This window comes from Nyctibius grandis, chromosome 25 (assembly GCF_013368605.1).
Source record: "Nyctibius grandis isolate bNycGra1 chromosome 25, bNycGra1.pri, whole genome shotgun sequence".
Taxonomy (NCBI): domain Eukaryota; kingdom Metazoa; phylum Chordata; class Aves; order Nyctibiiformes; family Nyctibiidae; genus Nyctibius; species Nyctibius grandis.
The window spans coordinates 5,291,722-5,413,625 of NC_090682.1; the positions used below are offsets into that span (position 1 = coordinate 5,291,722).

General features: G+C 59.0%; 8 protein-coding genes across 13 annotated transcripts; 7 read left to right on the forward strand and 1 right to left on the reverse strand.

Annotated features, from left to right (window-relative positions):
• Positions 1 to 30,971: 30,971 nt before the first annotated feature.
• LOC137673472 (leucine-rich repeat-containing protein 59-like) lies at positions 30,972 to 41,841 on the forward strand. 4 transcript variants are annotated; one of them, XM_068418289.1, is made up of 5 exons: positions 30,972 to 31,038; positions 35,790 to 35,926; positions 37,800 to 39,619; positions 39,780 to 41,600; positions 41,761 to 41,841. In XM_068418289.1, exons 1-3 carry the CDS (start codon positions 30,997 to 30,999, stop codon positions 37,999 to 38,001), a joined length of 381 nt encoding a protein of 126 aa, XP_068274390.1. In that variant the 5' UTR covers positions 30,972 to 30,996; the 3' UTR covers positions 38,002 to 39,619; positions 39,780 to 41,600; positions 41,761 to 41,841. The 4 variants fall into 4 exon arrangements, with proteins under 4 accessions (XP_068274390.1, XP_068274392.1, XP_068274391.1 ...); XM_068418291.1 differs by having other exon boundaries at positions 39,780 to 39,916; positions 41,761 to 41,831; XM_068418290.1 differs by having other exon boundaries at positions 39,780 to 39,977; positions 41,761 to 41,830.
• Positions 38,341 to 48,260, forward strand: LOC137673393 (uncharacterized). Its single transcript, XM_068418146.1, has 9 exons — positions 38,341 to 38,424; positions 39,561 to 39,619; positions 39,780 to 39,916; positions 41,459 to 41,600; positions 41,761 to 41,955; positions 43,168 to 43,572; positions 43,733 to 43,933; positions 45,717 to 45,857; positions 47,703 to 48,260. The coding sequence occupies exons 1-9, from the start codon at positions 38,341 to 38,343 to the stop codon at positions 47,905 to 47,907; spliced, it is 1,569 nt and encodes a 522-aa protein (XP_068274247.1). The 3' UTR covers positions 47,908 to 48,260.
• Positions 48,261 to 56,535: 8,275 nt separating this feature from the next.
• THY1 (Thy-1 cell surface antigen) lies at positions 56,536 to 60,319 on the forward strand. Its single transcript, XM_068418310.1, has 4 exons — positions 56,536 to 56,618; positions 58,842 to 58,921; positions 59,058 to 59,393; positions 60,077 to 60,319. Exons 2-4 carry the CDS (start codon positions 58,885 to 58,887, stop codon positions 60,187 to 60,189), a joined length of 486 nt encoding a protein of 161 aa, XP_068274411.1. The 5' UTR covers positions 56,536 to 56,618; positions 58,842 to 58,884; the 3' UTR covers positions 60,190 to 60,319.
• A 3,084-nt stretch (positions 60,320 to 63,403) lies between these two features.
• Positions 63,404 to 77,451, forward strand: USP2 (ubiquitin specific peptidase 2). Of its 2 annotated transcripts, XM_068418233.1 has the most exons (13): positions 63,404 to 63,647; positions 67,059 to 67,798; positions 74,851 to 74,901; positions 75,194 to 75,317; positions 75,633 to 75,744; positions 75,824 to 75,934; positions 76,086 to 76,150; positions 76,243 to 76,346; positions 76,420 to 76,500; positions 76,607 to 76,685; positions 76,790 to 76,897; positions 77,043 to 77,163; positions 77,281 to 77,451. In XM_068418233.1, the coding sequence occupies exons 2-13, from the start codon at positions 67,100 to 67,102 to the stop codon at positions 77,366 to 77,368; spliced, it is 1,743 nt and encodes a 580-aa protein (XP_068274334.1). In that variant the 5' UTR covers positions 63,404 to 63,647; positions 67,059 to 67,099; the 3' UTR covers positions 77,369 to 77,451. The 2 variants fall into 2 exon arrangements, with proteins under 2 accessions (XP_068274334.1, XP_068274336.1); XM_068418235.1 differs by lacking the exons at positions 63,404 to 63,647; positions 67,059 to 67,798 and adding an exon at positions 72,292 to 72,613.
• A 2,015-nt stretch (positions 77,452 to 79,466) lies between these two features.
• On the forward strand, positions 79,467 to 83,604 carry MFRP (membrane frizzled-related protein). Its single transcript, XM_068418417.1, has 13 exons — positions 79,467 to 79,520; positions 79,612 to 79,723; positions 79,974 to 80,102; positions 80,444 to 80,605; positions 80,686 to 80,929; positions 81,023 to 81,153; positions 81,283 to 81,408; positions 81,562 to 81,638; positions 81,761 to 81,909; positions 82,085 to 82,215; positions 82,752 to 82,886; positions 83,041 to 83,168; positions 83,247 to 83,604. The coding sequence occupies exons 1-13, from the start codon at positions 79,467 to 79,469 to the stop codon at positions 83,469 to 83,471; spliced, it is 1,803 nt and encodes a 600-aa protein (XP_068274518.1). The 3' UTR covers positions 83,472 to 83,604.
• Positions 83,605 to 85,488: 1,884 nt separating this feature from the next.
• Positions 85,489 to 88,015, forward strand: C1QTNF5 (C1q and TNF related 5). The gene is made up of 3 exons (XM_068418355.1): positions 85,489 to 85,558; positions 86,433 to 86,665; positions 86,985 to 88,015. The coding sequence occupies exons 2-3, from the start codon at positions 86,452 to 86,454 to the stop codon at positions 87,500 to 87,502; spliced, it is 732 nt and encodes a 243-aa protein (XP_068274456.1). The 5' UTR covers positions 85,489 to 85,558; positions 86,433 to 86,451; the 3' UTR covers positions 87,503 to 88,015.
• A 3,687-nt stretch (positions 88,016 to 91,702) lies between these two features.
• On the reverse strand, positions 91,703 to 95,302 carry RNF26 (ring finger protein 26). Its single transcript, XM_068418312.1, has one exon. It carries the CDS (start codon positions 95,252 to 95,254, stop codon positions 93,839 to 93,841), a length of 1,416 nt encoding a protein of 471 aa, XP_068274413.1. The 5' UTR covers positions 95,255 to 95,302; the 3' UTR covers positions 91,703 to 93,838.
• Positions 95,303 to 104,260: 8,958 nt separating this feature from the next.
• Positions 104,261 to 115,862, forward strand: MCAM (melanoma cell adhesion molecule). 2 transcript variants are annotated; one of them, XM_068418227.1, is made up of 15 exons: positions 104,261 to 104,355; positions 108,833 to 108,960; positions 109,071 to 109,281; positions 109,409 to 109,479; positions 109,583 to 109,670; positions 109,870 to 110,049; positions 110,130 to 110,257; positions 110,421 to 110,583; positions 110,673 to 110,794; positions 111,093 to 111,231; positions 111,347 to 111,468; positions 111,566 to 111,701; positions 112,425 to 112,566; positions 113,004 to 113,121; positions 114,446 to 115,862. In XM_068418227.1, exons 1-15 carry the CDS (start codon positions 104,289 to 104,291, stop codon positions 114,473 to 114,475), a joined length of 1,845 nt encoding a protein of 614 aa, XP_068274328.1. In that variant the 5' UTR covers positions 104,261 to 104,288; the 3' UTR covers positions 114,476 to 115,862. The 2 variants fall into 2 exon arrangements, with proteins under 2 accessions (XP_068274328.1, XP_068274329.1); XM_068418228.1 differs by lacking the exon at positions 113,004 to 113,121.
• The last annotated feature ends 6,042 nt before the right edge of the window (positions 115,863 to 121,904 follow it).

Consider the following 121,904-nt stretch of genomic DNA (forward strand, 5'->3'; position numbering starts at 1 on the left):
GAGCATTCTAGTAACATGCCTCCTCCAGGGAAAGGTGCCAGCTACTTTGCACAAAACCACAGAATTTTCCTCACTTAATAAATCACAGCCCTCTTGCCAAATAGGCAATAGCTTGTACCTTGCAGAGTGAACCTCGGGTGGAGATAGTTGATCAGGTGGATGGATACACACAAGATTTAACATACCTGTGGAAATGCTTAGTACCTCCAAAACCAGGTAGCTTTGCATGAGTCTCAGTCAGTATTTCACCTCACTTCATACCTTGAGGCAGTGAGCTCCAAGGATAGATCATGCCTACAAGCTTACCATGCTACAGGGTGGTTGTAGCTACTCCTTCATGCCTGTTTAATAGCACTTTGCCATGCCCTGAAACAGAAAGACTCCTCTTAAAGAATTTTTCTCCTGTGAATTCAGTGGGAACAAGCCTAGCAGCTGATGCATCCAGTCTCAAAGCATGAACAAACATCTTTGGGGCTGGTGTAATCTTTGGGGAGATCCATTTATCTGTGTGGAAATAGGAAAAGTTGCAGCCCAGAAGGGAAAACCCCTTTGTAGGGAAAACCCCTTTGTTCCACTCCAGAGTCAAAAGCAAGTCCCAAAAAGCTGGGCTCCTGTGTGACTGCCCGGCCCACTGCCACCTCCTCTGGCAGAAGGCAGGTAGGGCCACCCCCACCCCGCAGCCTCACACTGTCCCTCCTGCGCTGCATCAAGGCGATGCCATTGCTTAGCTCCATGCTGCCCAGTCCAGAGTTAGGTCAGTTAGGGACACCGAGCCAACCAGGTGCAACATCAAGGTGACAGGACTATTTATTTAGTGCTGGTTACCATCTCCACTCCAGCCAGTCGCCGGCCATCAGAGGGAGCAAGAAAAGGCCAGCTACAACCTATTGTACAGCCTGTCAGCAGGGCCACTGGGTGTAATGCCCTGGTTAAGGCATCCCAGCTATGGCATAAAAAAAGGCAAAGGGAAGTCAACAGCAAACAGCCAAACTGCGAGATATGCTCCCCCCGCCCCTTACACTTGTACAAAGCGGTTACTATCTTTTCTCCCGCAGCCATGCTCTGCTATACATTAGAGGTCACACCTATCCGTTTCCCTGGAAAAGGAAGGAAATCGCAAAAGGAAAATGTAAACATGGTGCCTGTATTTCACAACTGCCACAAGATTGAACTAGGGAATCTAGGCCAGTCAACATCTGTCCCTGGCAAAGTAATCAGAAAAGTTGATATATGATTCAACTGATAAAGAATTAAAGGACAGAAATATAATTAACATCAGTCAACATGGTTTTATGGAAAATAGGTCTTGTCAGACAAATCTGATTTCATTCTTTGATGAGATTACAAGTTTGGTTGATAAGGGTAACTGCAAAGATGTAATATATTTAGTGTTGCAAGATGTTTGACTTTGTATCTCAAAACTTCTAATTAAAAAAATTAGTGCTATACGATATCAGTAAAGCACATGTTAATGGATTAAGAGTCAGCTTTCTGGCAGTTCCTTGGAAAGGGGTTGTCAATGGAGGAGTATCACTGAACAAGAGAGGTGCAAGTGGTGCTCCTTACACATTTCTAGGCTTGGACTCAATTTTCCTCAATAATCTTGATATGAAAAATTAAATTAATACTGATGAAATTTGCAGAAAGCCCAAAGATCTAAGGAGAGATATGTGACATAAAGGGGGAAAGTTTCTCAGGAAGAGCTTTGGATCACTCACGAAGCTGGGCTTATTCCAGCTCCACAGGACAAGGAACAGTGTGTCTGTAGCTCCAGAGTGAGCAGGAGCAGGAGGCAGATGAGTAACTCAACAGCAGGTGCCCGCAGTTCCTGGCTGCACAAGCGGCAGCAGAGCTGAGAGGCAGTTCCTCCACTGGACACAGCTCCAATGAGAGGAATCAAACACTGCATCCCACCCTGCTCTCCAAAGGATGCTGCAAATCTGGAGCCTCACAAATGACCTGCCCGGGAAGACGTGCAGGCTAGCAAGCATCCATACAGCAGGTATTCACTGAAGCGGGGCTGCTGTCCGGACAACTGCTTTCCCTGGTGAAGCCTGAAGGCGGATGCAGAGCATGCTGAGAGCACTGATCCATTGCTCCCTGGAGGGTGACTCAAAGAGCTCAATCCAGCAATCAAGCTAAAGATTGAGAAGTGACTTGACTAGAACAGATAAAAACCTTTGTGGGGAGACAATACCAGGTACTAAAGGCCTCATTAATCTGCCAAAAAAGACATAAGAACAACCCAATGACTGCAAGATGAAGCCAAAGAAATTCAAATGAGAAATTAGGCCCAAATATCTGACTAAAATGTGATTAAATACTAACAGACTGCTAGGGAAATTGCACATTCTCAAGCTCCAGACAAATTTAGGGTTTTACAAAAGGGCTGCTTTAACCAACAAAAAGTTGGTGGGCTCACGTTCATTCCCTTTTGGTAGAAAGGGAACAGAATTAGAAAAAGCTTCAAGTGCTCCCTTCCTAGTCAATGCTGCCTAGGGAAAAATTGCTGAACATAGCTCTGTTATCAAACAAGATAAATAAATGCTGTATGCTATTGCTCCTGGCTGTCCATGCACCTATCTGTCCCCTTTCCAAGCTGCACAACCCCATCCTAGGGGAGGGAATCGACAGTCAGACCTCAGGGCTAACACCCAGCACAGATCATCCCAGAGATATGCACACACACACTGACCCTTCTCAGACTCTCCTTCAATCCCACGGACTTTAACCCAGAACCAAGATAACCCTCAACATGATAACCCTGACTATATTGCCCTTCTGCTCAGTATCAGTCTTTAAAAGTTCCTAGTCTCCGGCAATCTTACCTTTTTACCATATTCTGCACAAAACTTATACTACCAGATCTCCTGGGCAATGAATTTATTATCCCTTTAACTGCCTGAAAAGAACTTACAGCCCTTATAATAATAATTTATCTCTCTCCAGGGTTTTCCCTTTAAGGATCTCAAAGAGCTGTGCAAATAACTATTATTCCTTATGTTCCCACACATGGTATTCCCTTACGTCATACAGATATGGAAATAGAGGCTGAAATGACATGATTTGCTCTGTGTCATACATGGTGTCAGGGAAAAGAGGGCAGGAGGATTAGCTGCCAACACTCTTCACCAGATTGTGTGATCTCTGCAAGAAGCTGCAATGAACTTGCAAAAACCTGCTGTTGGCTGAGATGTTCAAGGCAGCCCACAAGAAAGATGGGGGTCTGGGGAGATAATAACATTACAGGGCTGAAGAGTAAGCTTAGTTTAACCAAGTTGTTTCTGCATTAACAGAAAAAACAGGACACAACTGCCCTTTGAAAAGTCCTCTCTCTCCACCGACTATAGCAGGAACATAGCCTCTACTGTGCCTGAAGTCAGCTAATGGAAATAATCATATCCTCATCCCCTGTTTGGGTGGATATTGCAGAAAGAGGAATAGACAGGCAAGTTAGCACACAGGTGAGTAGGTAAACAAGGTATCCACCAGCTGTTTTACATTTCCCTGCTGTGTGCATTGGGATGATTTCGCCTCTCCTCCCTCAGGATTCCAGGAAACCATTCTCACTAACATTTCTCTTTTGTGCTCCTGCTCCTTCCACCCCCACTACCACCTCCTGTTCTCCAGTCACTTCACACTACAGCCTGATTAGTGTAAATATTGCCACCAAACAGAAACTGCCTGAACAGATACCTTTCCATTTATCTCCCCTCCCTTCCCACCATGTGAATCTGTAATGAATTAGGAGAAAACGCTGCTGAGAGGTGTCAGAACAATTTCTATTAAATATAATTTTCTAATAAAAAGGTTACAAGTGATTGTGTCAGAGCGAATCAAAATTCAATCCCCCAGTCTGTGCGTGGCACGATCCTCTTCCAGCAAGTCTAACCTGGATGGTTGCAAGCCCCATACAGTATGTTAAAGGGAGGTCCTGGGCCAGAGCTTGCTTTTGCAATGTCAACCTTTGTAGGAGTTCAGCACCTCCAGCTCTGGGAAGGGAGAAACTAGTGGAACAGTTGCAGGTTCCAGTGACTTGCAGACTGATCCTCTCCTGGCTCCTCACCAGCTCTCCAGCCTAGGCATCAGGAATAGAGTTTGTCCCTTAGCTAGCCAGCAAGCCATCTCTCAGAGACAACTTTTTCCTTCCTTCCAGCACTTCTCTTAATTTACCCCTCTTATTTCTTACTGTCCATCCTTCCTTCCCCTCTTCTCTGTCTTTCAGAGGACTGGAGACAGCAATCACCATCCTAAATCCAATCAGGGATGGTGGCTAATCCCTTTAATGAGTTGCTGTAGCTCTGGCAGCTGAGCTAACCTGCATGCTAATTTACCAGCTCTTGCCTTCACCTCCTCCCAGAGAGACACAGCTGCTGATCAGAGGTTGCAGACCAAGAGATTACCCTCAGCAGTGGGGAAGAAGCCCTAAGGTATTTTGTTATTCCTTTAGCACTATGGAAACAGTCTCAGAGAGCACCAGGCATGCTATGTATGTCAGGCAATCTCTCCAGCACCCAGAGCTGGAATAGTGGCCAGTGCCCATCAGTCCCATGAAAGTTATGTGTATGACCAGACAGAGGTATAGAAATGCTTCCCACCAGCAAAACATGGGAGACATTTGTAAAACTCAAAACACTCACCACCAAAACAAAAGCATCATACCTGAGGCTTCCTTCGGTGCTGAGCTGCTCTGCAGGGCTCCCCTCCGGGTGTCTCAGGGCCCAGTCTCGGATCACACACAGCACAGGCTGTGCTCACAGCGACTCTCGGCGACTTCTTTGCCAAGCACAAGGCAGTGTCTTCCCTGCAGCAAACAGAAATAGGGGTGGAATGACCCTGGGCTATTCATGCACATTAGGCTGAACTGAACTGCTCTCTCTAAATTAGGCTTTGTGCAAGGGCTAAAACCTCTCATTGATTCAGTCTCCGTCATTCATTCCCAAGGCTCCCTGCAGTTAGTGACACTTCCTTCACTACAGCAGGCACCTGCTAGGCTGGGAAGGGCTTTTGGCTGGTGTAAGGGAGCAGAGCACCCCCAGACCCATGAACAGCACCCCCGGGGAGGCAAGGTATGCACCTCTGCTGCCTGGAGATCTCTGAAAGGGGATGCTTTCACTGAAGGGGAGCAGAGCCCATGGCCAGAGTCCTCATTAACTTGCTATTAGTCATTGTTCAGACTCATTCAGTACTGCACAAACAGAAAACCCATCTCCCCCTGCTCCGCCCTCATATTGAGACAGGACAGGAGGGGTGGGAAGATCCACTGCCCTCTCCACTGAATACGGTTTGGGAAGTGCTGTTACAGCATCCAAGGAGACAGTCTGGAAAGGTGCTGCCTGTTTCCTAGCCAGCTTGAGACAGGACAGGAGGGGTGGGAAGATCCACTGCCCTCTCCACTGAATACGGTTTGGGAAGTGCTGTTACAGCATCCAAGGAGACAGTCTGGAAAGGTGCTGCCTGTTTCCTAGCCAGCTTGCATCTCCCTGCCAGCAAGGATGACGGGGGTATATTCTTCCCTCAGTCTCAAGGCAGCATTCCTCTGCATGGATAATGCATGGCAAACAGTATTACAGTGGCCTCATCCAGCCTTTAAGGCTAGTTCTTTGCTATTTTTCACTGTTGTTACATTTTGTGCTGATGCAAAAGAACGGTGTAAATCAGACATGAATGAGGGAGGATTAATGCTTCAGGAGCCTCTGCCTGCCCCTGCATTGGCAGGTTTAATTGCTTTCACAGGGACCAGGTCAAATCAGATTCAAATTCTGAGAACAAAGGCATACAAGTAGCCACACTGGTTAAACTTTCCCCCCGCCTGCTCTGGTTATAGCACTGCTGCAGTGTCTGTGAGCAGGAAGCCTACCTACAAGGTCTGATGCTTCATTTCTCTCTACTCCAGTACAAAGGCAGTAGCCAAACTTGACTAAAAGCATCACAATGCAATCCTACCTGCTTCCCTTTTGCTCCACAAGAATGGCCCTGTGGCTGTCAGCGCATCCCTCTTGTCCTTCCACTTTACAGGTATTTATGCTCCCAGCCACAGCTTGGAGTAACACTGCTGCACTGCCTTTCCTTCTAATGAAGCCTTCCCTCTCTGCAGAACATGTGCCAGCTGGGTTTTTCCCTCCATTTCCTTATTAAGATAAAGCTGTCATCAGCTTCCCCATTCCACTGGTTTGTTGGGACTTTCAAAGCCTGGAACTGTATTAAATATTCAGTCTACTCCTTTAGGCTGCATTTCAGAGCCTGTATCCCTCCCTTTAATTGCTCCGTCAAGAACAGATGAAAGTTTGATATGGAGGCTTTGACTGGGACAAACTCAAACACTTTGGGCTCTGCTGATTTATTTAAACAGAAAACATCTGGATTATTCTGCTTAAATTAGGCCCTATGCAATTGCTAAAGACACATTTTTCATTTGTTCTTTCACTCATTCATGCATCCTTCCATTAATTCACTCTTTTCCCTGCTATTTTTTGTTATGCTGAATTATATGCATGCTCTTTCCTTTATCCTTTCCTTTCTCTCTTCTGTCACCAAGCGTACATCTCCTCAAACACCTTTTCTGAAACAGCACTGCACCCTATACTTACATAGGAAGGCAGATGGAGATTTCCATCCAAGGAGCTACCTCCCTGGGGCATTGCTTCACCAGCAAGGTAGCAGAAATCAGAATTTGGAGAGAACTTGGCTGGCAAAGAAGAGACAACCACAGCATCCTCTGCATAGCTTCGAAGGCTGGCTCTCATTTACAAGCACCCAACAGAACCTCATTAATCTGCACTCCATCAATACACTACCTGGCCCACCTCACCTAACAGGCTGAGCTCTCAGCCATGTCCCTAGGGCCCTTCCTCTCTTTTTGCCTCTCCTGAGCATCTTTGTTCTTGCTCTGAACACTGCTTACTCCCCCCACAGGCAGGCAGAGGCCAGCTTCTCCCCTCTCTCCAGCACAAGGAGGCAGTTTTCCAGGCACAAATCCAGCTCCCTCCTTCTATTGCAGGCTGCAGCTGGAAGGAGACTTTTTGTTTGGGGCGTTTTCCTTTGCTTTGTCCTTATCTTCCCATAGCGGCATCTCAGCTGCTTTTCGCTGAGGTCTGGAGTCTGTGGGTGAGCACATCTGTGCTGGGATCAGGGGGACAAGGTCAGCCCCAATCACAGGGTGGCAAACAGCAGCCCCTCCAGCTGCACTACCCTCCTGGTTCCTTTGATGTAATTAACATCCCTTTGTTATTGTCTGCAATCACGGCTGCCTCTGCTTTAATCATCATCTCCCAGCAATGAGCATTCCTTCTCATTAGGCTCTTAAAAACCTCCATTATAAACATGTAAATGGGATGCAGCGAGGAGGGAAATATTTTACTACTCCAATTTCCTGTTGTGCCACTGCCAGCAAGTCATGATATTATTACTAAGCTTCTCCAATCAGCACCAGCATCTACAGCACCAGACCTACATTGCGCTTGCAACCAGCATCTGGCAGTACACTAGTGCCCAGTGGTATCAAGGCTTTCAGTGGAGAATGGAGATTTTTCCTTTGAGGAAAGAGTGGAGAAGAGACAGTAAACTCTGAAAGCAAAGGAGAATCTGATCCACTTTCCTGAGATCCAGCTTTCAACTGGCAGCAGGCCCTCAAGGTAAAACCAGCAAACTGCCCCATCTTTATAACAGAGAAAGTAAAATCTCAATCTCTCTGGCAGCATCATTTAAGGCCTTTGACCTCTTCAGACTTCTGCATTGATACCAGCTGAGATCTGGCCTAGCAGGTCTCCTAATCTGCCACTACACCCAGACTAACCGCAGGTACTCATTGCATTCATGGACCTGTTTGATTCTGCCAATTTCCTTCCCAGCTAACTGTAGAGCTGCCTGTGAGTCCCCCTTCTCCCTTTCAGCAGCAACAGAAAGCAAGGTTCTCCTAAGCACCAGCTTTGCAAGAAGAGGTCTGTCCAAGCATTTTCTCCCCTTCTTTCAGAAAGGGCAAAATCTTCTATTTCAGAGGGATACTGACCTCTCCTTCCCTTCTCCACACACTCCTGTCCAGCAGGCATTTTGCACAAGAAAAACCCTGCTCTGTCCCCCCACATAACCTCTCTTACATCAAGACAGCAGCAGCAGCAGCATGCCAGACAGGTGCTGCCGAGGACCATTTCAAACAGGAATTGTTCAACCCAATAACATTTACAATGCAAATAGCAGTTCTGTTTGCAAGTGTACCAAGCTTAGGGGGAAGTGCATGGGAGAACTTACGGTCCGTCTCCAGAAAGATGCTGGGAAGCACGTCCAGCCAGATGCTGTTCACAGAGGTGAGAGGCTCTGTTCCCCTCTACAGCAGTTCTCACAGAAGCAGATCTCACAGTGAACTACTTCTGCTCTTTAAAAAAGGCCTTTTGCCAGGCAGCCACTGTTTGGGCAACTCATGTAGAACACAGAAGCTGTGACACCTTCTGCACCACTGTAACCTCTTGGCTGTCCTGCCCTACTCTGTTCTCAGAGGTCCGTCAAGGCCTGCCTGCCGCAGCAGTAGGTCAGCTCTCCGTCGCTCAAGGACCAGACACCACAGCCCTTTGCAAGGATGCCCTATAGGCTTTGCACATAGCTGTCTAGCTTGCTCCTCCGGCAAAACTTCTGTGCCAGGCCCTCCCAGTTCTCTCTAAGAGCATCCAGAAGCACTTTAAACTTCACGATTCGACCTTCCTATGCCTAAAGCCCATGTTACAATTTTTTGTCCTTTTCCCTCTTCTGTTTTTGTTTGTAGTAGGGTACAAGAGCCATTTGATCTGATCTCTCCAGACAGGTTTTCTGCCTTTCTAAGGCCTCTGCAAGCAGAGCCCACTGAATACATATAATATATTTCTCACCCAAGGTGCCTAACAAACCCCTAAAGGCAGAAATTGCAGCCAAGGTGCAGAGAAGAGATAGCAAATCAGGCACTGCGGTGCTTTCAACTCCAATCGCCTTGTCCTATCTCCTGATAAAACATTGCTGAGACTTCTTCCATTTCTCAGTTCCTCTCCAGCATATGGATTTGGCACCCATGAACTTTTTAATTTCATAAACCACCAGTGCTTTGCCTTCCCTTTTGCACCCCTATGCCTCCTTGGAGCTCTCTAAGCCAGGTGCAACCACCTGATAATTCGCTGTAATGTCATCACATCTGCTGGAGCAGGGCCTCTGTGCCAGAACTCAAATGTGCCGAACTACAGCCTCAACTCAAAAAGACTACTGCTAGTAAAAGAGCAGGACAGCTGGGAACTCAAAGTCCCCTCAAGACTGAGCTGCATCACACAAACTACCTTATTTCCCTGAGCCCCAACACTGTTCCTTGCATTAACATCCACAGCATCCTCCTTTATAAGAAAGCTCAGCAAGGCTGCTTGCCTTCATTTCCCAGACCCCACACATCTCATCTCCAAGAGTAATAACACAAAAATGAAAAAACGTTGCTTGGCTGATGGGTGGTTTATATCCTCTGTGCACCTGAGGAAAGGGCATACTATTGGTTCCTCAATTAAAAAAATCCCCCACACCCTTTTGCACTCAAGTCATCAAGACAAGAACAAGGCAATTGTGCTCACTCAGTTAAAGGGGTAAAGGCAGGAAAGTTAAAAGAGGTTAAGCAGACATATGAAGACTCTCAGCCTTTTGTGCAAGACCCTGTGCTTAGGGGCAACTCCATCAGATTTAATCCTCTTTAAGAAATGCAGTGGCTTTGCTCCTGAACCTTTCTGTGTGTTCCCTTGGAGACAAGCCCTGAAAGCTTCTCCAACAGCCCTGAGAACTCACGTTTACTGCCTTAGCTGACGTCTACTCTGACCTCGCCTTAGCTTTCCCTTGGCCAAGCTGTGGATGGACAGGACAGTATAAAACAAGGCAATTGCCTTCTGCAGCTGAAATACTCCTATACTAACAGTTTGCAACCGTATGCAGATGCACAAATTGTGTTTCATCCTTGTACCAAGCCACTGCCACAGCTGGTCAGAGCACCTCTGTCAAGGGCAAAAGCATGACCTGGATGGGCACTAACTGCTCAGGAGCCCAGACACTGGACCCACTTGCAGGGAATGGTTTGTAGTGAAGTGGAATTTATAGGCAAACACATCCACCTGCCCAGAGACCCACTGCGAAACTGTCTCATCCATCCCCTTCCAAACACTGTTCAGCCAGAATTTAATACTTACACTTTCCTATTCCTGTTCCTATTCCTGCCCCCTCCTGCAATCTTAAAGTCTAAGTGCCTTTTCACAATGAGTTCCCATTGAATGTAGGGGAAAACCCATGCCTGCTTTTAAACACAGGAATGCCCTTCCTACCTGTCTTCCCCAAATAACTTACTTTGCTCCTCAATCAGAAATGGAAGCTCTATGCAACATCATCAAGCACAGTTCACTCCTCTTTGATGCTCACGGATCTGCTAAAAAGGTTAGTTTAAAAGCAATAGAGGCCCAGTGTGTGGTGCTGGCAGAGTAGCAACTGCCTCTTCCTCTGGGTTCAGCTCAGGCTAGGGCAGGGGTTATGAGTTATGATCCAGCATCAGGAATTATTAATAATGGGAACAATATTTGGACCAGTTGTAGAAATAAGGCACCAAAATTACAGTGCTAATAAGGGCTTTAAGGGAGGCTTGCTCTTAAATGGTCATGAATGAACAGGGAGTGAATGAGGGCGGAGTGGATAGATGCGTAGAAGAGTGTGAATGAATAGTTGTAAAGATGAAATTTGGCTTTCTGTTGTGGTTAGGACTGGGATGTGACAAGACTACCATCGAAGTCTGGATGATTTCAGCCTTTGCTCTGTATGACTGGCCAATATTTTAAATTCCCCTTTGTTTCACTTATTTGGGAGAAGATACGTCTACGGATGCAGAGATTAAAATGGCTTTTTTCCTTGTCAGTTTGGGTGCTGATTTTAATCAGGGGTTTTTTTCTCTTTCACAGCTCCATTTCTAAAGAAAAAGAACAGCTCAGAGAGAAATTGGAGCTGCTCCCAGGACAAATGGGCCTGACTGGCAGTGCATAAAATTACCAGTGTCTCTTCACCTTGCTTTCTGCAATCCCTTTATTAACTAACTGAATCTGCAGTCATTCTCTCTTTCCTAGCTCATTCATTCTCTTTCTTTCTCCCTCTCTACTCCCAGCTAAAAGGTTCATTATTGCATGCTCGTGGACTAGTAATGTACCCATATCATGGGGGAGTGCAATTACTTGTCCTACAAATGTCACTAACCCAGGCTGGTGGCAGGAGGCCAGTCTGGCCTGCAGGAAATGCTGGGTCTGGACCTGGGAGCTGCTTTCTCCAGTGCTGCAGGCACTGGTGTGGCAGAGAGGTGCTGCAACTCCCTGTGCATGGGGTTATGCATCTGGCCAGGTCTAAGGGCAATCTATTTGTAGGACAAAGAGGAATCCTGCCCTCCTATGTCTCTGGCAATGGGAGGCAGGAAGGGGAAATACATTTAAGTATGACAAAAGACTCAGCTAGCCCAGGATTTTGCCTCTAGCTGGGCCACAAGCCAATGAGAAAGCCCACAAGCTGCTGGTAGGGTTTAGCAAGCTCCTTGCTCCTGTCCTTTGCAGCTACCAATGAACCCTCCTTCTGTGAACTGTTGTCTCACCTCTTCTCAAAGGCCTTCACAGAACCCTGCCATCACGTGTCCTCATGACTGAAAATGCCGCAATTAACAGCCAACCTCCATAACGGTAAATGGGCCAGTGTGACTTTGGCCTTGGCATGTTTTTCTCTGGAGCAGGGCTGAGGCATATCAGAAACCTTGCTGGGGCGATTACACCCAGCAAGCTGTCAGATTGTGCAATGCTGTCAAGCCAGTTCTCACTTCAGCCCCTCAAAAAAAGCTTCAGACACAACCTCCAGCTGCCAATCAAAGCACACATTCAGGTTGAAGTTCCAGAAGGGTAATTAACTTCCATCCAAAGACTGGAGGACAAATGTATTTGTTTAATGAACGCATAAACAATTTGTTCTTCTGCTCAGTATGTGTTCTGGCATTTTATTAAGAGGGTTTTTTTTTTACTGGGGGTGGGGAACAAAGACTAATAAAATGTGTTAATGACAAATACCAACTGCGTGAAGAGAAGACATATAAGGGACAAGATGATTTGTGGGCTGGATTGAAAGAGACTCTGAACACTCAGTCCACAAACTGGGATGAGGAAGAGCTGACATCATGCTCACTTGAGAAAGGTGGTGGGTTTCTGGCACTTTTAAACCTTGCTTATTAGTGTCTGTCTGTGGTGTGATTGTGTCTGAAGGAGTCCAGCCCTCTCCCAGCACGTGCTGTCTTCCCTCTACCTCTTCTGCAAGACCTCTTCTTCCTTGCTCTCATGCCATCTCCAGGTCCCTACAAACCTCATTGAAGTGATCATGACCTTGTGGGCAGCTGGGACCCCCCCAGGTTACCAGCACTGTGGCTTTGTCCTTGGCACAGGTACCAGGACGATAAAGGGAAAAAGGCGCAGGGCTCCTCGCTGCGCTGCCCTGCGGTGGGGTGCGGGGCCCAGGCTCCCCAGGGTGCGACAGAGCCCGGGGTGCGGGAGCTGTCCAGGTGCTGAAACCAGCTGTCCAGGTGCTGAAACGTGCCACCAGCCAGGCCTGCCCTTCCCGCAGCTGCTGCAGCAAAACTTCCCCGAGCTCCTCATCGCCTTCCTGCAGCTCTTCCTGGCTCCCACACCCTCTTGCTGCCAGGGAAATGTCCCAGCACTCTAACTACACCCAATCTTGTTGCTCCTTGACTATTGTGACCAGTGCTGGAGGAGAATCCCACTTCTGGAGAGCTGTTGGCAAATTGCTGTCTGCCTTGCTATGGAGACCCTCTCTTCATTTCTCCAGCTTGCTGATAAGCCATATTTCCCTGTCCTGATCATCTTGGTGTGTGGGACCTATCACCAAGAGTGCTGATGGGGATCCCATCTTGAGCATCTCATCTGATTCTTTCAAAGACATGACGAGGGACAACTTCAAGAAGAACTCTTGACCAAAGCCCAGCTAAGGTGGGAGGAAATGTTTCTGCCTCTTTCCAGCTCAACAGCCTCTTAATTGTGCTTCCAAAAAAGCCAAGTGAGTTATGCAAAACTGGCATTTCTCCCTCTGGTCATCTGCAGCACTACTCACAGCTTGTCTGTCCTCTTTGTCTGGTGAAGTGTTGCGGCTTCATGCGTGGGGTGCCCAATTGCTCACTGTGCCTAACAGTTTGCAGGGTGGGCAAGGCACACCACAGCTGCCTTTTCCACCATCATCTCTGCAAGGCATCTGATGCCACCGGTTGCATGATAACACAGAACAAAAGGCAGAAATTAGCCACAAGGACACCCTGTCTCAGAACAAGTGGGGAAAACAAGTGGGAGCAATTAGCAAAGAGCTGCAGTAAACTGAACATTTTAATTTTCATTTTCTAAGGATATCAATTTCCTCATTTGGCCCTGGCGCCTTTCTGTTCTCCCTGGACCAGCCTCAAGTGGAGAGAAGGGACCAGCCCTGCTTTTCTCATTTGGAGGCTCTTTTCATCAGAACTTGACCTGGACTTAGCTGCTTGCTTTCTGCATGGGACTGTGCAGGGAAGGATGTAGCCATGAATGGAGGCAATGGAAGGGGTATCTAGGTTTGCCCACCTCTTTCCCACACCATCCCTTGTGTCACAAATTTTTTTTTTCCACATGACTCCATCCAGCAATGGCTCCTTTCAGCCATCTGCTCTCCTCGTCCCTGCTTGCTTGTGCATTCAAGTATGATGCTCCAGGGCAGCCTTGTTCTCTCAGCCACTAGACTACATCCATGGTAAATTATAACTTTTTATTTTCTTACTATTTTGTAGCTGACATGACAATAAATAACTAAAATATCCATGCCTTTGTTGCAGCAAATATTGTTTTACAGGAGATGAAGGCAGATATGACCCTCGATATACTGCCCTTCATTGTAGTTATTTTCTTTTCTCTATTTTTTGTGAAGTTTTCTAGAACCATTTATACTTTTCCATATGTCACTTTAAAATCAGAAAGACCTTTAAAAAGGAAATTGCATTTTTCTCTCATCTCAGAGCCTTAGCTTTCTTATTACTCTTTTCTTTGATTTTTCTTTTTCCTAAAGTAAACAAACAACAAAAAAATTTTACAGCACTCTCAAGAGGTTATATTCTGGTCATTTCTCATGTTTTTTTTCCAGTGTTCAGTGACAATTATTACAAAAAAAGAACCATTTTTTTCCAGCCACGACCTAGAATGGGAGCAGTCATGTAAACCACAATTTCTAAAGGATGAAGCAATCTGGCTGGATCCACCTGTTACAGAAATCCTGGGAGCCCCAATGACCTTGGGCACACTAAGCAGATTTGCACTAGCTGAAGAGATCTTGTGTTTTTTAACTTCTGCATCCCCTGACACCCTCAGCACTTTCTTAACTTGTACCTGCTACACACAGAAGCTACTAAGAAGGAGTGTGCACACAACACCTATATTTCCAGCACTTCTCGCTGTTTGGAGGTGTTACCAACTTTCTCAGTGTAGGTTCAGCCAGATGCTTGTCCATATCACCAGCAGGATGTTGCCACATGTTGCTGAACAGAGAGCTCAGCCTCAGAAAAAAGGAGGGCTCAGGGGTCACTGCCCAGTACAAGAGGAAGGTATTCCTTTCAAAGTGGGAGAAGGTGGCCAGCAAACAGGGGCTCTTGGTTCTGTGCTAAAGGGTGACCAGAGTTCGTCAAAAGCAGCTCACCAGGAAGTGCACTCTGAAGACAAGCTCTGAAGTCTTTCTTGCCTTCTCTCTGTCTGGCCTGAGTTTCTAATGATCGCCCCATTACTGCTGGTGACAGGCTTGTGATAACATTGCCATTTCATTAGCTGGGTATTGTTCAGGAGATTGATGGCTGGCAGGCTAAGAAAAATTGCATCTCCCTCTGCAGCTGCCTGTCCCATAGACAGCATTTATCACAGAGAGAACGGGAGTGAGGAAAAACATGCAGGAGTGGGAAACTGATGCCTTGGCATCCCAGTGTAGTCAAATATCTATCTGCAAGCATGTGTGAGGATCCAGGCATTTTCCCTTCACTGCTCCAACCCCAGGAGAACATCTTTCAGAGAAAGCAGAGAAAATGTGAGTGCCAGGACCACCCTCTCCAGTCTGAGCTCACAGAGCTTGTTCCAGAGGCCTCACCTCTCCTCTGTGCTCAAGAATTGTTATTAAACAGACAGTTCCAAAGGAAAGCAAATATTGACATTAAGCAAGAAAGTAAATGCCACTTTGCTCCTGGGTGCTTGAAAAGAGTAGAGAGGAGAGACAACGTAGAGCAGAAGGAAATGAGGCTCTGGAAAGTTTTAGAGAGACTTAGGCCTGCTCCCCAGCCCCTCTCAGCATCTACACACTCTCCTTTTGCTGGGAGGAGGAGTGACTTGGGGCTTTCTGATAGAGGCCACAAGACTGCAAATGCAAAGCAAGGCAGCAAACGTAGAAAGCAGGCACAGAAAAGGATAAAAGTAATACCAAAAAAACGTTTGTGCAGCTGTGTCTAACATTCCGTCTTTCTTGCTTGGCTTTTGCAAGTTTCTTCCAATATTGCTGACTGGTTCTCAGGCTGTATGAAGCCAACTGTCCAATTTCCAGAAGAATTTTTCCCATGCTGAACATCTCTTTCCGTGCTTTCAACACCTCTACTGAGCTGAGAAGGGGTCTACTTGGTTTTCTACCTGTACATACATGGTGTGTGATCCTAGGAACCTTGCATTGTTTTGGCACTATTGTCGAGAACAAGTTTTGCTAAGTCACTCACTGCCCAGCAGTATGTTGTCCTGCACCCTGGACATTTCCTAGGTGCCAGGAGGGGCATGCTCTAGTGCCATGTGTTTGTGACAAATAACCCCAGCTCACATTAAAGCTGCAACCTATCCTGCCACTTCTGGAATATCATCCCAGTTTGGTCTGGCCCTTTCCATCCTTTTGGAGGCAGTTTCTGACGTGGGAGGCCTCAGAGAGCTCCTGATGCGATGAATAAAAACCACCTCGCAACTGTACACAAAAAATTAAAACCTCATTTGTGTCTGCTGAGCGAACAAACCACAGCTAATTAAATCCCATAACAATAGGACATTATACAAATGAGTACCGCCTCCTTAAAAGCACAGCTGGGGACAAGTACAGTTATTTGTGCTGTGCCCCTCCAGAGTCATGGGGTGACAAGTCTTTCATGGCAAGGCTGTGCAGCAAAGGCAGGAGCTCCCTCGTGCCCTGACAGATGAGCCAAGAAAGATTGGGTTTTTTTGCCAGGGAAAAAACACACATAGACACACACAGACAAACAGCATGAATGCTCTCCCGCTGCCTCCCTAGGGAGCCCTTGAGCTCTCAGCAGCCGCTCCCGCTGAGGGATGGGGGTTTCTTTTGTGCTCACGACAGGCTCTGTCTGCAGCACTTCATGCCGTGGCAGCACGGGAAGGCTGGAGCCCCGGCTGCATGGGGAGCAGAGGCACAGCCAGGTCGCAGGCACGCTACCAAGCACGGCCGTGGGCTCTGTCCTGCCATCAGTCTCGTATGAAGGGCAGAAGCCTGACATGGAGAATTTATTACTGTCTAACATCTGTGCCAGTGAAACCATGTCCACCTCCAAGGCTTAAATAACCTCTTTTGCTATTGTATAGGATCTCACTAGCTTCCCACATCCTTATCACACGCCTTGGGGAGGGCGTCATGAGGTGCTTTTCTCCCTTTTTTCCAGACAGGGAGATGAGAAGCACAGAGAAATCTAAATGACAAAACTAGGGCCAAGAAACAAATCTGCGTCAGCACCAACATCTGCATCCAAATCCGATGCTCCATGACTGCCCCCTGACAGCCGCCTTCCTTTGCACCCCAAGCCATCAGCCTGGCTCGGCTGGCATCCCGCACGGATGCTCTGCCCCTACCCAAAGGCACCCGCTCGAGCAGAGCAGTGCAGCGCACAAAGGGAAAGGTTGGGGACCAGGTTACTGGGTGTCTCACAATTAAGACCCCGCTTCCCATACTGTTTATTTTTCAATCTATTATCCAGTAGTAATGTGCAAAATATGTAACGTGCTTGCTCACAGCACTGGCTTTGCAGTGAACAGTGTTTAGAAGTCTAACCGTGAATTGGAAAAAGACCTGCTTTGTAATAAAAGGTGGAAGTTCATTCAGCTGAGCCCAGTCTGAACTCCTTCAGCAGGAGGAAGACAAGGGCTCCTTCACTATCTACACCCATACAAGCTCAGCTTGGTGATCTTTCTTGTAATATCAGTTAACTTTCATTTCTGAACAAAACGGTGTCTTCTAATGCAAAGTGGCACATTTTTTCCATTTTGGAAATGTTGAAATGGGATGATTTGCCTGTATCTTTCATTCTCTCCCACAGATAAATTTGTTATCTTGTTTCTTGTAAAAATTGACTTATTTATGAAAGCATTTTCTGCAAAGAATTTCAGTTTCATTAAAGCAGTTTTCTGACGAGGAAGCAGATAGTCAGAGAATACCTGACCTTACCTAGTTATATCTCATCTTCCCTCATTAGTACTGAGGAGCTTTTCTGACACAGTCTGCCAGACGCAAGAGTGGAAGGGCTGGATTTCTGTGTTAACCATGATCCTGGACCAGGCATGTTGGGGAGTCAAGGAGTAATCAGGGCCACACAACCCCAGCCTAGAACAGGCAGGAAGCAAATGAGAAATTTATCTGCTTTCACCCTGGCGCTCCTCTGCTGGCAGTATCACTTCTCTCATTTCGCAGTGGCTTGCATGAGACTTTGTGATCCCTGGGGGAACAAACGTCACTCCTTTCAAGCCTGTGGTCTGAAAGAGTCTAGAAGCGCAAAGAGAAAATTAAAACGGAATACAAGACTTCATCTGGTTGTGATGCAAAGTCTAACCAAGCCACTAATGCTTTGTAGTTTCTACCAGCAAATGTGACTTTGGCTGTAGCTACATGAAACACAATCCACAAGCACTGAAACACAGGTGAGTATATTACCAGTCTACTTTCTCCATAGAAGTCCTGGAACACGCCGAGGCACAAATGCTCTGCCTTCTAATACTGCCCTTAAGTACCCACAACAGTGCCTTCTCTTAATGCTTTCCCTAGGACCATTCCTAAAGCCAGAAGTCTGGCAGAAAGCGAGAGAAACAAAACTGAGGAACCACATGAATGCAGAAGACAACCAGTGCATGGCTGTGAGGGAGGTGAGGGAGGCAGAGGTTCAAATGTCTGAATTTACTCTTGGTGCCAAAGCCTGCTCTGTGTTGTCTCAGGTTGGAAGGGAACCTTCTGTGTAGTTTTACATTGAGGGCTCAGAGAGCATTGGTGTGTTTTTAAGGTTTTCATCGGATTTTACACCAGTTCTGCAGTTTCCAGACTGGCTGATTTGTGGCAGAATCCCCAGTGGCAGTGCAGACCTGACTCTCTTCCACTACCTTTTTTTGCTCCTGAGGGCAGCTTAACTAACTCACCTGAAAGATTATTTATTTGGCAGTAAAAGCCACAAATAAAACACAGCTTCCTAATGAAGACTGCTTAGTAAGTCTGGCCCATTTTTAATTTTAATGTTGCATGTAATCTCCATTCTGGTCTATGGACTTGTCAGTGGTTTTACAGCTTCTGATTATACAAGTGCTGTAGGCAGAGACTGCTCAGTGGAAGAGCTGGGAGAGCAGCATTAACAACTGCCTCTGGGGAATCCAGAGGAAGGAGCCAAGGATTTGTCTACACCGTCATTGCAATGACGGAAAGCAGAGGCTGAGCAAGCACTCTGTTGTGGTGTCCTTTTCACAACCTACCTGTCTACTTATTTATAGGTAGTCAGGTAGCTCTGGGCCTTAAACACCAGGGGAGAGGAGACTGCTGCTTCAGCATCCATGGAGAGTGGGACACTTCACTGTGTTTTCCTGGGGAAATGGCACTGCAGTGCAAAGAGTGCTTGGATAAGGTCCACAGGCATCAACCCCCAGTGAGAAAGGAGTGGTCTCATTCCCCTGGCTCCCCTCCAGGGACCAGCATGTCAGCCACACAACATGCTTCTCACATGAAGTGCAGAAACTGCCACCAGCTGGGGAGCTGGTGAAAACTAGCCCAGCCATAGACAAATCTTTCTCTAGGGACAGCTGACTCAGATGCCGCTCTGCCTCCCAGGCATCTCCTGTCGTGTAGGCCCTGTCACTTCCATGTCTCAGAGTCAGCCAGGAGGGTTTTCTGCCATCTGAGTTTGACCTTCTAAGGATGTTCAGAATCTTTCAGCATCTGGCCCATTAGGGATGTGACGTGCTTCACAGATGTGCAGAACAGCAGGCACAGGCTTTACAGAGCAATAGAGACCTCATTCCTCCTTCTTGCTCGCCATGTCTTTCCAAGGACAGAAGACACACAGTCTGCCAGACTCCTTCAGGTCTCAGCAGGGACCCTGGGGCAACACACAACAGCATACCCAGGTGACCATGATTCTTTTCCTGAAGGAAGAAACATTGTCTTACCTTCCCCCCCTAAATGATGCTCTCCAATCTTCATGAGTCTCCAGTCTGGCCCTGCCTGAGGAGTGGTGGTGAAGAGGATAGCTTTTGCTCTGCTCCTGCTGCCTTACAGGACAGAAACACCTGCAGTCAGCCCTGCTTTTAGCTACTCAGTTGACAGCACACTGTTAGGAAGTGTCTTTCTGCTGCTGCCACCCACCGCTCTGCAGCCAGACCCCTGGCAGAAGTCGCTGGGGGATTACAGGCATTCAACAACAAAGCTCGGTAAACCTCCCGCTGCCCATGAAGGGGGGATCTGCCTCTCTCAGGTGCTGTATCACTGATTCTGAGTGCTGCTTAGTTCAGTCCCTTGACACGTTTGTCTGTCTCCATCCACAACAGAAATTCCTGTACACTTCAGGGGCTCACCAACCTGTGCTACAGTTTGGCTTTGTACCAGTACCTGAAGCTACGCTGCTGGCTGGGCTTCCCAAGGGGCAAGGAAGAGGCTTGTCTGTCTTTACAGGTAATTAAATCCAGATTAAAACAAGATCTTACTGGAATCCAGCCTGGGGGAAATTGTAAAGGGCTTCCTGGAGGTGAAGCTCTACTACCAGAGCCCAGGCAGTGCAGTGCCCTTTCTCTGTCTCCTGAAAGCAAGGGGGGGGAAGTGAAAAACCCACAGAAGCTGGTTTGGGAACCTGTCCATAGCCAAAGATCAGCTTGGATGCTCCAGCACAATACTGCCCATCCCACTGCAGAGGGGTGGCTAGGCTGCACCCCTCTCTGGAGGAAGGAAGGACTGGCTTGCTGAACCTCAGATCCTTCAAGCAGGGGACTGTGCGGGATTGAGGTGGTCTTCAACTGGAGGGACTGGTTCGCAGAATTGCTGAGCACCCTAGAGTTTGCTCCTATCAGCACACCTGGCATGGACATGCTGTGCCCTGCAAATTACCCCCAGAAAGGCTTTGCTAGGTTAATCTGTCACCTCCTTTCTCAGTGTCTCAGTTTCCCCAACTATAAAATGAGGCATTAATGGGCAAACTGCCCATGCCCTCCTTGGTAAATTGCTTTGAAATGCACCAGTGAAGAGTACAGGCTACTCCCCCCTGCAAAGTGTAACCCCCAGCCCACCGCTGCCTTGCACACAATTCTGTCACCGGCTCCTCCTCCTCCAGCCTGCTGGGCATTTTCCATGGTGTGTCCTTGCCACCAAGCAGGCATCAGGGCTTGCGTTCCCTGCTGGATTCCCACAGCACCCCCATCCCTGCGCTTCCTCCTGGCTGCTGCATAATGGGCCTGAAAACACAGAACTGATATGCAAATCTGACATTTAATTTGGACATGAGAGTTTAATGAGGCTGTGGAGATTCTGCCACTCGCAGCCTCCACATCCTGCAACCTGCAGTCACATTCCCTTAATTGAACGCGTCCCCACTACACATGTATCGATGCACACTCACGTGCACATGCTTTCCAACACAATCCACCCTTTGCAGAACAATTGCTCCCAACTCCCTTCTCTGTCCATGCCCCTTCCCAGGCTTCTGGGGCCATAAAGCAAATGTGGAGACTGTGACTATCCAGTAGCCACATCTGGTCTTTCCAAAAGCATCTCAGTTCAGAGCAGACACACATTTTACCACCCTAATTTGGGGACTCTTTTAAGATGGTGGTTTGGTTTGGTGACTCCTAAAGCACTTGGCTCTGCTGCAGGGCAGGCAGGGCCTATTTACTCCAAGCCAGAGGGCTGGGTGCATACAGTTCATAAGCTACTGTGCTACCTTACTTTTGAAGAGGTGGATGATGTACCAGGAATTGGCTCTGCTGAGGGCTGGGGTGAAGAGGGAAGGGCACAGATCACACCTTGTGAGGCCTCTCCTCCCATCCCACGAGAGCTGCAAAGCATTTCCCTGCCAGAACAAGCAGTTAAATCAAGTAGAATGTATCCCATCTGCTAGCCCCAGCGCCAGAGATACCTTGCTGTTGGGAATAGAATCAATTCTTCACTTTACCAGCTCCATACCAGCCTCCTCCCTGGGTACCTGTGTGAGCAAAGGCAGTGTGGGCATCCCTAGAGTCCCCTTTTTGCCACCCTGCCCTCCTCTGCAAGGAGGGAAAGGAAGAAAACCACATCCTCCCTGATACACAAGCTCATTCTGACATGAAAGGGACCCTGGACACCAGAGCTGAACTGTAACAAATTAAACCATAGTTAATCTGCCTCCTCGAATGCAACAGCCCAAGATTAGTGTATTGCTGAGACCCCCAAATACAATGTGCATAGGATACATTGGTCCTGAAGAAGGCAACCAGGAATGAGCTATCAGGCCCTCTGAAGAATCCTCAAAACTCCCAGTGAAGAAGAAAACAAATAATCAAATAACAAAGCCCAAGCAATACCCAGAAACTCCTACATCCAGCAAGGAGATACTCCTTTGTGCCACCTGCCTGAATGCAATGGCTTCCACCAACTCCCAGCACAGAAACTTCAGTCTTTTTATTTGAAGAGGATTATGGAGCTGCCATTCAGTAAATGAAGTGCCACTCCAAACAGCTGCACTGTGGCCTGCCCTTGTTCAGATAGAGCACCTTGCTGGGGCCGCAGAAGCTGCAGGCAAAGGCTGCTCCTGGCCTTAGACCTCTGCAGAGCTAAGTAACTCCCGAGAGTGCCTGCACAGGAGCCAGGAGAGGGGTGAAGAAGCAGGAGGAGACCTTCTTTTCATCATTCCTGCTGTTCCTCTGACAGGTACAGCAAAGGTTTTCTTCTTCAGCAGCCTTCTTTCCTCCCAGGTTGCAGCCACAGCACTGAGCTGCTTCTCTGGCAACAGAAATATAGGTCCTGTTTTCTCTGTTTTCCTGGGAGGGGGCAGAAGGATGGAAGAACAAGGGTCACTCACCTTCCCTGCTGCTTTATAGCAAAACAAGTTGCTCCCAGAACCTGTTATTGCCACAGTAATCACAACACCCTCTGCACAGGGCCGATTACCCAGCACCACAGAAGACAAAGCGAGCTGCAAGCCCCAGCTCTAATGTGCCACATTTAATTGCCAGGGAACATGAGATGGGAAGAGGCCGTACAGCTGGTAAAGAGACTTGGAGACCCAGTCTGGGTCTGGAAGAGGGAAATGTGAGCTGGGCCAGGGCAGGAGATCAGCGGGAAGAGGCAGGTACATGGGACATGAGCTCTCTTCAGCATGAGCAGGCTCTAGGATGAAATATTAATGCCCGCTTCGATAGAAGGCAGCAAGCCACAGTGTCTGCACCACTTGGCCATGAATAAAAGATGGTCCTGAAAATGGGGAAGAGCAGCAAATGAATTAATCGAAGCAAAAGTCTCTCCACTCCCATTAACGAATAAGCCCAGAATCCTCCCACATGCAGCTCAGCTTGGGGAACATGCAGGGGCACAGAGGGGAAAGGGACAGCACAGGTACGGTACTCTCCCAGTGGCCTGGGGTCTCCCACTGTCCAGAAGCACCTTTAAGGTCAAGCTCAGGTCCTGGTTCAGCTCCCAATCATGCCTAGCCTGCCAGCTTTGAGAGCTGAGCCTCTGCAAGCTCGGACTCCTCACCTGTGCCCTGGCTCCCTGAGGTTTTAACTCCAAGCCCATGCACTCCAAGAGCTGCGCAGGCTGAAATAGCCCAGCTCTGAGCCAAACCCTGGGGCCCAGCAGCTGCTCCCAAGAGAGCTGGCGGGAGGATGGGGCTCTCTCACTGAGGACAGATGCCGGGGGAAGGCTCAGAACTGCTCCTGCCTGGAAGAGAAGACAATACGGTTTCCCTTCATTCAGAGCTGGGAATTTTCTGGGTGCTGCTTGGTGGCTGCCCTGCCCAAGGCTAATCCCTTATGCCGCGCTGGTTGACTGGAAGCAGAGAAGTGGGGGCTGCTGCAGATGGAGAGCCACTCTCAGCACCAAGAGATGACTGATCTCTTCTGAAGCTTTGCCCATAAATTATAGATTTTAAGCAGTGTTTGTTTAAAATATTCAGCTTGCCACTTAAAAAAGAATACTCATACACACCAGGAATGGGGAGAAGGATGGCAGGGGGGGTGAGGGCTGCGTTCCCACTTGGAAGAGGGGGATGGAAGCAGACAGGAGAGAGGTGTTTCCTCAACTAATGAGCCAGCATCCCTCCCGGTGGATGTGCAGTCCAACACATGAGCCACCTGCACTGCAGCGTTGCCTGCTTCTCCCTCCAGCACACAGCTCAGGCCCAGCAAAGGTCTGCAGGAGCAACAGCCTCTGCTTTTTCCACCCTGCATCCCAGGGTGCAGTTCATCCCAGAGGCTTACCTTTGAGCCTGCAGGACAGCATTGTGTTTGCAAAGCCAGAGCAGGTGCTCTGAGGGCAGGAAGGAGGTGAGGAGGTAGGAAAACATTCCTCTCTACGCACACCCCCCTTACCTAAAAGCACAATCATTGCTTTGATTTAAAATTCAGCGCTTCAGCTGACACGGCCAAAGAGCAAGTCTGTAAAAGGTGAGATGCAGGGAGCAGTAGCCGAGATATTTCTCATCAATGAAAAATGCTTCTCTTCATCTCTGCTCTGGGCACATCCCAACCCTGCCACTCACCAGAGCCTATATTGCCGCCTGACGGGGAAGAAGTGGCAGCGCCCTGCTGCAGAGTAAAGGGATTTCTCCTCTAGGTTGCAGCACTTCCCAGGCTAAGACAGGCTCTCACTAGCTTCTGGGGTGGATTTCACACGGAAGAGACTGCAGATAGCGTTCATGAAGAGACAGGACCTTACAGGAGATGACTAAACGCATACCTCAGCTTTTCCTGCCCCAAGAAGCTCACTCATACACATCTTGCAGCAGGGTACAGGTAGCAGCAGTCCAGTTGCAGAGAGATGCTCAGGAAGGCACAGACCTTCTCCCAACAAACCCAGACACACCAAAGGGCTGCTGCTATGCACACACGCTGCTCAGCTCCTTATGTAAAAGCTTTGGAGGAATTCTCAGACTTCTCAGGCAGACAAAAGGCTTGCACTGTTGTGTGCTCAGCTTGCTGTTTATCCAGGTCTCTGCTGGGAAAACTGAAGTGGCTGGAGGGAAACAAGGGAGTTACAGCCCAGGTACAGAGAAATGCCATCACCTGTACTGCGTTGTAGCAGCACCTGCCAGAAGCCTGCCCCACAGCCTTGGCCTTGCAGCACCAGGTGCTGTGGCAAGCTTTAGGAAAACCCAGCCTAGATGAGGTCAGGAGAAGGTGAGCAGCCATGCAGGGTCTGGACCTTGCCCAGAGGAGAAAGACAAAGTTCACCTTTAATAAAAGGAACACAGCCCAGGGTCAGACAGAGACAGTGGAAAGGGCTGCAACTTCAAATCCTGGCTACCCCACATCTCCTGTGATTTTATCAGGGTCACACCCAGCTGGGATCTGGCTCTCCTGAGCCTCAAGTCAGTAGCTCTGTGGGATCTCCCTGTGATCTGACAATGGCTGGCTGCCAGGACCACCAGCCCAGGGGCACTCTGCCTTTCCTTCCTGCCACCTGGGTGGTGCTCCAGACCCAGCCCTCCTCCTGGCACCTCATGTGCGTGCATGTGCCTGGACTGCAGAGACATCTTTAAGCAAAGATACCTCCTTCTAAAGGGGCCTCCCAGGCTCACACCAGCATGCAGGTAACCTGAGGCGTGTCCTGGGGCTCATCCTGTCCAGGGAATACTAAGTGCCTGCCTGGGAAAGCAGGCAAGATGTTGTCCAGGATGCTCCTAGGTCCAGCAAGAGGCAGCTGGGTGTTTCAGTCAGCAGGCTCAGGGAGTCTGCAGCTGAACCAGCCTCACCTGCTGCTTTAGCACACTTTGGGCTGGCTTCACCTTACTCTCTCCTTAGCTGCAGAGGGGGAACAAAACACCCTGTACCCCTGATAGGCAGAGAAAAGCTTGGTGCCTTGTCACGTTTCCTGTGTGGCAGAGACAGAGGAAGAGAACACAGCAAGCCCTGGAAAAAACAACAGGCAAAACTTCTCCACATACCTTCTGCCCTCCAAGGGTGCTCAAGTGCTGAGCCTCCCGCATTCCCTCCTCCTGTAGCACTCTGAGCATCCTGCAGGGCTGGAGAGCTTTGCTCCTGCAGCCCACATGCCCACCAGCTGAGAGTGGGGTCCCGTCAGCCTCTCAACACTGCCTGTCACCCCACAGTGCAGAAAGACCTAACCCCCTGGCCAAGCCTGAGCCCAGCTCCCCTCCGTGACCCTGGCAGGGCCGTGTTTCTTGCTATCCCTCCCAGGAGACATTGACCATTCTGGCAAGCTCTGCACTCTATTTTTAATAAATTAGCCCTGAACTCCATTTGTGTGGATAAATATAGCATCAACCACTCTGCCAAGCCATTTTTCTCTTGGTTAACACATTCATCCAAGCTGCTCTATTTGTCTTTCCTCCACAGACTCATTGTTCTGGATTCATTTTGTCAAACAAATTGCACAAGCTGGACTTCCCATTTACCCAGTGCTGTTTGATTACAGGGGTTATTTATGAAACAGCAAGACATATGGCATTAAACTACTTAATAATAATAATAATAATGAGAGAAGGGAAGGGGGAAAGCACTAGAAGAGAGGAGGGGGAAAATGTTTTTTATTACAAACAAAAGCTCCTGCCATGGGTGATAAATTCCAGACACTTTTTCCAGTTGCTCTTGTGCTGCTGGCATGATGAATGGCACAGGCACCAACAGGCAGCTCGGCTGCAGGAGCATGGCCATGGGCTGCAAGGAAAGGAGGGAAATGCTGGAGCATACATACATGGTGAGGCTGGCTGAGGTGTGCAGGGGCTACTGGCCCACAGTCACCAGACAGTTCACTTCCCAGGAGGACCCATGCTGGTTGCAGTGATGCAGACCATACCCAGCCCTGCCTACCATCAGCACCATGCCTGGAGTCCCTCACACTGCAGGCTCAGAGGAACCTTGGAGGCAGTGTGAGGGCAGATGACACGGCCATCCAGCACCTTGCCAGTCCCCTGGCAGCATTGCCTCTCCCAAAGCCCAGCTGCTACAATCAAGTGATTACTGGAGGATCCTGTGTTTGGGGAGCAAATTATCCTCTAGCTCTGTGGTTGCAAAGCAGAGGTTGAAGAAAGAACATAGCACAGAGAAGAGAAAACCTCAAACTACTTACTACTGAGCACTCAAATCTTGTAAAGACTGCATCTACAGCCCAGTGAGAATTTAGGCCAGGTCTTCCTTCTCCTACATTGTTCCCATGCTGAATAGCCTCCAAATAGAGAATCATAGAATGCTTTGGGTTGGAAGGGACTTGGAAGATCATCTGTGCAGCTGTATAATTTCCAGGCAGTACTCAGACTGCCAAGATATTTAATTTCTGCATAACTAAACTGCTTTTAAACCTTTTTGCCCCTCTTGTCTCCGATTTAGTCACTTATTCCCGAGAAGTTTGGAACCACTTCATTCACCACAAGCAGAGCCTAGGTCTCTGAACTCATCCGCCTCTGACCTGGCCATCCTGGCTCTAATGACAGCTTACTGCAATTCAATCAAAACTTCTTTCTAAGTGAGATGCTTGATTAAGGGCTTGGGAGACGTTAAAAGTAGAGACATTCCTGCAAGAGGAATGCAATTTTTTTTTTTTTAATCAGTGGGCACTTAATTTTTTTAATTGGTGGGCACTGATCTCAAGGTCTAGATAACAGAGTGAGCAGCAAACTCACTCCTACAGATACATAGCAGAGCCCTGCCACATTACTGGAGACCCCAGGAAAAGTGCTGGGAATGGGACCTGGTACACACCAGCCTGCAAAGCTGCTGCATCATCTCATCCTTCTCCCTGGTGGAAACCATCTGGGCCATTCCCCTGGGGCAGAGGCACCTTGTGTTTTTTCCCCCCTCACCCCTAATGTGAGCAAAGCTTCTGGTCTTCCCTTCTCACCCTGTCACAAAAAAAGAAAAACACACCAACCAGAGACAGCATCAGTCTCAAGATAATTCCTTAGCAGCCCAGTCTCCCCTCACTGTCTTACAGGGAACACCCTGGCAATGGGATAAACAAGCTCAAACACTGAGACTAAAGGCTTTCCCCTGGCAGGTGCAAGTGGTTCTGCAGTACTAGCCTCAGCTTCTGCTTTCTGGTTCATCAGCTGGCACAGACCTGGGGATGCCGGGCAGGCAGAGTTAATCAGGCCGTGTTTGCGATTACAATGAACTCTTGCATTTCATGGCCTGCATCCTAAACCTGCTTTCTAATTCCCCAAGGGAGAGGGATTTACACCTTCAATTTTATGTCTAGTTAGTTAATGGTCCATTACTGTCAAAAGGACCAGTAGCTAGAAGTTAAATCCAACAGGATTTATGATAAGAACGAAAGGCTGCAAAAGAAAACATGTCAGGTAGAGGGTACAGGGAACAGAGGGGTATTTGCAGGTCCTCAGCACTGTGACACTGGCCTGGTGACAGTTCTAGAACAAGGTTCACCCCATCACTCCCTGCTGGTTGCTTCTCCCTTATATAATGTACCAAGTTTCTGCCTCAAGTACCTCCTTGGAGAAAGTTTACCAGCAGGCTGTCAGGAGCAAGGTGGCTAACACTTTGTTAACACTCTGGCCTACCTTCCTTTAGTGCCACTCTCAGAAAGATACCAAGCTCTGCTGTGGGTAGAAAATTATGCAGCTAGCTCTGAAGAAGGATACTGTCACTATCCCATAGCACAGAGAAGCAGCCCTTGCTGCAGGCAACCAGAGGATCAGAGCAAACCAGTAGTTTTGGCAGGACTGGAATGGGTTTGCCTTGTTCAAGTTGAATTCCTCCCCGCTCCCCACCAAGTCATACTGAAAGGTCTCCACTTCCTTAGCAAGATAAATGTTTCTGTGAAGTATACACGAGCCTGCCAATAGCAGAAAATGTCCGTCTGCTTCTGATCCCCTCCCCTGAGGTGCATGGTGTTGCTGCTGTCAGAGCAGAGGTATTAAAGCATCTACACTGAAAGGTCTGTCAACATTACAGAGCTTGCTGTGCCGGGGTTTATAACCTGCCCATAAAAACTCACTCCAGGCTGAAGCAGAGCAAACAAGGTCCCCATGCCCCTCAAGCAAGGAAGTGTTATTTTCTTTTTATTTTACAAAAAAGGAAACCATTTTTTCTGCTATGTGAAGTCCGTAAGCTCAATTTCATCCCCCCTATCTACCCTATCAGGGAAGACAAGACTAAGCCCTGAAAATCCAGGAATCACAAAAAAAATAATAATCAAAACCCACACTACCCATAGAGTGCAGTCCATAGGCAGAACATAGGACTTCTGGGTTCTACAATGCATTTCTTTTCACATGTAAGAACAGACCACTGCAGGACCTTGGGATCCAACCTGCTCCACCCCAATAAGCCTCACCATAGTTCAGGAAAACAGCAGCACTACAGTGGTTCCCACAAGCATACTCCAGCAAAAGGCAATACTACCCTCTGGTGCTTCCTAGCAGGATAACCTGTCTGCCCAGTGTTCACCAGAGCTAACACAGGGGCTGCAAGACAGGGCTGCTAACATCACACTGCTTCCCCCACATCCCTCCATACAGGCTACCTTACCTCTATCACACAGCTTTATCACTGAGAGACCTGTAGCACCCCAGGCTCCCTAAAGTACTACACTAGGAAGAGATGACCAATGCTGTCTAGCCCACCCTCTTACCCCAATAACACAGACCACCTTTCCCATGGAAAGCCATTAAATACACGCAGCAAGGTGCAAGGGGCTGTGCTCACACTCACCTGTGCAAGCCAGGGAGTTGTTTTATTCCCTTTCCCCTGTTAAAGCTGTTACTATTCTTTTCAGCTGGTTTCAGTGTAAATTCCCTCACTTATCTCCACAAAAAAAGCAATTAATGTTGTATTAAGGGGAATGGGGGAAGAAGCTACCTCTATCGAGTCATTGCTTTGCATGAGGAGGACACATGGAGACTTCAGGGCAGCCTTTGTTGGCCCTTCACAGTTGATTAATTCAATTTACAACTCTTTGCTTCATTTGGGTGGAGCTCTTTGTGATTTATTTCTAACATATTTTCAGAAATGTAGCCCTGGCCTGCCAGAACAGACAGGAATTTAATTAAAATAGGCTATGGTTTGATTTCTAGTATGTATTTACTATTCTTGTAGTAAACAGCAGATTACATCGTTTGTGATGCTTAATAAATCCCCTTTTTGTTAAGTGTGTGTTTGTATAAGTAGAGCCTTCCCCTATGTCTGTGTGCATGCGTGATAATAGTAGCAATGTTTTCCTCTCAGGGTACATGTTTTTTGTCTAATTCTTTCCCTGTCTTTCTCATCTCTCTATCCCTGACTCTGATTTTCACCAACAGAAGTTTCCATTTTTCCTTTGGTTTCAAGTAACTTGTTCTTCAGAGGTTTTTTGAGTTCACTAATGTGTGGCCTCAGAAATACATATAATTACTTCCTTCAAGTTAAGAAATAGCAAGAAAGAAAAGAAATCTCAATGAATAAGGTTCACAGAAACATGCATATTTCCGCTAGGCAACAGCTGCATAGATTACAATGACATGTATTTTGAGGAATATGTTTTCTCTCCTATTTCCTAGCCTTAGTCTATATTGTGGTCACAATCCTAAATGTTGCTTTTTGAAGTATCTTGCCCAACACACTTTTTGACTGAAATCTGAATCTTTTCAAAACAGAGATTCACAACATTAAAAACAAATCACAACATAAAAAAAAAATCTATCCCATGGAAAGAGTAAAATGACACCTCATGTTATGACTGTCTTATCCCAAATACCCTCCACTGTTTGTATAGTAAAGAACTATGTAAATAAACACAGTAAAGTCAAAGGATTGAGTTTATCCTTGCAATAAAAAGCTAAGAAATATACTTGTTCAAAAGGTTTCTAAGCCAGCATATGAACTTAAATAACAATTTTTTTTAATAATCTCATGTTTATAACTTGGTTTATAAGCTTTATAATCTCATGTTTTATAATCTTGTTTCAGGACTTTGACTATTTCAGAGGGCTCAGATTTAGCAATCTAGAAGAATATTGTGATACTCAGAGAGGCCAGTGGCTTATGTTCAGGAATTTCAAGGCAATGAAAAGAACAAATACAGTTGCAGGCAGAGGACGAATCCAAGCTTGAGAAGCAGAGCTTGAAAGAAACAGCATAAATCCTTTTTTTTCCCACATTTTTTTCCTACCATTACACAGGAAGGGTAGAGAAGGGGAGCTTCTTAATAAGTTGTTTTTAATAAAACACCAGGGAGACCACTGAAAAATAGCAATAACCTCCTGGTCCCACACTACACAGTGACAATATTTTTGCATGTAAAGGGCCTAAAATGTTTTGTTTAGAATGCAACTCCACAATAATATAAATACAAGGATTAATGTATTTGCTCAAGAAATCAGGCTGGGCTGCACCTGTATGTTGTTAAATGCCCCTCAGGTGCTGCCAATGAGGGCTCCTGCCCCCAGTACCTCAGGAATGCGGCTGGGATCCCTATAAATAGCCTCCCAGGAGGAGGGGGAGGTTAATGTTTGTGCTGCAGTCTGGTGTGAGGGAGCTGAGAGGTGCTGGAAGGGCCCTCACTATGTTCAGGATTAAAGCTTCAGAGAAAACCAGGCAGATACAGGTATTTGGTTACTGGTTGGGTGTAAATGTTTTTAGAAACAGTAAAAATTTCTGAAGTATCTTTTGGGGTTGTGTTCTTCATAAATCCACTTATGTTTTATTTAAGTAGTTACTTAGGGTGGATAGGATATTCATTAAGTTTTTCTAGCTCTGAGTTAACAATTATACAACAGTGAGGGAGAGCTAGTGAGGCTGAGTGGTCCTGGAAGTGTTGTAATGCCTGTGGGAGCAGTGCCTGAGCAGCAAAGTGAGGTAGCTCCTAGAAGAGTACAATGGGAATGTGCTTTAGGCTTAGCTCAGCCTGGGTGGTGTGGTGCCTGCTGTTGAGAAACAGATGGCTTGGTGCCTGGGGAAATGTGGGTGCTTTAAAAAGGCAGTAGAGAATCACTGTTCAAGAATGGCTTTGGGACCTTTTTGCAGAGTCCTGTCCTCCTTTTCTAGCTTGGGAGATCTTTGGGGGCCTTGGGGAAGGCTAAGGGATTGCTGAAGGGAGGCTGGTCTGCCCTGTACCTTAACATAGCAACAGACCATGATGATAAATCTCCTCCTTGCTTGGTGAGGCTGGAGGGGCAGCTGTACTGAGTTTGTGTGGTATGCTGGTGGCCTGCTCTCTGGACCGGATTTGTCAGACAATACAAATGGTCCTGGGGGATGCAGAGTCTAATCTAGGAGTGGGGAGGAGGCATTTTGTAACAGTGAGGTTGAGCCTGTGTTAGTAGCTTGGTTTGGCTTTATTTAGGCCACTTGTCAGGGTGCTTACTCTGGGGTAAACACTTGTATAACTTTCCCAAGTGGTTTGGCCCTGGGGGCTGAGCTGCCTGCCTTCCTAGGAACTCTCTGCTGGGTGTTGGGCCTGTGTTGCCTGTGCCACCCCTTCCTGAGTGATGATTAAGATGTATGGGGCTCCCAGTGCTGAATGGCAGGTAGGAGGCTGGTCCTGGTCTGCCCTGGAACATGGGCTGGGAGCTTTCTGGGCAGCCTGCCTAGCCAAAGGCCTTTTCAACTTCTGCAGGCACAGGTGTGTCTTGTGGGGCACAGTGGGCACAAAATAATGCCATGAAAAGCCTAGAAAAACAACTGGAGACAGCTGCTCTGCTAGACCTGGCATTGCATGTTACTGCTAGTATCTGTGTATTGCTTGCTATAAAGCTGTTCCCTTTCAATAAAGTTTCTAGTACCTTTTTAGAGTACAGCTGTAGCAGGCTTCTGGTTTGCATTGATTAGTAGTGGATCCACCTGGCAATGAAGGTGTTACCCTGATCAATGAATAAACATATTTTAGTCCCATTTGCTGGCACATGCAGAGCTGTTTGTGCTGGCTGTGTCAGCTGCAAGAGCACAGATGATAGCCCATCTGGCATAAACCTGCTAGGACAAAGCTTCCTCCTTCAAATAAAATACTGGAACACAACTGAATCAGCAGAGTGAACTTGCACTGATTCAGCATTTTATGTTGTCACAGTATCTCCAACCTGGTAGTAGGCACCTAAGGCCTGGATGTGAGCCTCCAGTTCCACTAAACATCAGCTCTTTAACTCATAAGAGTGCCAAGACTCTTTAGAGAAGATACTTACTGAATCAGCTGTGGGGGTCCTGCTTTGCCTTGCTCAGAGGTGGTTCTTGAGGCTTGGGGGTATTGGAAAATGAAGTCTCAAGTCCCCTGGAGCTGACATCACTAGATAGCTCACCACCTCACATACAAGGCTGCAATAAATCCTGGCCTGCACTTTGCCTGCTGTTGTCAGTCTGGTCTTCAAAACTCTGTGCAATCCTTTTTCCCACCTGCCATGCCAAGAGATGAAGAAGTAGGGAACTCTGAAGGGAAGCCACCTGGGTATTTGAAGTACACTGACACAGTGCTCAAAGTTTTCCCTTCTGTAGCTACCTGAGCAAGCTGAAGGGTATGGCCAGCAGCTAGCCCTGTGGTGTTAGAGAGTCCTGAGTAAGTTTTACAGGCAGAAATCACTTATCCTTGGTGCCTCTGCTGACTCAAGGTTGCTGGCATTTGTCTCTGGCAGTTTTCCCTCACCTCTCAAAATGACTGCAGTAGTTGCCCAGTCAGGTAGGACAGGATCCCTGGGAGATAAACCCACAGGGCTTTGTTTAAAGGAAAATGTAGGTTTTCCTGCCAATGATGAGAACCTGTGTGCAGGTGGAAAAATAAGAAAAAGAAGTTTACAAATGCATAGGGAACCAGCCTTATTTTCTTAACTTTTCTAGCTCTTTCTGACCACACATTCCAGTGCAAAGTAGCATACTCCCTCTGGAATTATTACTCACAGAGGAATGATACTGCCAAAGCGTTTGTTCTGGGAAAACAGCAGTATGAATGTGGAAAAGATTAAAATGAATGTGTTTACGTAAAAATCATCTGAAGTGAGTGCATGTGGTTCAAAACTTGGGGAAATCACATCAGAGCACATAATGCTTGGTTTGTGTCCTTTAAAAAAAAATAAAGGAAATGAGAGGGCCTCTTGTGAAAGCTGGGCTCTGGGGTAGCCCATGGGCTGGCTGGAGCAAAACAGAGGGACTCCACCGATGTCTAGCTAGGAAGGGCAGGTGGAAAGGAGGTGAGAGGTGCTGTTGCTGTGATCCTGGTGGGGGAAGAGATCATGCAGGTGTGACAGCACTGGGGGACAAAGCAGGGACAGACGATGTGCAGGAGGAGAGATCTGGCAGGCAGTGCGGCCTTCTGGAGAGAAGTTACGGCACGGGTGCAGAGCAGTTCTGGGCAGGAGAGCCAGTGGGGTGCCCCCCATGTCGCTGAGGGGGCTGTGAGCATCCCGACGGTCACCAAGGTGTTGGCGTGTGCCCCCCATGTCGCTGAGGGGGCTGTGAGTGTCCTGAGGGTCACCGAGGGGGCGGCGGGTGCCTCCCATGTCGCTGAGGGGGCTGTGAGCGTCCCGACGATCACCAAGGTGTTGGCGTGTGCCCCCCATGTCGCTGAGGGGGCTGTGAGTGTCCTGAGGGTCACCGAGGGGGCGGTGTGTGCCCACCATGTCGCTGAGGGGGCTGTGAGTGTCCTGAGGGTCACCGAGGGGGTGGCGTGTGCCCACCATGTCGCTGAGGGGGCTGTGAGTGTCCTGAGGGTCACCGAGGGGGTGGTGGGGGCCGCCCATGTCGCTGAGGGGGCTGTGAGTATCCTGAGGGTCACCGAGGTGGCGGCGCTTTCCCGCCGCTGACGGGTGCACGGCGCTTTCCCGCCGCTGGCGGGCGCCTCCCTCCCTCACGCCTTCCCGCCCTCTCTCTGGCGCGCGGCGGGTCGCGCGCCTTTCCCGCCGCTCGGCGCCCGTCAGCCGCCGGCGGCGCCGAGTTTAAAGCGGCGATGGCCGCCCTGCTGCGCCCTTCAGTGAGAGAGGGACGGCAGCCACGCCCGGGTGCGCTTTGCGGGGCTTGATGGTGGGTCTTGGGGTGGCTCCGGGGCAGAATTTGGGCTGGGGGAGGTTGTAGTGGGCAGCTGCCTCGGAGGACAGCACGGTGTTCCGGTGGAATTTCTGAGGGACAAGCTGAAACTTTGTTCGGCGGGGACAGTGTGAGCTTTACAGGGGAGAAAGCTGAAGTCACTTAGCAGGGCCAGAGAGGGGATGTTTTGTGGGTAAAACGTGAGGTAATCTATAGGGGACAAAATGAACATTTTGGAGAGAAAAGCTGAGGTAAGTTGTGGGGGATAGAGGTGACATTTTTGATGGAAGATTTCGGAGGGAAAAGCTGAGGTAAGTTGAGGGGGATAGAGGTGACTTTTGATAGAAAACTTGAGGTAATTTAGATTTTTAAAAAGACCATTTTTGGAGGGGTCAATCTGGGGTAGTTTAGAGGGGAAAAAATGAGCTTTTCTGAGGGAAAGTCTGGTGTAACTCAGACAAGAAGGAGGAAGGATTTTTAACAGAAAACCTGGGATAACTTAGAGGGGGCAGAGGTGACATTTTTAGCTGAAAAGCTCAGGTAATTTAGAGGTGATGAAACAAGCAATTTTGTAGGAAAATCTGAGGAACCTCAAAATGGACAGGGTAAGCATTATTGAAGGAAAAGCTTAAGTTTCTTAAGGGGGACAGAAACAGTATTTTTGAGAGGCAAGTTTGAGGTAACTGAGAGGATAGGGAGAACTCCATCATTTATCAGAGTAATATTGAGGATAATTAGGATGGGGTGAACATGTTCGAGGGCAACATCTGAGGTACTTTACGGCAGACATTAGCAGCATTCTTGTGGGAGAAACTACAATGTTGCAACGTGCTGAAAGTAACAGAAAGGATTATTTTTGCAGGCCATGATGAATGAGCATACTGGATTTGTGTAGTTGTGTTGGTTCTAAGCACTAAGGTGCAGGAGGGATGAAAAGAGGGTCACGGAGAGGGATTTTAATGAAAACAAATCATTCTCATTGGGATTGACTCAAAATGATAACTTAGCAATGTTATTTTACATTATATAGAGTTCTGAATCATAAGTTCAGCAGAAATTCATGGACATAAACTTCTTGGAGGAAGGGAGAAGGATCAACCAGTACTTGATGGTGATTTCAGCAAGAGTTTTTCCTGCAGTAAATGAGCTGGAGGGGTGGAGAGAGAGAGAGAATGGGACTGGGAAAAAAAGGAGAGGAGGATGCAGGAAGCAAAAATTGCCCTTCATATGGGTTAAAGAGGGAACACACAATGAAAGGAGCGGTGCTGGAACAGGCAGTCCTTCTATAGGAACAGCAATTGGCAGCTGGTGCTTCCGAGGCCTCACTGTGTTGTTCTCCTTCCTCGGCAGCCACCAGCAGAGAAGAAAGAAGAAGAAAGGCGTCGTGTGGAACGGCGAGGCAAGAGCGAGCGAGAAGAGGAGCGGCGGCAGCAGGCTGAAGAGCGGGCACGAGAGCGGCGCTCTGGGCAAAGGCACCTCGCGGTCACGTGAGAGCGCGGCGGGCACCTTTGGGGTGCCCCGGCTGGCTTTGCGCTGGGCGACCTCCCTGTAACCAGGGCTTGGTCTTTGCTTTTGCTGTCGTCGGCCTTTTGCCGTCTTGCTCCATTGGCTGCCCGGAGACTGGGGCGACCCTGTAAGGAGGGTGAGCGCCGCCGTCTCCGCACCCGAGGGGGGAAACGGAGCTCGCTGGACCCCGAGCCCCCCCTGTAAGCAGGGGAGGGCTGTTTCCCCAGCCCCGGCGGCTTTCTGCCTGCTGGCGGCCTGGCCAGCGTGACCCCCCGGAGTCGGGGCGCGTCACGGCATTTGCCCCTTGGCCCCCCGTGAAGCCCCTTGGCGTGTTGAGAGGCCCCTGTGGTGTCCACGCAGCCCCGGGGGCGGGTCTGAGGCTCTGCTCTCCTGCTCGGCGGTAGGGATGGCTCCCCACACAGTGGCTGCGCAGAGCTTGCTCCCTCTTCTGGGAAGTTCTCCTTGTCCCTGTATGTGTGTGTGTGTGTGTCTGCATCCATGTGAGCGAGTGAATGAGCTGCTTGTTTAGGCCAGTGTTAATATTGCTGCAGCGTACTTAGCCTAAACTTCCCAGGAGGGAAAGAGGGGCTCTGCACAGCAACAGGGGGTCCCCTCGGAGGCCGCGAGCGGAGGGGGAGCCCGGGCTTTGCCCCTCCTTTCCCAGGACGGAGCGAAGCCGCTTAGTCGTAGCGTGGGCAACGCGACCCGCCTGTAGCCAGGGCCTGGGTCTCTGCCTGCGTGGCTGCCCGTCCCGCTGGCGCCCTGCCAGCGTGTGTCACGAGCCGTGGAGCCCTCTGTCCCCAGGAGCAGCCCCAGGTCCCTGTAAGCAGGGCTGGGGAGGCTGCTCTAGCCAGCCCCCAGGAACGAGCCCTCCCTGGCCCTTTAGAAGGGTGCAGGTTGAGGAAGTGCTGTTTTGGCGCCGCTTTTGGCCGGGGTGACCTCCCCGCGGTTGGGGTCGAGGTCGCTCCCTGGGCTCCTGAAGACGTGGTGGTGGTGGTGGTGGTGTGCTGCAGCCAGGAGGGCCGGCCCGTAAGTGGGGCGCAGGCCGGAGCCTCGGGCTCCGTGGGGCTGGTTGGGAGGGCCGAGGCGAGGCGGAGCGCCCCGTAAGCGGGGCTGTGCGCGTCCCCCGCGCTCGGCGGGAGGTGCTTGGAGGGGCCCCCCTGTAATCAGGCGGGTCGCTCTGGCCCCGGCCTTTCAGAGGCGTTGGGGCCAGGGTGTGGGGGGCCGGGCGGGTGCCCCCCCTGTGCTCGGGGCTGGGGCCGCGGCCCCCCCGGCCTTTGGCCGTGAAGCTCCACCGCCTGGCTGTCGAGTCTCGTTCCTGTTGCTGCGGGGGAAGGCCGAGCTCTGTGGCTTCCTGGGTGTCGACCCGCCTGTAATCAGGGTCCGGGTCTGGGAGCCTTTTGCTCCGCTGGCAGCCTGTGTGGGGCGACCGGCCCCGTTAGCGGGGTGCGGGTCAGGGTGCCCCTGAAGCGGAGAGAAGGAGCCTCCGCGGGCCTTTGGGACCAGGGCTGCCCTGTAAGTCAGGGCCCGGCCAGTCCCGGGCGCTTTGCAGTCCAGGCGGCGGCTCGAGCCCCCTGTAAGCAGGGGCGCAGCCTCTTTGGCCGCCGCTTTGCATGCCCAGCTCCGTTTGCCCAGGGCGCCCGGCTGCGGGCCCGGCTCCGGCCCCGGCGGGACGTCTGCTGCGCGTCGCTGTGGTGAGAGGAGCTGAAGTAGGAGGGTTTGGTGGAGGTGGGGGCTCGGTGGGCGGTGCCCTGGGGAGGAGCTCCCTCGGGGTGGGGTCGGGGTCCCCGTTTCCTCGAGGCGGAGGAGTTGGCGCTTCCGAGGCCTCACTGTGTTGTTCTCCTTCCTCGGCAGCCGCCAGCAGAGAAGAAAGAAGAAGAAAGGCGTCGTGTGGAACGGCGAGGCAAGAGCGAGCGAGAAGAGGAGCGGCGGCAGCAGGCTGAAGAGCGGGCACGAGAGCGGCGCTCTGGGCAAAGGCACCTCGCGGTCACGTGAGAGCGCGGCGGGCACCTTTGGGGTGCCCCGGCTGGCTTTGCGCTGGGCGACCTCCCTGTAAGCAGGGCTCGGTCTTTGCTTTTGCTGTCGTCGGCCTTTTGCCGTCTTGCTCCGTTGGCTGCCCGGAGAGTGGGGCGACCCTGTAAGGAGGGTGAGCGCCGCCGTCTCCGCACCCGAGGGGGGAAACGGAGCTCGCTGGACCCCGAGCCCCCCCTGTAAGCAGGGGAGGGCTGTTTCCCCAGCCCTGGCGGCTTTCTGCCTGCTGGCGGCCTGGCCAGCGTGACCCCCGGAGTCGGGGCGTGTCACGGCATTTGCCCCTTGGCGTGTTGAGAGGCCCCTGTGGTGTCCACGCAGCCCCGGGGGCGGGTCTGAGGCTCTGCTCTCCTGCTCGGCGGTAGGGATGGCTCCCCAGACGGTGGCTGCGCGGAGCTCGCTCCCTCTTCTGGGAAGCGGTGTGCGTGTGCCCCTGTCCGTGTCGGTGCGAGTGAGCGAGCGAGCGTGTCCTTTAGGTCCCCCTTAAAATCGCTGCAGCTTAGCTTAGCTTAGCTTAGCTTAGGCTTCCCAGGAGGGAAAGAGGGGCTCTGCGCAGCAACAGGGGGTCCCCTCGGAGGCCGCGAGCGGAGGGGGAGCCCGGGCTTTGCCCCTCCTTTCCCAGGACGGAGCGAAGCCGCTTAGTCGTAGCGTGGGCAACGCGACCCGCCTGTAGCCAGGGCCTGGGTCTCTGCCTGCGTGGCTGCCCGTCCCGCTGGCGCCCTGCCAGCGTGTGTCACGAGCCGTGGAGCCCTCTGTCCCCAGGAGCAGCCCCAGGTCCCTGTAAGCAGGGCTGGGGAGGCTGCTCTAGCCAGCCCCCAGGAACGAGCCCTCCCTGGCCCTTTAGAAGGGTGCAGGTTGAGGAAGTGCTGTTTTGGCGCCGCTTTTGGCCGGGGTGACCTCCCCGCGGTTGGGGTCGAGGTCGCTCCCTGGGCTCCTGAAGACGTGGTGGTGGTGGTGTGCTGCAGCCAGGAGGGCCGGCCCGTAAGTGGGGCGCAGGCCGGAGCCTCGGGCTCCGTGGGGCTGGTTGGGAGGGCCGAGGCGAGGCGGAGTGCCCCGTAAGCGGGGCTGTGTGCGTCCCCCGCGCTCGGCGGGAGGTGCTTGGAGGGGCCCCCCTGTAATCAGGCGGGTCGCTCTGGCCCCGGCCTTTCAGAGGCGTTGGGGCCAGGGTGTGGGGGGCCGGGCGGGTGCCCCCCCTGTGCTCGGGGCTGGGGCCGCGGCCCCCCCGGCCTTTGGCCGTGAAGCTCCACCGCCTGGCTGTCGAGTCTCGTTCCTGTTGCTGCGGGGGAAGGCCGAGCTCTGTGGCTTCCTGGGTGTCGACCCGCCTGTAATCAGGGTCCGGGTCTGGGAGCCTTTTGCTCCGCTGGCAGCCTGTGTGGGGCGACCGGCCCCGTTAGCGGGGTGCGGGTCAGGGTGCCCCTGAAGCGGAGAGAAGGAGCCTCCGCGGGCCTTTGGGACCAGGGCTGCCCTGTAAGTCAGGGCCCGGCCAGTCCCGGGCGCTTTGCAGTCCAGGCGGCGGCTCGAGCCCCCTGTAAGCAGGGGCGCAGCCTCTTTGGCCGCCGCTTTGCATGCCCAGCTCCGTTTGCCCAGGGCGCCCGGCTGCGGGCCCGGCTCCGGCCCCGGCGGGACGTCTGCTGCGCGTCGCTGTGGTGAGAGGAGCTGAAGTAGGAGGGTTTGGTGGAGGTGGGGGCTCGGCGGGCGGTGCCCTGGGGAGGAGCTCCCTCGGGGTGGGGTCGGGGTCCCCGTTTCCTCGAGGCGGAGGAGTTGGCGCTTCCGAGGCCTCACTGTGTTGTTCTCCTTCCTCGGCAGCCGCCAGCAGAGAAGAAAGAAGAAGAAAGGCGTCGTGTGGAACGGCGAGGCAAGAGCGAGCGAGAAGAGGAGCGGCGGCGGCGGGCTGAAGAGCGGGCACGAGAGCGGCGCTCTGGGCAAAGGCACCTCGCGGTCACGTGAGAGCGCGGCGGGCACCTTTGGGGTGCCCCGGCTGGCTTTGCGCTGGGCGACCTCCCTGTAAGCAGGGCTCGGTCTTTGCTTTTGCTGTCGTCGGCCTTTTGCCGTCTTGCTCCGTCGGCTGCCCGGAGAGTGGGGCGACCCTGTAAGGAGGGTGAGCGCCGCCGTCTCCGCACCCGAGGGGGGAAACGGAGCTCGCTGGACCCCGAGCCCCCCCTGTAAGCAGGGGAGGGCTGTTTCCCCAGCCCCGGCGGCTTTCTGCCTGCTGGCGGCCTGGCCAGCGTGACCCCCGGAGTCGGGGCGTGTCACGGCATTTGCCCCTTGGCGTGTTGAGAGGCCCCTGTGGTGTCCACGCAGCCCCGGGGGCGGGTCTGAGGCTCTGCTCTCCTGCTCGGCGGTAGGGATGGCTCCCCAGACGGTGGCTGCGCGGAGCTCGCTCCCTCTTCTGGGAAGCGGTGTGCGTGTGCCCCTGTCCGTGTCGGTGCGAGTGAGCGAGCGAGCGTGTCCTTTAGGTCCCCCTTAAAATCGCTGCAGCTTAGCTTAGCTTAGCTTAGGCTTCCCAGGAGGGAAAGAGGGGCTCTGCGCAGCAACAGGGGGTCCCCTCGGAGGCCGCGAGCGGAGGGGGAGCCCGGGCTTTGCCCCTCCTTTCCCAGGACGGAGCGAAGCCGCTTAGTCGTAGCGTGGGCAACGCGACCCGCCTGTAGCCAGGGCCTGGGTCTCTGCCTGCGTGGCTGCCCGTCCCGCTGGCGCCCTGCCAGCGTGTGTCACGAGCCGTGGAGCCCTCTGTCCCCAGGAGCAGCCCCAGGTCCCTGTAAGCAGGGCTGGGGAGGCTGCTCTAGCCAGCCCCCAGGAACGAGCCCTCCCTGGCCCTTTAGAAGGGTGCAGGTTGAGGAAGTGCTGTTTTGGCGCCGCTTTTGGCCGGGGTGACCTCCCCGCGGTTGGGGTCGAGGTCGCTCCCTGGGCTCCTGAAGACGTGGTGGTGGTGGTGGTGGTGTGCTGCAGCCAGGAGGGCCGGCCCGTAAGTGGGGCGCAGGCCGGAGCCTCGGGCTCCGTGGGGCTGGTTGGGAGGGCCGAGGCGAGGCGGAGCGCCCCGTAAGCGGGGCTGTGCGCGTCCCCCGCGCTCGGCGGGAGGTGCTTGGAGGGGCCCCCCTGTAATCAGGCGGGTCGCTCTGGCCCCGGCCTTTCAGAGGCGTTGGGGCCAGGGTGTGGGGGGCCGGGCGGGTGCCCCCCCTGTGCTCGGGGCTGGGGCCGCGGCCCCCCCGGCCTTTGGCCGTGAAGCTCCACCGCCTGGCTGTCGAGTCTCGTTCCTGTTGCTGCGGGGGAAGGCCGAGCTCTGTGGCTTCCTGGGTGTCGACCCGCCTGTAATCAGGGTCCGGGTCTGGGAGCCTTTTGCTCCGCTGGCAGCCTGTGTGGGGCGACCGGCCCCGTTAGCGGGGTGCGGGTCAGGGTGCCCCTGAAGCGGAGAGAAGGAGCCTCCGCGGGCCTTTGGGACCAGGGCTGCCCTGTAAGTCAGGGCCCGGCCAGTCCCGGGCGCTTTGCAGTCCAGGCGGCGGCTCGAGCCCCCTGTAAGCAGGGGCGCAGCCTCTTTGGCCGCCGCTTTGCATGCCCAGCTCCGTTTGCCCAGGGCGCCCGGCTGCGGGCCCGGCTCCGGCCCCGGCGGGACGTCTGCTGCGCGTCGCTGTGGTGAGAGGAGCTGAAGTAGGAGGGTTTGGTGGAGGTGGGGGCTCGGCGGGCGGTGCCCTGGGGAGGAGCTCCCTCAGGGTGGGGTCGGGGTCCCCGTTTCCTCGAGGCGGAGGAGTTGGCGCTTCCGAGGCCTCACTGTGTTGTTCTCCTTCCTCGGCAGCCGCCAGCAGAGAAGAAAGAAGAAGAAAGGCGTCGTGTGGAACGGCGAGGCAAGAGCGAGCGAGAAGAGGAGCGGCGGCGGGCTGAAGAGCAGGCACGAGAGCGGCGCTCTGGGCAAAGGCACCTCGCGGTCACGTGAGAGCGCGGCGGGCACCTTTGGGGTGCCCCGGCTGGCTTTGCGCTGGGCGACCTCCCTGTAAGCAGGGCTCGGTCTTTGCTTTTGCTGTCGTCGGCCTTTTGCCGTCTTGCTCCGTTGGCTGCCCGGAGAGTGGGGCGACCCTGTAAGGAGGGTGAGCGCCGCCGTCTCCGCACCCGAGGGGGGAAACGGAGCTCGCTGGACCCCGAGCCCCCCCTGTAAGCAGGGGAGGGCTGTTTCCCCAGCCCCGGCGGCTTTCTGCCTGCTGGCGGCCTGGCCAGCGTGACCCCCGGAGTCGGGGCGTGTCACGGCATTTGCCCCTTGGCGTGTTGAGAGGCCCCTGTGGTGTCCACGCAGCCCCGGGGGCGGGTCTGAGGCTCTGCTCTCCTGCTCGGCGGTAGGGATGGCTCCCCAGACGGTGGCTGCGCGGAGCTCGCTCCCTCTTCTGGGAAGCGGTGTGCGTGTGCCCCTGTCCGTGTCGGTGCGAGTGAGCGAGCGAGCGTGTCCTTTAGGTCCCCCTTAAAATCGCTGCAGCTTAGCTTAGCTTAGCTTAGGCTTCCCAGGAGGGAAAGAGGGGCTCTGCGCAGCAACAGGGGGTCCCCTCGGAGGCCGCGAGCGGAGGGGGAGCCCGGGCTTTGCCCCTCCTTTCCCAGGACGGAGCGAAGCCGCTTAGTCGTAGCGTGGGCAACGCGACCCGCCTGTAGCCAGGGCCTGGGTCTCTGCCTGCGTGGCTGCCCGTCCCGCTGGCGCCCTGCCAGCGTGTGTCACGAGCCGTGGAGCCCTCTGTCCCCAGGAGCAGCCCCAGGTCCCTGTAAGCAGGGCTGGGGAGGCTGCTCTAGCCAGCCCCCAGGAACGAGCCCTCCCTGGCCCTTTAGAAGGGTGCAGGTTGAGGAAGTGCTGTTTTGGCGCTGCTTTTGGCCGGGGTGACCTCCCCGCGGTTGGGGTCGAGGTCGCTCCCTGGGCTCCTGAAGACGTGGTGGTGGTGGTGTGCTGCAGCCAGGAGGGCCGGCCCGTAAGTGGGGCGCAGGCCGGAGCCTCGGGCTCCGTGGGGCTGGTTGGGAGGGCCGAGGCGAGGCGGAGCGCCCCGTAAGCGGGGCTGTGCGCGTCCCCCGCGCTCGGCGGGAGGTGCTTGGAGGGGCCCCCCTGTAATCAGGCGGGTCGCTCTGGCCCCGGCCTTTCAGAGGCGTTGGGGCCAGGGTGTGGGGGGCCGGGCGGGTGCCCCCCCTGTGCTCGGGGCTGGGGCCGCGGCCCCCCCGGCCTTTGGCCGTGAAGCTCCACCGCCTGGCTGTCGAGTCTCGTTCCTGTTGCTGCGGGGGAAGGCCGAGCTCTGTGGCTTCCTGGGTGTCGACCCGCCTGTAATCAGGGTCCGGGTCTGGGAGCCTTTTGCTCCGCTGGCAGCCTGTGTGGGGCGACCGGCCCCGTTAGCGGGGTGCGGGTCAGGGTGCCCCTGAAGCGGAGAGAAGGAGCCTCCGCGGGCCTTTGGGACCAGGGCTGCCCTGTAAGTCAGGGCCCGGCCAGTCCCGGGCGCTTTGCAGTCCAGGCGGCGGCTCAAGCCCCCTGTAAGCAGGGGCGCAGCCTCTTTGGCCGCCGCTTTGCATGCCCAGCTCCGTTTGCCCAGGGCGCCCGGCTGCGGGCCCGGCTCCGGCCCCGGCGGGACGTCTGCTGCGCGTCGCTGTGGTGAGAGGAGCTGAAGTAGGAGGGTTTGGTGGAGGTGGGGGCTCGGCGGGCGGTGCCCTGGGGAGGAGCTCCCTCGGGGTGGGGTCGGGGTCCCCGTTTCCTCGAGGCGGAGGAGTTGGCGCTTCCGAGGCCTCACTGTGTTGTTCTCCTTCCTCGGCAGCCGCCAGCAGAGAAGAAAGAAGAAGAAAGGCGTCGTGTGGAACGGCGAGGCAAGAGCGAGCGAGAAGAGGAGCGGCGGCGGCGGCGGGCTGAAGAGCGGGCACGAGAGCGGCGCTCTGGGCAAAGGCACCTCGCGGTCACGTGAGAGCGCGGCGGGCACCTTTGGGGTGCCCCGGCTGGCTTTGCGCTGGGCGACCTCCCTGTAAGCAGGGCTCGGTCTTTGCTTTTGCTGTCGTCGGCCTTTTGCCGTCTTGCTCCGTCGGCTGCCCGGAGAGTGGGGCGACCCTGTAAGGAGGGTGAGCGCCGCCGTCTCCGCACCCGAGGGGGGAAACGGAGCTCGCTGGACCCCGAGCCCCCCCTGTAAGCAGGGGAGGGCTGTTTCCCCAGCCCCGGCGGCTTTCTGCCTGCTGGCGGCCTGGCCAGCGTGACCCCCGGAGTCGGGGCGTGTCACGGCATTTGCCCCTTGGCGTGTTGAGAGGCCCCTGTGGTGTCCACGCAGCCCCGGGGGCGGGTCTGAGGCTCTGCTCTCCTGCTCGGCGGTAGGGATGGCTCCCCAGACGGTGGCTGCGCGGAGCTCGCTCCCTCTTCTGGGAAGCGGTGTGCGTGTGCCCCTGTCCGTGTCGGTGCGAGTGAGCGAGCGAGCGTGTCCTTTAGGTCCCCCTTAAAATCGCTGCAGCTTAGCTTAGCTTAGCTTAGGCTTCCCAGGAGGGAAAGAGGGGCTCTGCGCAGCAACAGGGGGTCCCCTCGGAGGCCGCGAGCGGAGGGGGAGCCCGGGCTTTGCCCCTCCTTTCCCAGGACGGAGCGAAGCCGCTTAGTCGTAGCGTGGGCAACGCGACCCGCCTGTAGCCAGGGCCTGGGTCTCTGCCTGCGTGGCTGCCCGTCCCGCTGGCGCCCTGCCAGCGTGTGTCACGAGCCGTGGAGCCCTCTGTCCCCAGGAGCAGCCCCAGGTCCCTGTAAGCAGGGCTGGGGAGGCTGCTCTAGCCAGCCCCCAGGAACGAGCCCTCCCTGGCCCTTTAGAAGGGTGCAGGTTGAGGAAGTGCTGTTTTGGCGCCGCTTTTGGCCGGGGTGACCTCCCCGCGGTTGGGGTCGAGGTCGCTCCCTGGGCTCCTGAAGACGTGGTGGTGGTGGTGGTGGTGTGCTGCAGCCAGGAGGGCCGGCCCGTAAGTGGGGCGCAGGCCGGAGCCTCGGGCTCCGTGGGGCTGGTTGGGAGGGCCGAGGCGAGGCGGAGCGCCCCGTAAGCGGGGCTGTGCGCGTCCCCCGCGCTCGGCGGGAGGTGCTTGGAGGGGACCCCCTGTAATCAGGCGGGTCGCTCTGGCCCCGGCCTTTCAGAGGCGTTGGGGCCAGGGTGTGGGGGGCCGGGCGGGTGCCCCCCCTGTGCTCGGGGCTGGGGCCGCGGCCCCCCCGGCCTTTGGCCGTGAAGCTCCACCGCCTGGCTGTCGAGTCTCGTTCCTGTTGCTGCGGGGGAAGGCCGAGCTCTGTGGCTTCCTGGGTGTCGACCCGCCTGTAATCAGGGTCCGGGTCTGGGAGCCTTTTGCTCCGCTGGCAGCCTGTGTGGGGCGACCGGCCCCGTTAGCGGGGTGCGGGTCAGGGTGCCCCTGAAGCGGAGAGAAGGAGCCTCCGCGGGCCTTTGGGACCAGGGCTGCCCTGTAAGTCAGGGCCCGGCCAGTCCCGGGCGCTTTGCAGTCCAGGCGGCGGCTCGAGCCCCCTGTAAGCAGGGGCGCAGCCTCTTTGGCCGCCGCTTTGCATGCCCAGCTCCGTTTGCCCAGGGCGCCCGGCTGCGGGCCCGGCTCCGGCCCCGGCGGGACGTCTGCTGCGCGTCGCTGTGGTGAGAGGAGCTGAAGTAGGAGGGTGTGGTGGAGGTGGGGGCTCGGCGGGCGGTGCCCTGGGGAGGAGCTCCCTCAGGGTGGGGTCGGGGTCCCCGTTTCCTCGAGGCGGAGGAGTTGGCGCTTCCGAGGCCTCACTGTGTTGTTCTCCTTCCTCGGCAGCCGCCAGCAGAGAAGAAAGAAGAAGAAAGGCGTCGTGTGGAACGGCGAGGCAAGAGCGAGCGAGAAGAGGAGCGGCGGCGGCGGCAGGGCTGAAGAGCGGGCACGAGAGCGGCGCTCTGGGCAAAGGCACCTCGCGGTCACGTGAGAGCGCGGCGGGCACCTTTGGGGTGCCCCGGCTGGCTTTGCGCTGGGCGACCTCCCTGTAAGCAGGGCTCGGTCTTTGCTTTTGCTGTCGTCGGCCTTTTGCCGTCTTGCTCCGTTGGCGGCCCGGAGAGTGGGGCGACCCTGTAAGGAGGGTGAGCGCCGCCGTCTCCGCACCCGAGGGGGGAAACGGAGCTCGCTGGACCCCGAGCCCCCCCTGTAAGCAGGGGAGGGCTGTTTCCCCAGCCCCGGCGGCTTTCTGCCTGCTGGCGGCCTGGCCAGCGTGACCCCCGGAGTCGGGGCGTGTCACGGCATTTGCCCCTTGGCGTGTTGAGAGGCCCCTGTGGTGTCCACGCAGCCCCGGGGGCGGGTCTGAGGCTCTGCTCTCCTGCTCGGCGGTAGGGATGGCTCCCCAGACGGTGGCTGCGCGGAGCTCGCTCCCTCTTCTGGGAAGCGGTGTGCGTGTGCCCCTGTCCGTGTCGGTGCGAGTGAGCGAGCGAGCGTGTCCTTTAGGTCCCCCTTAAAATCGCTGCAGCTTAGCTTAGCTTAGCTTAGGCTTCCCAGGAGGGAAAGAGGGGCTCTGCGCAGCAACAGGGGGTCCCCTCGGAGGCCGCGAGCGGAGGGGGAGCCCGGGCTTTGCCCCTCCTTTCCCAGGACGGAGCGAAGCCGCTTAGTCGTAGCGTGGGCAACGCGACCCGCCTGTAGCCAGGGCCTGGGTCTCTGCCTGCGTGGCTGCCCGTCCCGCTGGCGCCCTGCCAGCGTGTGTCACGAGCCGTGGAGCCCTCTGTCCCCAGGAGCAGCCCCAGGTCCCTGTAAGCAGGGCTGGGGAGGCTGCTCTAGCCAGCCCCCAGGAACGAGCCCTCCCTGGCCCTTTAGAAGGGTGCAGGTTGAGGAAGTGCTGTTTTGGCGCCGCTTTTGGCCGGGGTGACCTCCCCGCGGTTGGGGTCGAGGTCGCTCCCTGGGCTCCTGAAGACGTGGTGGTGGTGGTGGTGGTGTGCTGCAGCCAGGAGGGCCGGCCCGTAAGTGGGGCGCAGGCCGGAGCCTCGGGCTCCGTGGGGCTGGTTGGGAGGGCCGAGGCGAGGCGGAGCGCCCCGTAAGCGGGGCTGTGCGCGTCCCCCGCGCTCGGCGGGAGGTGCTTGGAGGGGACCCCCTGTAATCAGGCGGGTCGCTCTGGCCCCGGCCTTTCAGAGGCGTTGGGGCCAGGGTGTGGGGGGCCGGGCGGGTGCCCCCCCTGTGCTCGGGGCTGGGGCCGCGGCCCCCCCGGCCTTTGGCCGTGAAGCTCCACCGCCTGGCTGTCGAGTCTCGTTCCTGTTGCTGCGGGGGAAGGCCGAGCTCTGTGGCTTCCTGGGTGTCGACCCGCCTGTAATCAGGGTCCGGGTCTGGGAGCCTTTTGCTCCGCTGGCAGCCTGTGTGGGGCGACCGGCCCCGTTAGCGGGGTGCGGGTCAGGGTGCCCCTGAAGCGGAGAGAAGGAGCCTCCGCGGGCCTTTGGGACCAGGGCTGCCCTGTAAGTCAGGGCCCGGCCAGTCCCGGGCGCTTTGCAGTCCAGGCGGCGGCTCGAGCCCCCTGTAAGCAGGGGCGCAGCCTCTTTGGCCGCCGCTTTGCATGCCCAGCTCCGTTTGCCCAGGGCGCCCGGCTGCGGGCCCGGCTCCGGCCCCGGCGGGACGTCTGCTGCGCGTCGCTGTGGTGAGAGGAGCTGAAGTAGGAGGGTTTGGTGGAGGTGGGGGCTCGGCGGGCGGTGCCCTGGGGAGGAGCTCCCTCAGGGGTGGGGTCGGGGTCCCCGTTTCCTCGAGGCGGAGGAGTTGGCGCTTCCGAGGCCTCACTGTGTTGTTCTCCTTCCTCGGCAGCCGCCAGCAGAGAAGAAAGAAGAAGAAAGGCGTCGTGTGGAACGGCGAGGCAAGAGCGAGCGAGAAGAGGAGCGGCGGCGGCGGCGGGCTGAAGAGCGGGCACGAGAGCGGCGCTCTGGGCAAAGGCACCTCGCGGTCACGTGAGAGCGCGGCGGGCACCTTTGGGGTGCCCCGGCTGGCTTTGCGCTGGGCGACCTCCCTGTAAGCAGGGCTCGGTCTTTGCTTTTGCTGTCGTCGGCCTTTTGCCGTCTTGCTCCGTTGGCTGCCCGGAGAGTGGGGCGACCCTGTAAGGAGGGTGAGCGCCGCCGTCTCCGCACCCGAGGGGGGAAACGGAGCTCGCTGGACCCCGAGCCCCCCCTGTAAGCAGGGGAGGGCTGTTTCCCCAGCCCCGGCGGCTTTCTGCCTGCTGGCGGCCTGGCCAGCGTGACCCCCGGAGTCGGGGCGTGTCACGGCATTTGCCCCTTGGCGTGTTGAGAGGCCCCTGTGGTGTCCACGCAGCCCCGGGGGCGGGTCTGAGGCTCTGCTCTCCTGCTCGGCGGTAGGGATGGCTCCCCAGACGGTGGCTGCGCGGAGCCGCTCCCTCTTCTGGGAAGCGGTGTGCGTGTGCCCCTGTCCGTGTCGGTGCGAGTGAGCGAGCGAGCGTGTCCTTTAGGTCCCCCTTAAAATCGCTGCAGCTTAGCTTAGCTTAGCTTAGCTTAGGCTTCCCAGGAGGGAAAGAGGGGCTCTGCGCAGCAACAGGGGGTCCCCTCGGAGGCCGCGAGCGGAGGGGGAGCCCGGGCTTTGCCCCTCCTTTCCCAGGACGGAGCGAAGCCGCTTAGTCGTAGCGTGGGCAACGCGACCCGCCTGTAGCCAGGGCCTGGGTCTCTGCCTGCGTGGCTGCCCGTCCCGCTGGCGCCCTGCCAGCGTGTGTCACGAGCCGTGGAGCCCTCTGTCCCCAGGAGCAGCCCCAGGTCCCTGTAAGCAGGGCTGGGGAGGCTGCTCTAGCCAGCCCCCAGGAACGAGCCCTCCCTGGCCCTTTAGAAGGGTGCAGGTTGAGGAAGTGCTGTTTTGGCGCCGCTTTTGGCCGGGGTGACCTCCCCGCGGTTGGGGTCGAGGTCGCTCCCTGGGCTCCTGAAGACGCGGTGGTGGTGGTGGTGGTGTGCTGCAGCCAGGAGGGCCGGCCCGTAAGTGGGGCGCAGGCCGGAGCCTCGGGCTCCGTGGGGCTGGTTGGGAGGGCCGAGGCGAGGCGGAGCGCCCCGTAAGCGGGGCTGTGCGCGTCCCCCGCGCTCGGCGGGAGGTGCTTGGAGGGGACCCCCTGTAATCAGGCGGGTCGCTCTGGCCCCGGCCTTTCAGAGGCGTTGGGGCCAGGGTGTGGGGGGCCGGGCGGGTGCCCCCCCTGTGCTCGGGGCTGGGGCCGCGGCCCCCCCGGCCTTTGGCCGTGAAGCTCCACCGCCTGGCTGTCGAGTCTCGTTCCTGTTGCTGCGGGGGAAGGCCGAGCTCTGTGGCTTCCTGGGTGTCGACCCGCCTGTAATCAGGGTCCGGGTCTGGGAGCCTTTTGCTCCGCTGGCAGCCTGTGTGGGGCGACCGGCCCCGTTAGCGGGGTGCGGGTCAGGGTGCCCCTGAAGCGGAGAGAAGGAGCCTCCGCGGGCCTTTGGGACCAGGGCTGCCCTGTAAGTCAGGGCCCGGCCAGTCCCGGGCGCTTTGCAGTCCAGGCGGCGGCTCAAGCCCCCTGTAAGCAGGGGCGCAGCCTCTTTGGCCGCCGCTTTGCATGCCCAGCTCCGTTTGCCCAGGGCGCCCGGCTGCGGGCCCGGCTCCGGCCCCGGCGGGACGTCTGCTGCGCGTCGCTGTGGTGAGAGGAGCTGAAGTAGGAGGGTTTTTTTGGGGTCGTGCGGGTTGTCATCAGATACTTCAGCGTAGGGATTTTCTGTTGGCAGCTTCCTTGGCAGCTTGTTTTTGTGCCCGGTGTGCAGCTGTGGGGAATGGGGTATCCCAGTACATTGAAGTTGGTTTTTTTTCTAGTAGAACTGTTCTTTTAGGGTGTTTGACATTCCCTAGAGTAGAGATTTTGTGGTGGTTTTGCCTCTCAATATATTTGTTTTTATTGCAGCACTGTTGCAGCAGAGAAAGCAGCTTGACCCCAGCTTTCAGAAAAGCATTTTAATTTCTGTCCAGAAGTAGCATCTGTGACTTGTCCTTTTCCTATTACTCTGTTTTGTGGCCTCAATAAAATGCTGTTTCAAGCTCTGTGTTATACTCTTAGCAATTTTCATACCCAATTGTTCATTTCTTGTGCTAATACAATTGTACTACATGTTTTTTTACCTTTGCAACATCATTTGCAGTTATTGCTGTCACGAAGTTGCTGTGTATTTGTCCTAGGTGCTTCCATGTGGAATCTCAGGTATCACGAGGTGCTGCCCAGATGGGTGATGTTGCAGTATTACAGCGGACATTTTATGGGGCAGAGCTCTGGGACTGCTGCCTGCTGGGCACCCTGTCTGCCCTGGAAGTGGGACTCCCTTGGGGGGAGTTTGTGTTTATCACAACGTGGGAGTTCCAGCCCTTTCCGTAACGTTACTTCCCTGGTAAAAGGCAGGTGCCCTTTAGCCGCAGCCTCTTTTATTCTGCTCTACCACCTCGGAGGCGAAGCAAAGCCTGTAGCTGGGCAAAATCCCATCAAGTCTTTCACCTCCTTCTCTCTCTCTGGTTAAGTGCTGGATTTTGAAGGCTGTGCTGCTCCTGGCCTGCAGGCCCAGAGCCCTGGCTGAGTGTTGCTTTTCCCTGGCAGGACCCTGCTTTTGAGCAAACTTTGGCTCCCTGGAAGTGCCTGTCTTTGGTGCTCCAAAGGTGTCAAAACACCTGGGGAGGTCCCTGTGAGAGCTGTAGTATTATAGGGCAAGAGGCTCGTGCTGGGCTAAGGCTGGGCCCTCTTGCCTGCCTTGAGGGACGGTAGGGTGGAAAAAGGCCAAAGAGAACAGCGTTGTCAGACATTTGATGTTGTATCACTTAGAAACAGTCTTCTGTGGTACAGCACAGATGCAGTGATCGTGACTGTTTGCTGGAAGGCTTCTGACTGCTGCTTTGGTGCTTGTAGCAACTCAGCGAGTATATTGAAGAGCGCTCACACCAGTGGGCGGGTGCCTGGGTAACCCCTCTGCTGCTACAATCACGGTGTTTTTCTTTCCTTTTCATTTCTAACTTTTACTAACCCATGGCTTTGCATTTCTCTTTACAAAAGCTCAGTGATTCTTTTTGACTGTGCGGTCTTTATCAGCAATCTGTCTCCTAGAGAGCAGTATTTTAAATCAGAGGGTCGGCCTGGACAAAAAAAGGAAGGAGTTTCATCAGGACATGTTTTTCTGTGACAAAACCGATGCACAGAAGTGACCCACTTCCTGTCCCTGAAGGAGACTAGAAGAGATGGGGATGGGGGACTCAGCCTTCCTAGCTCTGCCTCAAAAGCCCAGAAACATGAGGTTCTCCAGGCTCCTAAGCAAACAGAAGCAGACAACAATGGGTAAAAAGCTGCCTGTGAAGCGCTTGAACATTTTGCTCTGCTCTGAACAATTTGTCATTACAGACTGGGAGGAATCGCTGAGTGAGTAAGGACAGCACAAGTCGGGTTGCGTGGCCAGATGTAGCTGGAGGGATGCTGGTGTTTGTGGCTTGATGCTGAGAAGAAGGGTAATGCAGGGAGCAGGGCTTGCTGAGTGCCTCTGAGGAGAGCCAGCATCAGGCTCTAGGCGGGCAGTGCCATCTCCCCCTCTGCCCAGGCGCTCTGGTGTCCTGGGGGCAGGAGGGATGCCAGCAGTGTGGGCTTGCGGGCTCGTATCTGCTGCAGAGAAGGCAGGGAGCAGGGGGAAGCCCTTCCTCGCTCACCCGGGTACACGCTCCCATTGTCCCCACTAACAATGGGGGAGATGAGCGAGCGCTGGAGCCGATGACACAAACCCAAGTGTGGGGAGCAGCTGGCTGGCTGCTAAAGGGGAGCACTGTGTGTGCTGCAGCGACAGCCCTGCCCTTCCAGCGCTGCCAGCGGGAGAGCCAGGCCTCCTGACGCCCTCCAGCCTCAACGTGGAACCGAGCTCTGTTCTGGGTCTGAAAGGAGCAAACCTGCCTGCCTTTCTTTAACCTGCCTCTCTCCAGAGCGAGGAGCTTCCCGGCTGGCTCGGAGCACAGGGGGACCCTGCAGGCGGCTGTTTCCAGTGGCTCTTCTCCTCTGGAACTATCCGCAGGAACCTGCGTGGTGAGAGTTAACCACCCTGGCCTGATGGTTTCCTCATAAATAAGGAACGCTAATAAACAGTTTCTATTCCTTAAAGCCCAGCAGGCAGGAGGAGAAAATTCAGAGAAGCTATTTCCATTTTCTGTAGCTTGCATTATTCATCTCTCCTGAGCCAGAGAGGAGGAAGTTATGCTGGGGATGGGGAGTGTAGCAGCAGTGCTGTGCTCTACACCCCTTTCTCTGTCCAGCATCTTCCCAGGAGGCCCCTAGGGGCTTCTCCTTTCCCACACAGCTAAATTCCCCCAAAACAAAGGGGTCTAAAGTTGCTCTGGGAACCAGCTGCCTGTCTGGGGCTTCTAATGCTGCACAACCTGGCATCAGCCCCCATAGGTACTCCCCTTGATCGCCGTCTTAAGAGGGGGCGGGGGGTGTGGTGTGTCATAGGGTAAGGTGTTCAGCAGGTCGAAGAGGGGAATTTCACCATCTGAAGTGGTATCTTTTCCCAGTTCTAACTCTCTGTCCACATTGACTCTCATATGAAGAGCCTGTGGGATGCGGCACCCTTGCAAAAAGGCTGAATACAGGCCCTCTGGCCACTCACCCTGCAGGTAAGGGATGTAGATGGGTGAGCTCTGAGCTAGCAGACAAGTTATCTGCCAAACCAGGAGATGTTTCTCCTTTCCCCAGGGACAAGTCTCCCTCTGAGCTCAGCAGAGATCAGGTTTGCGGGACATGGTGCAGAAAGCAGCTCTTTCATCACAGCAGCTGTGTGGGAAAAAAAAACCAGCCCCTGTCAAGCGCCAGCAGGATGCATTGCTGGCTGCAAAGGGAGGCAGTGAGGAGGAGGCTGGAGCAGGCAGCCAAGCACCGCTCCCACTCAGTCTGGGAAGCAGATGGAGCAAGCTGACAGCTCTGTGCCTTATTCACCCCTCTCTTCCAGACTGAGTTGGCTCCTCGTGTCCTGGGTGGCTCCCACAAGGATTTCCAAGCCTCTTACAGGAAGATTTTAGTGGCCCTGGGAAGGAAGGGCTAGAGGCAGACTGAGCTGGTCGCCTGCTCCTCCAGATGGACACCAGACTGCAAAGGGAATTGCTCTGCTGTGGTTGGGAGGAGAGCTGCACTGCTGGGATCCTGCCTCGTGCCTCCCACGTCCCAGTAGGGTGGAAAGGTACCCGTGCTGGATGAAGCAGGGATTTACTATGGGAGATCCTATACTGCAGTGATTACCCACTGCTGGCAGCCTCCCAGAGAAGCCTCCCTTCAAGGCAAACCACCGCGACAAGCAGGAGGGCACAACATCCCCCGTTTGGGGCCCTCTTGCATGACTGCGTGTGAGCACAGAGCCAGGACTTGCTGCTAGCCGGAGCGTGCAGGCAAACAGGAACAGAGGGAAGGGGGGATGTTCCTGCTGGCAGGCGTGTCAGTGCAGGGACGGGACCTGATTCCTCACAGCCACTTCCCAGCACTGGATCGCTCTCTGTTAGACTGAGGTCTTTAGTCTCTGGAGCTTCTCTGTACCCAGGCTACAGCCATAAAACAGGTAGAGGTCACCAAGGCGGAGCCCTGCACGCTGCGGGTAAACCACCGTGGCAGAGCTGGGGCTTTGTGCCAGCCAGCCACCTCCTTCGCTAGGCTGACACGGCTGCTCGGAGCACCACAGAGCCCAGGCCAGGGCCGCAGCAGGAGCCCTGCCTGTCCCTGCGTTCTGTGGCTGTGTGCTGCACGCAGGAAGGAGGGGAGCACAGTCTCCTCCACCCCTGCTCTGTGCAGCGGTGCCACAAAGCCCAGGGGCTTCGTATCTGGGCCATGCTACATATAGCATCCATGGGGCCTCGCTGGGCTCCCAGGGGCCATTCTGGCTCTCCAATCAAGGGCAAAGCTCTTCTGCAGCCTCCCTTTCTTGTCCCTCAGACGGGGTGGGAAGGGCCTGGGTTTGGCTTAGCGCAGTGAGAAGCATGAATCCTTGGCAGCCCCCGTGCCCTGGAGCTCGGGGGCCTGGCCAGCCTGCCAGGCAGAGTGGGGACGTGCAGGGGCAGGCGCTGCGCTGCGACACAGGTGAGCATTTCCATCAGCCAAGCTCAGAGCTGTGATCTCTGCCAGATCTGCTGGATCAATAGCACTGATTCTCGGATGCCCTCCCTCGCTCCTCCATCCCGTAACTCCCTGGTTCTAAGGGCCTTGCAGAGGATGCCAGGGGTTTCTCTCCAGGAGCGCAGGTCTCTGGGACCTCGTTTCTCCCCTCCCCAGCAATTCGCAGCGGGGGAGCAAACGGTTGCAGGCAGGGACCGGCTGCAGCGTGGGCATGCTGCCGTCACGTTTTGAGCAGGACCCAGACTGTGTTGCTGTGCAGTGATTCACGAGCAGGAGGGAGAGATGCTCTTCTCTCCTTCCCGTGTTTGGGGGTAGGCTGAGGGCAGGGGGGAGATGTTCCTCTTGGGAAGGCTGTGCACCCACCTTCCTCCTAGAAGAAGGGCATCCCCTGCAGCAGGATGTCCTTGTGCAAGGCCAGGTTTTAATTGCTGCAGCAGCACCAGATACCCGCGTCACGGTTCCCCTCAGTGCCTCTGCTCCAAGCCTGCCTCCTGCAGCTACTGGGGATGGTCCTTGAGCTACTAAGAGCACCAATGCCCCTGACACACTCCAGCGGAGCAGAAGGACCCCCCACGTGCCCTGGCTTTCTCTGCAGACAGGAGCTAGGAGCAGTTCAGCTGACCTGAGCTCCTAGGAGGGCTGTCTGTGTCCTGCCTCTGCCTGCTTGTCTGTCTGTCCTACCACACTGACCCACGCCTGCTGGCGTCTGCACCGCTGTGCTGCACTGTGTCTTTCTGGCTACCTCCTTGCCCCTGTTTGTGCTTGTCTGTCTGTCTGCCTCTCTGCCTGACACCTGCCACCTGCCACTGCAAATGCTGCCTGCCCCGCTCTCTATTTATCTATCTGTCTGCCATTATGAGATTTTCTCCTCCCCACCCTTCTCTTTTCCTTTGGCCACTATCTGGAGGCCTCTGCATTAGGTGTGACTTGGGGACAGATTTTCTCTGGCTTGTGGATGGCAGCCAGACTGCAATCTGCAGAGAAGGGACTATCCAGCTGGAGAACCTCTGCAAGGAGCCTTCTGCAAATACTTAGGCAGGATGCTCGCCCCCAGCGCTGCCCAGAAATTGCACAATCACGCCTGCCTCCACAGCACCAGCTGCCAGACATTTAAAGGGAGCTGAAATCTCTTGCAATGGGACTTGGGCAACTGCATGCCTCCAAAAGCCAGTCCTTCGAGCTTGAATTCCCTCGTTGTGGAGGAGACACAGCTTGTCGAGATGTGGGGCTAGATGTAGATTGTGCTTGCATTTTTTGCACCCTGACAAAGTGGCAACACACCTCTTGTGTTGCACTTATCTGCTTCCAGCAGCCTGGGTCCATTCGATGCCCAGCTGCCACAACAGATAGCGTCAGGCCTTTGCCTCCTCATGGCAGCACACTGGGCACCCTGCTGCACACTCCCTGGGCATCGTGGGCCCCCCAGCCAGCCTGGGTGTCCAGCCCTGTTCGGGGCAGCACACCCGCAGCCCATGTAGTGAGTGAGCAGCCGGAGACAAGATTTTGTAGGATTAACAAAACCCTGCTGCACAGCCAGCTTGCAAAACCTCAGCACTCGAATGTCACCTGAGATCAGGTTCTGCTGGAGCAGAATATGACTTTTCATATCAACTTTCACAGTGCCAGCCCTTTTTGCAGAGCCCGGCCAGGGGGTGTGGGAGGAGGTGAGGACAGGGCAGGCCATCCTGCGTGCTTCTGCTCCTTCCTGGGGTGTCTTGGGACCCAAACCCCAGGGACAGAAGTTCCCTGATGCTGCCCTTCTCTCCTGTCATCTCCACCTTGCTCCAAGAGCAGGAAAGAGGTCTTTTTGCCAGGCTGCTTTCTGGGTCCAAAGACGTTTTCCCTGTGCAGAAGCAGCTCTGCTCAGCCCCTTCCCAACCACGCAGTGGCGGGAGCCTGTGGGGAGCAAGCCCTGGTTTGCATCCTCACTGCCACCAGCCCTGGGCCTAAAACTTAAGGCTTGTGGCCAGTGGCATCACAGACTGAGCTTCAGCTGTGTCTCCTGTTGTTCCTGCCACCATTTCCCCTGTGGAGAAGACCTGTGTTGCATGGGCATTTGGTGACTTGGTGCAGGCTGGCTTTGTTGGGCACCTGAGCACTAGATATCTGGGCAGGGGGAATACCTCCCCCCTCCTCAGCAAAGCCCAAGTCCCGCTCCCGGAGCACCCTCCTTTCCCGGCAGAACACCCCCGCGTTGGGAGGAGGGGGCTCGGCAGCTCTTCTGCAGAATGGGCTGTTCCCATGGCAATGGGGATCTGCCGCCCTTCCCCGCTGCACAAAGAGGGGAACGGGGGAGGGACACGGGGGCCGAACGAGACCCCCCGCACCGGTGCGTGCCCCAGCCTCGGGCCGAGCCTCCCCGAGCGCCGCGGCGGCCGCAGCCCGGGGCGGGGGCGTGGGCGGCCCCGCCGCGGAGGGTCCCCCCCCGCCCGCCCCGCCGCGCCGCAGGGCCGGGGGCCGAGCCTGCGTGACGCCGCCCCGCACTGATTTGCTGGGGCCGCCCGCCCGGCCCTTCCCAACCTGCGGGAGCGCCGCGCCGCGCACAGCCCCGCGGGCAGCGGCCGCAGCACCGGACAGCGCCGGCGGCCCCGCGGGCGGCAGCACCGGACAGCGCCGGGCAGGTAGGCACGGGCCCCCCGCCCAGCCCCGCGCAGCCCCGCAGCCCCGCTCCGCCCTGCGGACTCCGCTCCCCGCGGCCCTGCGGGTGGGGCGGCGGGGCCGGGGGAGCCTCTCGCCCCTGGCCGGGGCGGGGGGGGCTGTCGGCGGGATGCTCGGGCTGCTTCGGCCCCGAGGGAGACGCTCTGGATGTTTTCGCGTGGGTCCCGGTGCCCCGGGACCGGGACTGCGGCATCCCGCCCTTGCGCCGCACCCTGCCCTGCCCCACGCGTGCCCGCTGCCTGCAAGGGGGGCAGCTCGCAGCCCCTCGCCGGGCCCAGGGAGATGCCACCCGCCCCGCTCTCCCTTGCACGCCCGCACCCCGCAGCCCCCGTGCGCCCCGCTTCTGCTGCAGGCACCCCCGAGCGCAGCCAGGCTCCCGCGGCTCCGCGTTCCTCTCAGCGCAGCGCTCTGGCTTTGTTCTTCCCCACAGCCCGGTTGTCACCCTTAGCTTGTCACAATGGTGGGCACAGAGGTACCACCGTGCTGCGGCCCCGGGACAGAGACCGTGCCGGAAAGCTTTGCTCTGCGAGGGCTGGAGCAGCTCTGATGCGACCGTCCTCTGAGTCCTGTCCCCACGCAAAGCCCCTGGGATCACGCAGCAGCGAGAGTTACCAGGGTAGCTCTACTCCCGGCCCCACTGTCAGGAGGAGGGGAGGGGTACAAGGGATCCGGGGGCTCATGAACCCAGAGCATAGAAGATCTGAGCGCTTTTGCACATATATAGGAGGAAGCCCCCCTCTCTAGGAGCATGTTTGCACTGATTTTCTGGAGGAAAGCCTGGCTGTGACCTAGATAGTGTCCCAGGACATTCAAAGAGGAGTGGGTCGGAGCTGGGAAACGACGCAGCGAGAGACAGGGGCCAGTTTCTAGGATCCTTGAGGAGACTCAGATAGTCTTCTCCATCATGCCTGTGCCCCCATTTGCAACCCCTTGGATGTCAACACCAAACAGAAGGGAATTCTTCTTCCTGGCCAGGGTTTGGGGTTGCGGATAGAGAGATCTTTCACAGCTTCAGAGTGAGCAAATGGGTTTGGTATTTCCTCCTAGAATATTATATGAAAGACCCAAAAAATGCTAAAAAGAAACACCCATCTGGCTGCGGTGCAGGCAGTTCCTAGCTCTTCCCTGGCTGCTTAGCCAGGCTCAGAGGGAGCAAACTGGGGGTCTGCTCTCCCCTCTGCCAGCCTGGAGTCCCAAAGGGGTGACAATTCACCTCCCCATCTTGGACCTGGCCGCACATCCCCAGCCTGGAGGACCGACTGCAGGGCGCTCGGTGTGTCCTTCAGCCCCGGCATCTGCTTTGCTGCTGCTCCCCCACCCTTTCCCTCCATTCCGCATGTCTGCGGCTGGATTCCCCATGCGGCTACTTGGCTGGGCTGCAAACCTTTAATTGATTCCTCCCGGCTGGGCTGGACTGTCAGCAGCCCTGGGGTTTTGACGGTACATCCGTGGGCCCCTTGCCCACACAGACCAGGAGGCAGCCTGAAGAGAGACGGGCACCGGGTCAGGGACCCAGAGGGTGGACTCTGCCGCCCCAAAACCCTTCCACCCTGTGGCCGGGCAGGCTTGGCTCAGCCCCGGGAGACTTGGTGCCATCCTTGGGCAGTCTTGGCTCCCTGTCCAGCTGCCGTGTCCCTCCTTCTCGCTGCTCTTGGCCCCTTTCCCTCACTGCATCACAATGAGTCATCTTTGCTGAGCTCACCCGCGGAGCCGCAGGGGGGCTGGCAGGCCTGGTGCCGAGGGAGGGGCGCAGGCACCGGGGCGCATCCTGATTTCTCCTGCCCATCCCTTGGCTGGGCACCCAGCCTGGGCGCGGGGCAGAAGGAGGGGAAGGCAGTGCACTCGGGCCCCGCTGCAGGTAGCTGCAGGTCTGTGCCACGCTCATTTAATGTGCTGCAGGGGATCCGGACAGGGAAAAGAGAGCGTGGCTGGTGTCACGTGGGGATGTGGAGAGGTGATGCTGGCCAGACACACAGTGCCCAGTTCCCTAGCTCGTTGGAGGGGCAGCCGGTCCCTGTGCAGTGAATCAGACATCAGGATGAGGAGCGGGCTGTAGAGCATCGTTTGCGCGAGGAGAGGCAGCCTGCCCGCCTGTGCCGTGTGTGCCCATGTCTGCACCACCGGGCGCCTGCATCTGTGTGCCGGGGCCATGGCCTGGCTAACCGCCTCTCTCTCTCCCTGCCCAGGCTCCTCTCAGTGACAGCCACCGCCGGACACCACAGCGGAGAGATGAACCCCACCGTCGGCATCGCTGTCATCCTGACAGGTACAGCCAGCACACACGCATCCCCTCCCTGCTCTCCGGTGAGCTCGGCCCAGAGCAGCCGGGCGAGGGCCAGGAGGCTGCATGGGCATCCCCTGGGCTCGCTGTTCCCTGTCCAACCCCTGCTTGCCTCTCCCAGTCCTCCAGGCCACCCAGTGCCAGATGATCAAGGACCTGAGAGCCTGCCTGCTGGGCCAGAGCCTCCGCGTGGACTGCCACTATGAGAACAAAACCAGCAACCCCCTGACCTACGAGTTCAGCATCACCAAGGACAACAGGAAGCACGTCATCCACAGCACCATCAGCGTCTCCGAGAACATCTACCGGAGCCGAGCCAACGTCACCATGCACAAGAACCTGGTGTGCCTCTACCTGCAGAGCTTCACCACCAGCGATGAGGGTGTCTACATGTGCGAGCTGAAGGCCACCAACGACTACACCGGCAACCAGATAAAGAACATCACTGTCATCAAAGGTGAGACGGGCAGCGGCGCCTGGCCTTGGTCCCTCCTTCCTACCTGTTCCTTGGCTTGGCAGGGCCAGCAGAGAAAACCACAACCCCCTATGGCGTCCCCAAACCCTCCCTGAGCCCCATAAATGTTTCCAAACCCTTACATGCCCTTCCTCCTGCAAGCAGAGCAGGCAGCCCCACACACGGCCTCGCTCTGCCCCATCTCAGACTGCTTACCCCTGCCTCTCTTGGGCCCTGCCTCGGGTGCGTTGCCCAGGTGCCCTCCCATAGGTGATACCTCCTAGTCTGTCCCAGCAGAGGGGACAAGTCTGCTGGTGAAGGACTGAAGAGGCACGTGGTGCGGAGCGGGAGCGTGGTGGGGATTTTCCACACTTAGGTCCCGCAGGAGCAGTCCTGCAGTTGCAGAGCCTTTCGTCTTGCCTGGTGCCCACCCCCTTGTCACCTCAGTCAGGCACAGGCAGGAGTATGCTTCCCAGGGTCTCCGTGCCTCCAACAGCTTTGCTGCTACACGGGCACAAGGTGGGAGGGGAAACAGGCAAGGGGCCAGGATGGGACTGGCTGCATTTCTGTGGCAGAGAAAGGCAAGAAGCTGAGTCCCAGTGCCCCTTATAACACCCAGCCTGATCCCCATTCCTGAGGGATTTCATCACGGCTCCTCTCTCCCTCCCCGTTCCCTGTCCCCACAGACAAACTGGAGAAATGCGCCGGCTTCAGCCTCCTGATCCAGAACACTTCGTGGCTCCTGCTGCTTCTCCTTTCCCTGCCTCTCCTGCAAGCCGTGGACTTCGTGTCCCTGTGAAAGGAAAAGCACGCGCACACACGCACACACGCACGCACGCACACACCGAGTACCCCAGCGAACCTGCCTCCCCCGCCAGAACGCAGCCCTTGGAAAGAGAAGCTGAATCATTCGGAACAAGCGAAACCTCTCTCTGTGTTATCTCTATATAGCCGTATATCTAACGCTAACCACCGTCCCGTGCCAGACCCGCCATCGCACGCACACACGCCCTGCTCCCGAGCATGGTGGCTCTGCTGGGCAGCCTCCCTTCTCCCGTCACACCTCCCCGCTCGGTAGGCTGGCTGGTTTGCTCGTGCTGGGAGCACTGGAGCCTCAGCCCTGCACAGCCCGCTCCTCCCGTTCCTTTAACTTCTGGGGTTTGCCTATTCCCAACTGGGGGAAGACAGCTGCGTTGGCAGGTAAGAGAGAGAGATGATGCGAGAGCGAGCGGAGGGGTCCCTGTGCTGGGCATCCCTGCCTGCCAGCCAGGGGACTTACTGATTTCTCAGCCTGCTCCTCTCGCCCCGAGTCACCCCGAGCTGCTGCGACTGGGAAGGGGGCACGAGGCGAGTCCTGTCTCTGAGCAAGCAGGGAAGAGACAGAGGGAGCAGGGGAGGCGTGGGGTGATGCTGGACCTGACCAGGCTGGAAGGAGAGAGGGGAGCAGGTCTAGGAGACACCCGTCAAGTGCCCCTGCCTCCTTAGGGCTCTTCTGGGGTCCTGGGAGGGGGCTCACTGCAAATGTGCTTTGGCAACAAGTTTTTCCTAACCTGTTTTTTACAGCTGAGCTGGAAGTGAGGCCTCCTCCAGACATCATCTGGTACCTCTGGGCTGCCTGAGCCCAAGACACCACTTGCTCTCCCCGGGGACCGGCCCTTAGCTGTGACGAGAGCATTGCTGCCAGCACCCACTTGCAGTGGAGGCAAGCAGAGCCTCTCTGAGCTAGCCACAGCCTTGCCCTCGCCCCTGCTCCCCTTCCTGCGGCCCCCAGAGCTGGATCCAGGCAGGCTGGTGGGGAGGGGGCTCCCCTACGGGAGAGGGATCCCGAGGTCTCCGTGGGGACTGCTCTGTCCCAAGGGAACATCTAGGGGCCCTGATCCTTCCTCATGGCACACGTCCCAGTGCCTGGCCCTGGGTAGGCTCAGCAGCCTTCCTCCGGCACAGTCTTCCTCCAGTCCCACCATGCTGCCGGGCGGAGCCCATGTGCCCCCTCCCTTCTCCCTCCTCCCTTTCAGCATTCCTCTCTCTCCATTTAAGAGCAGAAAAGGGCCGAAGGGCAGCCCAGCTCTTGGCCACCGCCTCAGTGGGGCCAGGACCTCCCCGGGGGGTCGGCGAGAGTGGGGAGAGGGATGCTGAGCACAGCCTGCATCCGCCAGCCCAAGCCTGCCCCGATGCCCCAGAGGGGAAGATGCAGGCAGGAGCACCCGGGTCCGTGGGGTGAACCCCAGCCCCTCCGAGCCCCCCGAGCAGCCTGCTCCGTGCTCTTCTCCAGACGCCGCGAGCTGCCTCCCACCCCGTGCCCGGTCCCTGCCCATCCCTGCCTGCTTGCTTGCTGTCTAGTGCTGCTGAGGTCTGGCTGTGCCCAGCTCCTCGGGCTCGCTGCTGAGCGCCGGGGCAGGCGCGGAGCCCAGCTGTGTCTCGAGTCTCATTTTTTTGTGAACATTTGTAGTTGTTTCCACAGCTTGTCATAAAAGAAATTCTGTTAAGGGGGGGAAAAAAAAAAAGAACCCTACGAAAAGCAACAACAAAAAAAACTGTCCTCCGGGAGTGTTCCTCTGCCTGCACAATAAAACCCCAGGTTGTGTGTTGGAGCCACGGCCACCCGTGTGTGCGGTGGTGGGGCAAGGGGCTGCGCAGCAGGGCTGGGCTGCAGCTGGCGGTGAGGGCAGGGACAGCCTGTGCCCTCAGCATCCCCACTCGCAGTGACACCCCTCCCGTGCCACCCCCAGGCCTCCAGCAGCCCCAGCCCTGCGGAGAGGAGCCGGCAGGGGCACGACTTGCCTTCCCTGGGGAGGGCAACCCTCTCCTGCCCACCTGGAGCACGGACCCCTGCGCCCAGGCCCTTTGCCCCCATCCCATCCTTGTCCCTATGCCCCCCTGCTTGCCCCAGTGTGAGCTCAGGGCCGGGCTGCCCACCGTGCTGGCAGGGGGGCAAAGTAGGGTAGGTATGAGCAGGCACCCCAGGGCTGATCCTGGCCCAGCCATCCTCCGGGGAGGGAATTGCCAGGGCTGGGCATACACATCCCAAAGCTCCTGGCCTCGGGGCCGTGTGCTGCTTGTGCCAGGGTCCTTCCCATGTGCCCGTGCCCGCACGCTGCCCATGGGGCTGCCAAGGCCCCCGCATCCTCCAGAGCAGCCAGAGCAGCTGTGCTCTGCTCCCTGCCTGGGGTCATGGGAGCCAGGGACCGCAGGGTACACTCGCCCTCGGGTTTGGGAGCAGGTCTTGTCACCATCCCCTGACACCGCTGGTGACCCCCAGCAGCCTCCCTGAGTCACACCCAGCCACGTCCCTTGCTCAGCCCTCCCTGCTTAAGGGCTGGAGCCGGGCAGGAGGGAGGAAAATGCCACTATAATTGCATCCCTCCTAATTATCCTCGGCAGGTGCTGGCTGAGTCACGGCCACCCCGGTGCCGGTGTACCACGAGGCCATGCCGCCCTGGGCGGGTCAGGCATCGGGGAGCGGTGCAGGGTGGGTGCTCCGGTGTCCCCGTGGAGCTCCGAGGGGTGGGCGCTCCTGTGCCCGCACCGCCGTGCCCGCTGCCCCCTGCCCACCTTTGCTGCAGGCTTATGGGGCTCTTCTCCCCGTGGCTTGTCCCAAGCAGGGCAAAACCCAGACCTCCTCCACTCACCTTGGTGCTCATCACTGGCAGCCATGGGCACCCCCTCCTTCTGCCTCCCTGACCCCCACACCAAGTTGTGTCCCACCCCGCTCCCTCTCTCAATTCTCCATCCATCCTTTCCCTCCGGGACCTCCACCTCCCTCCCCAAATCTCTCCTCTCCCCACACTTACTCTCAGTCATCCATCTTCATTCCCACAGCCCCCCTGCCTCCGCAGCCTCCCCTCCCAGCACCCTCTGGCCACGGGCCACCAGCCCCCTCGGGTTCACGTCCCCTTTAAGCCTCCCTGAACCTGGAATGCGAGAGGAGCATTTCGGCGCCCTGTGAGGTCAGATAAAGACACTATATTTATCTAGCCGGTAACCTGAGCCCTGAATTTCTGCGGTGGCGTTTTTACGCGGCCCCACAGCCCTCCGGCTCGGCCCCCTCTGGCCATCGCGTCCGCTCCCTGCGGGGTGGAGGAGCTGAGCTGTGGGGTGGCCTGTCCCCTGCGAAGGGCTCGGGTGCTGCCAGCCCCACTCGCTCTCCTCTGGCCCCGGGGGAAGCGCTCCGAGGAGGCAGGATCGGCCCCGCGGGCATCACCCCGTGACCAGCCACTCGCCCCCTGACCAGCCGCCGGCCACCCAGCTCGCACACAGGTGAGTGGAGGGGGTGCCCCAGGAGGGGGCTGCGGCACCAGGGACTCAGAGGCACTCGCGAAACTGCCCCCCTCATCCTTCATCTGGGTAAAACCAGGGGGAGAGGTTTGCCATGTGTATGTCTCCAGGGAGCAGGTTCAGAGCTCACGCACGAAAATTTGGCCTCTCACCTGCGGCAAGCCACGCTCCCCGGCACCCTCCTCGTCCCCCAGCGTGGGCAGAGCCGTGTGCTCGGGCACTTCCCCGGGGTCCCCTCCTTTTTTCCACCCGCAGACCTCAAAGCAATAATGTGCCCTGGGTCTTACATCAAGGTTCCCCGTGAGTTTGGGGTTTTACTGCCTGGGGGGTGGCCCGGGAGCGGCGAGCAGCAGGTTCTGCTGCCGGGTGGGGATGCGTCAGCTGCACAGAGCGAGTCTGAGGTGAGGACACCCTGGCCAGCACACGTGGCGTGAGTTTGGAGGGTTCTCAAGCCCCGTGGCTGGTAGGGGAAGGGCCCTGGCCAGGCTGTCCCTGTCTGCACGTGTGACCTTGGGCAGGTCCTGTCGCTCCGGGGTGTGTGAGCAGTGGGGTCAGCACCGGAGCCAGGGCAGCTTCTCCCGACCCCTCCGGCGCTGTCAGGGGCACACGGAGCCCCTCCGCCCCAAACCACTTGCAGGCTGGAGCAGGCAAGGTGCTTCCCACAGGGTCCCCCCTCTGCCTCTGCTGCTGCGCAAGGCTGGGAGCTCCCACGTAACCTCCAGGCTGGGACATTGTGTCTCAGGGGAGCGGGGACACAGCTCCAAGCCTGCGTAAGTGAGAAGCAGCTGTGCCATAACACCTTGGATGGAGCCAGCACCGTGTAAGCTGAGCCTGCCCTGGGGCTCCGCGGCCACCAAGGGGGACAGCTGCCACCGGGCCACAGGCAGGAGGGCCCGGCAGAGGACAGCAGCCAGAGAAGGAGCAGGGCCCATGCTCCTCTGCCTCCGGGGTGAAGGGTTTGCCTCCCAGCTTTGGGTTGAGCTTCCCACCGGGAAGGCTGCCGGAGCTGGGGGCCAGGGCGGGACTCCCCAGCAGCCCCGCGGTGCCCTGGATCCCAGCTGCTGCCCAGCCATGTGACGGCAGACCGGACATTCCTGTGCCTCAGTTTCCCCTGACACCCCGTGAGGATGCTCAGGGTGCAGGAGGCCTGACTCAGCCGTGCCATGCAGGGCTTTGCCAGGCAGCAGGACAGCTCAGCACTATTATGGGCAGGGAGGGGCCAGGCAGGCCAGGAAGCGATGGGAGGAACCGGGGTTTTCTCACACCCCCTCAGCTCCTCTGGCTCCTGGCATGCTCCGCTCTCCCGCAGCCCTGGGGTCCGTTCTGAGGTGACATGAGGACTCCGCAGCGCCTGCAGCCCTAACCTGTGCAGCAATCCTCCGTGGTAAGACCTTCTCTTTCCACAATACCCATGGGTTAGCTGCTGTGGCTGAGTCAGGTTCCCCATCCCGAGCCCTGCATCCCTCCATCGGCTCCCCTGCACCCCGGGGGCAGAGCGCACTGTGCCCCCCCAGGGGAGCCGCTGCTGGGGCCGGCGGGGGCACGGCACACTGGGAGGGCACGGGCACCACTGGTAGTGGGCAATGGCATGGGGCTGTCCCAGCTCTGAGGCGCCTGTCCTGAGCACAGGTCATCTCTGCTGACTAAGGGGGACAGGCAACAGCAGCAGCCCGGAGGGTCCCTGTGCCAGGCTGCTCCGTGTCCCAGCAAGGCAGGCAGCCAGGCGTGGGCTCCCTGGCAGCCGAGGGGCTCCATCGCTCTCACTCTGGCACCCGCGGGGGATGCCAGCCCCTTGGCCAGGGTCCCACATCCCTCCAAGCAAAATTCCCCACTGTCCGTGTCAAATCCTCCCAGCACAGGCAAGGGCAGCCGCAGCCTGGCCGGGAAGGGCCGGGTGTTTCGTGGAGTACTTGCCTGGGAGCAGATTATTCACCCCTCAGCCTCTGTTCCCAAACAGGTCTGTGCGCTCCACCTTGCTCTTGCTTGTAAATAGTTTCCTCTCCCCTGTGGGACGGTTGTTCCCTGGGCAATAACAACAGCAAGCTGGGATGCAGCTGGCTGGCTGGAAAGCCGGGCTGCTGGCCAGGAGGCCACGGTGGCTGGATGGTGCTTCTCACTGCCATCTCCTGAAAGCAGTGCCGGGGCATTTCCACGTCGGGGTTACATGGGCAGCTGGGGGAAACACTTGCAGAGGGGTGCTGGGGACAGGCATGTCCAGGGACTCCCGGGCTCTGAGCAGGAGCCTGGGTCCCCCCCGGGGCCAGGCGGGGAGTGATGCTGTGGTGGCTCCTCTTGCCAAGGATCCAGCACCCATCCCCAAGCTGGATGCGCCCTGCGTGCTGCCAGGGCTGCGCGAGGGCTGGGCCAGGCACCAGCTCCGTCACCTCCCGGCTTGGATCCTGGCCAGAGCCCGCCCCGGCTGGGCTGGGAAAAGCCTCTGAATCAGGGTCATCTCCCGGGTGACTGGAGACTCTCAGAGCCATACGAGCCACTGTCCGGCCAGGGAAGGGACACCAGGCACCCGGGGAGCCGAGCGAGAGCAACGCCAGGACAAGGAGCCCGGCTGGGGTCCTGCCCACACCCATACCAGCCACAGCCCCAGGACAGGTAGGGGACCAGCCATCAGGCCACAAGCAAACTTTCCTCTGGCTCAGGACAGCCTGCATTTGCAGGTGCTGGAGGCTGCTGGCTGCTGCGCTGCCCTGTCCCAGCTCTGGGTGCTTCTGTCCCTGTCCCCCGTGTGCTTCTCTCCTGCCCTGTGCAGGTGCCACAGGGCAGAAGCCACCAGGTCCCTGTGGGGACCAAGTGTGGGGCTGTCGCCCACCCCTACGGGCTGGCTCTGCCCAGCTGGCGGGGGCACAGCAGTCACTGGGAGGACTCACGTCAGCTGGAATTACTGCTGGGAGGCTACCGGGGCACAGCCGCGGCAGGGAGATGGGCAGGCTGCTTGGGCGGCCACTGCAATGAGGGGATCCCTGGTGGTGCCATGGGACAGCCACGGGATGGTGTGGCAGGGATGCCAGTGCTGGGGCAGAGGTGACCGCTGCAGTCCTTTGGCTTCAGTGGCTGTGGGTGCAGGGCTGCTGGGTGCCTCTGGCTGTGCCCCGGGGCTCCCTTCTGCGATACAGGGTGCCCGAAGGCACACGAGTGGCAGTGCCAGCTGGGCCCTGCTGTCCCAGGCTCCCCAGGAGGGTTGGCAGGTGGCAGGAGCCATGGCCACGCTGCACCCCACAGCCCCCTGCACCCGTCACCCCCTGGGTTCCCGCTGCTGCCTGCCCGCCCCTCCCAGGGTCTCCGGGCAAGGCAGGAGCCAGCGATCTACTGGGTGGGTGCTGGTGGTGGGTGCTCCATTGTGCTGCCCACAGAAGCTGACCCCAGGCTCTTCTCTTGCAGTCGATGCCTCCAGGAGAGCCCGCTGAGCCCCAGCCTCCAGCATGTCCCAGCTCTCCTCCACCCTGAAGCGGTACGTCGACTCGTCCCGCTATGCCGAGACCACCTACAGCAAGGTGCCCAGCGGCTACGGCTCCTACACCTCCTATGGATCCTCCTTGGCCACCGCCTATGCGGACAGCGACAAAATCGGCTTCAAAACCAGCTACCTGCCCTCCCCCCGGTACCACCACTCGGGGCTGTCCCCAACCAGTGGCTATGAGAGCAGCCGGCTGTCCCTGTACCCCGACTCCAGCATCCGCCTGAGCCCCACGTACATCCGCACCCAGCCCCGGCCGCCCGGCGGGGGGCTGAGCGGGGGCGTGTGCTACGCCTTCGCAGGGGCCCCCAGCAGCCCCCCGGGCTACCTGCCCACCACAGCACCTCTCAGCCGTCGCAAATCCATCAGCCACTCGGACCTGGCACGGGAGTTTTCGGGGCTGCACACTTCAGACAGTGCCTATGCGCCCGCCCCCGGCCCCCTCAGCACCCGGGGCCGCCCGGAGCTCAGTGCCCTGCAGGGTCTCTACCAGGCTGCCACACACTCCGACTATGTCTGCAGCTACCTGGAGAGCTACGGGAGGAAAAGCAGCCCTGACAGGCTCCCCATGGGCTCTGCCTTGCCACCCTCGGGCACCCGCTGCGCCAGCCAGCCCTGCGAGAGGAACGACAGCTCCTGTGATGTGCCTGCCCGGGACCCCACGGTACGTGGTGCCTGCTGGAGGTGGGGGGATGAAGCGGGGCTGGCAGGGGGTATCTGGTCCGTGCCCGCTTGTGCTGAGCTGGGGAGCCCGAGGCACCTTGCGCGCTCTCCCCGGGGATCTCGGTGCGTGGCTCCGTGCCTCAGTCTCTGCATCTGTGCCACACAGGGCTGCTGCTGGCCCTTCAAGCTGCCCTTGCTCGCACGGCAGCCCTGGGCCAGAGCTGCTGAGACAGACGTGTGCAGGCAGGTGGGTGCCCTCTGAGGAGCTGTGCTCCGCGCTGCCCGCACCGCTGTGGGCACAGCTCACGGGGCTCCCCATGGGCGCCTGGGTCTGAGGGTGCCCAGCACGGGGCTGAAGAGGGTTTCCTTCTGCCTCGTCCCAGGTAGAGAAGGTGACCTGTCCGGGCTGGGCACTCGCCCTGCTGGAGCCACCCAGCTGGGAAGGCTGGTTTGGCTCGTGCTGGCTCTGGCGCGGTGACTCGGTGCCCAGCCGCCCGTCAGGTTTTTCACCGGTGCCCTGTGATGCTTGCTCCCTGGCACGGTCTGCTGCTGCCACCCTGGGGCTCCGTGCCCCAGCCCCACGCAGGGCCGTGGCAGCCAGGGGAGCAGCACTTTCCCCATGGCAGCGGCTGCTCCGTACAGCATCACATGCGGCGCAGGCGCTCCGTGACCCAGGTATCAATTGGTGCTGCACCATCCCCAGAGCCTCAGCCCAGGCCAGCAGCAGGCATCACGCACGCAGCCCGGCTCGGGCACGCACGGGAGCAGCCTGGTAATTTTCCACTCAGGTTTCCTTCCAAGATCTGGTCAGGCTCTGCCCGCATTGTCTCCCGCTCTCTTTCCAGTTGGCCTTCTTTCACCCATGGAGGCTGGTCTGCCCCGGCGCAGGGTCTGACCTGCCCTTTGCTTCCCCGCGGCTCTGCCCCACTGTCGGCCGCCAAACTGGGGTGATAAGGGCTGGGGGGTTCTTTTCTGCTTCCCTGCAAGCAGGAGAGGAAGCTCTTTCCCTTTCCAGCCAGTGCCCCCACATCCCTCCCTGTGCCCAAGCGCCTGGGAAAAGGGCTGTGGGAGCAGCCTGGAGGTCTGGCCCGTGCCCTTGGGCTGGGGAGGCACAGCCGGAGCCATGGGGTAGGGAGGAGAGGCGGCTGCTCCTGCCCACCACGTGCCCACAGCTGGGGGTCAGCAAGAAAGGTCTCCCCCCTGTCCCTCTGAGGCTGCCCGTCCTATCCCTGGCAGGGCTGGCTCCGCTCTTCCCTCTCCCTGGCACTCACCCTGGTTTTAAACACCCACTTGAGCCCCCAGGCACAGGAGCAGGGGCAATGGAGGCGGTGCAGCATCGCAGCCCTCTGCCAGCATCTCACCTGCCCCTTCCCCAGCGCCCTCCACCTCAGAACCAGCTGCACCCCAGGCAGCGCCAGCCGTGCCCTGCCCTGGTGTGGGACCCCCTGTGCCCAGCCTGCCTGGTCCCTGGACCCCAGCCCTGGGGTGAGGGAGCAGGCTGGGGGGCTGGGGGGAGTGGCGGAGTGGTGCTGTGGAAGGGAATTCCTGCCTCCCCCTCCCACACCAGGCCCTCGTAGGGGGGACCGAGGGGGGACCCAGCAGCCGCCGCCAGCCACCGGCACTCAGAAAAGCCCTCGTCCCCACTGCTGGGGCAGGGGGCCACAGCCCCGGGTGCCCACACGCCGCCCCGCTGTGGGTGCTAGCCTGCTGCCCTGGGGTGGCCCTGGGGCAGCAGGGGCTGTGCTGCTCCCAAACCCAGCCTTGTGGTCCGCGTGCCAGCGCAGCCGGGACTTTCCAGCCAGCAAAGGTGAGCAGGGCTCAGCAGCTGGCACAGGGGGCTGGGGCAGGCAGGGAGGCTGGATCGGTGATGCTGGCTTAGGTTTCCTTGGTGCTTTGATGGGCTCACCTGCTATTTTCCACTCCTGTGCTTTTTTTCTCCCTTTCCCAAGCCGGGAAGCAAATGTACCCGTCGTAAAACAGACGTGGGCGCCTGCGGTCGTGCCTGGTGCCGGAAACAAGCACATGTTGTGGCCCCGGCGCTGCCATCGGTTCTGCCCCATTACCCAGCCCCAAGGGCAGTGCCAGCAGCACCCGGTCCCGCCGGAGCCAGGGCATGGCAGGGCTGGATCATGCCTCCTTCCATCCCTTCTTCCCCAGCTGCCCCCTGCCTCCGCACCTCACGAGCCACCATCCAGAGGAGCCTGCAGCCAGGAGACGAGGGTGCCCACATTTGTTCCTACCCACACTGTCACTTTGTGCCTCAGTTTACCGTCCCGCAGGGCAAAGGGAGGCACGTGCAGCTGCCGTGAGTGCCGAGCCGCTGGCTCTGCACAGGGCTGTGCCAGCTCCTGGGAAGGGCAGGCTGGTGTGGGGCAGGCCTGGCGCTGTGCCGCCCCATTAACCACCCTGGGTGAACATAGGGTCAGGAGGCCAGAGCCACCCACAAAATCGCCAGCAGCTCTCTGCGGTCCCATCCTGAGCAGGTGACGTCTCTGGCTGGTGGCCAGCCCTGGCTCTGCCTGCCTTCACGGTGCCAGCCGGGCCCATGGCAACCTCTGCCTGTGGCAGAAGGTCAATGCCACAGCGGGGACAGCTGAGGGCAGGGAGCTGGCTCTGAGCGATGCCTTCCTGCCAGGGCTCCCCTTCTCCCTCCAGCTCCAGTCTTGCCCTGGGAGCCTGCGTGCCGCTCTGGCTGGAGGGGAGTTTGGTCCTTGGCTCGGGGCACCCAGTGTCACCAGGGCACCCAATGTCACCAGGGCACAGGGTTGGGCACGGGATGTGGCTGACACCACCCTTCTTGCCACGGAACCGGCTCTGCGGGCATGGTGCATGCCCAGGGAGGGTGCTGCTGCAGCACCCTGCACGGCGCTTGGGGCAGGCTGTGCACCGGGGCCAATCCTGCCCCGGGCTACCCACCGGGCTGCAGGGCAGGGTGGTGGGAGCCCTGGCTGCGTGCGCAGCTCTGGCACAGGGGTACGCGCGCTGGGGAGCCGTGCCACGGCCCCGGGGCCCAGGCTGCGACCTGCCAGGGCTGCGGGAGTGCGTCGCAGAGCACCCACGCAGCCTGCGGGAGGCTGGCGGGGTGCACGCCGTGTCCCTGCGTGTGTACGGTGTACACACCGCGGGGTGTGCATATACACACACCCGCGCGCACGCAAGGGGGGATTACGACAAGCATCCTGTTGTGATGCAAAAAGCCCTGGCCCTGCAGATGAATAACGCTGCAAGATGCCTCCTCAGATATTTTTGCTGGTGCCAAAAATAGTCTCCCCCCTCGCCCCCCCCCAGTCAGCCCCTCCACTGGCTGCGCCGAGCTCGTGCCGCGGACAGGGGAGGCTGCATCCGCAGCAATGAGGAGTCAAACAGCAGCACTGGGGGTGTATTGGTGGGGGCTGGCACGGGAGGAAAGCAGCCTCTGCCCAGTGCCTCCAGCTCCCCTGGGAGGCAGGGAAAATGGAAATTTCCCGGAGCGGGCGGGTGAGACACCTGGGCACAGACAGCAGTCGCAAGCCTCTACCGCGTGCCCTGCTGCGGTCAGAGGGGTGAAGCAGCAGGAGATGCAGGACTGGGACGCAGGACACCCGGGCTCCCTGCCAGCGTCTGCATGTGCCTTTGCTGCAGGAGAAGAGCCAGAGCCCTGCCTGCTCCGTGCCTCAGTTTACCCAGCACTCAGAGGGGAAACACCAGATGGGGTCTTTGCTCCACACAGGATCTGCGGGGAGTTTTTCCCCAAGGAAGGAAGCAAGGCACTGAAACACCCTCTGAGCTCAGTGCTAGTGCATCCCCCAAAGCGGGGGGGTGTGCACTGTCTGCTGTTGCTCAGTTCCCCCAAAATGGCACTGCCCAGGAACCTGGCACTGGCCCTGCAGGGAAGGCACATGCCCAGGAGCCCCACAACCGTCTCAGACAGCCCCCAGCCCCTCTCTGGGTACAGGCACCCCGTGCACCCCCATGCAGTGGGGCTGTCCCAGTTTTACCACACCGGTTTTGGTGAGTGACCCCCAGCTGGGGCAGACCCGCTCTCTGCCAAGCGCCCACCCAGCTCTCAGGCCAGCACCGCACTGGGGGCCGGCGAGCTGGTCCCGTCAGCCCTGGTCCCCCAGGGGCATGGGGGAGCCGGCACTTCTCCGGCTGCCGCCTTGCACTGGGTGCCCAGTGCCGGTGTGGTGCCGGTGTTGGGGGACAGGCACCCCGCAGCACCGGGATCCCCGCTGCCGAGAGCTGCCGGGCTGCGGGGCACCAGAGGGGCGGTGGGGTCAGCGGGCCGCACCGGGGCACCGCACGCAGCCTCCCCAGAGGCCCCCGGTGCCGGGGCCCTGCCGCCGCCACGGGCTCGGCGTGCCGGGAGCATGGCCCACGGGCACGGCCGCCCCTCGCGGGCCCCCCTGGCTCACGGCGCGGCTGTACCACGCGGTGCGGCGGGGGCTGGCCGTCACGGAGCCCGTCACCGAGCCCGCCGCCGCCTCTCCACCCATTTGATGTCAGAGCCGCTCAGGTGCCGTCAGCCCCAGAGCCGGCGCGGGCTCCGGCACCGCACGCCTCAGCACCGCGGGGCTCCGGCGAGGCCGGGCGCCTGACCCCGTGCCCCGAGGCAAGGGGGGCCCGCTCGGCACCCCCCGGCATCCCCCCGTCCGCGGCTGCCCCTTGTCTGCTCGCCGTGCCCACGAGGGCCACCATGAGGGACTCCTACACGGTGACGCTGCCCGAGGAGCCCCCCGCGCTCCCCGACCTTCACAAGGACCTGCGTCCTCGCACCTCCATGCCGGGGTCCCTGTTGGTCTCCACCTTCGTCGGGCTCGTCCTCAACAAGACCAAGGTACGAGCCCCGTGGCTGCCTGCAGCCCCTGCCCTCCGCCTTGGGGGCAGAGAGGGGGGCACGGGGAGGGGGCAGACCCTGCCCTTGCTGGGGAGCGTGGGGTACCCCTCGGCATCCCCCTTGCCGGAGGATGGGGTGCCTGGGTGGGCGTCCGTCCCGGCTGGCCGTGGGGCTGGAGCACCCCGGTGTCCCACAGGAGGGGCAGGGAGCCGGTGAAAGCACGTGTCGGGACACCTGGGCGCCTGTCCCAGCCCTGCCCCTGCGGTGACCTTGGCCAAGTCCCCGTGTCCCAGCCTACCCACTGCTACCCTGGCCACGCTGGCCCCTTCGCAGTGTCACCGGGATGAGCTTGGCTGTCCCCAGAGCCACCGTGCTGGGGCAGATCCCCCCTGCGGGGATGGCAGAGGCAGAGGGCAGGGAGGGCAGGGGGTGGGCACTTATGTAAGTCTGGCTGCTTCGGCTCGGCTGCTGCCCCAACAGGCACTTGGCAGGTGGCCCCGGATGGGGCAGGACAGGCCAGATCTTGTCCCTTGTCCTCATCCCCTGTGCCCCGTCCCCCTCCTGCAGTGCAGCCTCAGGGACTCCCCAGCTGCCGCCGCGTGAGCCAGCTCTCCTTCGCCGCCTCTGAGCAGCGCCGTGTCCTAGATAAAGCCCTGGACGGGTGAGGGGGATTAGCTGGAGTTGAGTCACCCCGGGGAGGGAAAACAACGAGGGGGGGGAATAAGACCTTAGTGCACGTGGGCCTGTGTCATGGCATGGGAGCACCTGGACACCCCCAGCCCAGCCCCAGCCCTCCCCTGGGGTTGTGGGAGGTCTGTGGGAGGTCTGTGGTCTCCCAGGCCTGTGGGAGGTTTGTTCCCACCTTGGCAGGACACTCCGGTCCCTCCTGGCACGCAGCGGGAGCTGCCCGACAAGGGCAATCGGATGAGCAGCGTCCTGGTGGGGACGTCTGGGGCACATGAGGGCAGCTCCCAGGAGCTGCTGCTGCCCCCCTGGCACCGTCACCTTCCCTGCAGCAGGCGTGGGGCACTGAGTGCCACAGCCGGCCGTGGCTGGGGACACCCGTGTGCGCTGGGCACCGAGGGGACCCTCGCATGGCACACAGGGCACCCGGTCGGTGCGGCAGAGCCACGTGCACCCGCACAGGGCAGCCGGGTCCCCACCGACGCTGGTGCCCCCGCGGTGGGTGATGCCTGCGCCGTCGCTAAGGAGCACGTGTAACTGGATCTGGGTTATTTTGGGCTGCTGTCAGGGCTGGGTGTTCAGCACCTCCCACATACACACCAGCTGCTGCTATTTCGGAGCTGCTGGGCCCCCTCCCCTCCTCTCCTCCTCCCCCTCCTCACGCCTGGGGTGGGCAGCTGGGGCGTTTGCCTGAGGATCCTTAAAACCTGGTCAGGCTGGAGGGGCACGATCAGCAGTCTGACCCCACAAGCCCTGCCAGCCCCCCACCTGCTCCAGGGAGGTTCGCCCCACGCTACCCTCTGTGCCAGGCTCGCATGCGGAACCGGGAGCAGGACCCCTGCGCTCCCACCGCTCATCCCACCAGCGCCCAGTCGCCCATGCTGACAGAGGGGTGGGCAACCCTGCGGCCCCCCAGGCCCCTTCGGTCTCTTCAGCAAAGGGTGGTGATGTCTCCTGGCCCCGGCATGTCTCCCGGCCCCGGCATGTCTCCCAGGCTGACTGCTGCAGGGCTGGGCTTGTGCTTTCCTGGGTGGACTTTATCCTGCAGAAGAGCTGTGCCAAAGTCTGGACTGCGCTCGTGCAGGGCGTCCCCTCCGGGACACCCACCGTGGGCAGCGGCAGGGCACTGTGCACCTCCTGCGGCCACGGGGCAGGCACGGGGCACTGCCACCCACCAGCCTCCTGGGGCACGGGGATGGCAAGGGGAGGCAGCGGGGGGGGTGGCCTGGCCTGCAGCCCAGGGCATGGGGCAGCAGTGTCACCAGGCAGGGAGAACTTTGAGCCCTGCACGTTGTCCTGGGCCAGGGAGCCGAGCAGCAGCACGGGGCAGGCCGGCTGTGGCTTCATACCGAGTCCTCGGCCACAGTCCTGTGTGCAACCAGTGCAGATAGCCGCTGGCTCTGCCCGTGGTGCCCAGAGGAGATGGGGCCTCTGCTTGCACTTGAGGGTCTGCTCCCCGTGGGTGCCTGCGGCACCGTGGCCTCACCGGGCTGCCCGCAGGCACAGCCAGCCCGTGCCAGGCGCTGTCTCAGCCCTGTTCCTTCTCTCTGCAGAGCTCCAAGGCGGTGCAGGGGCTGACGGGCCTGCGAAACCTCGGCAACACGGTGAGTGCTTACCCCGGCACCGGGCTGCACGGCCCCAGCTCACACCGTGCTCTTCTGTGGGCGCATTGGTGGGGCAGCGGGAGCCCCGTCCCTGCGCCTCGCCTCCAGCACCCACACTCTGGCCCCGGCGGCTCCCTGCACCCCGCTCCCGACGGTGCTGGCTGAGGCAGGGGCTCCCGTACTCTGCACTGTTTCATCCCTGTCCTCTGCCCACCCGCCCCGAGCGTCCCCCTGCCACTGCCTGCCTCCCTCTGCCTCCCGTTGCCATGGTTTTCTCTTCTGCCTCCCCCAGTGCTTCATGAACTCCATCCTGCAGTGCCTGAGCAACACCAAAGAGCTGCGGGATTACTGCCTGCAGAACCAGTACCTGCGGGACCTCAACAACAGCAGCCGCATGCGCACCGCGCTCATGTCAGGTAACCATCACTCGCCGGCCCCTGGCTCCGCACCCCGCGGGGCTTCAGCCCTGCAGCACGTCCGTGCTCCCCCGGGCCACCCCGTGTCCTGGGGCACCCCCACCCAGAGGTCAGTGCTTCTCCCCAGCCTTGCTAGGGCAGGCACTGTGCCTGCGTGCCCAGCTGGTGGGATGATCGGGTCCTCTCTCCAGAGGGGACGGGGACAGCCATGGGGACCCCAGGGCGGGGTGCTGAGCTCTCCTGTGAAGGGCACAGCAATGCCATGCCACCAGGGCTGGCCGGAGCTGTGCTGCTGACCCGCCTCTCTGCCCACAGAGTTCGCAAAGCTGATCCAGCTGCTCTGGACCTCATCCCCCAACGAGAGCGTGAGCCCCTCCGAGTTCAAGACGCAGATCCAGAGATACGCCCCCCGCTTCGTTGGCTATAAGTAAGGGCTGTTGGTGTGGGGGTGGCAGGGGGGAGCTGAGCCCCCGCCACTGCTCACTGGCCATGCCCGTGTCTTGCAGCCAGCAGGATGCACAGGAGTTCCTGCGGTTCCTCCTCGATGGGCTGCACAGCGAGGTGAACCGTGTGCTGGTGCGGCCACGAGCCAGCACGGACACCCTGGACCACCTCCCGTAAGTGCTGGCTGGGGTGGAGGCAGTGGATGAGCTTGTCTGTGAACACAGTGCAGGGACAGTGGCCACGCGGGTCACTCTGGGCTGGGTCACGGGGGCCAGCGTCCCCCAGGCCCCACTCAGTACCGCTCTGTCTCTCCATCTCTTGCAGTGACGACGAGAAGAGCCGCCAGATGTGGAGGAGGTACCAGGAGAGAGAGGACAGCCGCATTGGCGGTGAGCAGGGCTGCAGGGAGAAGAAGGTAGAGCTGGGCTGGGAGTGGGCTGGGAACCAGGGCTCTTACCCTGCTTTGTCTCATCCCCACCAGACCTCTTTGTCGGGCAGCTGAAGAGTTCGCTGACCTGCAGCGAGTGCGGCTACTGCTCCACAGCCTTCGACCCCTTCTGGGACTTGTCCCTGCCCATCCCCAAGGTAAGGAGTCCCCACCAACCCCCAGCCCCCTGCCCCACACAGCCTGTCCCTGACTTGTGCTGTGCTCCTGCAGAAAGGCTACGGGGAGGTGACCCTCATGGACTGCCTACGGCTCTTCACCAAAGAGGACGTGCTAGATGGGGACGAGAAACCGGTACGGGACGTGGGGCTTGCCTTGGTGCCTGTGTTGACAGGACTGTGGGCTCAATGGGGCTGGCCTCTGCCCTCGCCCTCCTGCTGATGCTGTTTGTCTCCCACAGACGTGTTGTCGCTGCAAAGCCAGGACAAGGTGCACAAAGAAATTCAGCATCCAGAAGTTCCCCAAGATCCTGGTGCTTCGTATCCTTCAGGCGGAGGGACAGGGCCAGGGGGTGCTGGTGGGGGGACAGGCAGTTCTTGGCAGGCTCCCCTTTGTCCCTCGGCTCCTTGACGTACCCCCTCAGACCTGAAGCGCTTCTCAGAGGCCAGGGTACGAACGAGCAAGCTCACCACCTTTGTCAACTTCCAGCTGAAGGACCTGGACCTCCGGGAGTTTGCCTCGCAGAGCTGCAGTGAGTGCCAGGCCCTGCATGGGACCCAGGATGCTGCCCCCCAGGGTGCTGCAGCGTACAGGGGGGTGGGAGGTGGGAGCTGCAGACATCTGGGGGCAGCGGGGCAGAAGCTGGTACGGCTGAGCACCGCCCTTTCTCCCCGCAGACCACGCCGTTTACAACCTCTACGCGGTCTCCAACCACTCGGGCACCACCATGGGGGGACACTACACCGCCTACTGCAAGAGCCCCGTCTCCAGCGAGTGGCACAGCTTCAACGACTCCCGGTGAGGCTGCGCGTGGGACAGGGGCGGCTGCGGGGTCGGGGCAAGCGGGGAACCCCTGCCCGGGGCATCCCGGTGCCCCGTCCCCATTGCTGACAGCACGTCTCCCCATCTCCGCAGTGTTACCCCCATGTCATCCAGCCACGTCCGCAGCAGCGATGCCTACCTGCTCTTCTATGAGCTGGCCAGCCCGTCCTCCCGCATGTAGCCAGCCCTGCCTGCCTGGGGACCCCTGCACCACCCCTCGGAGCTGGACCCTCCAGGTTTCGGCCATTTGCCCCCAGGTGCAAGAGGGAGGTGAAGAGGAGAGACCCCGAGGTGGCTGCAGTGGGAGGCTGGAGGCAGCCAGGAGCAGACCCCGGGCAGGACACGCCAGCTCCCAGCCGAGGAGGGCAGCCGCGGCAGGGCAGGGCCCAGGCAGCTCAGGCGCCTCCTGGTCGCTGGTGTTTGGTTTTTACCTTGGGGTACGTTTTAGTTTCTTTTTTTTTTTTTTGGTGTGTAATAAAAATACTGAGCAAGGGACGCTGCGGGCATGGGGCTGCCTGCCCCGTGGGCTCAGCCAGGACCTCTGCTCCCCTGGGGGAGCACCCAGGAGAGCCTCCCGCACCCCTCCTGGCCTCTTGGCACTCCCGTTCTGCTTGGCCGTCCCAGAGGATTCATGAACTGCTCCCAGCCTCCTCCCAGCACTTCTGAACCTCCTGGCAAAGGACCCCAGCCCTTCAGTTGCCTCCGTCCCGTCTCAGGCAGCACGTCTGCACCAGCTGCCCCATGCACTCCTCAAAGCAGCCTGAGTTCAGGCCAAGACTCATGGACAGGAAGGAGGAAAATATTTTGTGGAATTTATATGTATTTATAGTGGACTTTGCTCAACCTGGAGCACCTCACCGCTTCCCGGCTCTCCAGGGACTTGTGCCGGGGGATGCTTTGGGTAGGTTTTTACCTGCCTCCTCATACGACGGTGCCTTAAACCATTTAGGGGAGCGGGAGGCCATTGGGGTTGCACAGAACGTCCGTCCTGCGGAGGAGAGGGAGGGGAGGACAGTGGCTTTCCGGGACCACCTGCAATTGGGGCTTTCTTCTCCCTGCGATCAGGAGCCCCGCTGGGTGCCCGGGGATGCGCGTCCCCACCCGCCCTGCTGCTCTGTCCTCCAGCTAGCAAACGCCAGTGGCCTTTTTAGCCTTTTCTGTAATTTATTCTCCTCCCCATCCTGCCTTGCCTGAGGTGCAGTGGGAGGAGACGTGGGCCTGACCCAGCACAACCCCAGCCCCAGCCCACAAGGCAGCTAATGTCCAACCCAGCACCCCGTCGTGCTTGGCCCTCGCTGGCCCTGCGGGCACAGGCTGAGCGCTCCCTTGGCCACGAGCATCCCGGCCAGCCCGGGGCACCCCGGCGGGGCGCAGGGGAGGGCAGGCCAGGATGGAGGGGCTGCCCGCGGCAGGTACCGGACTGGGGCAGCGTTGCTGCTTGGCAGGTGGCTTGTTTACTGTGTAAGCAAGATGGGTGGGAAGTGTCTCGTACGAGGGAGACTCGTGCAGGAATAAATTCTAGCTCGAACAGAGCGCGGTGTACGTGTGCTTGTCTCTGGGCGGGCATTCAAAGGACCGTGGCTCCAGAGGCAGAGGGAGCCTTTCCTCCTCCTCCAGCCCTGCGGAGCTCCCCAGTGCCCACGCTCTTCCCCCAAAGCCCCTGAACAATGGCCCCTTTCTCCCCTGCTTAGGGACGGAGACGGGCACCGAGGCATTAAGGGGCAGCAGGAATGCAGGTGGTGGGTCTCAGGCGCCCAGTGCCGGGGAGGTGCGAGGGAAGGAGGGTCACGTTCAGCCCAGGCTCCCCGACACAGCCCCTTGGGTGCTGCCCTGCGGTGCCTCCGTGCACCCAAAGGCAGGGTGCCTGGCGGGACGGGCTCCCAGCAGGGTGGGTGCAAGCACACCTTCCCCTTTAAGGCGCTGGTTCTCCGTGCCAGAGCCTGATCTCGGCATCCTCAGCTGAGCTGGATTAACGGGGCGAGGGGGAAGGGGCCTGCAGGGGGGACTGGGGCCTCCGGCTTGCCGGGGCTCCCCGCACTCGCAGCGCGGCGGGCATGGACATCAGGGCTCTGCGGGGTCCGGCACCGGGGTGGTACGTGTAGGCACAGCGGGCACTGCCACCGCCTCTGCCCCGGTGCGTGGAGCGGGGGTCCCCACGCCGCCCCGGGGCCAATGGGGGCAGCTGGGGAGGAGCGAGCGGTGGGGCAGGCGGCCGTGCCGGGGGGCAGAGCGCGCTGGGGAGGCTTTTAGCCAGGCTGCGCCGGGAACCGCCCGCCACGATGAGAGACTTCACCGAAATCACGCTTTGCCCCGAGGCTCTGGACCACAGCAAGGTAGGGCTAGGGGCGGGGGTGCTGCCTAGGGGTCCCCACCTTGACACCCAGCGTGCTCCCTGTGGTGCCACCTGCACCCGCTCTCCCGCAGACCGAGTTCTGCAACCCCGTCTTCGAGGGTGAGGAGCCCCGGGCAGCGCCAAGCACCGAGCACCTGCCAGACGAGGATGGGACCAGCTCCGCATCGCCCCGGGATGGCCTCGGTACCAGCCTGGGGGTTTGTACACACGTCCCTGTCCATGGGGCTGCCAGGAGCAGTCGTGGGTCCAGGAGCGGGGTGCTGGCACAAGCTCCCCGCAGGGCTCTGGGTCTGCTTAGGGGACCCACTAGCACCCTGGGGATGAGAGGTTGGGATGTGCCCGCCAGGGCTCAGCCAGCCATGCAGGGAGGTGGCAGGGTGGGGGCATGGCTAGCAGCACCCTGGCTCTGCCCACTTTCCTTGCCCTCCCGCAGGCCGGCAGCTCTGGGGCCAGGCAGGCTGGCGGTACCGCGCCGACTTCAAGTTCACCTGGCTCTGCGTGGCCCTGATGAGCATCATCCTCCTCTTCCTCATCGCCCTTCTGCTGGGCATCATCATCCACCGTGAGTGCCTGAGCAGGGAGTGCTGGGAGATGGGCTGTGACTGTGGGGTGGGGGCCACCGAACCATCTCAGAAGGGCACAGCGAGGGCATCCATCCCACACAGGATGTCCCAGGGTCTGCCCATCCCCAAGCACAGGAGCAAGGGGGATCTCCACCTCCATGGGACGTGGCAAGGTCACTGGGCACTGAGAGCTGTGTGGGATCCCCGGGGACCTGCACACATGTGGGGCAGGGTGGGAGCACAGGACACAGGGCTGGGTGGGCTTCCTAAGCCCCTTCCCCACACCGCAGCCGTTTCTCCCTGCTGGGCCTGACCTGTCCCTGCTCTTCCCTGGGCACAGAGGTGACAGCCCGGCGGCCACCCAGCGCACCAGCTGCAGCCCTGCCCACCCGTGGCACCGCTGCCACCACCACCGCACCCACCCGGAGGGACCCCCCGGCCCCCAGAACAGCTGCCACCCCAACCCAGAGCTGGCTGCCCACAGCCGGCACACCCACGCCGGGTAAGTCCCACGCCGGGCAGTGTGCCAGGACGGCGGTGCCCTGCAGCACTGGCTCATGCCCGCGCTGTTGCCCCGTGCAGCCTGCGGCGGGACCCTGCGGGGCCCCGAGGGCTCCTTCAGCTCTCCCAACCACCCCAGCCCCTACCCGCCCGACGCGCTCTGCATCTGGCACATCGAGGTGGGCCCTGGCTTCACCATCCAGCTGAGGATGGAGACGTTCAGCGTGGAGGGCACTGCCTCCTGCCTCTTCGACCGCGTGGAGCTCTACGAGGAGCAGGGGGCTGATGGCACGGACCCTGCCCCAGCTCGGGGGGGCCCGACCAGGTAGGACCCCTCACACCCCGGGAACGTGGCGGTGCAGTGGGGAGGGTCAGCATCTCCGGGGGCGAGCAGTGTCACCCCTTGTTGTGTCCCCAGGTTTTGTGGCAACGTGGCCCCCCCGACCTTCAACACCAACTCCAACCACCTGCGCGTCACCTTCGTCTCCGACAGCAGCGTGGGTGCCCCGGGCTTCAGCGCCCGCTACCGTGCCGTGGCCCCCAGTGAGAGTGAGTACCCCCGCCCCGGGCACTGTCAGGACAGGGGGTAGCACCAGGGGGTCTCCCGGGGCACTGTGGCAGGGGAGGGCACCCAGTGGGATGTCACCGCCAGCCTGGCTGTCTCTGCCTGCGCTGCAGAGAGCTGCGCCTGGGATGAGCACTTCTGCGACCAGGGGCTCTGCCTCCACCTCGGCTTCGTCTGCGATGGCTTCCACGACTGCGGGGACAAGAGCGATGAGGCCAACTGCAGCCTGAAACACCAAGGTGGGCCAGCCCCCTGCCTGCAGCCCACAGCCCCCGCGGCACATGGCCGGAGGGCACGGCGATGGGCAGTGGGAGGCAGGGGTGGGGGAGTGGGGGGACAGGGTGAAGGGAGAGGGTTGGGGTAAAGCTGCATGTGTGTGTGTGTCCCTCCAGAGTGTGGGGGACCGCTGACCGCCTTGGAGGGGCACTTCTCCAGCCCGAGCCACCCCCAGCCGTACCCACACCAGCAGGTGAGAGGAGGGATGGAGGCGGGAGGAGGGTGAGGGTGGGCAGGGAGGAAGGCAACCTCCCACCGGGGAGAGCTGGAGGTGCCCCTGCCCGGCTTCACGGCCGGTTGCCCCCTGCCCCGCAGCTGTGCCTCTGGCAGATCTCAGTGCCCGTGGGCCATGTCATCGACCTGCACTTCCACAACTTCAGCCTGGAGTCGCACGAGGACTGCAGCTTCGACTTCGTGGAGGTGCACGACAGCGCAGGCACGGGGGCCGCCAGCCTCATGGGCAGGTACAGGCACACCCCTGACATCTGCTGGGTGCACTGGCCTCCCGTGGCTCAGCTGGGGAAACTGAGGCACGGGGCAGGCTGGTGAGGAGGAGCCACTGGAGGACAGGGTTTGGGGAAGTGCTGGTCAGCCCCGCTGCCCACCCTGACCCCATCCTTCACCCCACGCCCCCGGCAGGTTCTGCGGCCACCAGCTGCCACCCACCCTGACCTCCTCACGCCATGTCATGACCATCCTCTTCGTGGCAGATGAGGGAGTAGCAGACAACGGGTTCTTCGCCACGTACCAAGCCCGCAATGCCACAGAGAGTAGGTAGCCAAGCAGGGGCGCAGGCTGCCCAGAAGGGCTGTGCAGTCACCATCCTTGGGGGTTTTCAAGGCCAGACTGGATGAAGCCCTGGAAAAAACTGCTCTCATCCCACAGCTGGCCCTGCTTGGAGCAGGAGGTTGGGCTACAGGCCCCTGGGGTCCCTCCTCACCTGAATTACCCTATAACCCTATTGATCCTAGCCATGGGGTTGTGGCCTGGAGGGGCTCACCTGCACACAGGCACGATCCTAAGGGCTGCCCCTAAGAAACTTAGGGAATTTGGGATCCCCCTAAGCTGGGCCAGCGATGGTCACCTATTGGCCGTGGCTGCCGGGTGACACTGCTCTGCAGCCCCTCACCTGTGTGTCCCCTGGCCAGTGACCAAGAAGAGCAGAGACAGGGGTGGTCAGCATGGGAACAGGCTGACTCCCAGCAGGGAAGCCAGCCGCCATGGGCACGAGCCAGGCCACGGCCAGCATGCTCTCTGCCCGTGCCTGAGCCCGTGCCCTGCTGTGCTGGCCCCTCTCATCTCACAGAGACCTGCAGCCCCATGGAGTTCTCCTGCGGCAACGGTGAGTGCCGGGTGCTGGAGTCCGTGTGCGACGGCTGGCACGACTGCCCCGACGGCACCGACGAGCTGAACTGCACTGGGGTCTCCTACCCGGCCTTTGGTGAGTGCCACCCCCGGGTGCTCCGCTTATCCCCCCTGAGCCCCCCTGACCCGGGAGACACGCTGGCAGTGGCCCCGTGGCTAACACCTGCCCGGGGTGTGCCTGGGGGGCATTGCTGCTGCTGTGAGAAGTGACGCACCTCGCGCTGTGGCAGGGTCTGTCTGTGAGCCCGTGGAAGTGGAGATGTGCCTGGGGCTGGGCTATAATGCCACCTCCTTCCCCAACATCTGGCTGGCCATCCCGGATCAGGCAGGAGCCGCCGAGGTGCTGCGGGACTACCAGGTGAGCTGCCCATGGGCCGCCGGCGGGGCTGCCCGCACCACCCCGCGCTGTGCCACGCTCACCGCCGCTCTCCCGCAGACGCTGATGGAGCTCGCCTGCTACCAGCACCTCCGCCTCCTCGTCTGCAGCCTCTTCGTGCCCAAGTGCACCCCAGACGGGGGTGTCCTGCAGCCCTGCCGAGCCGTGTGCCTGGCTGCCGAGCTGCGGTGCCAGCAGTCCCTCGGCCTCCTCGGCATCCTCTGGCCCATCAACTGCAACATCCTGCCCGACTCCAATGACCCTGTAGAGTGCTTCCAGCCCTGACCCGGCAAGAGAAGAGGAGCAGGGGCTGAAGCAGCCTGCCCAAAGCCGCTCCCCCACCCCAAATCTCCCTCCCATCCTCCTCCTGTTTTGCACATACCCAGCTGCTGGGGTGGCCCCCTCCAGCAGCACCCCATTGCCTAGCTCCTCGCCTGCCCTAGGGTCAGCCCCTCTGCTCAGCGCTCAGCTCAGTGCTCGGATGCCATGGGCTTGCCCACAGGACCATGTCCTTAAGGAGCAGGTGCTCCTTCCCAGCCTTGCTACAGGGAAAGGCTTGTGCTGGAGGGGCTGTGCCCGCAGGTTGGAGCTGTGCTGGGGACACCACGCGAAGTCCCCCTGCCAAGCAGCAGGATGGTGGAAAGAGGGCTGGGCGCTGCCTGCTCATCCTCAGCCAACCCCAGGAGCGTTGGCCAGAGCAGTGCACAGCAGAATAAACAGCGTGAGCAGCTGACAAACGAAATAGATCAGGTGGATCATTTGGGGAGGGTCTGTGTGTGAGTCCTGCCAGACCCCAGGGGAAACTGAAGCATGGGCCAAGGGAGGGAAGCCAGGGCTGGGGAGGGGGGTCTGAGCAGGAATTGAGGGGCACAGGGGAGACTGCCTGACGGCAGTGGGGAATGGACAGCTGGCTGTGCCCTCCATGGGCTGGGGGGCTTGCAGGGCCCCAGGGAGACGGATGGGTCTCAGAGGGGGTCCGGCTGGTGGTCCCATGGTGCAGGGAGGGGATCCCACCCCAGCAACGGCTGTGGCCCAGCTGGCTGAACTGGCCGTGCTGGCTTCAGGCCACCCTGATGGCCACAGGCCTGGCAACACCCTGTGGCCACAAACCAGCTCCCAGCTGGCCAAGAACAACAACCCCTTCACACCTTGGGAGAGAGGAGTCATGTGGCTCCCTGCTGGCACCCAGCCTGGCCCCGGGCACCCTGGGCAGCGAGGCTCAGCCAGCAATGTCACTCGCACTGCTGCGGGTACCGGCATACGGAGGAGAAAGCCAGCAGTGCCGGCATGCTTCCCGCTGCCCTCACCCGCCCTGAGCGTGTGGGGAAGTCCCCTGGCTGGCTGGGGTTACCGGGAGCAGGACACGCTTGGGTCAGCACCGCTCTGCCCTTGCAGCCAGCACGGCCATTCCCGCACAGCCCCCCCTGCTCAGGGGGCTTGAGCCCACCCAGCTCCTCCGCTCCCTGCATGTCCCAGCTGCTGCAAGCTGGCTAGGGGGCACAGGGACTCCCCCCAGCCCCAGGACCGCCCCACCGCTCAGCGCCTGACCGTGTCCCTTGGATGCACTCGGTGCTGGAACGAGTTAAAGGCAAGCTGGGAGTGCCTTTGAAAGCCCGGCACGCTCCCAGCTTTGCCGCGTGCCCTGCGATCCCCTAAGGGCTAGCCTGGCTTCCTGGCACGGCCGCAGCGCTGCTCTGCCTGCACTTCCACCTGCCTGCTGCCCCTGGGTACCTCCCTGCCTGCTCAGCCCCACATGCTGTCCCCAGGCCCCACGCTGGCACCCCCTGGCTGGCTTCTGCAGCTCCCGTGGGTGCTCCTGGGGCTGGCACTGCCAGCCTGTGTGCGCCCTGTCGTCCTCCTTGCCCCAGCCCTGCTGCTGGGGACAGCCCTGAGGCTGCCAGCCAGGGGACCCACATGCCCCCAGAGCTCCCTATTCCTTCTCCCGCTTCAACCCTGCCTGTCTTTGCTGGGTTTCCCACCCTTGGCCTTTCTCTTGTTCTGCTTTCACTCTGCTGCCTGTTTTCTCCCATTTTCCTTCCCTCTGCCCCGCTGCCGGGTGCCCAGATGTGTCCAGCCGAGGTGGTGTGCAGCCCCTTTCCCTTTGCTGGGCTGTTTCTCTCGCTCTCCCTTCCCCCTGCTTACAGCACTTCTGTCACCGTGGGATTATTTTTCTTTTTCCCCTTGTCTTGTAGCTTTTGGCTCCCAGGGCTCTTGATTTCCTTTGGAGTTTGGGAGGAGAGACGTGAGGAGGAGGGGGGAGTGGAGAGGCTGCCTCTCCTAGGGCCTTCGTCAGAGCGAAGTGGCCAGGAAGAGCCGCAGCCCTTCCACGCCGGAGAGCAGCGAGGCGCTGGGGCAGGAGCCGCGGGATCGCGGTGAGTGGGGCTGCCCAGCTCCGTCCACCCCGCGCCGGGGGGAGCTGGGACTCGCTGGGGTCCTGGCTCCAGCGCCTGGGCGGAGGACAGACACTTTTCTCCTCCTTTTCCTCTTTGTTGCAGCCATCGCGTCCAGGAGGGGGAAGAGCGCAGCTTTCCCGGGGCAAGGCCATGGGGAGCGGGCCAGTGCTGGCCGCGGGGCCCCGCTCTCTCGCTGTGTGGGTGTGGGAAGGGCTGGGGGCAGCCCAGGCAGCGGGGTGGTCGCAGGCAGCGGGGTGGTCCAGCACGGCCGGGGATGCCGCAGCACCGGACAGCCGTGCCCCTGGGAGCCAGGCACGGAGCAGAGCCGCCGGCAGCGGGGGTGCTGCCAAGGGCTGGGCCACGACGCAGCCCCGCGCTCCCCGAGCTGCCGCCCCGCACGCACCGCCCGGGTGCGACAAGCCCACCCCACGCGTGGCTCGTGGGTCACCCACCATCCTCCTGCTGACACCCCACGCACGCCCGTGGCCGGGCACGCCGCCGATGTGGCAGCGGCCACGCCAAACAGCCCCCACCCGCACGCACAGAGCTACCGCCTCGTGCCGCAGCCCCTGCCCAGCTCCCTGGCCCCGGCACCCCTGCGAGCCGTCCCACGGCGGGGCACGCCGGTGGGCTGCAGGACGGTGCGGTGGCACAGCCGGCAACGGGGATGCTGCAGCAGGTGCAGCCAGCAGGCAGGGCTTGCTGTGGGGAGCAGCCGAAAAGGCAAAGGGGACAGAAGGGAGGAACAGTCCCCCGCCAACCCCCCGACCCACTCCCTGCCACACTGCAAGCCTGTTTCCCATCCCTCTTGCTGAGGTCCCCAGAGCCATTACCCCTCTCTGCCCCCTTCCAGCCCCTCCACGGCAGACAAGATGAAGCAGCTCTTCCTCCTCTTCCTCTTTGGGCTCATCGCCAGCTCCTTGCAGATCGAAGACAACAAGATCCCTGGGCTGTGCTCAGGGCAGCCGGGCATCCCGGGGACCCCAGGTCTGCACGGGGGCCAGGGTCTGCCAGGCAGAGACGGACGAGACGGCCGCGACGGGGCGATGGGGATGCCAGGGGAGAAGGGCGAGATGGGCCCTCCTGGTAAGAAAGGAGACATCCTGGCCGGGGAGGGGGACCTGCTCTGCCCTGCCTCCTGGGCTGGGGTTTCTCCCAGCCTGTGGGCGCTTCTTCAACTCTCTGTTGCCACTATGCCCAGTTAGCACATTCATCTAGACCTCCCTGTTTGTGCTGCTTGCAGCAGAGCCCTGGCCACAGCGGGTATTCACCCAGCATCCCGTGGAAGGCTTATAACCCCAGTGGGATTGGGGCTGGGCAGGGGGCTGGGGGAGCTCGGATGGTGGGGGGCTGTGCTGGTGGCGGTGGCTTAGAGGTGACCCTGTCCCCCTCCTGCTCACCCCAGGAGCACCTGGTCCCCGCGGGGAAGTGGGCAGCCCTGGCATGGACGGCATGCACGGGGAGAAGGGGGCGCAGGGCGAGTGCGCAGTGGCCCCCCGCTCGGCCTTCAGCGCCAAGCGCTCCGAGTCACGCAGCCCACCACTGGCCGACCAGCCCATCCGCTTCGACGTGGTGCTCATCAACGAGCAGGGCCACTACGACCCCACCACGGGCAAGTTCACCTGCGAGGTGCCCGGCCTCTATTACTTCGCCGTCCATGCCACCGTCTACCGTGCCAGCCTCCAGTTTGACATCATGAAGAACGGCCAGTCCATCGCCTCCTTCTTCCAGTACTACGGGAACTGGCCCAAGCCCACCTCGCTCTCGGGGGGGGCCCTGGTCCGCCTGGAGCCCGAGGACGAGGTGTGGGTGCAGGTGGGCGTGGGGGACTACATTGGCTTCTACGCCAGCGTCAAGACGGACAGCACCTTCACCGGCTTCCTTGTCTACTCCTACTGGCAAAACTCCGCCGTCTTCGCCTGAGCCTGCCCTCGGCTGCGGCCGGGGACGGGGCACGTGCCCCTTCCAGGCCACTGACACCCCAGGGGGTGCAGTGCCGGGGTCCAGCTGCGTGGGAGCCAGGGCAGCGGGACCCTCACCCCGCTCTGCTGCTGCCGCCCAGCGCAGGGCAGGACTGCGGCCCCTCTGCCGCCCCGGGGGTGGCAGGGAGCATCCCTTCAGTAGCGCTGTATAAGAGCTAAGTATTATCTTGGGCACCCGGGTCTGGGGCAAGATGCCCGGGCCAGGGAGCCACAATAACCTGGCTGCCGTATGTTACTCGCCATAGCCACCTTGGCACATAGCGTAGCTCCGCTGGCATGGGCGCAGTGCCCCGGCCCGTGCTGCCAGCTTCTCCCCGCGCTCCGAGCGAGCCCGGGCAGCCTGGCCGCTGGCACGGCGAGGGGCCCGGCCCGCCGTGGGTCTGCCATGCCCCAGGGCTGGCAGTCACCCCCGCTCCCTGCCCTCCGTCCGCCCTGGCGCCTTCCCTTCCTCCTTCCCCCTCAATAAAGGGCTCCTCAGCCACGCGTGTGCCTGCTGCGTGTGCGCCCGTGCCTGCGGGCCGGCCCCTCGGGTGGGCACGGCTGCGGGGGCGCGGGGGTCTGCGGGGGCAGCGAGGGCGGTGCCAGGGATGCGCGGTCCCGCGTGGGGGGTCCCGGGCGGGGGCCCGGAGGGGGCCGGTGCTGGCCCTCCGCCCGCGGCAGCAGGGCCACCGGGAGCCACTAGATGGAGGCGTCGGCATCCCCGAGCGAGGGCCCGCGCCGCGGCGACACTGCCCCGTGTCCCCTCCCCGCAGCCCCGGTGCCTGCTCCGGGCAGGCTGGCAGCAGCCGTGGGGCCAGCCCGTGTGCCCCTGCCGAGGGCCAGCACCACCCCAAAGGGGGCTGCCCACAGCCCCAGAGCCCCCCGTCCTGGGACCGGGGACCACGCAGGGACCTGGGGCCGAGGGCACGTCACTGCAACCCGCCCGGCTGCGTGGGACTGGGGGGAGAGGCACAGTCCAGCGGTGCCAAGAGCCACCCCCAGCCCATAGGGGTCTGCAGAGGTGCTGGGACCGGGGGTGAAGCCTCGCTCCCCCCTGGGGCTCTGCCAGCCATCCTGCAGGCTCCTGGCCCCAGCCGCAGGGTTGGGTTACAGCGGAAGCGTCTGTTTGGGTTGACGATGGCCTTTTCTGTAAGCAGAGCTGCTCAGGGGCAAACACTGCCGCAGAGCAGATCGATGGCCAGCGCTGTCTGTTCCGGGAGGAGGAACACGGCTTTTTTTGAGACAAGGCCAGGGAAGGTGTGTGGGGGCTGGGAGTATCTTCTGGTCCCTGTCACATGTAGGGAGCGCAGCTAACAGAGGCAGCCACAGATATAGCCCTTGGCACAGCAGTTTTGGGTCTCTGCTTGCTTTGAGGCGCTCTGGGTCTTCTGGACACTTCTCGGGGACTGCTGAGAATGCTCTGAGGAACACGAAGGTGCCTGCTGCTGCCTGGGGAGGATGAGGAAGAGGATAAGGAAAAGATGAGGATAAGGAATAGATAAGGATAAGGGAAGGAGAGCCACAGGAGACCTTGACTTCTGGCAAGTTTCTCGTAAGCTCCAGCTGCTTCTGACGAGCTCTACCAGCTGCCCCCAAGGAAGGGGTGCTCGAAGCCCCTGTTCCAGCTGAGCCCAGGTTAGGGAGGGGCCAGCATCCCTTAGCCAGTGCGAGGGGAGAAGCCTATATAAGAGCCAGGTTCAGCACAGGTACTGCAGTGCAGCTGACAGAGGCAGCAGTTTGTGTGGGAATGTGGGTTGTTTTGGGGTTTTGTGGGTGGGTTTTTTTGTTTTTTTGTTTTTTTTTAAAAAAAAGTGCCAGCACCTCTTCTCAGAGCAGCATGCATGTACTTGGCACACCAAGGTCACAGTCCCCTGCAGCCATTGGAGCAACTCTCCCTGCCACGCTGGAGGACACAGGCTAGCCCTGAGCTGCACAGGGAGCTTGGGGCCTCGGGCTGGGGCTAGTGTACCTGCCTGGCAGCCTGCAAGAGGTGTGTGGTTTTGTACACCTTGGAGCTGTGCTGCCAAGTAGCGGGGCTGCTGAAGGAGGTCAGCAGGCTGTGTGGGTATCAGAGAGGGCATGAAAATATCACTGGATCATCTGAGACCCTACAAGAGCCCAAACCTTCAATTGTGGTGGCAGAGCACATGCCTGCCAGGTTTGAAAGTGGAAATGCCCTCGATGGTGAAGGTTGTCCTGTGACTCCTGGCAGCAGAAGGATGGCTCCTATTCCACCAAAAGCTTGTGGTTATGGCACAGGTTCAGCGCCCTCATTGCTGACGAGGTGCAGGGAGCACTCTCCAGTCATCTTCAGGTGACCTCTGCCAGCAGACCTGGTAAGGAGAGCTTTAAACTGGGGATGGCAGGGGAGGGGACAGGCCTCACACAGGTGGGGATGTGGTGGGCAAGCAAAGGGCTCGGGTGTGAACAGCAGGGACTCTGTTACCAAGAAAACAGGACTGAAGTGGGGTCACTTCAGCATAGGGGCACAGATAGGGCAGTGCCCACAGGACACAACTGGCCACAGTCCTGTGCAACCTGCTCTAGCTGCCCCTGCCTGAGCAGGGTGCTGGGCTGGATGATCTCGAGGTCCCTGTCAGCCTCAGCCACTCTGTGTCCCTGAGGCCTCGGCACTGCGGCTCCCAGGCGCTGGGATTCCTGCGGTGTTCAGGGACCCGGTGTGGCTCCCCGTGCCAAGCCGCTAATGAGGGAGCAAAGCTGGTGCCCAGGAGCAGCCCAAAGGCCCCCCACGGTTCCGCTGCTGATCGTCACCTGCTCCCTCCCTGTTGGCCTGCTATCATTGGCTGCTCGTGCTGCTGCGCATCTGTGGCGTCTGCCGTGCCAGCTCCCTGCTGTCAGGCAGGCGATGGCTGTTGTCCGCGGGTCTGGGACTAGCGGTTCATTAGGACTGGGGCGTTGCAGCTGGGCTGACAAAGAGATGCTGGGGATTTTCCCAGGGCCTGGGGAGCCCTGGTTTCACCAGGCTGTCAGCCCCCACCACACCAGTGCTCTTAAACTGGAGTAACCTAGCAGCATCATGCTCCTCCCTCCTTAGGGAAGGGAAAAGGGTCTTGGCATTGTGATGGGCTGCCACCCACCTGCAGCCAGACCCCCACAGGGCTCGGGCAGGCTGCCAGCACAGCCCTCCTTCCCGTGCTTGCCCTGTGCCTGGCAGAGCTGCGCTCCTGTAGCAGATGTCCATCTCTTTCTGGCCTCCCAGCAGTCCCTCTCTCCCCACTGTGGTTTTCAGCCAAGATGTGAGAGGATCCTGGTTAAAATTAGCTAGTTTGCTGGTGTAGCCCTGCCAAGGCAGGTGAGTTCAGGGCAGGGTGAGCCAGAACTCCTGGGGTCTCTGCCCATCAGGGACACAAAACATTTTTCCAAGCAATTTACAAGGATGCTGGAGAAGCAGAGGGTGCTAAAAAGCACACAGCAACCTGCCAAGAGCTCAGACCGTGGCCAGGGAGTAACTCATTGTGCAGCAAACACATCCGCTCACCAATAGCTCAGCTCAGTTGAGCCTGTCACAGCCTTTCTGCAAGGCAAGACCGAGCCCTGTGCTGCCTGCTGCTCCATGACTCCTAGTGCTTTGGGTGTTGCCTCCATCCCTGGGACAGTCAGGCTTGGCAACACCCTCCATCACAAGGAGCAGACATCAAGGTATCAAGGACACGCAGAAGCAGGGATTACATGTCCCTAGATGTGTTCCTGCCAGCCTGGGGAACCCTCTGCTTTGGGCTGCTCAGGCCCTGGGGAGCTCCAGCTCTGGAGAACCTGACCACTGATTCCTTCACTCCAGTACAGAGGGGAGCTGCTCCTGAAAAGAGACGCAGCCGTGTGTACAAGCCCCTCGGCAAAGCAGCCATTGCTTCTCTCCTCACTAAACAGCTCAAAGTGACCTGAATTAGGAGTGGAGCAGCCCACCAGCCCTGGGCCCTTGCCAGCAAGAGCTACCCCAGCCTGCTCCTGGGCCCAGAAGAGGCTGCAGCACCAAACATGTCTCCAGGCAAGGTGCAGACAGCACTGGTGCCTTGCAAGCTGCATTCACTGCTCCCTCGCCCAGGCACATCCACAACCACCTCCTCTCACTGTGAGGGATGAGCAGAGAGGAGACCCCATCCCCCCAGAGAAAGCCCTTCCCCAGAATGAGACAGCAGGCAGCTTTTGGTAAAGGAGACTTTAATCTGCTCAGTAGCTAGTCCGTAGTGCAAAGAGTTAAACTTAAGGCAAAGCTTTCTCTTTTTTTTATGAACAGGCAGCAAACAAACAGGCTTTAAAACAATAAGCGTGACTGCTACAATAGAAAAAGGGTTTGAGGGGAGAAACTGCAGTCATGGGGAGGTGTCCTTCCCCCCCTGTGGTTCAGATAGGAAACACTGCAGCCCAAGATCCATACACTAACAATAGCAAACATTAACATGGGTCATGTATGTCTGGGGAGGCACAGGGACAAGAGGCTGGGCAACAGGGCTTGGGCAGGGAGTTCTGCATCCCTGAGAAGCAAGGTGGAAGCAGCTGACAGCCCTGGGGCCAGGCCCTTCTAACACCCTTTAGCGCTCAGGAGCCCAGCTTGGCCCAGGGAGTCCCTCCAGCCCCCTGCAAACACAGGGGCAACCAGCCTCTGCAATGCCTCCCAGAGCAAAGCCACTGGCCAACAAGATAGCATCTTGCCACAGCTCAAGTTTTTTGGAGTAGAGGCATCTCCCAGTATGGCCTGGCCTCTCTGCTGCCTCTGTTTTGGCTTAAATCACTAATCAAGAAGGAGAACAGAGAAGGAAGACCATGCCAGCCGCTCTCAGGCTCTTGGCTTGCAGTCCTGGAGTCAAGACTCTTTCCAGTCTGGCTCCAGCCAAAATTGGCTGTGGTGTATGGCTGACCTCAGGCAAGCAGCTGGAAAAGGAAAAGCTTTTCAGTGCAAGGCCCTCTTGCAGCCCAGCAATTCACTGAACAGCGCTGGTTGATCAAGCTGGGATGAGCCATCTCGGGCCTCCCCAGCCAGGATCAGATGCCCTCATTAAACTTCAGGGGACACTTTTACCTAAAACTAGCTACATTTCTAACAGACAGTAAGACAGAACAGTAGTGTAACCCTGCCCTAATCAAAGATAGCCATGGTCCTGATACTGCTCCATGCACCCAACTGCATATCAACAGCACAGATATGCAGAACTTGTGCCTGGAGCTGGAATGTCTCAGTGGGCTCCCAGGAGTTTTGGGGTGTCCCCTCTCCTCCCAAAGAGTTACTCCCTCTAGCCAGCCCAGCCTGGGAAGCAGCAAGGAAGCACTGGTGTGAGCCACCCAGTTCCGTGGCACTCTGAGCCTAAAGAAAATGTGTATTATCTAGAGAGGATTCTCCAGCATTGGCTCAGATGTGTGCTGCTGCTGCCACGGCTGAGCACCGGCCAGCCAGTCACCCCTCAGGCTCCCCAAGCAGCACCACTGCCCCTGCAGGAAGAGTAACTCCCTCCAGCCTCCCCACATGAGTAACCTGATGTGTGTGCTCACTAGTCTTGCATAGGTGATGTGTGGAAGCGGCAGCAACACCGAGATCTGCAGTCAGCCGGCCTGCAGGCAGCCCGCGTTCATCACAGCTCCTCATTGTCCTGCCAAGGGGAACAGGAAGCTCAAAAACCAAAGCCACAGTGGCTGTGATTCTGAAGTACCCCAGAAACCCTGCTCTCTTCCAGCTGAGAGCCAGGCTCAGCCCTCTGGTAGCAAAGCCTAAAAAGCTTGACTGTGCTCATTGCTCTCCTAAGGCCCTGCAAAAGGGGCACACTTCTCCCTTCCCAGGGAGCTCCCCCACTTAGATGGGGGGAGGAGGAAACAGAGGCCTGAATGCAGTCTGCCAGGTAGTTTTCTGGTCAGGCCTTGGGAAAAACCCTCCCTTCCCTTATACCACAATCCTGCAATTCCCAGGAGGGCACAGCCTTTAACCTTTCCATAAGCTTTGGCTAGGAGGGACTAGAGCATCTTTCTACACTCTGCTTTGGATCTCAGGCTGCTGCAGGCTCGAGGCAACAGGCCCTGAAACAGCAAAAGTTGTCAACAAAAAAAAGGTAACTCTTTCAGCCTGCTGCAGAGATCAGTTATTGTGCTTGCTACCAAGAGCTACAATCTAGTTACGCAGCAAATGCGGCTAGCAGACACCCCCCACGGCCTTTGGACCTTTCAGCACCATCCTTAGTTCTTTGGAAGCTGCTTGAGGCAGCCCTGGGAAATTCTGCCTCCCAGCAAGAGGCAAAGACAGGGGTGCCCTTGACCTTCTGGGAAAATAACCCAAGCCACCCACCCCTTGGGTTCACAAGTACACATTGAGGGTCTGGAGGATCATCTGGCGGCACAGCGGGCAGTTGCGCTGGTAGATGGCCTGCTGCAGGAGGACTTCCGTGCACTCCTGACACAGGCACAGGTGCCTGCAGGGCAGAAGCAGGACTGTCTTGGTTTGGTCTTGACAGATGACACATTTCTTACGTTCCTCTTGTTCTTTCAGGAGCATCCAGGGGTCATTATCCGGAGTGCCCTCACCATCCCCAGCTGCTGCATTCAGCTGCTGCTTCCTCGGAGCTTTCCCCGAGGAGGTGCTCGGTTCCTCCCTGGGCGGCTGGAGACGTTGTCCTGCCATGGCACTTCGACTCAGAGCAGGACGTGCTTGTGGTACCTGCTCCGCATCCACCCGGTCCTCGTGGTCAGCTGGCAGCTGGCCGACTTCTGCCAGCATCAGCCTGCCAGGGGCTGCTGCTCTCAGGGTGGGTGCAGCTGCCCCTCGCTGGTTGCTTTCCCGGTTCCTTGTTCTGCCTCCTCGGCTCCAGTTGGTCACCTGCAGGCTCCAGTCCACCAACCTGCGCCAGGCCTGGGAGGTCATGGCCATGCCCAGCGTCAGGACTGCCACCTGATAGAGCCGCCACACATCCTGCTGCAGGCGGTGGTAGGAAGGCAGCGTGTTAAAGTAGCCCACCACATAGCCTGTCAGCGTCCACAGCAGCCCAGGGTTGAAGACAAAGGCGCTGACAACTATAATGAGGAGGAGCAAGCCCAGGCCGTAAATATTCACGAAGAAGATGTTGATGAAGAGCTCGGCGACGGAGACCAGGAGCTCGAAGGCCAGCTGGCAGGGCGACCACAGCAGGATGGACACGGCGATGGCACCGCTGGAGATGTGCGCCAGGAAAGCGGCCAGCAGGTCCGTGACCCTCAGGAAGGGGCTGGCGACGGAGTCCCACAGGGCCACGACCAGGGTGAAGAGGTTCTGCGTGCCGATGAGGCACACGTTGACGAGGCTGTTGACGAGGTAGGCCAGCAGGCTGGTGCCGATGGCCAGGCCCTCGCAGACCTGCCTGGCCAGGGCCTGCCCGCAGCCCAGCATGCCCCAGAGCCCGCGCTGCAGCAGCTCCCTGCCCCGCAGCGCCAGGTGCGACAGCAGGTGCCCCACCACCTTGAGCCCCTCCAGGCCGCCGCAGCAGCCGCGCAGCAGGCCGGCCAGCCCCTGCAGCGCGCCCAGCGCCAGGCACCACGCCGCCCGCGCCAGGGAGGCCAGCGAGAGCAGCAGCCCGTCCCAGCAGGCCAGCGCCCCGGCGGGGAGGCTGCAGGCCGCGGCGAGCAGCCAGAGCAGCGCCGACACCAGCGAGGACACCAGGAAGAAGTTCAAGTCCAGCACCAGGAGCAGCAGGTCCAGGGCCATCCGCAGCCCGCGCAGCAGCACGAACAGCAGGTCCATGGCGGGCGCGGGCTGCGGCCAGGCGCCCCCCGGGGCCCCTACGGCGCCGCCATCAGCCGCGGCCCGCTGGGGGCCCCCCCGCCGCTGGGCGCCGCCATCTTCGCTCGGGCTGCCGCGCGGCGCCGGGCCAATGGGAGGCGAGGGCCGCGCCTCTGCCCGCCGCCCATTGGGCGGTTCGGAGGACGCGGCGGGGGCGGGACCGCTGGCGGGCGGGGCGGCTCCGATTGGCTGCCGCGTGTTTAAAAGGCCGGCGGAGGCCAGGGCAACCCGGGCGCGCTCCCGGCGGGGCGGGGGCGGGTGGGCAGGGGCGGCCGGGACACGACACGACACGACACGACACGACACGGCACGGCACGCACGGGGGGCATGCGAGCAGCCCCCTCGCCCTGGTCGCAAGCAGCGCAGGTGGTACCCGCCACCCCCAGGGTCCCTGGAGGGGCCGCACGTGTGATGAGTTTGTGACAGCCTCAGCCGTGGCACGGGGAAGGCTTGTGCTCGCTAGCCGGGTCCCTGGGGCGGGAGCGTTTGGGACAGCGGCAGCCCAGGGCAGCGCTGCTCTCGCCCCACCAAGCAGCTTCCGGCAGGAGGTCCCAGAATAAACCCACGGCCATGGCCTGGGCCAAGGTTACAGCCCCCGAGAGGCTCCTGGGCAGGGCGTGGGGCTGCCGCCGTCACTGGCCTTCACTCTGCTGTGCCCCAGGAGATGGTCCAGCCCTGACGGCGATGACAAGCTCAGGAAAATCGAGCCCCGGAGCTCAGGGCTTTTTAAGGAAGGGGAGAGCAAGTGGAACGGATGACCCATGGGAAAGACATCTGCAGCCCCTGGAGGCACGGGCCAGCGCGGGGCCAAGGAGGGAAGGACTGCACCTCTGGGTAGGAAGGGAGGAGCCCCGAGGGAGCAGGATGCTGGGGACCCCTTCCCCTACATCTGTTCCCCCATAACACCCAGAGCCGGGGCAGGATCCGGGGCCAGGGGCACTTTCTGGCACACTCTGCATGGGCTGATGCTGCTTGGTGCTATCCAGCTCTCCTTGAGCCATAGCACGCGCGGGGCTGCCGGGATGGCAGATCCCTGTGTGTCTGTCTGTCTGTCCCTGCCTGGGGTCTGTCCTGCCAGCTGGCTCACCGCCAGCTGTGTCCCCTCCCGGCCTGGCCGGTTTCAGCTGTAGGCTCCCTTGCAGCGGGTGCTTGGATCCCCCCGGTAGGGTGTGCGCCCGTGCCCACGTGACGAAGCCAGGATGCTTTCAGCATTTATGGTAATGTTTGGATTTCTCATTGCTTTACCAAACAGGAGAAGGAAAAAAAGGAGCCGAGCCAAGGGCTGGGCGTGCTCCACTCATTCCCGGCCGTGCACCTGCTTCCCCCGCTGCTCCCAGCGCCTGCCCCAGTCCCTGCCGTGCCCAGGGCACCGTGCCCTGGTGGGATCCCCACAGCAGGGGCAGGGGCTGCAGGGTTTAGAGGTCACAGCTCCGTAGCAGGGCTTCTCCATCATTGCTCCATGCTCTAGGGAGCAGAGGGGAGGCTGTGCCTGCTCTCCCCTGCTGTAGGGTATCTGGCTCCACAGCGTCCAGACCTGCTGGAGAGAGACACAGGGCTCAGGCACCCCGGCACGGGGCAAAGAGGGGTGCAGGGAGCACCCAGGGGATCGGTTCGGGCTGGAACACTGATTTGGCTGAAGCAGAGCGGAGCGGGGGTCCTGGCAGAGGGGCTGCGAGGCTGGGGTGCAGGGAAGGAAAACGCCTCCCTGGGGCCCTGTGGGGGGGATGGAGATCCCTGCCAGGGTGCCTGCACTCCTTGCTAGGAGGGTCCCCCCAGCTGTCCCCACACTTGCTGGAGGTCCGGGCATGATGCCACCACCCTCCCAGCTGTGGCAGCTGCTGGCAGCAGGACAGGATGGGCCCCGCTTGTGAGCCCCCTCGTCAGCCTCTCTGTGCTCCTTTGGCACAGGATGGACGGGGCTCTGCTGTAAACCGGGCTGCCTTGGTGCTAACCAGGGCCACCACAGCCCACCCGGAGGGCACAGGAGCCCGGGATGTGTGTGCGGCCCTGCCTGGAGACCCACTGCCGGCCAGGGGCTGTGCAGGGCGCTGGCTGTGCTGGCACCGAGCCTGGCCACGGGGCTGCTGCTGCATCATGCCTCTGAGCTGCCTTCCCGGTGCTGAGCTCACCGCAGCCAGGCAGCTGCCCCGCATTTCGGGGAAACAGAGCAGTCAGAGGAAGCCAGCTATAGGGCTGCCTTGGCCCTCGGAGCAGCTGTGTCCTTGCAGCTCTTAGCTGGAAGCAGAGCGAGGCAAGGAGCAACCCCAGGGCCGGGTGTCACGGTGCTTGAGGAGCCCTCTGGAGCCCAGCGTGGCTGAGGGGGATCAGGACCCTGTGCTCTGGGGTCCGGGCTGTGCGGAGCCTGAGGCCAGCAGTGCTGGGGCTGCCTTGCATTGTACCCCAGGCAGGACCCAACAGACTGGCTGGAAACAGGCTGCGGGTGGCAGAGGAATGGGAAAAATGAGGCAGACAAAGGGCTGGCAGCACAGCCTGCAGCCGCGGAGCTGGGGTATGGTGCTGGGGACCACCACGGCTCCTTCCAGGTCTGCCTGCGCAGGAGGACATGCAGCTTCCCCGTCCCCAGCAGCTTCCCCTGCCTCCCTAGGCGCTTGCTGCATGGGCACGTCCTGCCCTGCTGCTGCCCTGAGGCAGGAAGGGTGTTTCTGGGATGTGGGTCCTGCTGGCATCATACCAGTGCTCCCAGCACACTCGCGGCTGGCCGGGCAGCTGGGACCATCCCCAGGGTGCTCTCGCCTGGGGACCCCCGGCTCTGTGGCAGCTCCAGCGCCTGGGAGAAGCCAGCCAGCATGGTTCTCCTGGGCACTGCCAGCAGCCTTACCTCGGGTCCCCCCAGGATGCCTTCGCCAAGGGCTGGGCAGACGCAGCCCTGTGCTCGCGGGCCAGGCTGGAACAATAGCTCATTCCCGTGCATCCGCTCCAAGTCCCCTGTCCCCACTCGGCTTGGCTCCAGGACGGCGTGGCTCACTCTTCCTCTGGCCTTCGCCTACCCTTGGAGGCGCAGGTGATGGCATCCCCCGCGGCACGCAGCCCTGCTGTCAGGGAATGGCCGGCATCCGCACGGCTGGGGCTGCCGGGGAGAGCCCACGGGAAGGCTCGGGGGCTGGAGAGCACCCATCTCCCCCAGGGTCCCTGGCAGCGGGCACCTTCCCTGCCTCTGTTCGTCCTGCAGACCAGTGGAAGAGGGGGAGCACGACGTGTTTCTGGAGGGCTGTGTGGCTCCCCACGAAGGGAGCTGGGATCTCTCTCTCCTCCTGGAGCCTGGCCAGACAGCCCTGGGAAAAGCAAGTCCTCTTCCATGGGAAAGTCCTGCAAGGAGAAATCCCTCCTCGGCCTAGCCAGCCCCACAGTTCCCCTGGGCCCTGGTGCTCTGAAGTGTCCCCAGTGCTGTGGGGCCGAGCAGGGTGCGGGGACAGTGGTACGGGGAGGTGGCATGGGGACTGTGCCCTGCTCTCTGCCTTCTCCCAGGCAGCCCTTGCCTGCCCTTGCCCCTACTCCGTGTGCCCTCGCAGCCCTCCAAAGGGATCCTCCACAGCCCGTGGGTGTGAGAGGGGCTCCCCCAAAGCTGGGGCTGGCCTCGCCACCTGCCTGGGGCTGATATCTCATTATGCTTTCTTGCAGCCGCTCCTAATGAGCTGTCCTGAGGGAGCCCCAAGCCCTGCAGACAAAGAGGGGGCAAAGACTTCACTGCCTGGGACCGCAGGCAAGCGCAGGGGGTGATGCTGGGTTCTCCTCCCCTCCTTGGCAGAGGGGAGCACACTGCTCAGTGACACTGCAGCAGGCCGGGAAGGCTGGGTGCCGTGCAGCGTAGGGCAGGGGCATTCCTCCTCCTCCTCGTTCGTCCTGGGAACCGCGGCGCGGGAGCTGTGGCGTTGGCAGGGGTGACGGATGAGCGCGGCCGGGCCCCCTCCTGCCTTGCTCCCGGCTTGTGCCGTGGGGTTGCCGTGCTGGCGCTGGCGGCAGTTGCTCCTCCTGGGCACCCTGCTGCCGGACCCCCGCCGTCCGGGCGCATAATCCACCCCATTGTGCGGGCGAGTGCCCGGCCCCGGCCCATCTGGCGCCGAGACAATGGGGCCTTTTTCCGGCCAGCGGCGCTGGGGGCAGATGAACTCGGAAGCCTTCCGAAGGAAAAGGCCGTTTATAAATATCTGTCCCTGGGCTCCCAGAGTCCCTCTGCTGCCCCGTCAGCCCCCATCCCACCCAGCCCCGGCCCCAAAGCCCCTCGCACTGGGGCTGGGAGAGGAGCCAGGGGCACATACGTGACCAGCCCGGCCTGGCTGCGCACGTACGAGCAAGAGGGCAGTACGTGGCTGCTTGCACGCTGTTCCAGGGCTGCACCTGCTCTGGGGCACGGGGAGCCCGTACCCCTGGGATGTGGAGTGACGGGCCAGCCCCGGGCGGAGGGGTCCTTCCCCTGCGCCTTGGCAGTGGCCGTCGGCTGGCTAAGGTTTCCCCAGGAGCGCTCGCTCCCCAGCTGTCCACGTCCATCTGACCCACACATAGCGAGGGTTGGGCCCCAAGGCGCGAGGGGAGGGCTGCATGGCTCCACAGCATTCCTTGCCACCCCTGCGCTGCTCCCTGTGGAGCGTAACCAAGCCCATGCTGCTTGTACACCACAAGCCAGCCCTCGCAAGGGAGCTGGAGCCCTGGGGCTCCTGGGTCCGATCCCTCCACCATCACTTGGGAGGATGCTGGGGGCTGCGCTTTGGGTGGCGTGGGGCTGGGTGACCCCATCCAGCCTAGCTCCTGTTTGGGGCTTTGCCACTGCTCTGCATCCGCCGAACCCCCAGCCATCTCCGCGCAGCTGCCCTGGGAGATTGTGCTCCTTCGGCACAGAAATCCAGATGTCACCTTCCTTCCCCCCTTCCGCTCACGTCCTTCCTTCCTCCACCCGCCCAGCCCCTCGCCCAGCTCCCGGCCCCTCCTAAACAAAGGCCCCGTAGCCATGGTTAATAATCCCCACATAAAGGCCCTGCAGAAGAGGAGAGGAAGGAGAGGGGAGACACAAAGAAGCCGCTGGGAACCCAGCCGAGGAAGGGGGGGGTGGAAGAAGGCATTTTCCTGAGCTGTAGGACAGCGGTGTCGAAGAGGGCTCCCAGAGGTGGACAGAGACGGGGTGGAGGTGCCCCAAGGCAGCTTCGCCCTCGTGGCACATGTGATACCCTGTCTCTCATGCTCTTCCACCCAGGGAATGGGGACCCAGAGGTCGGACAGCCCCGGCAGGTCCCTGTGCTTACCCCAGACTGCAATGCATCACGTGAGCTCTAAAGCACCCCAGAATGCAGCACCACGTGCTGGTGGGAAGGTGCCCCGGAGGTTTCTGCCCCGAGGCACGGGGCTCAGCACTGCCGTTCCCCAGCGGGCTGTTCCTGGGCGCTGTGGGAAAGCCCAGCGCTGGCCCGCATTCCGTCCCGTCCCCGGGGAGAGGGTCCCCTCTCGGCCCTGACGGCGTTGTGTGAAGAGGTGCAGGCCTGGGCGGACGCGGCAGCCAGCTTCCGCCCTGCACGTCTGCCTTTCATCCACCGCGGAGCCGCGCGGGGAGCCAGCGCCAGCCGACAGCTCATCGCTCACCGGCACGGGTGGGGGGCTTGCGGCCGGCACACAGAGCACCCTGGGCACCCTGCAGACCCCTCCAGATCCACCCGGGCTGCTTGGGGCCCCATCGGTATGGTCGGGGGCTGCAGGGGCTGGAGACGGCACGGGGCTCCCCGTCCCTACCCAGGGCATGCCGAGCAGCGTGTCAGGGCACGCACAGCAGGAGAGCAGGGTGCTCATGGCCCGCATTAGGGCCAGCTCCCTCCAGCAGCACCGGCAGGACCCAGCCGAGCCCCAGGGGCCTCGCTGGGAGGGCAGGGAAAGGTGGAAGGGGCTGACGTGTGTGTTGAGATGCAGCCTGTGCTCAGCCCCATGCCTGGCTCTGCACGCTGGCCATCGCTCCCCTCCGGCTGTGGAGAGCCAGGCTCAGCGGGAGCCAGAGGAGAAAGGCAAATGCAATTACACTCTTCCAGATCATGCCTGCAACCTGCAATGCTCAGATAACGCCGGGGTAATCGTCCCTGCCCTGGGCTGGCTGTGCCCACGAGCTGCCTCGCGGTGCCCAGGTTTCCATCTGGCACCAAGTCCCACTGCTCCCAGGGCAGAGCTGCCTGCTCAGGCACAGCCTCTCACCAGAGAAATGGCAGCAGGGCTGGAGGAGGAGAGCACTGGGAGCTGTGGGGGCCCAGGCACCCATATTCCCTCAGCTGCCGGAGAGCCAGAGCTGCTCCGTGCCTCAGCTGGGGCCAGACCCGTGCGCCCTGACCTTCCCACCCAGGCTGCGTGCGTGGGACTGCGGCACGGGAGCCTAATCCACACTGTTTGTTTGCATAGCACTGCGTGGGGGCTGAAGGCAAATCCATTAAGGAAGCAAATAAATAAGAAGGCGTGAGATAAGGCGGCAGAGAGGGAAGATGAAGGTGGCCAGCCTGCTGCGCTCCCCACGCAGAGTCCCCGAGCCCACCGGGTGCCGCACACAGCGTGGCAGGGCGATTTCATGCCAGCTGTGAGGGCAGCAGGGCCTTGCTTTCAAATCCTGCCCATCTCCCCCAGAACCATTAGCTGGGTAGGGAAAAAAAATAAGTTTTCTTCAAAGTTCAACTGTCTGAAAAGCAGAAGTCCAACCAACTGGAGGCACAGCCGTTGCAGTAACAGTGGAAGGCTGTTTCAGGGTGGCACGCTCCCCGCCACAGCCTGTTTTCTCCAGGGAGAGGCATTGCCCTTTCCAACTGCTGGGAATTTTCTGCGGAGGTTTTTATTAGCAACATTTTGCTTTATTTTTAACACAGAATAAAAGTTAGCACCAGAACAAAATGCACCAGCAGTGTGTCATCTGGGTTCTCCCGCTTCTTTGTTTGACTTGGTGGATGTTTTCCCGCAGGAAAGCGGGACCCCTTGGACCCTCTTCCCTCGGAGGGTGGCATTTGCGGGGCTGCATCCTGCCCTTTGGAGGGAGAGGAAAGTGTGAGCATGTCAGGGGGTCCCCGAGGCCTGGGCACCTGCTCGGGGGGTGGCTGTTCCCACGGCAGACGGGGAGCTACTGCCAACATCGGCTGTGAGAGCATCCCCACACTGCAGCCGTGGGGCCGGAGAGCAGCTCGCGAGCAGCCTGCGCGTGGTGGCACAGCTCCCTTGCACTTGTTCCTTCCAGCAAACGCACCGCCTGGGAGGAGGCCTCCCCTCTGCACGGGAACACGAGGGCTATGAGCCTTATCACTGCCCAGCATTGCCATTTTAAGCAACTAATCCCGTGGGGAAAAAATTTAATCATTTCCGATGAATCATCAAGTCTATTTGGCTGGGAAAGTGGTGGGGGGGGCTGGCCAGGCACAGAGCTGAGGCAGGAGGAGGGCATGGGAAGGGCCGCTGCATGGCACCGGTGGGGGAGCGGGGCTGGGGCCGGGGGCCAGCACAGGGCTGCCGGGGCTGGTGGTGTGAGAGGTGCTTGTGGATGCCTGTGAGGGATGCTGTGGCCCAGGGGAACCTGCAGCCTGGCCCCAGAGTGGCTCAGGATGGTTGGAGAGGTGCAGCCCATGCTGCCCAGGGCCCGGAGCACAGCTCATGCTGCGGGAAAAGCAAGCGGAGAAGAGGATGTGCAAAGGTTCAGAGCCCCGGGCCAAGAGCTGGAGGAAAGCAGTCTTGCTGCTCCTGGGAGATGCTGGGGCAGCCCTGAGCCTGTCCTCAGGTGGGGTGAACATGGGTCAGTGAGCTTCAGGAGTCCTGTGTGAGTGGGGAGCGAGAGTGTGGGAGGCAGAAGAAGGGCTTTGAAGGAGAAGAAAACCCCAGTGCTTTGTCCTCCAGCATTGCCCTGCTGGCTGTGATTGACCAGGGGGAAACTGAGGCACAGAGCCAGGCTGCAACGGGGCAGGGGCACTGGACCTGGGTGTTCTGCATGGTTGGCTGTAGGCAACTCGCAGCACCGGGGGAGGTTTGTTGTGCTCCCCCAGGCCTGTGCGGGGGCCTGCCTCGGGGCTGCAGGAGGGTGGTTAGCCCTGGATAACAGCAGCCTTGTGCAGTCCTGAGAGCCCCTCCGCCCCCTGGCCAGCCGTGCCGCCCTGGCCACCGCAACTAATGGCTTTTCCACAGCTGCCCCGTTCAACAGCTGCGCGGGGGCTCGGCTGCAGCTCGCTGGGCACCACAGAGTGGGGCCGAGCCGTGGGGCCCTGCCTCGGGGACAGGGCTTTGCAGAGAGCCTCTCTGCAGGGCTGGGAGGCAAACCCTGCAGACCTTGGTGACCTGCCTGGGACGGCACCGCCCTCGTGTCCCTGCTGCTCCCTGAGGACCCCACTGTGCCCAGGTATCTCTCGGAGCCCAGGCAATACCGAAGAGTGGTTTGGTCACCCTATTTTTGGGTCCACCTGTGTGGGTTCAAAGGCAACCCAGAAGCTATGGCTGGGCTTTGGGGCAGTGCGGGGCTGAGCGGGTCAGTCCTGAAGCACTGCCAGCCGCATCCACTGGCACCTGGACATGGGACTCTCAGGGACTGTCCCCCTTTCCGGCGTTCCCCAGGCCCCTGTAGGAACCATCCCGGCCCCCTCCGCCGGGTCTGCCTAGTGATTGCCACCTCCAGCGCCCGGCAGTCTGCTCCGAGCAGCCCGTGCAAGCCCGGGCAGGCAGGACCTGGCAGGTGTGCGCGCACAGCTGGAGCCAGCCCCTCCATGCAGGAATGCCTGCGACGGGGGGTGGGGGGCATCGGCTCGGGGCTCAGAGCCGGGGACCCTCGGGGAGAGCCGGGGCGCGCACCCCCGCAGCCGTGCCGGGTCGTGCTGGGCGCTGCGGGGGCCGGCGGCGCCCGTCCGGCTGCCGCTGGGGGGTGATGCGCGGCCGCGGGCGGTGGGCAGGCACCTCGCCTTCCTCCTCCTCCGCCTCCTCCTCCTCCTCCTCCTCCTCCGCCTGACGTCAGCCCGCGGCCCCGCTCAGTCGCGGGCGGCCGGCGGCGGGCATGGCTGGGGGGCGGCGGGCGGCCGGGCTCGCCCTGCGCTGGGGCTGCTGCCTCCTGCTCTGCTGCGGTGAGTGGGGCCGGGACGGGCCGGGGGACGGGCGGAGGGACGGGCGGAGGGACGGGCGCACCTGCGGGGCGGGCGGCCGCGGTTCCCTTCGCCCCGTGCCGCTGCCCCGGGCTGCAGCGGGGCGCCGCTCCGTGCCGTGCTGGGCTCCGCCGGCCGCGGACCCTTCCCGGCTGCGCGCTCCCGGCGGGGCGAGGGGCGGCGGGGGCTCCCCCGCAGAGCCCCCCGGGCCAGCCCCGGCATCGCTGACGCCCCTCGGGCGCTGCCTGGCCTGGGGCCAGGAATGCTAAACCCGCGGTGCCGGGGGAGCCCCGGGGGGAGCAGCCCCCTGAGCCTGCGCGTCCCGGCGCTCCGCGGCGGTGGGTCTGGGCGTGGGGAGCCGGAGCGCCCCGTGCCGCTCTCGGGACCCCTTTGAGGCAGGGCAGGGTGAGGGGTGTCCCCGGGGGGCTGGCCCGGTGGCCGGGGCAGGTGGCCGGTGCGAGGCCGGCTCCCGGGGCCGCGCCCCGTGGGGCAGGGGCTGAGTGCCCGCACGTGTGTGCGGGGTGCAGCTGGGTGCGTTATTGAGGTATTAGGAAGCACCCACCCCTTTCCTTCTAAGGAGTTTTTCCCCGAGCACTGTGTTTCTCTTGGCTTTTTTCACGTTTTCTTTTTTTATCCTCTTTCCAGTCCGGTTTCACCCTCGGGGGGAGGGCTGCGTTTCCTGCCCTCCCCTCCGCTCGCCGGGGGCCAGGGAGCGGTCCCGGTGCGCTGGCTGCTCCGTGCCGCCGGCTCGCCTCGCCCCTGCCCAGCCACGCCGCGGAGGTGGCCCCGGGCGCCGGGGAAGCCTGCGCTGGCCGAGGCGGTGGCTGCCTCCACCCCCGGCCCGTGCTGGGATCCCCTTCCTCACGGCACATGTGCCGAGCGAGGCGTTTATTGGTTGGCGGCATCGGTGCGTTTGCGAGCCCAGCCACGGCGAAAGGCTTGATGCTTCCCAGAAGCGTGAGGGGCCTCAGCCAAGCCATTTCCAGGGGGGCCGGGGGCTCACTGTGCTGTCGGGGCGGGGGACTGAGCCCCCACTGGAGCTGCCGGTGCCACCCTGGTCCCTTCCGCACTGCAATCTCCAGCTGTGAGAGGTCTCTTGTCACCTAGGATGCTGTCACCTAGCTGCAGGGCTGGGGTTGTGAGCCTCTCCTCTCCTGGTGCGCATGGCTGGGTCCTGATGGGCTGGTGGGGTTTATTTGGGGGTGCAAGGTGCCTGTCCCTCCTGCAGCAGAGCCCTGGCTCCCTCCCCATCCCCAGGACAGTGAGGGCTGGGCTGGGGCGGAGGCTGTTGGGTGCTGGCGGTGGTGCTGCAGGGCTGGGGCTCTGCACCCTGTTTCTCCTCTCTGTGACGAAGAAGGGGTGCAGGTCATCCTGCTCCATGGGAGCTGGGGCACCCCGGCTCAGGGATCTGTGCAGGAAAGGCGGCCTTGCCAAGGCAGAGGAGGGCAGCATGTGCTGCGAGCAGGCAGGATCTGGCCACAGATGGTTTCCCTGAGAGGGGAACAAAAACCCACTGGAAACCTCAGGCATCCCACGTGCGGCTCCAGACCCCTGTGCTGCCCCTCCTCTCGCTGCTCCGTGCGGGGGGCTCCGTGCTGGGGGCTCTGCGCCGCCAACGCAGCCGCGCTCCTCGCCGGCTCCCCACACACCTCGGCTCCGCAGGAGGCTGGCGGAGGGGCTGTGCTACTCCCCACCCCCTTCCCCGGCTCTAAAAGCAAATCTTTGTTCTTGTGGAGCTCTGGCTGTTGGCCGGCTGTCCGCCAGCCAGATGGAAAGGCACGGGGGCTCTCCTCCCTTCCCTGCTTGCTTGCTGCAGACGTCCTCTCCAGATCTCTAGGTCTCCTGCTGGAGCTGTGCCAGGTGCTTGGGGTGCACGGCGCAGGACGGAGCTCAGCGCTGGAGTTCAGCTCTGCAGCCGGGCTGCTCCACGCGTGGCCGATGGGTCTCCAGCCCTGTCCAGGTTCCCTCACCAAACTGGCACCTGGGCTCAAGGGAGGATTGCCATGTCCCCAGAGCCTGCTATGCCAGGGTGCCCATGCCCAGTGCCTCTCTAGCCTGCCCATGCACATAGCAGGCTGTGGGGTCTTGGAGCCGTGGGAGGAAGCCTTGTTTCTGCAGGGCTGTGGGGGCCTTATGTCCCTCAGCTAGGCACACTTGCGGTGTCGCAGGGTGCTCCTTCCAGCCCTGGGGAGGGCTGGTGTCCAGCCTGCTGCAGAGGAGGTGGGGAGCAGTGAGCCCTTGTTCCTGGCAGGGTGGGGGCTGCAGTGTCAGTGTCCACCTCCTCAAGGGCAGTGGATGGGTGGGAGGGATGTGTGCCTCATGCCAGCCCCAGATGCCAGCCATTCTCCAGCTCTGAGCTCATGGTTTCGGCTGCTTCACTGCCTGGATGAGGGCTCTCATGCCGAGCGGGTCAGCGGGGCTGGCCAGCAGCTCTCCCCCTCCCAGGGGCTGACTCTGCCCAGGGCCCATGCTGAAGGTCAAAAAACGATGGAGGGGCAAAGCCTGGCCTGGCTGCCTGCAGCCCAGAAGTGTCAGGGCTCAGGGCAGGGTGCAGGGGGGCAGACAGGGTGTACCCCAGCCCCAGCCTTGCCCAAGGCTGCGGGTGCCCGGCTGCACCAGGCAGCCAAGTCGTGGCCGTGCAGGTGGGCAGGTGCCTCCGGTGCAGATTTATCTTTTCCTATGTACGGTTGGTCTGGTTTCCTGACCCCAGTCCATGCTTATCTCTGGGGCTCTCACCTGTTTTTCTAGCACCTCCTTTCCTGTGCAGTGCTTTGCTCGTCCCTCTTTGCTTAGTGCCAGCTGCACTGGGCTGATGGCATGGGTGAGGGCCAAAAGCTGGCTGTTGGGGTGTCCTGAGGTGGCTAGTCCTGTGAGCCGGGGCCTTTGCTGTGGCAGGAGGGCTCCTGGCTGCATTTTGGGGCTGTGCCATCACGTGCCCACTCCAGACAAAGAGTATTTATGGGCATGGCATTGCCCTTTGAAGTTGCCTCGCTTGGGAGGCTCCGAGGCTGTTACCGAGCGGCACTATCACGGGAGCTGTTGACACAGCTGGCTTCCTCCAGCCTCTTGTCCCCCACTCCCGTACCTGGGCTGGGCCATGGGTGCCGAGCCGGCTGGCCCTGTTGCTGGGGGACAGACCGCTGTCCCCTCCTGCAGGGCTGCGTGCCAGCCTAGGGCGTGCAGACCCGCCTTGCCTCGGCCCCTGCAGTGGCCACGGCGCTCCCAGCCTGGCTGTGACGCAGCTCTTGTCCCTGCTGTGCCCGGCGGGGGCTGCTCTGTCCCCAGCCCCTCGGAAGCTGCTCTGCTCCCTGTCCTGGATCGATAGCCATTACCTTCCCCCACCGCTCTGGAGCGTGGCCAGGAGCTCCATTACTGCTGCGGGCGAGCAGGCGGCCGGGCGGGCAGAGAAGGTGGGGTGCCAGGGCGGGCAGGCTCTGCTCACCGGTGTGTGGGTCCCTGGTGCCACCCGTGCTACGGGTGGGCAGCACTGGGTTTGCTGTATGGGCAGGGAGCAGCGAGGGGCTCGCTGTGGGTGTGCTGCAGGGGTGGATGCTCCTGCGTTCCTGCCTGGGTGGCAGGGTCGGAGCTTGGGCAGGGACCCGGGCTGTGCCACAGCCATGGTTGTCGGGGGCACGCTGCCTCCCTGATGGACACTGTTGCCTTGGAGGGGGAAAGGGAGCAGCAGGCAGCCGCAGCTGGCTGGGGCACCCCTCCTGAGCTGCTGCCCTGTCCCGCTGCAGAGGAACACAGCGCCTCATTCATGCCCCAGCTCCCAGGGCCACTGCGGGGGCTGCGCAGGCTGACGTCAGGGCTCCGGTCCCGGGCCACGGGAAGGTGCAGCCTTTGTGCTGCCAGCTTCAGTCTCCAGCACCCAGCCCCTGCCCCTGCCTCTGCTAACCCCCTGACACCTCCTTGCCTGGCCCTTGGGGCCAGTAAGGCATGGTGGATGCTGGTCTGGGATGCTGGCTCGGACCAGGGGTGTGGATGTGTGCTCTGGGGTGTGAGGGAGATCAGCGCGATTAAGGCAGCTGGCAAAGCGATCTGCTCACTCACGGGCTGTGGAGACACAGCCCCTTCCCACACAGCAGCTGCTCCCTGCCTCGAAGGCTGGGGGGGGAATTGGGGGCTCAGCGGTCCTGCTGCCCATTTCAGCAAGGCTGGGATGCCACGGGGAGGGCAGGTCTGGCGGGGACCGCAACATGCCTCGTGCCCTCTCTGGAGACAGGGTTGGTGGCCTGAGCCTGAGGGCTCTCCGTGGGCGCAGAAGGCAGCGTGGCGGCAGGAGTGGGGCTCCCACTGGACTGGGACACGGTGCCTGGGGGATGCCGGCGCGGGACACAGCTCTGCCCCACGCCCTTCAGGGCATGGAGGCAGGGACAGGGCTGGGCGCAGCTCCCTCGCTGGCTCAGGCACGGGGGCTTGCCCGAGCTTCCCATCCCTGACAGGCTCTGTCCCGCAGCCGCAGCCAGCAAGCTGGAGGTCTCCATGCCGGCGGTGGTCGAAGTGGAGAGCGGGGACACGGCCAGGATCGAGTGCAACTTCTACATCCCTGGAAATGGTTCCTATACCTACATCACCTGGTACTACGTGAGTGCTGACCCGCGAGAGGAGCGGTGGGCGGTGGGCTGGGCTGGCAGCTAGCCCGGGGCTCTCTCCCGGGCTCCCCGTCAGCCCGTCCTCGGCCCCTCGCCCTGCAGATCGACCGCAGCAGCCGGGTGGGGCTGTGCCGCATCGTGGGCGGCGAGATCCTGGAGGAGAACGCGGACTACAAGGGGCGGCTCTCGGTGGGGGAGGACAGGGCCCTCTCCATCAGCAGGGTGACGGTGCAGGACGCCAGGACCTTCGTGTGCCTGGTCGAGGCGGGCAGCCACGGCGTGGGCGAGAACCGCACCGAGCTCCACATCTACAGTGAGTGATGGGGCAGGAGAGCAGCACGGCTGTGCGTCTGCTCTGCGGGGCTGGCGGGGGATCCCATCCCATCCCATCCCATCCCATCCCATCCCTCCTAATACATGTGGGGTGGCTTCTCTTTCAGAGGTCCCCGAGGCCCCCGAGATCACGGCCAACTCAGGAGGGATCTCCGTGCAGAGCAGTGCCATCCCACAGGTGAGGAGAAGCCCTGCATGGGGAGGGGGAGGCTCCCAGCCGTGCCAGGCTCCCCGCTCCCCACGGGAGCACCCCGTGCTCAGCGCTCTCTGTGCCACCGCAGATTGCCCAGTGTGTGAGCAGGAACGGCTTCCCGTCCCCCAACATCACGTGGCACAAGAATGAGGAGCAGCTGCACCCCGAGGAGAAGAGTGAGTTAGATGGGGACGGGGATGAGGATGGGGAATCGCACCTGCCTGCTTGGGAGAGGGGCCGGGGCACTTGTGCTACCTAGGGCCTCATCGACTGGCAGCCCCTGGCCACCCAAGGGAGCCCTGTGCTCCCAAGGGAGCCCTCCTTGCCCCCCGCGGCCTCCCCGTGGGCTGGGAACAGCGGCTGTGTCCCCTGCAGCGGTGAAGATCCTGGCCACACTGACCCGCGAGTCGAGCGGGCTGTACACGGTGAGCAGCACCCTCTTCGCCCACGTCACGCGGGAGGACCGCGACTCCCACTACCACTGCACCGTGCACTACTGGCTGCGGGGACAGAGGCGGGCTGTGCGGTCACAGAAGGTCAACGTCACCATCTTCTGTGAGTCAGGGGCTGGGGGCTCTGCCTGGTGCTGCGCGGTGGGGCCCTGCATCGACCCTCCCTGCTCCCTCCTCCCCCAGACCCCGCAGAGCACGTGAAGCTGCAGGTCATGCCGTCCTCGGCGCTGGTGAAGGAAGGGGACGACGTGAAGCTGGTCTGCGAGGCTGATGGGAACCCAGCGCCTGTCTTCAGCTTCTACAAGAGAGAGGTGAGGCTAGAGGGGACCTGGGCACCTCTCCCTTGGCAGACATCTCATGTCCTGGTTGCTCCTTGTCCCCTACCCAGACAGCCCTGGGGAGTGGGATGCAGCAGCTGGCTTGGAGGGTGCCTGTGTGGGGCTAAGGGCTCTGCTTTCTCCCCACTGCCTGCAGCTGGACGACAGCTGGCAGGACCTGACATCGCTGGCAGACACGAACAGTGGGGTGCTGAACCTGCATGACGTGAGTAAGAGCAGCAGTGGCTTGTACAGATGCCAGACCCTGGACTTGGATGATATGAGACAGCTGGAGAAGGATGTGGAGCTCGTTGTGAACTGTAAGGGGGAGGGACGGGACCCTGCGCACCTCATGGTGGGTGCCCCATCTCTCCTGCTCACTCTGCCCTGGTCTCCATCCCTCTCCTAGACATTGAAGGTGTCCATGTGAAGATGGAGCCATCCTCCCCCCTTCAGGAAGGGGATAGCGTGAGGCTGAGCTGCAATGCCCACAGCCCCGTGGCCCTGAACTACCAGTGGAGCGATGAGAAGGTGAGCAGGCATTGGGGTATTGTCACACTTAAGCTCGGTGAGCCTGGGCTTTGCAGCACACTGGGCAGAGCCAGGAGCTTGCTGCATCTCTCCTGAGAGAGGCCAGGGGTAGGATTCCCCCTTGCATGGACCTGCGTTGTCCATCTCTACCTCCTGGCCAGTGCTGCAGAGAGGTCCTGTGCTTGCACGCTCCCTCGCTGTGCATAGGAGGGAGGGCTGAGCCCTTTGGGACAGCCGCGGAGCTTGGGGAGCTGGGTGCAGCTCAAGGCTCATTGCTGGGGGCATCCCTTCTCAACAGGGCACCAAGGTGGCAGAAGGGAACCAGCTCTTTCTGAGCAACCTCACCTTCGAAACCTCCAGCAACTTCAGCTGCAAGGTGGTCGCACCGAGCGTGCCGGGGCTGGAGCAGAGCAAGCAGGTGGCTGTGGCTGTTCAGGGTAAGAACCAGCGTGTGTGTGGGTGCGCAGCCCTGCCAGAGTGAGCCCTCTCCACCCGCCATCAGCCCTGTTCCCCCCCCGAGAGCCACGGGTGCGTGACGTGCCCTCCCTGCAGGGAAGCCGCGGATCGTCGCCATCAGCTCCCCGCTGTACGTGCGGCAGGACGAGGTGGTGAACCTGACCTGCAAGGCCATCGCTTTCCCCAGGCCCTCTGTCCACTGGAACGTCAATGGGACGGTGAGAGCTGGGGAGGGTGCTGGGTGCAGGCCGCGGTCTCAGGGGGGGCTGCACGTCGCCTCGGGCACTCAATCCTTCGCTGTCTCCCCCCTCGCAGGCTCACGAGTACATTGAAAATCAGCACATCGCCAGCAACCTGACGGTGCGCGTGAATCACGACCTGCTGCGGGCAGGAGCCATGTGCAGGGTCTCCAACGCGCTGGGTGTCAGCGAGAAGCACATCCAGCTGCTCGGTGAGTCTCGGGCACTGCCCTCTGCCCCGGGAACCCAGAGAAGTACGAGCCCCCCTCGTACAGGCGCCACTGGTGCTGTGCAGCCGTGGCGTGGCTGAGCTCTGTCTCTTTCCCTCCCTTCCTGCTCTGCCAGTGGAGTCCATCAGAAAAGGTCAGTCTCTGCACCACGTGCGTGCGTCCGTCAGCCCAGGCTCTGGCAGGAGCATGCCACTGATGCGAGCCACACTTGCCACTGGCCCAGGGAGCGAGCCTTAGCTGCTGGCTCCTGCGCTGCGCCTGTGGCTGCTCCTCTCTCCGTGCTGAGGCATGAGGGATATGGAGGCTCTGTCTCCACCTGCTTCTGCAGCGGGGTGAAAGCTGCCTGCTTGTCCTCAGCCTGTAGCCCAGCAAGGCCACCAAGCGCAGCTTTCTGCAGCCCAGCCCCGCTGGGCAAGGAAGCAAAGGGATGGCCTGATGTCTTGCAGGAAATCCTGTAAGCCATCCTATGGACAGCCAGGAGCAGAATGCAAAGTGCATTCGTACAGAAACTGCCCTAAGGGAGCATTTCTGTGCTGACATCTGCATCCTGCAGGGAGCTGGGAACTGGCATCCCATGGGGCTTTCCTGGGGGAAGGGATCCTTTCCTTGCCCCCAGCGGGGTGCAGTAGTGCAGAAGCTGGAGAGCATCAGGGTGGGACAGGCATTAACTTCTTCCTCTTCTTCCTCTTCTCCTGTTGTGTTTAGATCAAAAGACCCCGGAGAGCAAAGGGGTGATCATCGTGGCGATCATCGTCTGCATCCTCGTGGTGGCTGTGCTGGGGTCTGTCATCTACTTCCTGCACAAGAAAGGCAAGATCCCGTGTGGCCGCGCTGGGAAACAGGACATGTAAGCACTGCCGCCGCCCGCCCTCCCGGGGAGCCCCTGGGGCCAGAGGCGCTTGCCATCACTCATGCTTCCCATCTCATTGCACCAGCCGCTCCCTGCCCAGCGCAGAGGGAGGCAGTAGTGCAGCCTCGGGGGGCACCGCGCTGGGCTCTCGGCAGCGCTTTCAGCTTCCCACAGCCCCGGGGTCCGCGCAGGGAGGCGATGAGGAGGACAGCAGAGCGGTAGAGCAGCCGAGGGACACCCTCCCCCAGGGAGGGGCTGGGCAGCCCAAAGCTTTCTCTAAGCTGGAGCCTCTTTCACCCCTGGCCTTCCTCTGCCCCAGCCCCGCTCCAGAGCATCCCACGAGATGGAGCCCCAGGGCTTGGCCTCGCTCAGCTGGCCATGTGCCCTCTTTGGTATTGCAAACATGTCTCAAAATTATCACCTCCCTCCCCTAGCACAAAGCCAGAGGCACGTAAAGACAAGATTGTAGTTGACGTTAAGTCAGATAAACTTTCCGAAGAGGCGGGGCTCCTGCAGGGTGCCAACGGCGAGAAGAGACCTGCCGCTGACCAGGTAGGACAGAGCGTCGTGCGCTGCCCTTCCCCAGGGCCAGGGCTGCTCCCAGGGCTGGGAGCAGAGGTGAGGAGTGGACGGGGGTGCCTCGAGGTAATGCTTTTCTCCTCTCCGCGAGCTCCTCTCCCAGCACTCCCCACCCTGCATGGGCCTCCATCATCCATCATCAGCGCTCGAGAGGGGCCGTGGGAGGGAGGGGAGGTGACCAAGCCACGGCTCTCTGCTCCAAGGACGTAGGAGTAGCCCTGCCCTGCGCACGCGCAGCTCTGCTCCGTGCCAGCCCCTGGCACCTCCCGGGAGCACGCTGCCCGCTGCCTGCCCTGCTTGGCACTGCCTCCTTCCGTGCTCCTGGAGCCAGAGCTGGGCTCCCTGGGGGGCTCTGGGAGAGGGAACTACATAAACAGCTCTGGCCAGGAGTCAGAGCGAAGGCTGCAGCAACGGGCTCTGCTTTGGCATCTCTGAGCCAAATCTCTCAGCGCAGGGTGAGATGGGTCTCCCGGGCCACGTGCTTACCTCTCAGCTGGGGTTAAGAGCCACTGGGGGCTCGAGGACTATTCACAGTGTTGGTGCTGGACCGTCCCCGTGCCAAGGCAGGGCTTGCCACGCTTGTACATCCTACAGAGCCATAGGATGCAGCGCCTGAGCCCGCTGTGGTTTTATTTGCCTTAGGCCAAGAGATAATCCCACCCTGGTCCTGCTGCCCACGCAGCTCACGCCCACCCCTCGCCCTGGGGTGGATGCTCAGCCAGCACGGGGGCTCTCCCCCACCGTGCTGCTGTCTGTCACGCAGACACCTGCAGTAAAGGGACCTGGTTTTGTGTTCGCCCCTGTCTCCGTTTAGCCCCCACCCAGGGCTAAACAATAACCAGTTGTTCTATCACCCAACCTCCCCTCCCCAGCTGAGAAAGGGAATTGGGAAAAGGAGGGAGACTCATGGGTTGAAATTAAACAGTTTTGATAAAATAAGAAAACCAATAGCAATACTAATACAAAAGACACAAAATTATACTTAGCTCAGAGTGGTGGCGAGTCCCTCCAGGGACAGTAACTGCTGAGAAGAGAGCAGAGCAAAGAGCCCCCCTCCCCACAAGCTTTCCCATTTATAGTGACCCTGATGTTAACGATATAGAACACAGCTGTGGGCCAGCCTGGGGCAGCTGCCCTGGCTTTCACTGCTCATGGCCTTGATCACCATCCCATGGCTGGCCACAGACTGAAACAAAATGTAATAGAAAAGTGATTCTATAAATTTTATCCCTGCAAAACCAGGACAACCCCTAACTGCTGTGTTTTTTCCCCCTCTTTCTGTTTTGGCGAACTGAAGAGCGAGAAATACATCGATCTGAGAAACTAGAGAGGGAAATCTACTAAGTGCTTTCTTCCTTCAAACCTTTCCTGCTCTTGGATTGCCTTGTCCCACCCCTGCTCCAGTCCCTGGGGAGCACGGCCGGAGACCATCACTGCGCCGCAGTGCCGAGCCCCAGCGTGCAGGGGACACCCCCCGCCTCGCCTGTCTGTTACCTCAACCATGGGCTTGCAGGTTGTCAACTCAGCAGCAGCGAGGCTGGACTTGCTTACTGCTACAGAGAAGCCAACAGCAATATTAGAAAGAAATACTTCATTAAGCTACCTGGTGGAAGGATTTGAGGCTTTTTCAGGAAATCCGTCCTGTATGTGTGTGGGAAGGTTTTGATGTGTTTTACCCCAAACTTGCTCAGAGAAGTTGGTGAAATTTTACTTTTACTCTTGGGCTGTCCCGGGCACCTTAGATGTAGCGGTGTGCAGGTTAGACGAGCGCGGAATGGAAGCGGTGTGTTAGAGCAGCGTTTGCCAGCTGCTGGGGAGGTGTTAGTGCTTTGCTTTTCCTTTGGAACTGTTCTGGTCTTGTTGGTTCAGCCCAGTGTGTCCCGGCAGGGCTGTGCAGGCGGGGAGCTCCACGACGGGTGGCTGTGATCCCACGGGAGGCGAGTACCTGGCAGGGCGAGGGCAGGGGTGCCCGTCTCTCAGGCACATGCCAGACCAAGGGCTGAGGTTCTCTGGTTTGCAGCCCAGCCTTGCTGACGTGAGGGGAGGGCTTCCCTCTCCCCACTCCCCAGGGAATTGGATTGCTTTTAGGGGGGCTGCGCAGCTGCTGGCAACAGCAAGTCCCGGAGCTCCCATCCCAAATTTAAAACTAATATTAGGCCAGGGCCAGCTAGTGATGTCTCAGGGTTTGTTTTTTTTTTGTTGTGCTGAATAATTACCAGCCCCAGGTAAAACTGATTTATTTCTGTGCTTCAGTGGCACTTCTGGCCCCACAGCCAGGGCGGTGGAGAGGGGACAGGCGAGCAGCCTGCCTTCAGTTGCTGCTGCTGTGGCCTGTCCCAGCCCTCGCTTGCGACATGAATCTGCCTCCTCTGAGAGAACCCCCTGCAGCCTCTCCTGCCTCTAAGTAACCTACTCTCAGCGCTGTGCTCTCCACAAGCCTTATCTCCCGCAGCCCTTCGGCAAGGGGCCGAGGCTGACCCTGGGTGACAGCAGAGATGTCCCCTCGCACAGCCCCAGCATCCTCTGCCGGGAGCAGGGAGCGTGCAGCAGCCCGGCGGCCAGCGGTGAGCTATACTCGTGAGCTACAAGTGGTGTCCAAGCAAAAGCTTTGGTTTATATATATTTTTGTTGGGTTGTGTGTAAATTTCCAGGAGTTTTGTCTCATACTTGCAAGGTTTTTTTTATATATGTGAAAATAAAGTACAACGTTCAAAGCCAGGTTCTGAGTTTGTTCCCACCAGCAGCGGCCCCCCCGGGATGCCACGGGCAGCACGTCTACCCCATCCCCGCTCGATTTCAAGGCTCCCTTCGGGCTGCCAAGGCCGGGGGGCACCATGTGCACTCCCACCTTCAGGTTTGCTTCCCCAAGAGCAGGACTTGGACCTAGGAAACGGGCTTCAATCAGCAGGTGAGCATCGGCTCGAAGCCCTCCACGCTCGGGACCCCGCTGAAGGTGGCCGTGGGCTGGCTCTCAGCAAGGCACTCGCAGCACAGGCACTAGTGACTATCAGTAGGAATAAATCTACTGCTGCGTTCTAACAGATAATCAGTGTTAGATTGTAACATACAGTTATATTACTAGTGATGGTAGATACTAAAAGGTAACATTGTCAATAGAATGTAATAGCTCCCAACAGTAGAATCTATTAGATAGTTGTGTTAATATCTAATATAGATACTAATAACTACTCATAGATGTGTCTATCACTAGATTCTAATAGACAACAAGACATTATAGCAGATACTTTTATTGATAGCTACTATAGATATTAATAGATATTTCCCTTAAAGAATTGTAATAGATTATAACTGTTATTCATATATTAGCTACTCTAGATCCTAATAGATAATTCTTATTGATATATTCTAATACATTTTAATTGGTAGTTGTATTAATAGCTACTATAGATACTAAATACAAATAGGTAGTTAATTTATTGCATGCTAATAATAATAGCTTTTAATAGATAATGGCAATACTACTAATACAGATATGAATAGATAGTCCTCTTAAAAGATTCTCATAGATTTTGAGACAAAATTGCATGGCTAACTGCTAAGTATAATAATAAGAAATTCCATTAATGAATTCTAGTAAATCTAATAGATAATTTCATTTATAGCTACCATTGATAATTCTATACGTAGTTTCTGTTGTAGATTCTACTAGACTACTGTAGAATCTATAACAGAATATAGATACTAGCTGATATAGATATATAGAGATAGGTATAGCTGATATAGATATAGCTGATACTATCTATAGCTGGTGTAGATACTAATAACTACTTAATAACAGTATTATGAGATACTGGTAGATTATACAAGGGAGTTTTATTACCAGCTATTGTAGATACTAATAAATCTACAAATACATTCTGATTGATAAATTCTGATAGATAACTTTAGGACCAGCTATTGTAGTTACTACTCATAAATAACTGCTAGATTCTAATAGATACTGTATAGGTTGAAATATAACAATTGTTAATATTGTTAATATTTGTATTGCTCCCCACTATAAGTACTAATACATAGTTCTACTGTTAGAATCTATAAGAAAGTTTTGCTACCTGCTGCTGTAGATGCTAATAATTACTAATAGGCCATTTTAATAGACTCAATTCTCAAAATTGAATTACTATTAGTAACTGTTAGTGTCTACAGTAGCTGTTATCTGGTAGCTGTAGTAGTCTAGTCTAATAGAATCAATAACCAGAATTATCTGTTAACAATAGCTACTATGAACACTAATAACGCTAAAACCAACTCTGAGTGGATGCCAATAACCTTAACAAATAACTATTAGCAGCTTCTGTAGGCACTAAAAGTTCCTCATCGATAATTGCAGGGGTAGAATCTATCAGGTTCTAGCAGAATTGTTTTACTTGCTCTGACAGGTACCAATGCCCCACTAATAAATAAAGCCCCTTCTGTTGATGCCCTGCTGCCTGGTTCTGTACCATGGCTGTGCCAGCAGGGAGGGGAGGTGGCACTGAACCAAACAGCCGCCTCAGGCAGGATGCAGAGGGGTCAGAGGGGACCAGCCTGCACTAGCTCACCGCATGGACACCTCCAACAGGCGCCTACAGCCACGGAGCCCGTACCACGGCACAGCTCAAGTTCTGGACAGCACGGTCGGGCCCTGTGTGACCTGTTGGCCTCTTCTGGCTCCGTTTCACGAGAGCGATGGTGCCTGATGTGATTAAACCCCACACGGTGCCCACAGGTCAGCCCAGTTAGACCCCATTTATCCTACACTGGCTCCTGTGGCCTCGTCCCCATGAGCCTCACTTGAATCCACAGTGATGTCTGTGAGGGGTTCACTAGGTGATCACCCCGTGTCCTCAGGTGACCTCTGTGTCCTTATTTGACCCCCATTAACCTCACGTGACCCCACAGTGACATATTTGAGGGTTCACTTGACCTCAGGTGACCCCCCCGTGTCCTCAGTTGACCCCCGTGTCCTCATTTGACCCCATTAACCTCACGTGACCCCACAGTGACATCTTTGAGGGTTCGCTTGACCTCAGGTGACCCCTGTGTCCTCAGGTGACCTCTGTGTCCTCATTTGACCCCTGTGTCCTCATTTGACCCCAATTAACCTCATTTGACCCCCATTAACCTCACGTGACCCCACAGTGACATCTTTGAGGGCTCACTTGACCTCAGGTGGCCCCCCCGTGTCCTCATTTGACCCCCCTTAACCTCACGTGACCCCACAGTGACATCTTTGAGGGTTCACTTGACCTCAGGTGACCCCCCCGTGTCCTCAGTTGACCCCTGTGTCCTCAGTTGACCCCCCTTAACCTCACGTGACCCCACAGTGACATATTTGAGGGTTCACTTGACCTCAGGTGACCCCCCGTGTCCTGAGTTGACCCCTGTGTCCTCATTTGACCCCCATTAACCTCACGTGACCCCACAGTGACATATTTGAGCATTCACTTGACCTCAGGTGATCCCCATGTCCTCAGTTGACCCCCCCGTGTCCTCATTTGACCCCATTAACCTCACATGACCCCACAGTGACATATTTGAGGGTTCACTTGACCTCAGGTGACCCCCCGTGTCCTCAGTTGACCCCCGTGTCCTCAGTTGACCCCATTAACCTCACGTGACCCCACAGTGACATATTTGAGGGTTCACTTGACCTCAGGTGACCCCGTGTCCTCATTTGACCCCAATTAACCTCATTTGACCCCACAGTGACATCTTTGAGGGTCCACTTGACCTCAGGTGACCCCCCCGTGTCCTCAGTTGACCCCATTAACCTCACGTGACCCCACAGTGACATATTTGAGGGTTCACTTGACCTCAGGTGATCCCCCGTGTCCTCAGTTGACCCCCGTGTCCTCATTTGACCCCAATTAACCTCATTTGACCCCATAGTGACATATTTGAGGGTTCACTTGACCTCAGGTGACCCCTGTGTCCTCATTTGACCCCACAGTGACATCTTTCAGGGGTTCTCTTGACCTCAGGCGACCCCGTGTCCTCAGTTGACCCCATGTCCTCATGTGACCCCCACAGTGACGTCTTTGAGGAGTTCAGTCGACCTCAGGTGACCCCCCCCGTGTCCTCAGTTGATCCCCCCGTGTCCTTGTTTGACCACAGTGTGACTTGTTTGAGGGGTTCACTGGACCCCCTGTGACCCGTGTGTGTGTCTTTATTTGACTCCCCCCCAGTTCCATCAGCCCGGCCAGGTATGTTGAACTCCCAACAGCATCTCACAGGTCGTACAGCATCCATTGGATCACACAGTGTTAGAAGGGTGTAATATTATCTATGTTTATATAACTTTGGATTTATTATATAGTCTTTATTTTTCACATATAACTATGTTCTATACTTGTGTAATATATACCAGTATAGAAATGCTATGCAATAATTATAAAAGTCTCTTCGAGGCTACAGTAATGGACTAACGGAGTCTGTGAGAGCAAATGGAGCCTAACAGGCTCCGGCAGAGTGGGACTGACACGTCAGGAGCTGCCGGAGCCCAACAGACACCGCAGAACCCCTTGGAGACCACCCGATTCCTCCGGACGCCCTTAGCTCTGTTCACGGGTCCTGATGGATTATGGACTCTCTTAATTGATTCCATTAGAACACATTAACTCTAGCAACAGACAACTGACTTAGTATAAACTTTGTATAAATCTTTCCTGCCCTCTGTTTTTTAGCATCCACGATATGAATCAGACTTTAACAGGTAGTTGTGGCAAGAGTTAAAACAGGTACAAAGTCAGTCGTGGTCTGCAAGAGATCCAGGAGACTAACCGAACATCTCAGGCTTGGGCACCCTGAGCGAGGTGACTGAGGCAGGCTGGAGCAAGATGTTCTTCTTCCAGGACTCACAGAACCAACACAACACAGACGATATGCTACAACAAAGGAAATTTTATTTAAAAATAAAACTTTGTTTTGTTTTCTTTTTGCTGACACGGGTGAATGAAATCCCAAACAGAGAAGCTCTTAGTGGGCAGCACACAAGAATGGAAACAATTAATAAATAACATTAGTATAACCTCTAAACATTAACAATGCACTTGCAAACAAAATGAGGACTTTAAACCGAGTGAACCTTAAAGCTCAGCTACTCTCTGTAAGAATATTTACCTTCTGTTTTTCCTTATTCTTTACAGATCTGAAAGGATTAAATACTGCTATTATATTTTTATATTAATGACACTATTATACTTTTTTAAAATATTTTGTGAAAATCTCAACATTTTTAACACTGATATTATACAAATTGGTATTTGTCATTCAAGAGAAAGAACAACTGTTCTTCCCCCACTGGGAATTTCAAAAAAAGATTTCTGTTAGGAACTTTAAAAAAAGTGTCCTTATTCCCCGCTAATTTTTAAAGTGGCACCTTTAAGAAAGTGCCCCGGGAGTTGCATTTTTTCTTGCTCAACCGAAAAAACCATTTACAGTAATGACCCTGCCTCAGGATTAGCTACAGTAATGTAATCAGTCTAGTGCAGGAAGCAACACGCTGTACTCCGAGCCTCTCCGGCTGCCCCAAGGTAAGGGCTCAGTGAAGGGCACGCAGAAAAGCTGTTTATAGTGAAAGCCAGTCCGCTGGTTCCCAGCAGAGACACTCCATGCCTCCAGCTGCAGCACTTGCAGAGACAGACAGACAAGGGCAGCACAGCAGGCAAGTTTTACCACAGCTCTGGCAGGATATGTGTCATTTCAGAGTCCCATTCAGCTACGGTGGCATTGAACGTACTAAGTCAGCCAGAAACCCTGTTCAGAACGGACGACACTTGCCTGCTTCCCACAGCTACCTGCTGCTCACTGTGCAGAGACACAAACTGGTCTCACACATTTTGTGCCCTGCTCTTGCCGTACAAAAAGTTTTCTCTGCTTGCTTTGTCTCCAGGGTTGACAGGCAGGGGGGAAACCAGCATTTGTTATGAGCAGAACTCGTATTTTCTTACAAGCAAAACCAATCCTGTCCTACAATTCTGCTGTCTTCACACCAAGCTTAGTACAGCACCAGTCCAGACAAGTCACTGTTAGTAACAGGGAAAGCAGGAAACCTCCACAGTTGAAATGCTACAAAACACAGTGTCATAGCTGAAGTGACAATTGCCCATCTTTCTTGCCCCTTCTTTTCACCCCTTTCAAAGCAATCTCACGCTCAAAGGCATCTTTACAGCTTGTCTGCTTTGGGCTCTTCATTTTCACACAGGGGTGGATACTCAGATCCAGCCTAGCGATGCAGCATTCCCTTAAGAAAGGCACTAGACATTTGGGGTTTTTTTTTCTTTTTAAAGTAGCATCATAAAGTTAACTTCTTAGGAATAAAGATCAAGGAGGCAAAGGGAAAAAAGAGAAATCAATCTTAGGCTTACCTTTCTGAAAGAACAACAAGAAAAATACACTGTACAGTGCCTGGATTGACTTCACAGAGCACAGCCATAAGACATGGTCAGGACTCTGCTGCACTTCAGTGGTACTAGCAATCGCTTACATGTCTAAGGAAGAAAAGCCAAGACTTAAGTTTCTTAAATCAGTTTGAGACATAAACAGTGCACAGAAAGGACACATGCAGAAAAATCAGTGATATATGCCACAAAGATTGCTCTCTCTAATCTTTAACACCTGGAACAATACCCATAGGAACGTCTCTCGGCACATAAACCCCAAAGACAGACCTGTAATAGCTCTGCTAGGCACGATTTAATTTAACATTACAACATGCCTGTGAAAAAGGGCTTGTACGGGACAGGGCATCACTG

Excerpts from the sequence above, each read along its gene's own strand:
- USP2 (XM_068418233.1), top strand. The coding sequence starts at position 67,100 with ATGTCCCAGCTCTCCTCCACCCTGAAGCGGTACGTCGACTCGTCCCGC. Across the intron at positions 74,902-75,193 it reads TGCGAAACCTCGGCAACACG|TGCTTCATGAACTCCATCCT; the intron begins GTGAGTGCTTAC and ends TGCCTCCCCCAG. Across the intron at positions 76,898-77,042 it reads GTTTGCCTCGCAGAGCTGCA|ACCACGCCGTTTACAACCTC; the intron begins GTGAGTGCCAGG and ends TTCTCCCCGCAG.
- RNF26 (XM_068418312.1), bottom strand. The coding sequence starts at position 95,254 with ATGGACCTGCTGTTCGTGCTGCTGCGCGGGCTGCGGATGGCCCTGGAC.
- MFRP (XM_068418417.1), top strand. The coding sequence starts at position 79,467 with ATGAGAGACTTCACCGAAATCACGCTTTGCCCCGAGGCTCTGGACCAC. Across the intron at positions 81,639-81,760 it reads AGCCGTACCCACACCAGCAG|CTGTGCCTCTGGCAGATCTC; the intron begins GTGAGAGGAGGG and ends CCTGCCCCGCAG. Across the intron at positions 83,169-83,246 it reads AGGTGCTGCGGGACTACCAG|ACGCTGATGGAGCTCGCCTG; the intron begins GTGAGCTGCCCA and ends GCTCTCCCGCAG.
- LOC137673393 (XM_068418146.1), top strand. The coding sequence starts at position 38,341 with ATGGCTCCCCAGACGGTGGCTGCGCGGAGCTCGCTCCCTCTTCTGGGA. Across the intron at positions 43,934-45,716 it reads TTGCGCTGGGCGACCTCCCT|CCGCCAGCAGAGAAGAAAGA; the intron begins GTAAGCAGGGCT and ends CTTCCTCGGCAG. Across the intron at positions 45,858-47,702 it reads CAAAGGCACCTCGCGGTCAC|CCGCCAGCAGAGAAGAAAGA; the intron begins GTGAGAGCGCGG and ends CTTCCTCGGCAG.
- MCAM (XM_068418227.1), top strand. The coding sequence starts at position 104,289 with ATGGCTGGGGGGCGGCGGGCGGCCGGGCTCGCCCTGCGCTGGGGCTGC. Across the intron at positions 110,050-110,129 it reads GGTCAACGTCACCATCTTCT|ACCCCGCAGAGCACGTGAAG; the intron begins GTGAGTCAGGGG and ends CTCCTCCCCCAG. Across the intron at positions 110,795-111,092 it reads ACCAGTGGAGCGATGAGAAG|GGCACCAAGGTGGCAGAAGG; the intron begins GTGAGCAGGCAT and ends CCTTCTCAACAG.
- C1QTNF5 (XM_068418355.1), top strand. The coding sequence starts at position 86,452 with ATGAAGCAGCTCTTCCTCCTCTTCCTCTTTGGGCTCATCGCCAGCTCC. Across the intron at positions 86,666-86,984 it reads GGGCGAGATGGGCCCTCCTG|GAGCACCTGGTCCCCGCGGG; the intron begins GTAAGAAAGGAG and ends TGCTCACCCCAG.
- LOC137673472 (XM_068418289.1), top strand. The coding sequence starts at position 30,997 with ATGTTCAGGATTAAAGCTTCAGAGAAAACCAGGCAGATACAG. Across the intron at positions 31,039-35,789 it reads AGAAAACCAGGCAGATACAG|CCACCAGCAGAGAAGAAAGA; the intron begins GTATTTGGTTAC and ends CTTCCTCGGCAG. Across the intron at positions 35,927-37,799 it reads CAAAGGCACCTCGCGGTCAC|CCGCCAGCAGAGAAGAAAGA; the intron begins GTGAGAGCGCGG and ends CTTCCTCGGCAG.
- THY1 (XM_068418310.1), top strand. The coding sequence starts at position 58,885 with ATGAACCCCACCGTCGGCATCGCTGTCATCCTGACAG. Across the intron at positions 58,922-59,057 it reads CATCGCTGTCATCCTGACAG|TCCTCCAGGCCACCCAGTGC; the intron begins GTACAGCCAGCA and ends TGCCTCTCCCAG. Across the intron at positions 59,394-60,076 it reads GAACATCACTGTCATCAAAG|ACAAACTGGAGAAATGCGCC; the intron begins GTGAGACGGGCA and ends CTGTCCCCACAG.